We start from the raw sequence: 121,896 nt of genomic DNA on the forward strand, positions 1-121,896 counted from the left end.
ATCTGTGGAGATATTCACAATTGCTGTAGTCTATGTAGAATCTCGAACGGCATTGATCACTTGCTCCATGTACTTTTAATGTAATCTCAACTTCTCAATTGTCATACTTGAGTAAAAGTAAAGTTACCTTAGTAGAAAATGACTCAAGTAAAAGTCAGCCAGTAAAATACTACTTGAGTAAAAGTCTAAAAGTATTTGGTTTTAAATATACTTAAGTATCAAAAGTTAATGTAGTTGCTAAAATATACTTAAGTATCAAAAGTAAAAGTATGAATTTAAAATTCCTTAAATTAAGCAAACAGGGTCACACTCAGACATCATTTAAAACAAAGCATTTGTGATTAGTGATTAGTGAGTCCGCCAGATCAGAGGCAGTAGGGATGACCAGGGATGTTCTCTTGATAAGTGTGGGAATTGGACTATTTTCTTTCCTGCTTAGCATTCAAAATGTAATGCATACTTTTGGGTGTCAGGGAAAATATATGGAGTAAAAAGTACATCATATTCTTTAGAAATGTTAAGTAAAAGTAAAATATGTCAAAAACATAAATAATAAAGTACAGATACAGTACTTTGAAGTATTTTTACTTAAATACTTTTTTTATCAAAATAAAGAAAGTTGCACACTCCATATATAAACTCCCAGTAATGTATTGGGTATTTACCAATGTTTTAGCATCACTATGCCTTCTTCAGGGTAATGTCATGAATACTTGAACCAGGTTATGTAGAGAAACAGTGCAATTAGTGCAACCAATGACAATAGTGAGGGGTGTGTCATAATGATTAAGTTAATTAGAATTAATTAGTGAAACTGTTAAATAAAACTATTGTTTATGGCATATTAAATATATTAGGCTATTGTTATCATATCGAATCATAATTTAATATTGTACATATTAGCATCCACATACATTATTGTTTAATTCAATTTCACATGTTTAATTGTTTACTATTTAATTTCATATTTGAATCGTACAGATGAGGAACCATATTTGTGACAATTTTTCCATTTTAAGATAATCAGTTATTTTTATATTATTAATTGTGTGTACCACATTAGGTGTTTTATGGTTGACAAATAATTCACCATACCCATATCTTCCAAAAACAATTTAGATTTTTTTTTGTTATTTCAAAAAATACTTTTTTTTATTGCCGTTTCAATTTTTAGAATGTGGAAGAACAGTTTATCTCCAGTGATGATTTCAGTTTGTGGAAGAACAGTATATGTGACATTTTGCATGATTCTTGTAAGATGTCCTTTTTTAACACCTGATATGTTTTAAGTACTTTCAAGTACAGATGCCCTTCATGTAAATAACTGAAATGCAATATGTTGTTAATTCATTTGTATGGAGGTTCATTTAAAGGTGGTCTATCAACTTTAGCACTGATGAAGCCCTCAATGTGAACATACCATAGAATAACTACAAAAATAGAATACAATTCAATGAATTCAATCAAAACAAGCACAACTTTTACATATCAAATATGGATCAAAGTGATGTGCCAATATGCATGTCCATTATGCAGGTCTCTAAGGTCAATATTACAAAACTTTCAGAAAACCATTCCCTTTGCGTTTAACACTATGTATGATCAGCAATTAAGTTTTGAATTGCGTTAAACCCATGCTAAAGGCAAGACATGTCCTTCTGTACTGAGGTGACAGCAGTAAATACGTCTTAACTGCTTAGAGTTAATGCTAAATGTGGTCACAGAGAGACGTACTCTATATTGTAATGAATAAAAAAGGGGAATCCAGATCAAATGAATACTCACATACTGTATGTGATGACTTATTTGTTTTAAATTAATTCAGATAAAAAAAAGGTTCAAATGATCACACAAAATTATTCTCAACAGAACACAATGTATCTTAAAATTAAATTAAGTCAATATATTGTGCTGGCTCAAATCATACACAAATTGATTCACATAGAAAACACCTACTATACATTTAATTTCCTACAATAGGGGTGACATGTCTTCTGAAATGTATTCAGATTCAACATACTATACAGGTTCAGGGGGTCATAAACTCACAGAAAAAAAACGGTAAATTATGTAGCTTGGATTAACAACAAATGATTCACTGCAGTGATTTATAAAAAGAGCTGGCAAGTCGTTGAGCATGGTCATCAGATCTTGGTACTTGTTTTTTTTGATGGGCAGAGGACTCTCATATGCTCTAGGGTAGTGGCTTGCAAAATAGGGAGGTTGAGGTGTAGCTCCTTGTTTTGGTTTGGAGATCAGCCACGACTTCCATCCCTCAAATAGACTGTGGCTCTGTCTGGCGTACAGATTCCAAGGATCCTCAACTGAAATTAGAACAGAAACATTTTAAGTTCCTGACATCAATAAACAACTTTCACTGTCAAGCATTAGGATATTTTATTGTTAGAACAACATGTTGCATGTTGATGGGATGTTAGTAAACTATTCTCTGTGCAATACCTGTGACTTTTAACCACGTCACTGAGGTGATCTGTAGTCCAGCTGGTCGCTTGAGGACAGAATCTGGGAGGTGCCTGAAGTCTTCACATTGCATCCTCATCACCTTGAATGGTTTTGCTGGTTGTGCTTCAAGTATCATCTTTGAAACATCATCAGGTGTATGAAGGACTGACACCTTGCGCCTCTTCTCGATGGTGGCAAAAGATCGATCACAAGGAAGAAAAGAATGACCAGAGACCATGAACTTCTGCTTAACTTGGGTAAAGTAAACCATAGAGACGAGCATCGACATCAGATTAAGCATCCGCCAGTTGTTATTCTGCCCACAGCATCTGTCACTGAAGATGATCAACTTGCGCACCTCTGGTTTGGTGAGTGGCGTGAATTTTGTCTTCACCCACTTCAATATGCAGCTTGCCACCTCAATGGACCATCGGTGTGCAATCCCCTCATGCCAAACACACATGCATGCAGGATCTTCTTTTCCAAGTTCCTGGATGCAAAGGTTAAAATTTGTCAGCTGCCGCTGGTAGTAGACATTGGAGTGTTTCCAGATTGGGGGTGTACATCACCCCCTGTAGATCCACAGAAATGACATGGCGGTCAGCATTGGCTTTAGCCCACTCAGTGTCAACTTTGAAGCTGTGTGTAGGCCTGTTCGGCTTTTCGATGGTGCAACTCACTTTCAACTGCAATCTTCCTCTTCTCCTCTTCAGATGTTGCTGCTGACATCTTAGTGAAGAATGCGTCACATTTGCCACAGGTTTAACTCCTGGGTTGGCCGAAATTGAGACTGCTGTTTGAAAATGTCCCTATAAACCCAGTATTTTGCAGATGATGTGGTATTCTTCTCTTTGTAGAGTCGGTACATTCGCAACAAATTCTCTGTGTACATCCCCCTTCATCCGAGAGTAGTGGTTCTGGGTTCTTGGGAAAGATAGAATGTGCTCCTCGATGCCCTCTTTCACTGTAGCATGTATCCGATGTGGCCTGTAAGGAGACAACAAGATGTTGTTAAACTTGTATTCTCTCAATGGGCTAGGGACCTGCCTCAGAGTGCAACTGTGTCGCTATAACCGGGGTACAAATCACGGTCACGCCATTGCCGTTTGTGGCCGGGGGGTCCTGTAGGGCGGCGAGAATTAGGCCAGTGCCGTCCGGTGGGAGGGGGAAGGTAATCGGCACTCAGTCCTCAATGCTCAGTTTGTAGTTGGACAGCTTAGTTACCATCATTTTGTTTAAAAGTAATAAACATTTTTATATTTTTGTTTCAGAATTCGCTATTTATCCATTTGATACTCTATGTTAATGTTTAGAAGATTGTTTAGAGCACTGCTATAGTGAAATAATCCAGGCTGGAATCCATACCGCATTACCTATTGCTATGCTTCCCTCTTCTAAAGGAGACCGAGCCTCAGTAGCCTGATCTGGAGACCCTGCAACCTCACCTGCCTCAGTTTGAACTCCTAACTTTTCCTGAACAACCTGACCAAAACAATTACATTTCAATTAGCAGGTTCTTAAAAACTAGTACAGAGAATAAAATATGTTTGTAATTGATATTCATATAGACATTAATTCATATTTTCACTTGCCTGAAGACGGCTGTTGGTTAGCTGGAACACAGACATGAAAGTGACCTTGCACACATTCAATCTCTGGCCTGCTTGCTGTACATGGTATTTGAAGGTTTGTTTCCGTCGTTTATTCTCCTTTGTATCCTCAGGTTTACGTCTCCGTTTCACCTCATGCTGCAATAAAAATTGACAATGATAAATTCAGAATTGAATATACTGTAGCACATTCAAGGTATTGCTTGATCAGGACCTCCATCTTTCACACACTCCCAACCTATACACACAATGAGTTTATTGCACCATTGTGTAACACTGCACTTTTAAAGTTAATGTTAATGTACGTGTCATTACTGTCAAAGTTAAACTATGCAAGTGTTCAATATAGCTATTATAATAATAGGTGTTTTGTTTTATTTCTAACCTGTTCTAAGCCGGAGAGAATCAACGCTTGTTGTTTCTCGTATGGGACAGTGTAGAAACTGTTGAACAGATGCAGCTTGCGCTCATCAGTCAACTTTCCACAATCCTTTCTGCACGTCGTGGAACACGCTCTTCCCTGCAGGATACAGTGTAACGTTACATATAACTAGCTAGTCTTGATACTACCCATCCCGCATGCGGGAGTGTAACGTAGCCTCAAATGAATTAGCATAACGCAGCGGACATAAATCTTCCTAGAAAATGTTCTTATTCATGAAAATCACAAATGAAATATATTGAGATACAGCTTAGCCTTTTGTTAATCACACTGTCATCTCAGATTTTTAAAATATGCTTTACAGCCAACGCTAGACAAGCATTTGTGTAAGTTTATCATGGCATAATGCTATGGCTAGGCTCTGCTAGCATCAGGCAACATTTTCAAGAAAATAAGAAAAGCAATCAAATTAAATCATTTACCTTTGAAGAACTTCAGATGTTTTCCCTCAGGAGACTCCCAGTTAGATAGCATATGTTCCTTTTTTCCAAAAATATTATTTTTGTAGGCGAAATAGCTCCCGTTTGTTCGTCATGTTTGGCTGAGAAATCGACCAGAAAATGCAGTCACTACAACGGCAAACTTTTTTCTAAATTAGCTCCACAATATCGACAGAAACATGGCAAACGTTGTTTAGAATCAATCCTCACATAACAATTTGATAATATATCCGTCGTGGCAATTGTTTTCTCATAAGAAGCGATTGAAAAAATGGCTACTTGTGTACCTTACGCAAGATTTTCTGCGGGAGCCACCATGTGACCACTTGCTAAATGTGGTACCTTACGGCTATTCTTCAACATAAATGCGTAAAAATACGTCACAATGCTGTAGACACCTTGGGGAATACGTAGAAAACGTAAGCTCATTCGTAGCTCATTCACAGCCATATAAGGAGTCATTGGCATGAGGCGGTTTTAAAAAATGCGGCACTTCCTGATTGGATTTTTATCAGGGTTTCGCCTGTAACATCAGTTCTGTTGCACTCACAGACAAAATCTTTGCAGTTTTGGAAACGTCAGAGTGTTTTCTATCCAAAGCTGTAAAATGCATTGTCGAGCATCTTTTCGTGACAAAATATCTTGTTTAAAACGGGAACCTTTTTTATCCAAAAATGAAAATACTGCCCCCTAGTTAGAAAAGGCTAGCTACTGTAGCCATGTCGAATCATCCGGTGGATGGAGGAAAAAGTAGCTAGCTATGTTTCTTCTATAATCTAGCAATAACATTTGTAACGATAATGTATAAGTTAGTAGCCAACGAACTTTAGCTAACATACATGTAAGTTACTGTATAGCTAGTTAGCTTGATTGTTTGATATACGGTTCTTCCACATACCTCTTTTGGACAGCTTTTCACAGTTTTTTTCTTGACCCTTACGATTTGAATAGGGTTTACCCGCATCCCGTAAGATCTTCCTTTGCCTGTCTTTCCATTCTTTTAGTTTTGTTTTATGTTTCTTTCCCACATTTCGGCGATTTTCATCAGCAACAAAAAAGTTGTGCGCTTGTCCGTGCATTCTGAGTGGTGCACATGAACGGTTATTCCACGAGAGCCTATCTTTAAATTGAAAATGATTGTTAATTAGCGCGTGGAAAGCTTGTGAAACCGGTTCCCTGTAGAAAAAGGGTGTCCAATAATGATTTTTCATGTATATCTCTTTTTTTTATGTCACATATGGTTCTTCGTCTGTAGGATTCAAATGTAAAATTAAATACAATAAGTCTAATTCAACAATTGACTAGAGATTATAGTTTGACAATAATTATTCCGTTTATTGGCTTTTATATTCATTACAGTAGTGGTTTTGAATGTATTAAAATGAGAGTAGGCCTAGTGAGTTTTGTAGAACTCGATCGCTCATTGAACATCTGTGTGGAACGTTCGCATCTGACGCCACACAGACGCCTTTGAAAAACATTCACGATGTTGGTTTCATATTCAATTTATCAGCATATATGCTAGGCAAATAAATTCCCAGTACTCAAATAAATCTGAAAATCGCAATTATCTATTTATTATAGTATCCTCTTAGAACGAGAATCACTGTGGGGGAAGTGACATGCCTGATGCCTAAATTGATGTTGTCGACCAAACACATTTCAATTTCACTTTTGAAATACAATAAATAGCCTGTTAATTTGTCGACAAAACAAGTTCATAAATTATATGTTGGCTTCACGTCTCCAGTTCAACCAAAAATAAAAGTTAAAGAATGGAATTAAGCCAGTGTCTTAGATTGAACTATCCAAGCAGTAAATATATCCTTTAAAATGTTGATTTTTGGTTGCGTTGTCAACTAAACACAATTCAATATTACTTTTGTAATACAGTAAATAGCCTAAAGTTAAGGCTCTTACAAACTAATGTAACAGTATTCATTCAACCTTCAAATAAGTAACAGATCCATGGCCACATTGAGGCTACTGTAGCTATACATTTATTCGTATGTAATGTTAATCATATAAAGCGTGCATGTTCAAGATAGCATGCACACTGTAGGTTGTGGAGATCTGTGGAGATATTCACAATTGCTGTAGTTTATGTAGAATCTCAAACGGCATTGATCACTTGCACCATGTACTTTTATGTAATCTCAACTTCAAACCAGGTCATTTGGTTCTGCTATTTGATGAAGCACAGTGTGGTTTAGTCGCCAGAGTTGACTAAAATGTAAATTACCAGTGGTGGAAAAGTACTCAATTGTCATACTTGAGTAAAAGTAAAGTTACCCTAGTAGAAAATGACTCAAGTTCAAGTCAGCCAATAAAATACTTGAGTAAAAGTCTAAAAGCATTTGGTTTTAAATATACTTAAGTATCAAAAGTAAATGTAGTTGCCAAAATATACTTTAGTATCAAAAGTATGAATTTAAAATTCCTTCAATGAAGCGAATCAGATAGCCAGGGTCACACTCAGACATCATTTAAAAACAAAGTATTTGTGTATAGGGATGCAGTAGGGATGACCAGGGATGTTCTCTTGTTAAGTGTGGGAATTGGACCATTTTCTGTCCCGCTAAGCATTCAAAATGTAATGAGTACTTTTGGGTGTCAGGGAAAATGTACAGAGTAAAAAGTACATCATATTCTTTAGGAATGTTGTTAAGTGTAATATTTGTGTTGTGGAGAAATAACCAGGCAGGAGACGGGAGTACAGTTAGTTTTTCGTTAAGTCAAAACCCCTCGTGCTCTACAGTTCCCGGCACCCCAGTGCGCATGTGCATTTCCTATTAGGTGTAGTAACGTAACACTGCCGTAATGCATTACTGCTTAGTAAGAGCACAGTAACAAATATAAACAGATGTAGATCCCAGATACTACATTAAGTAAAGTACATCAACAAATAGTAAAGAACAGACAGTATTTTTACCTAACTACTTTATATAAAAATAAAGAAAGTTGCACACTCCATATATAAACTTCCAGTAATTTATTGGGTATTTACCAACATTTCAGCATCTTCAGGGTAATGTCATGAATACTTGAACCAGGTTATGTAGACAAAGTGCAATTAGTGAAACCAAGGTGTGTAATATTGATTAAGTTATTTAGAAAGAATTAGTGAAACTGTAAAAAAACTAAATCGGATGAGAGCACAGCGCTTCCTTCAGACAGCTGAACACCGCTTCTGTGTCGTTCGTCCATTTCACTGTTTTTGGGAGGCGGCCCCTGGTTAGATCGGTGAGGGGGGAAGCTATAGCCGCAAAGTTGGGGATAAATCGCCTATAGTGTCCTGCCAGTCCCAGGAAGGACTTGAACTGTCTTGGTGTGTTGAATGGGCACCGCGTGAACTTTCCTCTTCTGGGGCTTGACATTCCCCAGTGCGATCAAATACCCCAGGTACTCCACTTCCTCGAAACCTAGTTTGCACTTCTTGGGGTTTGCGGTCAACCCGGCTTGTCTGAGCGCGTCCAATACCGCCTGGAGGCGGTCAAGTGCTCTTCCCAACCTTGGCTGTGGATGATGATGTCATCTAAATTGGCCACTGCGTACTGCTGGTGGGGTCGAAGTACCTTGTTCATCAGCCTCTGGAAGGTGGGCGGGGATCTGTGGAGACCGAACGGGAGCACCCGGTACTGGTACAACCCGTCTGGTGTCGACAACGGCGTCTTCTCCCGGGAGGAGGATGCCAACGGTACCTGCCAATATCCTTTGGTCAGGTCAAGGGTGCTGATATACCGGGCCTTTACCAATCGGTCGATGAGCTCCTTCACCCCCCGGAAATCAGTACAGAAGCGGAGGCTACCGTCCGGTTTGGGCACCAACACGATGGGGCTGCACCATGCACTGTGGGAATGTTCAACGACCCCCATCCTCAGCATAGGCTCCACTTCCTGTTTCACGGCCTTCCTTCGGGCCTCCGTAATCCGATATGGTGTTTATTAAAACATTTAAAATAGAAAAGGATAAGTCTCCCCCATGAGAGCCTCGCCGGGATACCGTCTTCTGGGCGCCGGGTCTTGCTGTATCCTGTCCCACACACAAACTCCCTCATCTTAGCTTGGGCACCGTCTCCAACTACACGGGAGTGACCTTACTTCCCCCAGTCCTCCCTTGTGTGCTGCCCTTCTGGCAGCTTTATGGGGCTTGTACAGCTGGTAAGCAATCAGCCCTTGATTACTCACAAACTCCCCAGTCAGCCCCAATTAGTCCTGGGCGGAGAGCCTGTCGAGACCTGGCACGTCCAGTAGATGGAGCCATTGCCTCGCATACTCCGTCTGTCACCAGGCCTCGACGAGTCTCCCTCCCGCTGGTGGCTGACCTGCTGTACTGCTGTATATATATAAAAAAATACCTGACATTGAATTCCCATTTGAACTGTGCTGTGTTTTTAAATGGTTGAAAGCACAGTGATAGACATTTGGGTGACAACTGAACCAAAAACCAGACATTGTTTTTCCATTGGAATTTGGTTCTGCTTTTAGATGGTTGAAAGCATAGTGATAACACATTGGAAATTCAACCATCCTTTGGATGTCTTTTTGAGTGGGTGAATATAGGTTGTAATCTCAATGATCAACATCTCAACCAAATATTACCAAATTATCCACATTGAAATGACGTGGTGTGCCCAGTGGGTGGCTTGTTTGCCTTATTCTATTCTATTTTCTTCTATTCACACATCCAACCTGGCATTGGTCTCCACACTCTCATGCTATTTAACATGTAGTAATATCATTGAATAAGATGAAATAAGACACTCATGCTCTTTAACATGTAGTAACATCATTGAATAAGATGAAATAAGACACTCGTCCTCTTTAACATGTAGTAATATCATTGAATAAGATTAAATAAGACACATGCTTGCAGCTCTGTACACAATTAGTGTATGAACTCTGTCAGTGCGTTCTCACCTCGGCATTCAGACATTGCTGTTTTTCTTTCATACTGTATGTTCCTGCAAGTGCATCCAAATATTCATTAGCATACAGTTTGTGTGTGTGTATGTCAAATCAAATTTATTTATATAGCCCTTTGTACATCAGCTGATATCTCAAAGTGCTGTTCAGAAACCCAACCTAAAACCCCAAACAGCAAACAATGCAGGTGTAGAAGCACGGTGGCTAGGAACAACTCCCTAGAAAGGCCAAAACCTAGGAAGAAACCCAGAGATGAACCAGGCTATGAGGGGTGGCCAGTCCTCTTCTGGCTGTGCCGGGTTGAGATTATAACAGAACATGGCCGAGATGTTCAAATGTTCATAAATGACCAGCATGGTCAAGTAATAATAATCACAGGCAGAACAGTTGAAACTGGAGCAGCAGCACGGCCAGGTGGACTGGGGACAGCAAGGAGTCATCATGCCAGGTAGTCCTGAGGCATGGTCCTAGGGCTCAGGTCCTCGGAGAGAGAGAAAGAAAGAGAGAATTAGAGAGAGCATACTTACATTCACACAGGACACCGGATAAGACAGGAGAAGTACTCAAGATATAACAAACTGACCCTAGCCCCCCGACACATTAACTACTGCAGCATAAATAATGGAGGCTGAGACAGGAGGGGTCAGGAGACACTGTGGCCCCATCCGATGATACCCCCGGACAGGGCCAAACAGGAAGGAGATAACATCACCCACTTTGCCAAAGTACAGCCCCCACACCACTAGAGGGATATCTTCAACCACCAACTTACCATCCTGAGACAAGGCCAAGTATAGCCCACAAAGATCTCCGCCACGGCATAACCCAAGGGGGGGGGGGGGGGGCGTCAACCCAGACAGGAAAATCACATCAGTGACTCAACCCACTCAAGTGACGCACCCCTCCTAGGGATGACATGAAAGAGCACCAGTAAGCCAGTGACTCAGCCCCTGTAATAGGGTTAGAGGCAGAGAATCTCAGTGGAAAGAGGGGAACCTGCCAGGCAGAGACAGCAAGGGCGGTTTGTTGCTCCGGAGCCTTTCCGTTCACCTTCACACTCCTGGGCCAGACTACACTCAATTATATGACCCACTGAAGAGATGAGTCTTCAGTAAAGACTTAAAGGTTGAGACCGAGTCTGCGTCTCTCACATGGGTAGGCAGACCATTCCATAAAAATGGAGCTCTATAGGAGAAAGCCCTGCCTCCAGCTGTTTGCTTAGAAATTCTAGGGACAATTAGGAGGCCTGCGTCTTGTGACCGTAGCGTACGTGTATGTATGTACGGCAGGACCAAATCAGAGAGATATGTAGGAGCAAGCCCATGTAATGCTTAGTAGGTTAGCAGTAAAACCTTGAAATCAGCCCTTGCCTTGACAGGAAGCCAGTGTAGGGAGGCTAGCACTGGAGTAATATGATCAAATGTTTTGGTTCTAGTCAGGATTCTAGCAGCCGTATTTAGCACTAACTGAAGTTTATTTAGTGCTTTATCCAGGTAGCCGGAAAGTAGAGCATTGCAGTAGTTTAACCTAGAAGTAACAAAAGCATGGATTCATTTTTCTGCATCATTTTTGGACAGAAAGTTTCTGATTTTTGCAATGTTACGTAGATGGAAAAAAGCTGTCCTTGAAACAGTTTTGATATGTTCGTCAAAAGAGAGATCAGGGTCCAGAGTAACGCCGAGGCCCTTCACAGTTTTATTTGAGACGACTGTACAACCATTAAGATTAATTGTCAGATTCAACAGAAGATCTCTTTGTTTCCTGGGACCTAGAACAAGCATCTCTGTTTTGTCCGAGTTTAAAAGTAGAACGTTTGCAGCCATCCGCTTCCTTATGTCTGAAACACAGGCTTTTAGCGAGGGGAATTTTGGGGCTTCAACATGTTTTATTGAAATGTACAGCTGTGTGTAATCCGCATAGCAGTGAAAGTTAACATTATGTTTTCGAATGACATCCACAAGAGGTAAAAAATAAAATATATAGTGAAAACAATAGTGGTCCTAAAACGGAACCTTGACGAACACCGAAATTTACAGTTGAATTGTCAGAGGACAAACCATTCACAGAGACAAACTGATATCTTTCTGACAGATAAGATCTAAACCAGGCCAGAACTTGTCCGTGTAGACCAATTTGGGTTTCCAAAAGAATGTGGTGATCGATGGTATCAAAAGCAGCACTAAGGTCTAGGAGCATGAGGACAGATGCAAAGCCTCGGTCTGATGCCATTATCAGGTCATTTACCACCTTCACAAGTGCAGTCTCAGTGCTATGATGGGGTCTAAATGTATGTGTGTGTGTGGTTAGGTTTGAAGCTTCTTTAACCTGCTCTGTGTTGTTGGCCTCTGGAAACACCTCTGGTTGTCAGTCCTCTCTGTGATAGAAGATTAGCACAGCAGCTGAGGCAGACAGATTCTGCTAGTGAGCGTAAACTGAGAGCACACAGCTGATTAACAAATTTGCTGCCAGCCAGGGAAATTGAAACTGTATGCAAATGTTTCACAGTTTATGCAAATACTGGCACCATGATGTGAAACCGTGAAAGAAAGAAGGCTGTGTTTCAGTTATGGTGACGCACGATCACATGTAGCCTAACTAACCTAACCTTCCTGAGAGTATGATGGAAAGTGTTCATATGTAACCCAACATCCTTCTATGCTTTGCTCTATCTCTTGCTCTAATTTCTTGAACCAGTTCTAGAACAATTGATTCAGATATGCTTCCCTGCTTAGTCATAGCTTTCTCATGCATGTTTCTAGAGAGAAACTGGGTACGATGCATGACTGATCTTACAGTGTAATGTGAGTCTTTGCACTGGCCCCCATATAAATCTATACAAAAATGTGGTAACACCTTTTTAACTTGAGTGATATCTTTATAATGCTAGTAAGCTTTGGGCTTTGGTGGAGAGAATGCGTTTCGGAATGAACCTTAGACAACAGTAGATAAGTTGCCAAAAAGTATTTATTATGATGGACTGTGAAAAACCCAAGGGATCATCATGTATTAATGTACTGTGTGAGAGCAGATATGACATTTTCTGTCATTTAAATAGTTGAGGCTGTGTGTTAGTTTAGATGGTGTTCAAGGTACAAAGTGTTCAACCTCCTTTCGTTACAGACCTTTAGTGCCCCCCTGTGGAATATCACCTGTCATTACATGGGGATCAACATTTGTTTGTGAGGGTTGAAAAAACAACATGGGTAATGTTAGAATAAAATCATGCTGAGGAAGCTTTATTCAAATGATGTAGGATGAGACACGAAGTGTCGTACAGTGTCAGGCTTCAGATCAAAAGAAAAACGATACAGTCACTGCCTCGCAGTCCAACCAACGGTATTTTAAACTAAGCACAGTTTGAAGGCTAAGCATATGTCCTTCACATTTCACAAACATAAGGCAAAACTACATATATTCCAGATAAAGGGGTCATTTTTATTTGTATAAAATGAAGAATTTTATAAGCGTTGTGTTACGTGGCACTATCCAGGTCTTTCTTGCAAAAGTGGGTTATTTTGGCAAGAGAGACCTGGTTACCGCAGAACCCAGCAGTTATATTTCATCTGCAGCTGTCTGCTTCCTTTACATGTGCAAGTTGAGACAGGACTTATTGACTCAAGCGAAGAAAACTTTGGCCAAATATTACGACAAACAAGCCAATTGGTCAGAAAATGTTGTTCAGCATTCTCGCATTTCATGAACACTGTGTTTGGATAGATCCTCATTTCCAATGCTGTAGTACAAATAGTTCCACCTTAGAATTTGTCAGTGTTGCTATACATTGAAAACGTGAAGAATTATGACACTAAGGTGTGAGTCAGATGTGCCACCTTCGGATTAATACAAATTTGAATCACTTCACTTATATTAGTCCGCTCAGCACTTACCTCTTCTCCTTGGTCAACAAATCAACAAATTCAATGAAGAAATAAACATTCTACTAAAAGGGTATGCATCATAGCTCACAAGAAACCAACAACACACACCACAGATCATTTTCAACTGCAATAAAACTTTATAGAAATATAATTCTTTGGAACATGGTGATGATAAATTAACATTTTCCTGACTAGAATAACAAGTGAATTAATATTAATCTCTAGTTGATACTGAGGGACATATTCTATCATCACACCAGCGTACTAGATACTCTGGATACTCCTAAGGGGTTGAAGCAGTCCATCTTCAGGAAGAGAACACTGTTCGAGAAGCTCCACACCCCAGGGATGAAAGTACTTTGACAGCTTGTGGCTCCCGTTGGATCTCATAGGAAAAGTCTGTTCCAACAGTACTTCTGACAGTAGCTGCTGCTGCTCATGCACAACAGCCTGGATCGGTGGGCACTGGATCATTTCTGTCACCTGCCATTTGTGGTTTGGGGTTGAAAGGGCAGTGGAGGTACTAGGATGGCAGGCAGGGCATATGCTGGCTGATCCTCTCTTGTCCATGGGAGGCCATGAGGTCTCAATAGGGCTCCCGATTGGCACAGTGGACTAAGGGCCGCTGTGGGTGTCGTCCGGGTTAGGGTTTGTTCGGGGTAGGCCGTCATTGTAAATAATAATTTGTTCTTACCTAGCTTGTCTATTTAAATAAAGTTAATAAAAAATGAAGATTTGGGTGTGTGTGTGTGCGACCCCCTACAACTGTCTTTACTCCATCTCTTCAGAAAGAGACTCTTCATCCACCTCCAAGATCGAGGGCAGTGATGGAGAGACACACACTGGGAAGAAAGGCCCAGACTTAAAGTTAACGTCCCAGTGAATGGGCTTCACTCTCTTCCTGCGCCCTCGTTGGCTATTCTCCCATTCCCGCTCGGCCTTGGCACGGGAGGCGGGCATGTGCCCCTGCTTGATAGGAGGTTGTTCTGCCAGTGGGGCCAAGGGGGTCAAGAGGATTTCAGAGGGGAACTTCTCGCCCGCTTGCACAGCTCTCCTACTGGTAATTAAAGCGGAATGGTCGGTGTGACCTGTGGCTGGGCGTAGGTCTGGGCAGGGGGTGACAGCCATCATCTCCTCCTACGTTAGCTCGGTGGCAGACTAAAGGTGGACCACAGAGGAACATCCTCTCAGTGCTACTGAAGGACAGCGGCTCAGAGGGTAATATGATTTGTTTGTCACCCACTTGTTCTGGTAGCTGCTGGTCCAGCATAGCAGACCGGATCTGTAAGAGCTGGATCCTCTTCGACACACGCCGTGATCTGACGTTGGCAGGCCGGGCTGGCACTGGGGAGGCAGGTGGGGCAGGCACTCGGCTGGAAGGAACCGGAGATGCAGATGGAGTAGGCACCAGAAGGTCAGGCACATGGCTGACCATTGGGTTAGGCAATGGGATGGCTATCTGGGCAGGTGAGGCTGACACTGCAATGGTTGGCAGCACAGGGAATGAATTGGTGCTCTCCCTCCTACCCATGGAGTTTATAAGCTCTAAGGTCTGGTTAGGGAACCTCAGAGTGCTGCCATCAGTATGTCTTGTTATCCTAGCTATCCCGGTCTTGGGTCGAGCCAGGCTTCTGCTGGCCTGGACCTCCGGCTGGAGGACATCCACAGGAGAACATGGCGGCTGCAAGAGGCTGCCGTCGGACAGAGACCGTCTGGCCTGAGCAGGAGGAGAGCGGGGCCTTTGGTCCTGGATGTTAGACCTCTGGAGAGGATTGGCCTGGATCCTGACCTCAGACTGGCTGCATGTAGTCCCAGATAAAGGAGCTACTGCCTTGGCTGCAGTGGAGCATACATTGGGCCTCCTAGGGATGCTTCCTGGTGTCTGTGGTCTGCTGGATTTAACCTCTGGCTCCTTCTTGTGGCTGGAGGTCAATGTGCTCCCTCCGGTTTTGGTTTTGACCGGACCCAGACGCTTGCTACCCATCTGTCCCTCCAGCTGCAGACGAGGCATGCGAGGCACCTTGAGGGTGTTTTTGTTCCTTTGGACAGTGAGAGAGGTCACAGTGAGCATTGGAAGCCTTTTGGGTGGAGTGGCCATTGGAAGCCTTCCCATGTCAGCCCTCTCTTTAGTCACATCCATGTTGTGGAAGTGGGATCGGCTATTCTTTCTCCCTGGCGGCATTGGCTGTAGGACAATATCACTGGCACACCGGACATTGAGGATGTCTGTCAGGCTGTTCTCAGAACTGTTCTGACTGGTCTCTTGTGTCCTAGTCCTGGACTTCCCTCTGTCTTTCATGGCTGTGAGAGTCACAGTGGAGGAGCAAACATCAAGAAAAAGCACGTTTGAGAAAAAGTATACAGAATAAATTACATGTATTACAATAGAATTTGATCAAAGTTGTTTTTATAAACTAGTGTTTTTCCACTTTCAATGGACATTCCAATTCCTTCCAAAATGTTCATAAATTCATAAAAATGAAAGATTCTCAGACTAAGGCCTACCTTCAATTTGGATTTCCAGAAAATTTGCTCACGTAGGATTTGACTATACAGTTTAAACAATATATTCTTGAAAACAGAAACACAAGACCTAGTTAAAAAATAAAAACGTTTTTTTTTTTGTCACCAATCACAAAACAACAGTTTTTCTGACAGTTATTGATCAAATAAAGTTGTCATAAGATAAAAGTAGTGTATTTGAGATTATTAGGTCCTACCTCAGTTCAGGAAGAGCATCAATGACCTGTCTATGGAATGTATTTTAACAAAAGAATGCTTCATTATGACATCATGTACATTATGACATAGTAGCCGTCCACATCATAAAAGTTTGTCAAAACCACTTGAATAGGCATGAAATGTCAAACTAAATACAATAGGCCTAATTCAACAATTGAATAGAAATAGAAATCGTTTGACAGTAATTATTCCGTTTATTGGCTTTTATTTTCATTACAGTCGTGGTTTTGAATTAATTAAAATGAGAGTAGGCCTAGTGAGTTTAGTAGAACTTGATCGCTCATTGAACACCTGTGTGGAACGTTCGCAGCTGACGCCACACAGACGCCTTTGATAAAAATTCACAATTTTAGTTTCATATTCAATTTATCAGCATATATGCACAGCAAATAAATTCCCAGTACTCAAATAAATCTGAAAATCGCAATTATCTATTTATTATAGCATCCTCTTAGAAGGAGAATCACTGTGGCGTCAATGTTTTTGATTATGTCCAAGTAGGAACATAGCTACAGGTATTTTAACTTCTATACTTTAATAGTAGTAGTTGTGTGTGTTTTCTTGTCGTGCATTCGTTTTGAGTCAACGCTAAACCCACAATATTTTGGTTCCATTTGGTATTAGCACCGTCAATAGGGGAAGTGACATGCCTGATGCCTAAATTGATGTTGTCGACCAAACACATTTCAATTTCACTTTTGAAATACAATAAATAGCCTGTTAATTTGTCGACAAAACAAGTTCATAAATTATATGTTGGCTTCACGTCTCCAACTCAACCAAAAATGAAAGTGAAAGAATGGAATTAAGCCAGTGTCTTAGATTGAACTATCCAAGCAGTAAATATATCCTTTAAATGTTGATATTTGGTTGCGTTGTCAACTAAACACAATTCAATATTACTTTTGTAATACAGTAAATTGCCTAAAGTTAAGGCTCTCTTACAAACTAATCTAACAGTATTTATTCAACTTTAAAATAAGTAACAGATCCATGGCCACATTTTGAGGTTACTATAACTATACATGTATTCATATGTAAAGTTAATCACATAAAATGTGCATGTTCAAGATAGCATGCATACTGTAGGTTGTGGAGATATTCACAATTGCTGTAGTCAATGTAGAATCTCGAACGGCACTGATCACTTGCACCATGTCATCTCAACTTCAAACCAGGTAATTTGGTTCTGCTATTTGATGAAGCACAGTGTGGTTTAGTCGCCAGAGTTGACTAAAATGTAAATTACCAGTGGTGGAAAAGTACTCAATTGTCATACTTTAGTAAAAGTAAAGTTACCCTAGTAGAAATTGACTTAAGTAAAAGTGAAAGTCAGCCAATAAAATACTAAGTAAAAGTCTGAGTAAAAGTCTAAAAGCATTTGGTTTTAAATATACTTAAGTATCAAAAGTAAAGGTAGGTGATAAAATATACTTATGTATCAAAAGTAAATGTATGAATCTAAAATTCCTTCAATTAAGCAAACCAGATAGCCAGAGTCACACTCAGACATCATTTAAAAACAAAGCATTTGTGTTTAGTGATTAGTGAGTCCACCAGATCAGAGGCAGTAGGGATGACCAGGGATGTTCTCTTGATAAGTGTGGGAATTGGACCATTTTCTGTCCTGCTAATCATTCAAAATGTATTGACTACTTTTGGGTGTCAGGGAAAATGTATGGAGTAAAAAGGACATCGTATTGTTTAGAATTGTTGTAAAAGTTAAATATGTCAAAAACATAAATAGTAAAGTACAGATACAGTACTTTAAAGTATTTTTACTTAAATACTTTATATCAAAATAAAGAAAGTGTGTCATAATGATTAAGTTATGAATTAGTGAAACTGTTAAAAATACCGTCTGCATATTTAATATATTAGGCTATTGTTATCGTATAGAAACATCATATTAGCATCCACATACATTATTGTTTAATTCAATTTCACATATTTAATTGTTTCGTATTTCATTTCATATTTGTTACATGTAATCTTTTGGTTCAACCTTAATCTATAATGAGCATCATCAACAGGGGGAACATATTAGGTGTACACTAGTAAGCTGTAGAAAGATTACATCAATTTATAAGACTTGTTCATAAAAGAAGGAATTGATCATAAGAAGGGCCTGAGATCAAAGTCAATATTCAGTTTTGAGATATTTTCATCATTGCCTCATCAAAAGTTTTGTCCTTGTAGCCTCTCATTTTGAATTGATCTGTCATTTCTTTTAGCATTGCTGTCAAAATCTGTCTGGTGGCCACAGATTTGTTTAATCCTGCATAACTGACTGTATGGTTGACCATTCTTGAGGGGAAGGGGATGCCTATTCACACATAGCAAGGTATTGCAGTCTGTGGGCTTTGTGTATAAGTCTGTGTGTAATGTCATTCTCTTTGATGATCCACAAGTCCAGGTAGTTTATTTTTCTCTCATCAGTCTGCATGGTGAATTTGAGGTATTCAGAGCTCTCGTTTAGTAGAGTTTGGAATTAATTTAGTTCCTGCTGACTTCCTTCCCAGAGCACAAATACATCATCTATGTATCTCTTCCATAGGATGATTTTAGAAACTTTCCCTGCAGAAGACACAGTGATGCAGAAACGTTGGCAAATACCCAATAAATTACTGGGAGCTTATATACGGAGTGAGCGACTTTCTTTATTTTGATAGTTTATCGTTTATTTCCCCACACAAACTATTTTTCTGTGTGTGCGCCAGCTCATGTTTTAATCTACTTAAGTACTTTTCACACTGTAAATAACTCACACACACATATACAGTGGACTCCAAAACTCCTGGGACCCCTGACTGGCAATGCACAAACAATACTTTAAAAAATATAAACAATCTAATTATAGAGATAAACTCAAAATGCCAACATGTGAGAAATACTGTACTTTATTCATGTTTCAATGGAATTTACCAAAATCATACAATTATTTAATACAAAATCAATTTAACCAAAATCAAGGTTTCATAATTATCGCCACTCCTTATTTAGTACTTAGTGCAACCACCTCGGGCAAGGATAACAGCACGGTCTTTTCCTGTAATGTTTGACAAGGTTAAGGAACACATTTGGAGGGATTTTGGACCATTCCTCTATGCAGATCCTTTCAAGACCCTTCACATTCTTGGGTTTGCGCTTATCAACTGCCCTCTTCAACTCAATTGGATTGAGGTCCGGCGACTGAGATGGCCATGGCAGAACATTGATTTTGTTGTCACAGAGTCATTGTCTTGTTGGAAAGTCCACATACGGCCAAGTATGTGCAGAGGCAACCAGATTGTCAGCCAAAATTTCCTGGTACTTGGTAGAGTTCATTATGCCATCAATCTTAACTAGTGCCCCATGACCTCTGGAATTAAAACAGCCCCAAAACATCACTGACCCCCCTCCATATTTCACCATGAGTATGAGGTGCCTCTCCTTGTATGCATCTCTGTTTCAACGCCAAACTTGCCGATGCTGTATGTTACCAAAATGTTTGATTTTGGTCTCATCCGACCAGAGCACCTTCTTCCAATCATAATTTAAAGGACGTTTGACAAACTCCAAGCGCTTGCATCTGTGTCTTGGGGTCATTCAGGGCTTTCTTCTGGTAACCCTTCCAAAGAGCCTGTGGAGGTGGCGTCTGATGGTGCTTTTTGAAACCTGGTGACCTCAAGACGCCACCAAGGCCTGCAATTCTTTACTGTGATTCTTGGGGATTTTGTTGCTTCTCTCACGATCCTCCTCCCTATCCTGGGGGGCAAAATGCATTTGTGTCCTCTACCCGTGAGATTTTCAACTGTTCCATATCTTTAGAATTTTTTAATAATTGCCCTGACAGTGCTGACAGTATATTCAATCGTTTGTGGATCTTGTAGCCATTTCCAGATTTATGAAGGTCTACGACCATCTGTCCCTTTTGAACTGCCAGTTCTTTTCTTTTCTTCATGGTGTTGGATGACAGAGGGATATTGCATGTGTGTTACCTCATTTTTATACCCTAGTGAAACAGGAAGTGATGTAATGGCTCAATATAGTTCCTTAAGTTTTAGATAAACTTAAATAAGTGGAATTTAATTCCTGGTTTAATTTTGGTAGATGTTATTTACGATAATCTTTAAGAGTGCCATTAATTGTGAAACCTTGATTTGCAGGACATTGATTTGAATTAAATCATTAAATGATTTTGTTGGTTTCCATTAAAATATTAATTACATTTTGTTGGTTTCCATTGAAACATTAATTAAATACAGTATTTTTCACATGTTGGTATTGAGTTTATCTCCATAATTAGATTGTTTATATTTTTGAAGTATTGTTTGTGCATTGCCAGTCAGGGGTGCCAGGAATTTTGGAGCCCAGTGTGTGTGTGTGTGTGTGTGTATGTATGTATATATATATACAGTATATCACAAAAGTGAGAACACCCCTCACATTTTTGTAAATATTTGAGTATATCTTTTCATGTCACAACACTGAAGAAATTACACTTTGCTACATGTAAAGTAGTGAGTGTACAGCTTGTATAACAGTGTACATTTGCTGTCCCCTCAAAATAACTCAACACACAGCCATTAATGTCTAAAGTGAAAATGTCCAAATTGGGCCCAAAGTGTCAATATTTTGTGTGGCCACCATTTTCCAGCACTGCCTTAACCCTCTTGGGCATGGAGTTCACCAGGTTGCTACTGGAGTCCTCTTCCACTCCATGACGACATCACGGAGCTGGTGGATGTTAGAGACCTTGCACTCCTCCACCTTCCATTTGAGGATGCCCCGCAGATGCTCAATAGGGTTTAGGTCTGGAGACATGCTTGGCCAGTCCATCACCTTTACCCTCAGCTTCTTTAGCAAGGCAGTGGTCGCCTTGGAGGTGTGTTTGGGGTCGTTACCTGCGGCCCAGTCTCCAAAGGGAGGGGATCATGCTCTGCTTCAGTATGTCACAGTACATGTTGGCATTCATGGTTCCCTCAATGAACTGTAGCTCACCCAGTGCCGGCAGCACTCAAGCAGCCCCAGACCATGACACTCCCACCACCATGCTTGACTGTAGGCAAGACACACTTGTCTTTGTACTCCTCACCTGGTTGCCGCCACACATGCTTGACACCATCTGAACCAAATAAGTTTATCTTGGTATCATCAGACTACAGGACATGGTTCCAGCAATCTACAGTGCCTTGCGAAAGTATTCGGCCCCCTTGAACTTTGCGACCTTTTGCCACATTTCAGGCTTCAAACATAAAGATATAAAACTGTATTTTTTGTGAAGAATCAACAACAACTGGGACACAATCATGAAGTGGAACGACATTTATTGGATATTTCAAACTTTTTTAACAAATCAAAAACTGAAAAATTGGGCGTGCAAAATTATTCAGCCCCCTTAAGTTAATACTTTGTAGCGCCACCTTTTGCTGCGATTACAGCTGTAAGTCGCTTGGGGTATGTCTCTATCAGTTTTGCACATCGAGAGACTGACATTTTTTCCCATTCCTCCTTGCAAAACAGCTCGAGCTCAGTGAGGTTGGATGGAGAGCATTTGTGAACAGCAGTTTTCAGTTCTTTCCACAGATTCTCGATTGGATTCAGGTCTGGACTTTGACTTGGCCATTCTAACACCTGGATATGTTTATTTTTGAACCATTCCATTGTAGATGTTGCTTTATGTTTTGGATCATTGTCTTGTTGGAAGACAAATCTCCATCCCAGTCTCAGGTCTTTTGCAGACTCCATCAGGTTTTCTTCCAGAATGGTCCTGTATTTGGCTCCATTCATCTTCCCATCAATTTTAACCATCTTCCCTGTCCCTGCTGAAGAAAAGCAGACCCAAATCATGATGCTGCCACCACCATGTTTGACAGTGGGGATGGTGTGTTCAGCTGTGTTGCTTTTACGCCAAACATAACGTTTTGCATTGTTGCCAAAAAGTTACATTTTGGTTTCATCTGACCAGAGCACCTTCTTCCACATGTTTGGTGTGTCTCCCAGGTGGCTTGTGGCAAACTTTAAACGACACTTTTTATGGATATCTTTAAGAAATGGCTTTCTTCTTGCCACTTTTCCATAAAGGCCAGATTTGTGCAATATACGACTGATTGTTGTCCTATGGACAGAGTCTCCCACCTCAGCTGTAGATCTCTGCAGTTCATCCAGAGTGATTATGGGCCTCTTGGCTGCATCTCTGATCAGTCTTCTCCTTGTATGAGCTGAAAGTTTAGAGGGACGGCCAGGTCTTGGTAGATTTGCAGTGGTCTGATACTCCTTCCATTTCAATATTATCGCTTGCACAGTGCTCCTTGGGATGTTTAAAGCTTGGGAAATCTTTTTGTATCCAAATCCGGCTTTAAACTTCTTCACAACAGTATCTCGGACCTGCCTGGTGTGTTCCTTGTTCTTCATGATGCTCTCTGCGCTTTTAACGGACCTCTGAGACTATCACATGCAGGTGCATTTATACGGAGACTTGATTACACACAGGTGGATTGTATTTATCATCATTAGTCATTTAGGTCAACATTGGATCATTCAGAGATCCTCACTGAACTTCTGGAGAGAGTTTGCTGCACTGAAAGTAAAGGGGCTGAATAATTTTGCACGCCCAATTTTTCAGTTTTTGATTTGTTAAAAAAGTTTGAAATATCCAATAAATGTCGTTCCACTTCATGATTGTGTCCCACTTGTTGTTGATTCTTCACAAAAAAATACAGTTTTATATCTTTATGTTTGAAGCCTGAAATGTGGCAAAAGGTCGCAAAGTTCAAGGGGGCCGAATACTTTCGCAAGGCACTGTATGTCCTTAGTCTGCTTGTCTTCAGCAAACTGTTTGCGGGCTTTCTTGTGCATCATCTTTATAAGAGGCTTCCTTCTGGGACGACAGCCATGCAGACCAATTTGATGCAGTGTACGGCGTATGGTCTGAGCATTGACAGGCTGATCCCCCACCCCTTCAACCTCTGCAGCAATGCTGTCAGCACTCATACGTCTATTTCCCAAAGACAACCTCTGGATATGATGCTGAGCACGTGCACTCAACTTCTTTGGTCGACCATGGCGAGGCCTGTTCTGAGTGGAACCTGTCCAGTTAAACCGCTGTATGGTCTTGGCCACCGTGCTGCAGCTCAGTTTCAGGGTCTTGGCAATCTTCTTACAGCCCAGACCATCTTTATGTAGAGCAACAATAATTTTTTTCAGATCCTCAGAGAGTTCTTTACCATGAGGTGCCATATTGAACTTCCAGTGACCAGTCAGTATGAGGGAGTGTGAGAGCGATGTACTCACTTTTGTGATATACTGTATATGTGACTTGTTTGCATTGGGTGGCTTGTTTGCATTAGCCACGCCTTATTCTATTCTATTTTCTTCTATTCACAAATAGTTTTGTCTTTTTTCACCAGACAGAAAATTAGACTGCACCTCCCTCCATCTATCAAGAGAACTTGATGAAAAAACACCACAGCCGCAATGTGCAGTAGATGGTATAAAATGCAGTATATACATGTGATATGAGTAATGTAAGATATGTAAACATTATTAAAGTGGCATTATTTAAAATGGCATTGTTTAAAGTGACGAGTGATCCATTTATTAAAGTGTCCACTGATTGGGTTTTAATGTAGGCAGCAGCCTCTCTGAGTTAGTGATGGCTGTTTAACAGTCTGATGGCCTTGAGATAGAAGCTGTTTCTCAATCTCTCGGTCCCGCTTTGATGCACCTGTACTGTCCTCGCCTTCTGGATGACAGCGGTGTGAACAGGCAGTGGCTCGGGTGGTTATTGTCCTTGATGATCTTTTTGGCCTTGCTGTGACATCGGGTGGTGTTGTTGTCCTGGAGGGCAGGTAGTTTTCCCCCGGTGATGCGTTGTGCAGACCTCTTTCTTAAAAAGGCACATGACTGTCCATATTGCAAGAGCGTCAGTCAAACCGTGCTGGTATCAAACCCCGTTCTTGTGAAGAGTGTGGAAAGAACTTTGGTTTTCTGCAGGGTCTTCAGAGGCACCGGTACACACACACACACACACAAGCCCAAACCCCAAAAAAATCTTAACCTCACTTAGCTGGCCAGTCATAAACAAGTTGATGTTAAGGTGAACACTTCTGCGGAGTGTGGTAAAAAAAAATGTAAACAGGTCGGAGATTTGACTGTACCCCGCCACACTCACACAGGGGAGACATCCTTTTCTTGCAAAGAGTGCGGTCGAGCATTGACACAGTGGCTCCTTGAAGGTTAATATGTTAAAAGGCACAGGAGAGAGGTCATTCTCTTGTAAGGAGTGTGGTGAAGCGTTCAACATCGCAAAGACTTCTCGGATTCACATGCTCATTCACACAGCAGAGAAACCACGTAAAAAAATGTTTGAAACTTGTTAATGGGGATACCTGTAGTACTGTGCTGTGCACTGTATTGTGTCCTGTACTGTAGGTCAAACTTTCAGTGAAGAATGAGTGATTTGAAATGTAAAGTGATGTGCTCAAAATGAACCACCTTTATTCAATACCTTGATACGTACGTTCAAGAAAACTTTTTAGAAAACTATACAGGCACATTTTTACAATTAAAATATTTGCTTTACTGCAATTGTTTCCAACCTGTGGTCTGCAGTACTGCAGTTGATCCGTGAAAAAAATGGTATTGTCACGTCTCTCGTCAGAAGGCATGGACCACAGCGTGGTAAGTGTTCATGATAAATGTATTACTCAAAACACTCGAACAAAATAACAAAGAGTGAAAACCGAAACAGTCCTGTCAAGTGTAGACACTAAACAGAAAATAACTACCCACAAAACCCAAATGAAAAAGGACAATTTATATATGATCCCCAATCAGAGACAACGATAGACAGCTGCCTCGGATTGGGAACCACACCAACATAGAAATAAAGAAACTAGGTCCTTGGACCTTCACTGGAGGAACCGGGCCGCAGATCATCGCCGGAGAAACCAGACCACCGATCATCGCCGGAGGCTCCGGACTTGGAACCGTCGCTGGAGGCTCCAGACTGGGGACCGTCGCTGCAGTCTCCGGACTGGGGACCGTCGCTGGAAGCTCCGGAGGCCTGCACCGTAGCCTCCTTGCCATGGATCGTCACTACAGGCTCCGTGCCATGGATCGTCACTGGAGGCTCCGGGCCATGGATTATCACTGGAGGCTCCCGGCCATGGATTATCACTGGAGGATTCGTGCCACGGATCATCACTGGAGGCTTCTTGACATGGATCATCACTGTAGGCTTAGTGCCATGGATCATCACTGGAGGCTTCTTGACATGGATCATCACTGGAGGCTTAGTGCCATGGATCATGCTTAAAGGCTCCGGGCCATGGATCATCACTAGAGGCTTCTTGACATGGATCATCACTGGAGGCTTAGTGCCATGGATCATCACTGGAGGCTCCGGGCCATGGATCATCACTGAAAGCTTCAGGCCATGGATCAAGACAAAAACAAGAAAAAAACATTTTGACGTTGTCCAGCAGGTGGCAGTATTCCTTTTTCCTTTTATGATTTGAATATTGTACCAGGCATGTTATTTCGAAAGCTTCCAAATATGATTTTTTGGAGGCTTCGTGCCATGGATCATCACTGGAGGCTCCGGGCCATGGATTATCATTGGAGGCTTCATGCCATGGATTTTCACTGGAGGCTTCGTGCCATGGATCATCACTACAGGCTTCGTGCCATGGATCATCACTGGAGGCTTCGGACCATGGATCATCACTGGAGGCTCCGGGCCATGGATCATCACTGGAGGCTCCGGGCCATGGATCATCACTGAGGCTTCTTACGTGGAGCCGGGACAGATCTCACCGGACTGAGGAGACGTACTGGAAGCCTGGTGCGTGGAGCTGCCACAGGGCTTACCAGGCTGGGGAGACATACTGGAGGCCTGGTACGTGGAACCGGAACAGGTCTCACCGGACTGGGGAGATGCACTGGAAGCCTGGTGCGTGGAGCAGGCACCGGATACACTGGGCCATGGAGGCGCACTGGAGGTCTCAAGCATAGAGCTGGCACAACCCGTCCTGGCTGGATGGTTACTCTAGCCCGGCCAATGCGAGGAGCTGGAATATAGCGCACCGGACTGCGCACTGGAGACATGGTGCGCATCACCGCATAACACGGTGCCCGACCAGTCACACGCTCCCCACGGTAAGCACGGGGAGTTGGCTCAGGTCTAAACCCTGTCTCCGCCAATCTCCCCGTGTGCTGCCCCCCCAAAAAATTGGGGGGGGAGCTGCCTCTCGGGCTTCCGTGCTAGCCGTGACCCCTTGTAAAATTGCTGCCTCCGTCTGCTCCCATGGGAGGCGATCCCTCCCAGCCAGGATCTCCTCCCACGTCCAGGATCCTTTCCCATTCAAAATGTCCTCCCACGTCCATTCCTCCTGACCTCGCTGCTTGGTATTTTTGTGGTGGGTAGTTCTGTCACGTCTCTCGTCAGAAGGCATGGACCACAGCGTGGTAAGTGTTCATGATAAATGTATTACTCAAAACACTCGAACAAAATAACAAAGAGTGAAAACCGAAACAGTCCTGTCAAGTGTAGACACTAAACAGAAAATAACTACCCACAAAACCCAAATGAAAAAGGACAATTTATATATGATCCCCAATCAGAGACAACGATAGACAGCTGCCTCGGATTGGGAACCACACCAACATAGAAATAAAGAAACTAGGTCCTTGGACCTTCACTGGAGGAACCGGGCCGCAGATCATCGCCGGAGAAACCAGACCACCGATCATCGCCGGAGGCTCCGGACTTGGAACCGTCGCTGGAGGCTCCAGACTGGGGACCGTCGCTGCAGTCTCCGGACTGGGGACCGTCGCTGGAAGCTCCGGAGGCCTGCACCGTAGCCTCCTTGCCATGGATCGTCACTACAGGCTCCGTGCCATGGATCGTCACTGGAGGCTCCGGGCCATGGATTATCACTGGAGGCTCCCGGCCATGGATTATCACTGGAGGATTCGTGCCACGGATCATCACTGGAGGCTTCTTGACATGGATCATCACTGTAGGCTTAGTGCCATGGATCATCACTGGAGGCTTCTTGACATGGATCATCACTGGAGGCTTAGTGCCATGGATCATGCTTAAAGGCTCCGGGCCATGGATCATCACTAGAGGCTTCTTGACATGGATCATCACTGGAGGCTTAGTGCCATGGATCATCACTGGAGGCTCCGGGCCATGGATCATCACTGAAAGCTTCAGGCCATGGATCAAGACAAAAACAAGAAAAAAACATTTTGACGTTGTCCAGCAGGTGGCAGTATTCCTTTTTCCTTTTATGATTTGAATATTGTACCAGGCATGTTATTTCGAAAGCTTCCAAATATGATTTTTTGGAGGCTTCGTGCCATGGATCATCACTGGAGGCTCCGGGCCATGGATTATCATTGGAGGCTTCATGCCATGGATTTTCACTGGAGGCTTCGTGCCATGGATCATCACTACAGGCTTCGTGCCATGGATCATCACTGGAGGCTTCGGACCATGGATCATCACTGGAGGCTCCGGGCCATGGATCATCACTGGAGGCTCCGGGCCATGGATCATCACTGAGGCTTCTTACGTGGAGCCGGGACAGATCTCACCGGACTGAGGAGACGTACTGGAAGCCTGGTGCGTGGAGCTGCCACAGGGCTTACCAGGCTGGGGAGACATACTGGAGGCCTGGTACGTGGAACCGGAACAGGTCTCACCGGACTGGGGAGATGCACTGGAAGCCTGGTGCGTGGAGCAGGCACCGGATACACTGGGCCATGGAGGCGCACTGGAGGTCTCAAGCATAGAGCTGGCACAACCCGTCCTGGCTGGATGGTTACTCTAGCCCGGCCAATGCGAGGAGCTGGAATATAGCGCACCGGACTGCGCACTGGAGACATGGTGCGCATCACCGCATAACACGGTGCCCGACCAGTCACACGCTCCCCACGGTAAGCACGGGGAGTTGGCTCAGGTCTAAACCCTGTCTCCGCCAATCTCCCCGTGTGCTGCCCCCCAAAAAAATTGGGGGGGGAGCTGCCTCTCGGGCTTCCGTGCTAGCCGTGACCCCTTGTAAAATTGCTGCCTCCGTCTGCTCCCATGGGAGGCGATCCCTCCCAGCCAGGATCTCCTCCCACGTCCAGGATCCTTTCCCATTCAAAATGTCCTCCCACGTCCATTCCTCCTGACCTCGCTGCTTGGTATTTTTGTGGTGGGTAGTTCTGTCACGTCTCTCGTCAGAAGGCATGGACCACAGCGTGGTAAGTGTTCATGATAAATGTATTACTCAAAACACTCGAACAAAATAACAAAGAGTGAAAACCGAAACAGTCCTGTCAAGTGTAGACACTAAACAGAAAATAACTACCCACAAAACCCAAATGAAAAAGGACAATTTATATATGATCCCCAATCAGAGACAACGATAGACAGCTGCCTCTGATTGGGAACCACACCAACATAAAAGTAAAGAAACTAGAATGTACTAGTACTACAGCCAGGGAAGTTGAGCATACCTCAGTAACTCATACTATACTACATCCAGGGAAGGTGAACATACCTCAGTAACTCATACTATACTACATCCAGGCAAGGTGAACATACCTCAGTAACTCATACTGTACTACAGCCAGGGAAGGTGAGCATACCTCAGTAACTCATACTGTACTACATCCAGGGAAGGTGAGCATACCTCAGTAACTCATACTGTACTACATCCAGGGAACGTGAGCATACCTCAGTAACTCATGCTGTCCTACATCCAGGGAAGGTGAGCATACCTCAGTAAAACTCTGTGTGCACTCTGTGTTCCCTGTCTTTGTCCAGGTAAATCCCTCCCCCTTGCTGTACTGTACCTCAGCTATAACTCAGAGAGGGATGTGTCAGCTTTGAATGAAACCTAATCCTTCTTCTCCTTCACTTGCACCCCCGGGGGCTTCGTTTGGCCTGCTCTCTCTCTCTCTCTCTCCCCCCCCCCCCCCCTCTCTTTCTCTCTGTATGGTGCTCAGGTGTGCTCTTACATGCTGAGACTCCATGTCATTACCGCTCTAATCACAGTCAGGGTCTGGAGCAGGTAAGCGCTGATTCTGGAAGCGTACAGGGAAGACTGCTCATACTGTAAGTACTACTACTGTCTGCGTTATGATATGAGAAAGCTACTGTAACGTTGCACCGATCTTATGATACTGATCTGTAATAAGCTTTGAATGGGACATGCGTTTGGTTCTTGAATCATCCCTCTTTTTTATCAGATACTCTATTGGGAAATTGGCTTGAGGCAAATCTGGTGCAGTAGATCACTTATCAAATATAGGTATCCCATAGATCTCAAATCTAGGTTTCATACTATTTTCCCCCCGAGTTGTTGGCAGTCATTTGGTGTGATGTATTTGAGATAAGACGTCTTGTTTCACTGCCTCTTCGAGGGCTTTTGTGGGACATTCATTCGATTCACGCAGTTGGAGAAGATCATATGGAAAACCATATTCTGTTTTCATGCAATTAGCGATAACATAATGCCAAGGAAATATGTACATACTTTGTTCTACAGTACACTGTCCATTAAAACCTACATTATTGCCAACAATCTTTAATATGTGATGTTAAATGACTGCTTGATGTGCATTCAGGCAATGTCAGCTACATTATGTTGGTTAGCTGGCTTCACGTTAAATTCTAGCGACTGTTTTTCACCTGAGATTTGAGTTACTGTATGGATTGGTTCCACGATGCAAGTCGAAGCATAGCCTAAGAGTAAATCCGCATACTATCTCTTGAGGCCCATACATTCCCATTGAGGTTCATTCCTCCCTTGAGGGTTCACTTTTGCAGGGAACAGTGATATACGGCATTGTACATTCCAATGTAGTCCCTTGGGCGTATTATTTTGCTGCCATGCATTGAAAGTCTCCCATTGTGAATTGGCTATACGACCCACGATGTGAGAAAAGTAGCCCATACAATTAGGGAGACGGTCAAATCAGTCACACCACCAACGGTATTTGCAGCCGAGCTAATATCACATCACCAGAATGATCGGAATATTTCCTGATGAAGCAAATGGCTTCTGTGGTATGTGTAAACTTGACTGTTGCAGCCACGTTGTGTTTACAATACATTGCCTAAACATGTGGTGGTTTAGGATTATTAATTTGATCACTCTTCTGGTGTTGAGAATTTTCCTGCGCTGCAGCAAAAGGCAAATGATTTACATAAATTCACTGAAAACCCACACTAACACACAGTTTCATGTGATAAACAGCATTGCACTTTGCATGTAGCCTACTTTTGTCCAGCTAATAGCCTAACCACCGATCAAGTAACCTTTTGGACTAAACGTTCAAATCCTATTGCTGCAGGATTATCTTGCAGGTAACTGCCAAAATAGAGGAAACACCAACATAAAGTGTCTTAATAGGGTGTTGGACCACCACGAGCCAGAACAGCTTCAATGCACCTTGACATAGATACAAGTGTCTGGGAACTCTATTGGAGGAATGAGACACCATTCTTCCACGAGTAATTCCATCATTTGGTGTCTCTCATACTGTAGGTGTTCAATTGAGTTGAGATCTGGAGACAGAAATGGCCATTGCATGTGGTTTACATAATGTTCGTGCTCATCAAACCATTCAGTGACCACTCGTGTCCTGTGGATGGGGGCGTTGTCATCCTATATGGGCATAGCCATGATAGCCAAAATAATGGCCTGCCCTGCATGTCTGGACCTATTTATCAGCATGTTGGTGAAACCTTGATTTATCTCTGATAACGTGAATACCCTCACCTACTTGTACTGGTAGAAAGGTCCAGAACATCAACTCTCCACTCTAAGTCTCTGTTTAAAAAAAAAAACTCTGTTCATTTCAGCAGTTCATGTGTTGTTCAATGTCTGACCTATGACCAAAACCTGACTAATTACATTTTGACAGACCCTCTCCCTCCCTTCTCCTTGACAGTGATAACCACTTTGGCCTGGTTCACTGGACCCTTGTTCATTCTTGGACTAAAAAGCACCTCCATTAGAGCATCTCTATTGAGTGTTGCTTCTTTGTCAAGGAATAGGCTTAATCTGGGTCCAAGTGAACTGAACATGGTGACTCTGTCTTCAAAGTCAAATCAACGTTTATTGGAAATGCTTATGTTTCTAGCTCCAACAGTGCAGTAATATGTAGGAAACATATTGTGTTTTCACACTCTGGGTTGTTTTCTACCACTCAGTAGGTCTGGCAGCCAACGACCTGCAGGATGGTTTCTCTGTTCCTGCTCGTGTGTAAGTCGCATGCACCTTCCTTTGGCACTATTTGAATTGATGACAGGCAAATCACATGTAGCAGAAAAGGGAAAAAACAGATCCTCAGAGCTATTTGTTTCAACAGGGGCAGGATTAAATTGTCTTGTTTTTGGCAGGAAGAATCTCTTTGCCATTATAGTCCATGAGTCCTCTTTTCCACAAGCGTGTGATCACTTGCTGCACACCGATGGAGAATATTTCCACTTGCTGGCACTTGCTTTCTCTTGCGGGAGACATTTTTATTTGCATATTTTCCCTAATATTCAACATGGTGGATATCATTTCAGTCATGTATGGACAACTTCACTATCGTCAAGTAGAAATGTTGAGTGTTATAAAAAGTGACTTTGGTCGTCTAATGAAGTTGTATTATTTTAGTTTTTTTTATTTGTTTTTATTTCTGTTGAATAAAATAATTATTTTCTTAAAGGCCCCATCAAAGACTGCATGTCTTTAAAACAATTTGTAATTGACTTAAAATGTTTACTTAGAAAATGAAAAGAAGAACAACATCTGGCTTGTGTATGATTACAGTGTCTGGATATAATCAACAGCACACAAGTCTTTAATAATGACCTGTAATGTTTACATATGGACAGCTTACACATACTGTAATTATAGTCAAATTGTCTATCCTTTTGTCTGGTTCACTATGCTGTTCATTTGTGAGCATAGGGTTTAAACCCTTCCAAAACAAATAGCACAATGCTCATAATATTATCTTCCATAATCTAGCTATTATAGTGCAGCCTTGACATCATACTTTTTCATTCGGAATCCTGTCTTACATTTAGTGTTAATCTATAATCTATAAACAAACACGAAACAGGTTAAAGCAAAAGAAAAAATGTTTACTTTCTTGATGCCTCTGACAGTTCAGTTTCTCTGTTCCAGTGCTGGTACCCGGGGCCCTCCTCCAGGAAGACTGTGATGTCAACTCTTGCCACCCCCAGCTGGGGGACCTGATGGTGGGCCGTGCTGCCCAGCTCTCCGCCTCCTCCACCTGTGGACGGAACGGGCCCCAGAACTACTGCATCCTCGGATACCTGGAGGTCAGGACTTAAACCTTGATAGGGGGGCTCTGTGGTGCGCCGTTCCTAAATACAAACTAGAGACGTGGTGTTGAAGGCTGTGTTGTCTGCATATGTTTACCTGTCTCTCTGTACACAGTAGTAATGTCCTAACAGAGATGTTCCACAAACGCAGACAGACAGATTGACAAACGCGTGCAGGTACTATAGCTGTGATCCCACTCAAAAAGACATCAGGCTTGCCAGTACCAGGGTTGAGGAGTAACTGATTACATGTAACCTGATTACAAAAAACTGTAACGTTCATCAGTGAATTTACCAGCAAAAAATACGGTAATCAGATTACAGATACTTTACAAAACTAGATGATTACTTATTTGATTACTTTTAAATTCAAAAAGGATGTTGGCGAGAAAAAATAAATACATTGACGCCTTAGTTTTCTCTATGAAATTTAGCTCAGCATTGAAAAAGTTTGCAAGTGTAAGTTTATTTCACCTGAGTGAGTCTGACCACAAGTCAGCGACCGCTATGATGACACACCAAATGCGTTTGATGGATCCTTTTTGTCTTCTAATGCTTCTTAAGGGAAAAAATAATCCAAAAGTAACTATCAGATTTAGAAAAAAACGTGGTAACTAGTAACTGTAACTGATTACATTTAGAAAGTAACATACCCAAACCTGGTCAGTATTATCTACAGAATTTCAACAGGCTTTAAGCCAGACGTTGAAGGTTAGAATAGTATATAAAGTGTTGTTTTAGAACAACTCTCTCCGTTTGATTGACAGCTCTGTGGCTCGCCCTTAAAATGCCTCTCACTGCAGACGTGTCTTGATCTGCTACATTTATAGGTCATTACCTGTCTTTTCCCTGAACATGCTCTGGGACTAATTTCTCTGCTCTCGCTATGATGATTGCGTGTATAGTCCTCTTGCTTCCCCTTCCATTTTCTGTCTTTTTCACTATCTGCCTTTCTCCCTCACTTTCTGTCTCTCCTTCTACTTATCCTTTTCTCTCTTGCAGCTCTTCCCCCTGTTCTCCCTTGACAGGGTGATAGGTATGTGGGGTGTGTTCCTCTTTTGCATGTCATTTTCTAGTTCATTTTGGTTATTTTATTTGATTCAATTTCTTATTAGTTAGTCAGAACAGATGCATGACAAATGTTGTTCTCTAACTACCGATTGACAGTTGTGAACAACAGTAGAGTCTTAAGGTGCCCTCTGGTTCATACCTTGTCAAGACTGAGTTGATTTAATGGGATTATTCCATTGTTTGTGAATCCTTGTCCTCACACGCCTACCATCGCAAGGAAGTTCTATACACTTTAGTATGATTTGTGGTCTTATGGCTTTATAAGTTACTTTTGTTTGTAAAATACTGCCTCCTTTTTTTTTGGGGGGGGGGGGGGGGGGGGGGCAGTTAAGAACTAATTGTAGAACAAAAACTGCAACTTAATCGCTCACTCAGTTATTGGAGTTGTTGCCATGACAAACCAATTAGATGTGTAAAACCACTCTTTCATTTTGAGTAACAAAATGGAAAATGTCCCTTTTTGTCTCTCTCAGGATGAGCAGAAGTGTTTCAAATGTGACTCCAGGCAGCCCTACAACCTCTACAACAACCAAAACAGCCACCAGATTGAGAACGTCATCACCACCTTTGGCCCTGAGCGCAAGATGAAGTGGTGGCAGTCTGAGAACGGTGGGTCTCGCTCCAGATGTTGTTTGTATGATAGCCAGGCCTGGGTCAAAAACATAATGTTACTTACGTGAAAGTATTTGAGGTGAGCTTTAGCCTGAGTACCGACAGGGCGAACTACATCACGTGAAAGTATTTGAGGTGAGCTTTAGCCTGAGTACCGACAGGGCGAACTACATCACGTGAAAGTATTTGAGGTGAGCTTTAGCCTGAGTACCGACAGGGTGAACTACATCACGTGAAAGTATTTGAGGTGAGCTTTAGCCTGAGTACCGACAGGGTGAACTACATCACGTGAAAGTATTTGAGGTGAGCTTTAGCCTGAGTACCGACAGGGCGAACTACATCACGTGAAAGTATTTGAGGTGAGCTTTAGCCTGAGCACCGACAGGGTGAACTACATCACGTGAAAGTATTTGAGGTGAGCTTTAGCCTGAGTACCGACAGGGTGAACTACATCACGTGAAAGTATTTGAGGTGAGCTTTAGCCTGAGTACCGACAGGGTGAACTACATCACGTGAAAGTATTTGAGGTGAGCTTTAGCCTGAGTACCGACAGGGTGAACTACATCACGTGAAAGTATTTGAGGTGAGCTTTAGCCTGAGTACCGACAGGGTGAACTACATCACGTGAAAGTATTTGAGGTGAGCTTTAGCCTGAGTACCGACAGGGCGAACTACATCACTTGAAAGTATTTGACGCATGTATTTAAACCAAGTCTGATCATATCAAGAGGTGAGCAAGAATGCTCCAACACCTTAAGAATGGCTCGGCTAGAGCTTACTATACGATGACAGCTATGGGAAATCCCTTTTTAGGGACTTTTGGACTACACCTGATACAAAAGACCTTGTCCTTGACACCAGTAAATGTATTCTTACAACATTCCCTGATACCACTATCCATCCATAACTGTAGGGGTTCATCAAGTCAGTATCCGGCTGGATCTGGAGACTCTGTTCCAGTTCAGCCATCTTGTCCTCACTTTCAAGGTATCTAACACCCCTTGTCTAAGACCTCTCACAGCCAAACCATAACACAGTGTTCTTAACCATTTTGGCTTTGTCTGCACTGCCACTTCCTGCGGTGTGCTAATATTTCCTTTTGTTGACCTTGAAGAGTTTCCGTCCTGCCGCCATGCTGGTGGAGAGGTCCAAAGACTACGGATACAGTTGGAAGGTGTTCCGTTACTTTGCCGAGGACTGTGCCTCCCACTTCCCCGGGGTCTCACAGGGGCCGGCTGACAGCACCGATGACGTCGTCTGTGACAGCAGATACTCTGCCTCAGAGCCATCTACTGACGGAGAGGTGAGATACACAAACACACACGCGTTCACATTTTGGTCATTTAGCAGACACTTATCTAGAGTGGCTTACACACACACACACACACACACACACACACATGTAAAACGCAATAACCAAACTTATCTGTGATTCCATTGCAGGTGGTGTTGAAGGCTCTAGATCCAAGCTTTGACATAGAGAACCCATATGCTCCCCATATTCAAGGTTAGACACAGCTCCCATACTTTTCATTGCATTATTACCATTGGTGGAACAATGTAGAATTATACATATATTTAAAAAATAAAGATAAAAACACACACACTTTCACCCATTTGAAATGTTCTCCCCTTCAGAGCAGATCACCTTGACCAACCTGCGGGTCAACTTCACCCATCTGTTCACCCTGGGTGACACCCTACTGGGGCGGAAGAAGAGGAACCCTCAGGAGAAGTACTACTATGCCCTGTACGAAATGGTGGTGCGCGGCAGCTGCTTCTGTAATGGCCATGCCAGCATGTGTATGCCCGTGGATGGCACCCGGGGTGACGTCTTAAATGAGCCTGGCGTGGTGAGAATGGCGCAGAAAGGGAATGTAGCAGTTGTACTGTATCCATAATGGCCACATTGAATCCTGAACGGGTTTTTTGTTCCTTATTTTTTCGTTTGTTTCTTCGAGTATTGTTTACCGCCGCGTATATCTCTGATCTTGCTCTCTTAGATTCACGGGCGCTGTGTATGCCAACACAACACTGTGGGCACAAACTGTGAGAGATGCCAGGACTTTTACAACGATGTCCCCTGGAGGCCGGCCGGCCAATCTGACCCACATGTCTGCAGAAGTAATGCACTTTTAATGGGCTATTTACTATTTGACTGGTGTTTATGCATGAATTGACTGGAATTCAAACCCGAGATGCTTATGTGGAAAATAGTATAATTGGGAGTGTATTACATTGTATAAGTATTAAATTGGTGTTTGTTTCTTCACTTAGGGTGTAACTGTCACGGTCATTCGGAGACGTGTCACTTCGACATAGACCAGTACCAGGCCAGTGGGGGGGTCAGCGGGGGGGTGTGTGACGGCTGCCGACATGACCGCATGGGTCCCCAGTGTGAACGCTGCCGACCCTATCTCTATCAGGACCCCCAGCTCTCCATGGAAGACCCTCGGGGCTGTATCTGTAAGTCAGCTTCTAGCAGGTTTAGATCTAGATTGGGCTTTTGGTCTCTGCAAATAATCTGCCAATGATTTATATGAAGTTGTCCCTGTAAGTCTTGTACTACTCCCATGAAGTGCAGTCAAAGACGCCTGCATTGATGTCATCCTATATGAAGCTGTGCATCGATGACATCATTCAATCTCTCTCCATCCTGTTCTAACGGTGGATCTCATTGGCTCCCTCTGCTCCAGCATGTGACTGTGACCTGACGGGATCCCTGGATAACGGCCTGTGTGACCCCGTGTCGGGCCGCTGCGTGTGTAAGGAGAACGTGGCGGGGGACAGGTGTGATCGCTGTAAATTTGGCTTTTACGGGTTCAGCCAGGAGGACCCCACTGGCTGCCAGAGTAAGAATCTTTACCAAGAGCCAGATCTGCTTGACTCATTCTATATCTATGGTGGCCTCCCTGTGGTTCATCCCCTCTCTCTGATTGGTCCTCTGTGTTTAGGGTGCAGGTGTAACTTCCTGGGTAGTGTTCTGACTCCCTACCCATGTGACCAGGTGACAGGCCAGTGTGTATGTCAACGCTTCGCCATGGGACCCCTGTGTGACCAATGTCTGGTAGGACCATGTGTCCATGACAACCAGTGTTGTAGCGATGGAGTTGCTTCTTTCTGCCACATTTATTTTGATTTAGCTCTCACCATAAACTTACTGCCACCAAACTTACTGCCACCAACGACCTGATTGATTGATCTCTCTCACTCTCTCGCTCTTGCTGTCTCGCTCTCTCTCTCTAGCCAGGTTACTGGGGTCTGGGGAACACTGTACACACCTGCTCACCTTGTGACTGTGACCATGGAGGAGCCTACAGCAGCACGTGTGTAAAACATCATTGTACAGTACATAATGACTTCTTAAAGTGGCTGTCCAGTGAAAATCTCACAATTTCACTCATATTTTAATTCATTATAGGTCATATTTCATAGAAATCTAGACAGTTACTTCATATATATATTTACACTACGGTTCAAAAGTTTGGGGTCACTTAGAAATGTGCTTGTTCTTGAAAGAAAAGCAAATGTTTTGTCCATTAAAATAAAATGAAATTGATCAGAAATACAGCGTAGACATTGTTAATGTTGTAAATTACTATTGTAGCTGGAAACGGCTGATTTTTAATGGAATATCTACATACAGTGGGTCAAAAAAGTATTTAGTCAGCCACCAATTGTGCAAGTTCTCCCACTTAAAGAGATGACAGAGGCCTGTAATTTTCATCATATAGGTACACTTCAACTATGACAGACAAAATGAGGGAAAAAAATCCAGAAAATCACAATGTAGGATTTTTTATGAATTTATTTGCAAATTATGGTGGAAAATAAGTATTTGGTCAATAACAAAAGTTTATCTCAATACTTTGTTATATACCCTATGTTGGCAATGACAGAGGTCAAACATTTTCTGTAAGTCTTCACAAGGTTTTCACACACTGTTGCTGGTATTTTGGCCCATTCCTCCATGCAGATCTCCTCTAGAGCAATGATGTTTTGGGGCTGTTGCTGGGCAACACGGACTTTCAACTCCCTACAAAGATTTTCTTTTGGGTTGAGATCTGGAGACTGGCTAGGCCACTCCAGGACCTTGAAATGCCTTCGTTGCCCAGGCGGTGTGTTTGGAATCATTGTCATGCTGAAAGACCCAGCCACGTTTCATCTTCAATGCCCTTGCTGATGGAAGGAGGTTTTCACTCAAAATCTCACGATACATGGCCCCATTCATTCTTTCCTTTACACGGATCAGTCGTCCTGGTCCCTTTGCAGAAAAACAGCCCCAAAGCATGATGTTTCCACCCCCATGCTTCACAGTAGGTATGGTGTTCTTTGGATGCAACTCAGCATTCTTTGTCCTCCAAACACGACGAGTTGAGTTTTTACCAAAAAGTTATATTTTGGTTTCATCTGACCATATGACATTCTCCCAATCTTCTTCTGGATCATCCAAATGCTCTCTAGCAAACCTCAGATGGGCCTGGACATGTACTGGCTTAAGCAGGGGGACACTTCTGGCACTGCAGGATTTGAGTCCCTGGCGGCATAGTGTGTTACTGATGGTAGGCTTTGTTACTTTGGTCCCAGCTCTCTGCAGGTCATTCACTAGGTCCCCCCATGTGGTTCTGGGATTTTTGCTCACCGTTCTTGTGATCATTTTGACCCCACGGGGTGAGATCTAGCGTGGAGCCCCCGATCGAGGGAGATAATCAGTGGTCTTGTATGTCTTCCATTTCCTAATAATTGCTCCCACAGTTGATTTCTTCAAACCAAGCTGCTTACCTATTGCAGATTCAGTCTTCCCAGCCTGGTGCAGGTCTACAATTTTGTTTCTGGTGTCCTTTGACAGCTCTTTGGTCTTGGCCATAGTGGAGTTTGGAGTGTGACTGTTTGAGGTTGTGGACAGGTGTCTTTTATACTGATAACAAGTTCAAACAGGTGCCATTAATACAGGTAACGAGTGGAGGACAGAGGAGCCTCTTAAAGAAGAAGTTACAGGTCTGTGAGAGCCAGAAATCTTGCTTGTTTGTAGGTGACCCAATACTTATTTTCTACCATAATTTGCAAATAAATTCATTAAAAATCCTACAATGTGATTTTTTTTCCTTCTCATTTTGTCTGTCATAGTTGAAGTCTACCTATGATGAAAATTACAGGCCTCTCTCATCTTTTTAAGTGGGAGAACTTGCACAATCGGTGGCTGACTAAATACTTTTTTTGCCCCACTGTAGGTGTACAGAGACCCATTATCAGCAACTATCACTCCTGTGTTCCAATGGCACATTGTTAGCTAATCCAAGTATATACTTTTAAAAGGCTAATTGATCATTAGAAAACCCTTTTGCAATTATGTTAGCAGAGCTGAAAACTGTTGTTCTGATTAAAGAAGCAATAAATCTGGCTTTCTTAAGACTAGTTGAGTATCTGGAGTGTCAGCATTTGTGGGTTCGATGACAGGCTCAAAATGGCCAGAAACAAATAACTTTCTTCCGAAACTATTCAGTCTATTCTTGTTCTGAGAAATGAAGGCTATTCCATGCGAGAAATTGCCAAGAAACTGAAGATCTCGTACAACTGTGTACTACTGCCTTCACAGAACAGCGCAAACTGGCTCTAACCAGAATAGAAAGAGGAGTGGGAGGCCCTGATGCACAACTCAGCAAGAGGACAAGTACATTAGTGTCTAGTTTGAGAAACAGATCCCTCACAAGTCCTCAACTGGCAGTTTCATTAAATAGTACCCACAAAACACCAGTCTCAATGTCAACGGTGAAGAGGCGACTCCGGGATGCTGGCCTTCAAAGACAAGAACATTTATAAGTGACCCCAAACTTTTGAACAGTAGCGTATATATTTTTAAGTCTTGGACAGAGCTGAAAGATGGAGAAGAGTGTGCTGAAATAGCAGTGGGCCAGATTTGAACCCATGCTGCAGCAGTACATGTGCACTGGAAGCAGCTGCCTAGACCACCTAGGCCACACTAGACCTTTACTTCACTTAACTGACGTAACACCTGGGTTTTTTTTCAGTGAGGTGAAACACTCCTCATCAATCCCATCTGTCCTACTCAATACATTTCTACGTAAACATTCTGAACGTTTCACCTCTGAAACAGAATACACCCCAGGCTAAGCATGTTCTGTCTTGCTCCCTTGTCCAACCTGATTGGCTGTATCTCCCTGTCTGTTATGTCCACAGGTGCTCTTCATTGGACGGACAGTGTCAGTGCCTGCCAAACATGGTGGGCCGGAGCTGTGGTGATCCTGCCCCGGGACATTTCCTGGCTGCTCTAGACTACTACCTGTATGAGGCAGAGAACGCTGCCCCACTGGAGGGAAAAAGCTCCTCCCCTCTGGTGAGGCCTGAGTATGACATTTGACCTCCAGCCTTGTGGCAAATGGCTGTGGATGGAAAGCTTCAGTGTCAAACTTTTGATATTGGATTTTGGCAGCAATTCAAAAACACTAAGTTGATGTCTGTGTGTGTTCCTCCCCCAGTTGAAACCCACAGACCTGCCTGTGTGTGAGGAATACTACAGACAGCAGGGCTATGACATCAAATATCAAAATGGCCGCTTGGTCCTGACCAGGAGAAGCAAAAGACAAGCCAGGAGGAGAAGACAGGGACAGGTACTAGCAATGGCTCAATACCTTACTTACACAGTACTGGCGTAGTACTAATTAGTAACTAACACTGGGTTTCTTTCCATCAGAGGTCCATTCCCCTGGACCCAGGCTCAGCCCTCCAGATTGTGCCCCGGGAGAGGACACCAGATGTACCAATCACTTGGACCGGCCCAGGATTCGTGCGGGTCCTGGATGGTGCTGGGCTTAGGTTCACTGTGGACAACCTCCCAGCGTCCCTCGACTACCATCTAGTCATCCGCTATGAACCAGAGGTGAGGGCAACGATAGCAACTAAAAACAAATCTGAAACCATGGAAACACGCTGTAAGTGTTGTGATGTGTGTTCGTGTGAAATCATTTCTGTGTGAGTTTGAGCTTGTATTTATTGTGCCCTCAAAGTTGGACACTGTGCTTACTTTGTTCTCTGAAGTCGCCAGATGACTGGATGGCCTCTGTGAGCATTGTTTCATTATTGGCTGGTGACGGAGGTTGTCCCACTAGCCCGAAAGGGGAGAAAACCCTCACCATACCTGGGGCTGCCAGGTAAAAGACAACTGCACTCATTAACATAGTATATCACCAATATCAACCTGAGGTCACACCCGAGGTGAATTGTGCAGTATTTACCCCTAAGTCTGATAACATTATGATTGTGTGTTTGTCCCCAGGGTTGCCATTTTGGATACGCCTGTGTGTCTGAACGCGGGAAGAAGATATTATGTGGACATCACTTTTAGGAAGCAGCCCAATTCTAACCCTCAGTCCAGCTCACATACCCTTGTCGACTCAGTGAGAATACCATCACCTTATCATTTCTATCATAATATCATTTGTCATGGGAGATGTAGTCTTCTGAGGTACCCCGGTTAAACCCATGAACTTCCTGTTTCTAGATGGGTCTGATCCCTAAGATGGAGTCTGTGCAGGACTTCTGTTCGCAGAGTGAGCTGGACTCGTTCAGAAGATTCCGCTGTTTTGAGTTGGCTGCTGAGCAGGAGACCCTGCCTGATGTGTGTTATGGCCTCATTGGAAGCCTGTCGGCTCGCATACACAACGGTGCCATGCGTGAGTAAAGCCTGGCCTACACTAAACAACATCTCAACAACAACGCTATCACAGTGTACACTGTGGGTATATACTCATTCTGGCAACAGAAATCAGCACTTGTTTTCAGCTAGATTTGAGCTCTGAGCCCTGAGCGAAGGTAAGAGACTTTGAAAAAAGCCAAAGTGTGTATGGGTAATGCCATTACCTGTGTCTCCAGTTTGCAGGTGCAACATTCAGGGTTCTCATGGCCCCTACTGCAGTAAATTCGGAGGGCTCTGTGAGTGCAAGGCCAACGTGGTTGGCCGCTGCTGTGACTCCTGCGCCCCCCTGAACTTCGGCTTCGGACCCAACGGCTGTGCACGTATGTCACCATGACAAAGGCTTCCTATGGTTACATTCTATGGTTACATACCATAATATATACTGTATATATATATGTGTGTGTTTGAAAAGGTGCTGTGAGGTCTTTGTTGTGTTTTGATTGTGACCAAACCTTTTCCTGAACAAGAAAATATATTCTCTCTCTCTCCACCCCACCTCCCCTCCTCCAGCCTGTGAGTGTGACCCTCGCGGTGCAGTGGCGGAGCTGTGTGACCAGGTCAGAGGTCAGTGTCCGTGTCGTATGGAGGTGGGCGGGCGACGCTGTGATCGTTGCCTGTCTGGGTACTACGGCTTCCCACTGTGTCGGCCCTGTAAGTGTAACGGCCTGGCTGAACTGTGTGACCAGGACACTGGAGCCTGCCTGGACTGCAAGGAGCACTCCACCGGATACAATTGTGAGAGGTGAAGGCTCTTTCATTCGTTTATTCATTTCCCTATTAGAATCAACCCATATATATAGCCTGGTTCCATATCTACGTGTGCCGACTCCTCTGATTATCATTCTTTCTACAGTCACATATCTGCCAGTGTGCAGTGCACACAGTGTCAATCAGACTGAACAATGAATGTTGTGTTTGGTTGCTCCAGCTGTGTGGAGGGTTACTTTGGTGACCCAGTCTCCAGGGAGCCCTGTAAGCCTTGTCTGTGTCCTGACACTCAGTCCAGTGGACGGTTCTTTGCCAGCACCTGCAACAAGGACCCAGAGTCTGGTAGCCTGACTTGTGACTGCCTGGCTGGACACACAGGTGTGTTTGTGTGTTCCTGCATGTGCACTCTTTTCAACATTTGATGAAAGCTACTGGCTACTGGCTGCTCAATACTGAGCTTTGAACCACGTTTCCCTCCCCGCCCACATTCCATTCAGGTCTCCGCTGCGATGCCTGCTCCGCTGGTTTCTACGGCGACCTGACCGCGCCGGGCGGCGGAGGCTGCGACGAGTGTCTATGTAACAACAACATCGACCCTGCTGACAGTGACGCGTGTGACAGTGTGACGGGCGAGTGTTTGCGTTGCCTCCACAACACCCAGGGACCCCGCTGTCAGAGCTGTAAGCCTGGCTACTATGGAGACGCACTGGCCCAGGACTGCAAAGGTATAGCAGGGACACACAGTATCAAAATCCCATGACTTTGGATATGATATGTGGCTATTTATGTGTGTTTTACTGTCTTTATTTTTGTTTGCGTGTTCCCCAGAGTGCTCCTGTGACCGGCAGGGAACGGATGTGACCCAGTGCCCTCTGGGCAGCCCGTGTTTCTGTGACCCGCTGACGGGTCAGTGCCCGTGTCGGGCGGGCGCGGTGGGCACGCTGTGTGACGAGTGTGCCACCGGCTTCTGGAACATTCAGGGAGAGTCCGGGTGCCAACCGTGTAAATGTGACCCTGCTAACTCCTTCAATAACCACTGTGACAAGGCATGGCCTCTATACTCCCTAGCACTTAATTTGACATACTTGGATAATGGATAAATAAAGATGCGGTTGAAGTCGGGAAGTTTAAGTGCATGACACAAGTAATTTTTCCAACAATTGTTTACAGACAGATTATTTCACTTATAATTTCACAATTCCAGTGGGTCAGAAGTTTACATATACTTAGTTGACTGTGCCTTTAAACAGCTTGGACAATTCAATGCTACCAAATACTAATTGAGTGTATGTAAACTTCTGACATATTATTCTGACATTTCACATCCTTAAAATAAAGTGGTGATCCTCACTGATCTAAGACAGGGCATTTTTACTCTGACTAAATGTCAGGAATTGTGAAAAACTGAGTTTAAATGTATTTGGCTAAGGTGTATGCAAACTTCTGACTTCAACTGTATACAGTCAGGTCCAAAATGATTGGCAACCTTGTTAAAAACCTCTTTGGGCTGCAATCCCGTTAACGGGATGATATGACAACAGCCAGTGAAAGTGCAGAGCGCCAAATTCAAAACAGCAGAAATCTCGTAATTAAAATTCCTCAAACAGACATGTATCTTATACCATTTTAAAGGTAATCTTGTTGTTAATCCCATCAGTGTCCGATTTCAAATATGCTTTTCAGCGAAAGCACCACAAACGATTATGTTAGGTCACCACCAAGCCACAGAATAAACACAGCCATTTTTCCAGCCAAAGAGAGGAGTCACAAAAAGCACAAATAGAGATTCATTTTATCACTAACCTTTGATGATCTTCATCAGATGACACTCATAGGACTTCATGTTACACAATACATGTATGTTTTGTTTGATAAAGTTCATATTTATATCCAAAAATCTGAGTTTACATTGGCGCGTTACGTTCACTAGTTCCAAAAACATCCAGTGATTTTGCATAGCCACATCGATTCAACAGAAATACTCATCATAAATGTAGATGATAATACAAGTTATACACATGGAATTATAGATATACCTCTCCTTAATACAACCGCTGTGTCAGATTTTTTTTTAACTTTACGGAAAAAGCAAACCATGCAATAATCTGAGACGACGCTCAGAAATATAATACAATTAGCCGCCATTTTGGAGTCAACATAAACCAGAAATTACATGATAAACAGTCCCTTACCTTTGATGATCTTCATCAGAATGCACTCCCAGGAATCCCAGGTCCACAATAAATGCTTGATTTGTTCGATAATGTCAGTTATTTATGTCCAATTAGCTACTTTTGTTAACGCGTTTGGTACACCTATCCAAACGCTGGTGCTGGTCGACCATTTCTTCGGACAAAAACTTCAAAAAGTTATATTACAGGTCGAAGAAACATTTCAAACTAAGTACAGAACCAATCATTAGGATGTTTTTATTATAAATCTTCAATAAAGTTCCAACCGGAGAATTGCTTTGTGTCTTGAGGAGGAACGGAGCGCAGGAAGATATCATGTGCTATGCGTGTGACCAGGAAATGGCTCTCTGCCAGTAAGCTGACTCATTCCCCTCTTATTCAGTCCCACAACACAGTAGAAGCCTCGTTTCTATAGACAGTTGACATCTAGTGGAAGCCCTAGGAAGTGAATATTCATTCATATCCTAATGTGATTTCAATAAGGAATACCAACCTCAGATTTCTCACCTCCTGTTTGGATTTCTTCTCAGGTGTTTGCCTGTCATATGAGTTATATGAGTTATGTTATACTCACAGACATCATTCAAACAGTTTTAGAAACTTCAGAGTATTCTATATCCAATACTAATAATAATATGCATATATTAGCGACTGAGACTGAGGAGCAGGCCGTTTACTCTGGGCACCTCTCATCCAAGCTACTCAAAAGTGCCCCTGCAGCCATAAGAAGTTAAAGATGAGCAAAAAAGACTGCATAAAATAATAGTGCAGATACTGAGCTATATTGTATGCTCCACATTTTTTGGGAAAATTATATTTTATAGTATACTAATACAATTGCTCGAAGAAAGATTTTGTTTAAAGGGGAGGTCAAAACTACGATTTTCCTGTGTTTTATATACAGTGTACAAAACATTACGAACACCTTCCTAATATTGAGTTGCACCACCTTTTGCCCTCAGAAAAGCCTCAGTTCATTGGGTCAAGGACTCTACAAGGTTGTGTCAAGTTGGCTGGATGTCCTTTGGATGGTGGACCATTCTTGAAACACACGGGAAACTGTTGAGCGACTGTTTATACCTACTACCATAAACCCGTTCAAAGACATTTAAATCTTTTGTCTGGCCTAAATGGCACACACACACAATCCATTCCTGAATTGTCTCAAGGCTTAAAAATCCTTCTTTAACCTGTCTCCGCCCTTTCATCTGCACTGATTTGAAGTGGATTTAACAAGTGGCATCAATAATGGGATCATACCTGGATTCAACTGGTCAGTTCCTGTTGAACATTCATTGTTCCTGTTGTTTACACTCAGTGTATATTTCCACGCTGAGGTTGGAATAATATTGTGAAAATGATGATAATGCACTTTTAGTGTATGTGCTGTTTGAAAAGACTGCCTGAAATTTCAGTTTGTTTGGCTGGGTGTTTTTTTTTCTTCACCAGGTGTTATAAGTTAATAGACCAACAACAGAGATTTTCCCCTCCTCTCTGCCAAAAACAGCTAGTTTTCAGGTAAACACATCCTTCCCGTTAGGCTCCTCCTCTGGGGTTTGTGGTATATGGCCAATATATCACTTCTAAGGGCTGTGTCCAGGCAGCTTTGCGTCGTGCCGAAGAACATCCCTTAGCCGTGGTATATTGGCCATATACCACACCACCTCGTGCCTTATTGCTTAAATATACACTGAGTGTACAAAACATTAGGAACACCCAGGTGAAAGCTATGATCCCTTATTGATGCCACTTGTTAAATCCACTTTAATCATTTTAGATGAAAAGGAGGAGACAGGATAAAGAAGGATTTTTAAGCCTTGAGACAATTGAGACATAGATTGTTTATGTGGGTGAATGGGCAAGACAAAAAAAGTGCCTTTGAACGAGGTATGGTAGTAGATGCCAGGCGCACCGGTTTGTGCCAAGAACTGCAACGCCACTGGGTTTTTCATGTTCAAGTTTCCCACGTGTAACAAGAATGGTCCACCACCCAAAGAACATCCAGGCAACTTGACACAACTGTGGGAAGCATTGGAGTCATCATGAGCCAGCATCCCTGTGGAATATTTTGACACCTTGCAGAGTCTATACCCCAACAAATTAAGGCTGTTCTGAGGACAAAAGTGCAACTTGATACTACGAGTGTTCCTATTTTTTTGTATGCTCAGAGTCTATAAAACACAGAGAAATCACGTTTTTGACTGCACCTCCCCTTTAAACAAAATCCCTTTCTCTGAGCAATTGTATTAGTGTACAATAAAATAATAATAATAAAATGTAGCATACAATATAGCTCAGAATTTGTGTTATTGATTTTATACAGTCTTCTTTGCTCATCTTTATCAAGGTTGCCAATAATTATGGACCTGACAGTGTTCTATACTATTATATGTCAAAGCATGGTACAATGAGATATGTATTTGTCCGAACTATATGTCTTCATACTTGACTCTTTAGGTGACTGGTCATTGCCAGTGTCGTACTGAGTTTGGAGGAAGACAGTGTAATGAGTGTGGGGAAAATCACTTTGGGAACCCTGACCTGCAGTGTGTTTGTAAGTTGTGGCCGAAAGTGATTATTGATAAATGGCTAAGTATTGGGTCTTTTAGATTCTAGCACCTCAAAGAGAGACAATAGTGTTTCAGCGTAAAATAATAATGATTGACACTTGTCCCTTCCCTCCTTATCACGTCTGCGTAGCCTGCGATTGTAACATGGAGGGTACCGACCGCCCCGCCTGCAACCCATTGACGGGTGAGTGTCTGTGCCGCGTTGGTGTGATGGGCATCTTCTGTGATGAGTGTGCCCCTGGGTATGACCAAGTCTTCCCCGCCTGCCTCCCGTGCCACCCCTGTGCCGTCCTGTGGGCGGACAACGTCACCGACGTCCACCGTGCCGCCCAGAGGATGCGCACCTTCATCCCTCCCCCCCGCGAACAGCTGGAGCCTGGACACAGTCGTCAGTTGCAACGAATGCTGGAGATGCACTCCAAGCTGGACTATCTGGGGAACCTGACAGGGAGATCCCTACCTCGGGTGAAAGACGTGGAGAAGCTGTGTGTCATAATCTCGTATGTAAACAGCATTTCTGAATATTGAGCCATGAGGTGAAATGATTTACACTGTACGTTTAGCAGTCATCTTGGAGCTGTACATATTTTTCTTCCTCACAGGAAACTCAAAGACTCCATAGACCCCAACGCCATCATCGTGGACTCATCATCTCTTCTGAACACTGAGATCGACAACATCCACCACGAGTTCAAGATGCTGTTGGATAACTTAAGGAACAAAATCGGCGAGGCTCCAAAACTAGATCTAAAAGAAATGCAGGGTACATAGGGCCATATTGTTTACAAAATAAAATGGAATTCACTGTAACTTCACTGTGTGTAGAGAGCAACTCTATATAATGTAATGTGATCAAATGTAAAGGGTTTCTGATTTGTGTGGACGTTTATTTTGATGCTGATCCAGAGGCCCTGGAGAAGATCCGGAAGCAGCATGCAGACTTCATGGCTGATGAGAAGAAGGTGAAGGAGGCCGAGAGGGCCCTGGAGAACTCCATGGACACACGGCAGGAAATCAAAGACCATCTGTCCAGCTGCAGCATCTTGGGAGACATGGAGGGGCTGGAGAAGAAGGTCAAGGCTCTGAGTGTGGCCAAACTCAACAAAAACGTGAGTGTCCCTTATTGTAGTGCTTGCACTGCATGCATCAATAGAGTGATGCGTTAGCGTGAATGGCAGTCTGTTTCAATTGTTGCCAGCACCATTTTGGATGTCAGGATATAAACCATGTTACACTCTTTGGCTCCTCCTAGATCTGTGGAGGCCCAGGCGATGAGGAATGCTCCAAATCAGAGTGTGGGGGTGCGCTGTGTCGAGACTTCCTGGGACAGAGAGAATGTGGGGGTCCTACGTGCAAGGGCAGCTTCCCTGTGAGCCACAATGCCACAAAAACAGCTGAGCAAGTAGAGAATGACCTTATCGACCTGCTCCAAAAACTAAAGGACTCCAAGATCAAGGCATGTTCCCAAATACTTATTTCTGCTTTAAAATGGAAAAATATATATTTAATACAGAATAGTATATGACACAAGTCTCAATCTCTCCTGTTCAGATCAATGAGGCCAAACAGGTGACCCAAGGCACTCATGAGCAGGCAGAGGAGCTACAGAAGAAGATCACTGACAGCAAGGAGAAGTATAAGAGGGAGAAGAATGACACCAAGGACCTCATCAATAGGGTCAAAGACTACCTCACAGGTCAGTGTGATTGTTGGCTGGATATAAGCTTGAACTGTCCATGTAAAGATCCCTTAAAAATGTGATTTGTTGACTTGACTTGTGTGGCCGACTTCTCTGCTAACAGATGAGATGGTGGCGCCAGAGGACATAGAGAATTTGGTCAAGGTTGTTCTGGCCATCCAGCTGCCGGGCTCTCCGGACGACATCCGCTCCATGATCCAGAACATCCGGGGCGTGCTGACCAACTTCATTGAGTTCAAGGAGGATCTGAAAAAACTGAAGGACCAAGCCAAGACAGCCCAGGACCTGCTGGAGAAAGCTCAGGCTATCAGGTTAGCCAGTACCATGTTTTTTATATGCGTAACTGTCACATTGTACAAACCTGCAGGCTAAATGACCATATTTGTACCACGGTTGTCAATTCATTAGGGACAGAACCAGGGCTATTGATGTTACGGATCTCAAGAAAACCATCACGGACACTGAGAATACACAGGACAGGGTCGCGCAAGACCTGGAGAAGGCTAAGGAAAGCCATGGCGTGGCGGACAAGATGATTAAAGAGGTCATTCTCTCTTAACACCTTCCGACTCGCTCTCTCTCTCTCTCTCTGTCTCTGTCCCTCTACCCATTCCTGCTGGTGCGTATTTCTATTCGTCTAAACATCCATCAGACTCTTTCTCATAACTTGATCTATTTGTCATGGCCCCCAGATTGAGAAGAAACTGAACAACATAGAGACTAACTTGAACTCTACTAGAACTCCAGAGATGCTGGAGGAGATTGAGGTTCTGAAGAGCAAGACCGAGATGAACAGAGAGCAGGCGGAGCAGGCCAAAGCTGATGCAGATGCAGCCATAGGTGCCACTACTGACGCAGAGAAGGTACGTCGTCTCCACTTGATAACCACTACTCACTGACCACTTTGGTACGATGTCGTGATAGTGTGAGTATAATGCTAAATAGGTATGGGTTTTTGTTTTTCTCTGACTTATTTGCCAGGGGCTTGACAAGGTGACTGCGCTGTTTGATAGGCTAAAGACGGGAAACACAAACCAGACCAATAATGAAGCGGCCAACGAACGCCTGAAGAACATTACTGTGGAGGCAGAGAAAGTTGCAAAAGACATCCGAGATAAAATTCAACAAATTGACGGTACGTCTCAGGACTTTAAAACAGAGCTAACCTACTCCTATCCCGTAGAGCCACGAGGTATGCAGGCTTTTGTTCCACACCAGCAGTAACACACCTCTGTTTCAAAGAATTGACTAATCATGGTCTTCATTTTCTCTTTGTTGCTTCAGACTTGGAGAAAAAGATCCAAGACTTCATCAGAAACAAAGAGGACAAGGCCAAGGAGGTTGCCATGTTGCTGGAGATGGTAGAAGCCCTCCAAAAGGAGATTACTGCGCGTGTGGATGGTTACATTAACTGTACCTCCTAACACCCCCAAGGTGGATCAAGAGATGATTCAGGGTCACAGACATCTGGACCGCTGCGCCACAAAAGGCCCTGCATCTCAGTGCAAGAGGTGTCACTACAGTACCTGGTTCGAATCCAGGCTGCATCACACCCGGCCATGATTGGGAGTCCCACAGGGCGGCGCACAATTGGCCCAGCGTCGTCCGGGTTTGCCCGGGATAGGCCGTCATTGTAAATAAGAACTTGTTCTTAACTGACTTGCCTAGTTAAATAAAGGTTCAATAAAATAAAATAAAAAGCTCTTGAGTTTTGCGGCTGAATTTGAGAGTGTAGTTCTCCTAACGCTCCACAGGGAGGCGTTTGGTGATCATGAAACTGACAGTTGAGAGAGAGGGCTCTTGTGTGCTCGTTCTTTACTTTATCTTGTAATACACATTATTATTTTACCAACCTGACCTACTTATCTGCTTACATGGTCTAATGTGAAAAAAGGGGGAAAGTTTTCTTGCTGACCTTTTTCAGGTTATTCTACCTCTACATTCTACCTCTACTCTGCATCTACATTCTTTCCAATCATTTTCCAGTTTGTACCCTGGTCTTTGGTGGAAGTAGACCTCTTTGTAAGATTTGACAGGTCTTTGTTGAGCTTGTTATTGGCCTGAAACAATGTTGCCCCCAGCCTGGCTTAGGATGTGATGAGATTTAACACACTCTCAGGTTTGGAATGGGTCCCAGCTGGGTTTGGAATGCGTCCATTTGTCACTACTCTGGCCCGGAATGTTCACTCTCTCTTTGCCTTTTGCACAGGTGGGCATTAAATGTACATTGTCAATTTTGTAATTGACGTGTAAAATCCCAAATGTCAGTTGCATTAAGCCCCCACATCCACTATAAGACCCCCCCTCTCGGTTTTACTCTCTCTGCCTCTCTTTCTCTCTCTCCACCTCTCTTTTACTCCCTCTACCTATTTCTCTCTCTACCTCTCCTTCTCTCTCTACCTCTTTCCAGCTCATTGACCATGCTTTGTGGTGAGGAGAACACACCACTTACTACTAATGTCATTTCCATCCAGCTGTTAATGGCTAACTGCCATGCTTGTTTTGCTTCAGTAAGACTCTGTGCTCTATACAATTGACCTGAGTTAGCAGCCTTTATTGCCAGATTCTAGATCTGTATATGCTTTAGCCAACTCTTCTGACTGTCAGACTAACGACACGACAGAGAGGAGTTGGCTAAGAAAGCATAAACAGATCTCGAGCCAGGCTACAGTATTTACATAGTAGCATTGAATTATACGTTTCTCCCAAAAGTCAAATGAAGTTGCAGAATGTGGGTATGAAATAAAACCGGGTACCTCACAGGTAGAAATGATATGGCTTTTCATCAAAGTAAACGCGTGGACATGGACGGAATGCGTATGAACAATCGCTAGGGCTCTTGTTTGCTCAAATCCTAGTGAGTGGTGAGTTCCATCTCATTCCTCCCAGGACACAGTCAGTCCACTCACCGCCGGGAACGTGTCACAGACGGGTCTGAATCCACTCCCTCCCCCCTGGTTGTGTTTTTAGACGGGAGGAATTCACAGACCATTGATTGCTCTGCCTGATTGAAGGTCGCCACTGGTTCGTGTGATGCAACTAATTACAGAAGAGGGCGGTGGTTATTTGAGAACCTTTTAAACCTTTTAAGGTTTTTTAGTTGTGTTTGTTCTTGAATGGACAGATTGTGCTATGTTTAGCCCGTCAGTGGTATTTCTTACCATGGATTATTAGGAATTATTTCAGAATGAGAGATTGCGTTCACTGTATTAGTGTCATTTAACAAAGGCCTACATTTATTTTTTGCAAATGAGACCCCTTTTCTGTGTTGCAAGACCAGTCGCATGTCCCTTCAGGTATCATACGTCTTTGTTATTTTCAGCAGTAAAACAAGGAATGGTTCATGAATACCACAAGTATGTTTTCAAAGCCATGTGATGCGGTCAATCAGTTCTTTCTTTCTTTAATGTGCCTAGTGGATGTGAACATGGTCTAGTTTCTTTGACTCAAAAATCTTATTGAATCTGTTCCCACAGTCCCCCTCTGTCTTCTCACAGGTAATTGAATGAGGACATCTGGCCTGTTTCTTCTCCAGCCTTCTGAACTTTTGCAGCAACATACCGTGTTATATAATTATGGTGGTAGGTTATTCACCGTAGGTGATAGTTCAGTCTTTGGCGCTAGCCTGTCATTACCAACAACAGTACAGGAAAGTTACAAGGGAAAACGTTACAATTTGAGATTCAAAGGACAGCTCCAATAACAGGGTGGGACATGTGGGGGTGGTGGTACATGTGGTGGTGGTGGTACATGTGGTGGTACATATGGTGATGGTACATGTGGTGGTGTCGGTGGTGCGTGTGGTGGTGGTACATGTGGTGGTGGTGGTACATGTGGTGGCGGTGGTGGTACATGTGGTGGTGGTACATGTGGTGGTGGTGGTATGTGTGGTGGTGGTACATGTGGTGGTGGTGGTACATGTGGTGGTGGTGGTACATGTGGTGGTGGTGGTACACATGGTGGTGGTACATGCAGTGGTGGTGGTACATGCGATGGTGGTGGTACATGTGGTGGTGGTGGTACATGTGGTGGTGGTGGTACATACTTTTGAGTTCTGCTTGGTGGAGGGGAAACTCACTGTTCAAGGCTCTCTTTGCCTTATTTCCCTCCAGTACAGTAAATTAGTAGCATGGCTTCAGTACCTAGATGTACCCCCTGGTTTACCTGTGCCTAGGGACATAGGGTAGCTTTCTGCCTTGGTGGAGAAACGTCCTTTGTTCTAGATGAGTAGGTATAGATGGGGGTTCGTATCTAAGAGAGGACCGTGTGTGTGTGTTTTGAAAGCTCTCTCAATGTGTGCAGAGTGAGATGCTGTCAGGATGATCCTTTCTGCTCCAAATAATCCGCCACATTTGAGATAACCCGCAACTAGGCCTAATGATTTAACTCCTATAATTCGTAGTTAAACATATCTTACAAGTTGATGAGCACTTGGAGCTTGGTGGTTTTTACTTTCTTGACTGAACTGGAATTATTGAATAGGGGGAGGGCTAGTTACTGTGCGCATGCTTGAGGAGAGGGGAAGAAAAAAACTCGGTTTGTTCAGTGGCGACAAGAAAAAAGGTCAGGCGCAAAACTATACTATAAGGAACCACACACAGTCCCACTGAGAGGACCCGCAACAGGAGAGGTGGAAATATCAACAAAAATGTTTATATTTCAAATTGCGACCATGCTATGTAAGTTAAATTATTTTCAAATGTTTTCTTAAGAACGCATGGCCAACATTGAGTGAACTGAAAGAGCATAATAATAACGTTGCAAGTAATTAATAAAATACTGCATATTCCTATAAGGACAGTAGTTCTTATAAGGTTTGAATAGTAAACGCGTCATAATTTGATTAAACGTTATTGTGGAGTGGTTTGGCTTTTTTGTTTTACTGTGAACCATCTTGTTCTTGTTTTCAACTCCGCACGAGACATTTAATAGCGCATGTGACATTAATATAGGCTAAATCAAAGGTTCATAGGCTTGTGTTTTCAACGACAAAAACTGTTTTATTATGTAGGCCTAGCATAGGGACACCATTCTGAGCACTTTAATTAAGAGAGTGGGCTAATGTAGCCTATTCCTATACTTTCATGAGAGATATTTGATAATAAAACAACACTCAAACAACCCTGCCTGAATAAATTCCATTGTTCAAATCTGCCTCCTCTTTGCATAGCCGCAGGGACGTGCGTCCTTGCCCAGGTAGGCATTCCCGAGTTCAGCGATGTATGCACGGAGGGGAGCTGCTACCCGGCTACCGGAGACCTTCTCATTGGCAGAGCACACCAGCTCTCCACCAACTCCACATGTGGCCTCCACCGGCCCGAGCCGTTCTGTATCGTCAGTCATTTACAGGTAAATGTGTCAGGCACAATAAAGAACGCATTTGAACTAGGTCCAATATGTTATTATAGGCCTATAAAAGTAAGTAACTCTGGGCTTTTAATCATACTCATATTGTTATGACAAGTTGGCAACAGTTAAAACCTAATACAGTAAGACTCACGGTGGTGCTGTTATCAAAAGGCTCCGTTATTGTTACAGTGGCACCAGCGCGTTATGTAAAGTTAGCCTGGCTAGTAGCTACCATATTCATCATAAGCAAGCTCTCTGACTTGTGGTGTCCACTCGGGCAGCAGTTGGAGTCTCTCATTCATGCCTGTTGTAGGGAGGGAGATAAGCAGTGGTGTAGTGGTGCCTGGAGAAGTGGGTAATTTTGCCAACATTTCCCGGGAAGGCCATGTGGAATGTTTTTAATGAGAAACAGTGGCCTACTATTTAAAATAACAAATTATGCTGTCAACTTAAGTCAAATTCACAGGTTTCAGGTGTATTTGATTGTATTAGAGTTTTGCTCTCAGTCGCACTTTTTAACAGAAAAACAACAAATTGGATGTTCTAAGTCCACTACAATGCTTAAACCACACCAGGGGACCACTTTTGAGGTCTAGGGGGAATGGTGTAGTTAACCTTTAATTCAAGTGTGCAGGCACCTAGTACTGTTGTTTGGTTAGCGTTTCTGTAGTGCAAGAGATGGAGTTTGCTAAACAAATGGCCACTGGATAGATGCAAATAGTCATTATATAATTCTGCCAGGTTACTTTGTGGGCTACTTTGTAGCTAGTTAACATTTAATTGAGAAGCCTTTCCATCTACCAGAAGACGGTTAGGCCTATCATTAGCGTCTGTTTTTCCTGTTCTTTGATTGTTCGAAACCTGGACATTTTAGTTCATATTATGAGGCATTTCTTACCTTGCTTCAAAGTAGCCTAGCCTAGATCCCACCATAGAAACACTATATGTCATGTTGTGTCTTGTCTCTGTCCTTTCCCTTCACCCTGTCTCCCTCTGCTGGTCGTTGTTAGGTTACCTTTTCTCCCCCGCTTTCTCCCAGCTGTTCCTTGTCTCCTCTAACTACCCATTCACCCCGTTTCCCACCTGTTCCCTTTTTCCCTCTGATTAGGTCCCTATATCTCTCTCTGTTTCTGTTCCTGTCCTTGTCGGATTCTTGTTTGTGTTTCATGCCTGAGCCAGACTATCGTCATGTTTGCTGTAACCTTGTCCTGTCCTGTCGGAATCTGCCGGTCTATCTGAGCCTACCTATGTTTGGTTATTAAAGAAGCTCTGTTTAAGTTAGTTCGCTTTTGGGTCCTCATTCACTCACCATAACAGAAGAATCCGACCAAGAATGGACCCAGCGACTTCGGATCCTCTCCACTCAGCCGTCGGGATCCAGGGAGCGATGCTAGGCAGACACGAGCAGGAAGTGTCTGCTGCTCGACATGCCGTTGAGACCCTGGCCACCCAAGTCTCCAACCTCACAGAACAGGTTCACCATCTCCGCCTCGATCCACCGGCCACTTCCAGGGCTTTCGAATCTCCGGAGCCCAGAATCAATAACCCGCCGTGTTACTCTGGGGAGCCCACTGAATGCCGCTCGTTCCTCACCCAGTGTGATATTGTGTTTTCTCTCCAGCCCAACACTTACTCCAGGAGCACTGCTCGTGTCGCCTACGTCATATCTCTCCTTATTGGACGGGCTCGTGAGTGGGGCACGGCAATCTGGGAGGCAAGGGCTGAGTGTACTAACCAGTATCAGGACTTTAAGGAGGAGATGATACGGGTTTTTGATCGATCTGTTTTTGGGGAGGAGGCTTCCAGGGCCCTGTCTTCCCTATGTCAAGGCAATCGATCCATAACAGACTACTCTATTGAGTTTCGCACTCTTGCTGTCTCCAGTGGCTGGAACGAGCCGGCCTTGCTCGCTCGTCTTCTGGAGGGTCTCCGCGCAGAGGTAAAGGATGAGATTCTCTCCCGGGAGGTTCCTTCCAGCGTGGATTCCTTGATTGAACTCGCTATTCGCATTGAGCGACGGGTTGATCTTCGTCACCGAGCTCGTGGAAAGGAGCTCGCGCTCTCCGTCGCCCCCCTCTCCGCATCACTACCATCTTCCTCTGCCGGCTCGGGTGCTGAGCCCATGCAGCTGGGAGGTATCCGCATCTCGACTAAGGAGAGGGAACGGAGAATCACCAACCGCCTCTGTCTCTATTGCGGTTCCGCTGGTCATTTTGTCACTTCATGTCCAGTAAAAGGCCAGAGCTCGTCAGTAAGCGGAGGGCTACTGGTGAGCGCTACTACTCCTGTCTCTCCTTCAAGATCCTGCACTACCTTGTCGGTCCATCTACGCTGGACCGGTTCGTCAGCTTCCTGCAGTGCCTTAATAGACTCTGGGGCGGAGGGCTGTTTTATGGACGAGACCTGGGCTCGGGAACATGACATTCCTCTCAGACAGTTAAAGGAGCCCACGGCCTTGTTCGCCCTGGATGGTAGTCCTCTCCCCAGGATTCAGCGTGAGACGCTACCTTTAACCCTCACTGTTTCTGGTAATCATAGTGAAACCATTTCTTTTTTAATTTTTCGTTCACCTTTTACACCTGTTGTTTTGGGCCATCCCTGGCTAGTTTGTCATAATCCTTCCATTAATTGGTCTAGTAATTCTATCCTCTCCTGGAACGTCTCTTGTCATGTGAAATGTTTAATGTCTGCTATCCCTCCTGTTTCCTCTGTCTCTTCTTCACAGGAGGAGCCTGGTGATTTGACAGGGGTGCCGGAGGAATATCACGATCTGCGCACGGTGTTCAGTCGGTCCAGGGCCACCTCTCTTCCTCCACACCGGTCGTATGATTGTAGTATTGATCTCCTTCCGGGAACCACCCCCCCCCGGGGTAGACTATACTCTCTGTCGGCTCCCGAACGTAAGGCTCTCGAAGATTATTTGTCTGTAGCTCTTGACGCCGGTACCATAGTCCCCTCCTCCTCTCCCGCCGGAGCGGGGTTTTTTTTTGTCAAGAAGAAGGACGGGTCTCTGCGCCCCTGCATAGATTATCGAGGTCTGAATGACATAACAGTGAAGAATCGTTATCCGCTTCCTCTTATGTCTTCAGCCTTCGAGATCCTGCAGGGAGCCAGGTTTTTCACTAAGTTGGACCTTCGTAACGCTTACCATCTCGTGCGCATCAGGGAGGGGGACGAGTGGAAGACGGCGTTTAACACTCCGTTAGGGCACTTTGAATACCGGGTTCTTCCTTTCGGCCTCGCTAACGCTCCAGCTGTCTTTCAGGCATTAGTCAATGATGTCCTGAGAGACATGCTGAACATCTTTGTTTTCGTTTACCTTGACGATATCCTGATTTTTTCACCGTCACTCCAGATTCATGTTCAGCACGTTCGACGTGTCCTCCAGCGCCTTTTAGAGAATTGTCTTTTTGTGAAGGCTGAGAAGTGCACTTTTCATGCCTCCTCCGTCACATTTCTCGGTTCTGTTATTTCCGCTGAAGGCATTAAGATGGATCCCGCTAAGGTCCAAGCTGTCATTGATTGGCCCGTCCCTAAGTCACGCGTCGAGCTGCAGCGCTTTCTCGGCTTCGCGAACTTCTATCGTCGTTTCATCCGTAATTTCGGTCAGGTGGCAGCTCCTCTCACAGCCCTTACTTCTGTCAAGACATGCTTTAAGTGGTCCGTTTCCGCCCAGGGAGCTTTTGATCTCCTCAAGAATCGTTTTACATCCGCTCCTATCCTTGTTACACCTGACGTCTCTAGACAGTTCGTTGTCGAGGTTGACGCGTCAGAGGTGGGCGTGGGAGCCATTCTTTCTCAGCGCTCCCTCTCTGACGACAAGGTCCACCCATGCGCGTATTTTTCTCATCGCCTGTCGCCGTCGGAACGTAACTATGATGTGGGTAACCGCGAACTGCTCGCCATCCGGTTAGCCCTAGGCGAATGGCGACAGTGGTTGGAGGGGGCGACCGTTCCTTTTGTCGTTTGGACTGACCATAGGAACCTTGAGTACATCCGTTCTGCCAAACGACTTAATGCGCGTCAGGCGCGTTGGGCGCTGTTTTTCGCTCGTTTCGAGTTCGTGATTTCTTATCGTCCGGGCTCTAAGAACACCAAGCCTGATGCTTTGTCTCGTCTCTTCAGTTCTTCAGTAGCCTCCACTGACCCCGAGGGGATTCTCCCTGAGGGGCGTGTTGTCGGGTTGACTGTCTGGGGAATTGAGAGGCAGGTAAAACAAGCGCTCACTCACACTCCGTCGCCGCGCGCTTGTCCTAGGAACCTTCTTTTCGTTCCCGTTCCTACTCGTCTGGCCGTTCTTCAGTGGGCTCACTCTGCCAAGTTAGCCGGCCACCCTGGCGTTCGGGGTACGCTTGCTTCCATTCGCCAGCGTTTTTGGTGGCCCACCCGGGAGCATGACACGCGTCGTTTCGTGGCTGCTTGTTCGGTCTGCGCGCAGACTAAGTCCGGTAACTCTCCTCCTGCCGGCCGTCTCAGGCCGCTTCCTATTCCCTCTCGACCGTGGTCTCACATCGCCTTAGATTTTGTCACCGGACTGCCTTCGTCAGCGGGGAAGACTGTTATTCTTACGGTTGTCGATAGGTTCTCTAAGGCGGCTCATTTCATTCCCCTTGCTAAGCTTCCTTCTGCTAAAGAGACGGCACAAATCATCATCGAGAATGTTTTCAGAATTCATGGCCTTCCGTCAGACGTCGTTTCGGACAGAGGTCCGCAATTCACGTCTCAATTTTGGAGGGAGTTTTGCCGTTTGATTGGGGCTTCCGTCAGTCTCTCTTCCGGCTTTCACCCCCAGTCTAACGGTCAAGCAGAACGGGCCAATCAGACTATTGGTCGCATCTTACGCAGTCTTTCTTTTCGCAACCCTGCGTCTTGGTCAGAACAGCTCCCCTGGGCAGAATACGCCCACAACTCGCTTCCTTCGTCTGCGACCGGGCTATCTCCTTTTCAGAGTAGCCTCGGGTACCAGCCTCCGCTGTTCTCATCTCAGTTCGCCGAGTCCAGCGTCCCCTCCGCTCAGGCTTTTGTCCAACGTTGCGAGCGCACCTGGAAGAGGGTCAGGTCTGCACTTTGCCGTTATAGGGCGCAGACTGTGAGGGCTGCTAATAAGCGTAGAACTAAGAGTCCTAGATATTGTCGCGGTCAGAGAGTTTGGCTCTCCACTCAGAACCTTCCCCTTAAGACGGCTTCTCGCAAGTTGACCCCGCGGTTCATTGGTCCGTTCCGTATTTCTCGGGTCATTAATCCTGTCGCAGTTCGACTTCTTCTTCCGCGATACCTTCGTCGCGTCCACCCGGTCTTCCATGTCTCCTGTATTAAGCCCGTTCTTCGCGCCCCCGCTCGTCTTCCCCCCCCCCCCCCCCATCCTTGTCGAGGGCGCACCCATCTACAGGGTCCGCAGGATTTTGGACATGCGTCCTCGGGGCCGTGGTCACCAGTACCTTGTCGATTGGGAGGGGTACGGTCCTGAGGAGAGGAGTTGGGTTCCCTCTCGGGACGTGCTGGACCGTGCGCTGATCGAGGATTTCCTCCGTTGCCGCCAGGTTTCCTCCTCGAGTGCGCCAGGAGGCGCTCGGTGAGTGGGGGGGTACTGTCATGTTGTGTCTTGTCTCTGTCCTTTCCCTTCACCCTGTCTCCCTCTGCTGGTCGTTGTTAGGTTACCTTTTCTCCCCCGCTTTCTCCCAGCTGTTCCTTGTCTCCTCTAACTACCCATTCACCCCGTTTCCCACCTGTTCCCTTTTTCCCTCTGATTAGGTCCCTATATCTCTCTCTGTTTCTGTTCCTGTCCTTGTCGGATTCTTGTTTGTGTTTCATGCCTGAGCCAGACTATCGTCATGTTTGCTGTAACCTTGTCCTGTCCTGTCGGAATCTGCCGGTCTATCTGAGCCTACCTATGTTTGGTTATTAAAGAAGCTCTGTTTAAGTTAGTTCGCTTTTGGGTCCTCATTCACTCACCATAACACTATATGCCTTCTCCCGTTCTATTGGTTTTAAAATGAACTGTCTTTCATTGTCTAGCAGCCAAAGGCATCATCCTGGTCATATTAGCAACCCATTATAGTTGTTGCATCTTTAGATCGCTCTTCTTTCTACATTTCTAACAGATATTTCCGTCTCGGTGCATGGAACCGCTCGCATGTGTTGTATGCATTTTAGAACAGGCCTACCACCGTGTACACATTGCTGTGCATAAAACGTGAAAAATGTGACCATGGGATGTGTTTCTTATTTTAAGGTTGAATAAATACTGTTACATTAGTTTGTAAGAGAGCCTTGACTTTAGGCTATTTACTGTATTACAAAAGTAATATTGAATTGCATGTGGTTGAAAACGCAACCAAATATCAACATTTAAAGGAGAGGAATCTAATGCTTGAATAGTTAAATCTGAGCCTCTGCCTTATATTTATTAACTTATATTTTTGGTTGAGATGAATACATGAATCCAACATATCAGTTATTAATTTGTAGACATACTGGTATTAAAGCCAAACTGGCACAGTGGCTCAGATAGAACTACTCAAGCAGAAGAAAGCCTACATGTTTTTCAAATGTTGATATTTGGTTGCGTTGACAACCAAACACAATTCGATTTCCAGTTTGTTTACAAATGTATTATGGATATGTTAAATGAATAGGACCAAATCAAACCTTTAATGCACTTTTAAATAAAGTTGGATTTGATTTAGTCATATTATTTAACTTACATTTTTGGTTGCGATGGAGACATGAATCCAACATATTAATTATTAACTTGAAGATAACATTTTAAATCAACCAAAGCTTGAAAACCAGGGGAGGCAGTCTAGTGGTTAGAGCGTTGGGCTAGTAACTGAAAGGTTGCTGGATCTTATCCCTGAGCTGACGAGGTAAAAATCTGTCCTTCTGCCCCTGAACAAGGCAGTTAACTCTCCGTTCCCCGGTAGGCCATCATTGTAAATAAGAATTTGTTCTTAATGGACTTGCCTACTTAAATAAAGGTTCAATTGAAATAGGCCTATATGTATTGTCTATTTTTATTTGAACCCCTTGGTTGAATTGAAACTAGCTGTTGATGACTTTGCAAATGCTATATAGGCCTAAATAGATGATATGTCACTTATAAAGTATTATAAAGCATGGTTACGTTTCATGTACTCTGTTAAAGGATCCGCCACTTAAAAAAAAAAAATAGCCTAAAAATACATAACAAAATCTAACTGCCTGTAACTCAGTCCCTGAAGCAAGGATATGCATATTCTTGGTACCATTTGAAAATAAATACTTTGAAGTTTGTGGAAATGTGAATGGAATGTAGGAGAATATAACACATTAGATCTGGTAAAAGATAATATCAAGAAAAAACAACCCGTTCGTTAGCTGTTCATTTGTATTTTTTTGTACCATCTTCTTTGAAATACAAGAGATAATCTATTATTACAGTTCAGGTGCAATTTAGTGAATGTGCAACGTTTAGACTGATCCAATGAGCCATTGCATTTCTGTTCAAAATGTTGTATCAAGACTGCCCAAATGTGCATCATTTGTTTATTAATAACTTTTCATGTTCAAACTGTGCACTCTCCTCAAACAATATCATGGTATTATTTCACTGTAATAGCTACTGTAAATTGGACAGTGCAGTTGTATTAACAAGAATTTAAGCTATATGTATATCAGATATGTCTATGTCCTGGGAAATGTTCTTGTTACCTACAACCTCATGCTAATCGCATTAGCCTACGTTATCTTAACCGTCCCTCGGAAGGGACACCAATCCCGAAGAAGTTTTTAAACCTACCCTTTGGAATGACTTCGATAGCGACAGGAAATCTATTTACTTATTAAGAGATATGGATAATAAATTCATTCTAAAAATGGAAACGCTCTTGCCGTGGTCAATTTGGCATTCAGATGTTATAATAATCACCTTAAGGTTTACAGTCAATCCCTTGTCTGTTGGGGGTGGAATATATCAATGGTGTATATTCAAAATAATCCTTGTGCTTTTATTTTCAATACTTCCTTTCAGATATGTTTTCTTTAAACTCCTGCTTTCTCAATGTGAGCGTAGGAGTGGGAGAGATGTTTGGGAGTCGCACAACCCCCTGAGTTGTCTAGACCACTTCCTGCCTCAGTCACACAATCACTCTAGCAGCATTATTGAGGTTCCGACCAACAAAAGAGTTTTGGAACGTACAATTTTTTATAATGTGTGTGACCACTGAAGCAGAGAGAAACCAGATTGTGATCCAACAGAATCCTAGAGAAGGTGGAGGTTCCATGTCTTATCAAACAATATGTAGTGGAATTTAAATTCTAGTGTGTGCCTGTGGGCTCAATGTTTCATGGTCTGGATGTATAGATGCTTTAGAATATTGTAAAGTTGTTTCTTCTCAAGTGAAGTGGTAAAAAGACGCTGGAAGGATATCTAGATGGTGCTGAATTTGTACCCTTAAAAGTGTGTGTACGCATTCGCTAGCGCACACACACACACACACACACACACACACACACAACCACCACACACACTGTGTGTCTTCTGAACATCTGGTGGCCAAATGAAGCGTACATTGTCAGCAGCCTCAGATAAGCATTCGCTGATGAGGCCAGGGCAAGATAGGCGCCTATTTTTAAAGTTGTTAAGGGCCTATTTGGCGCAATCACTCATTTCAGCATCCGTATCTACTCTTGATAAAATAACTCATTTTCATTCATTTCTGTATGAATGGGCTTTGTTCCTTATCTGTCCCCGATTGGGAGAAATCTGCTTGGCATCACTGGCAGTCTCATCTCTCTCTCTTTCTCCCAACCCCCACGGTCTCTTCAGGATGAGAAGAAATGCTTTTTGTGTGACTCCACCGACGTCTACGTCAAAAGCGTGGTGAACACCACCACCGGCCACCGGGTGGAGAACGTCGTGACCACATTCGCCCCCAACCGCTTGAAAACCTGGTGGCAGTCAGAGAATGGTGAGTCCTCGTGGGGGGGGGGAGATGGAGGGCTAGTAGGCAGAGGAGTTCAATTAATGGTGACTCTCTCACTCCCGCCTCTTGGCATATTTTCACCCTCCAATCCCTTAGCTTTAATCAATGTGAGGGAAGGCTTCAAAGAGAAAGCAGTAATGGCTGACCTGTCATAAACTTTGGAATAACAGGATGAACCCATTGGGAATGATTAGCTAGGTGGCCGTTGGGATGACACACTGTGTACTGGAATGGATGCTCGTAAGGAAGTTCTCACTTCTTACTAGGCTTGGGCGGTATACCGTATATACATTACAGTTTAAACAATTTTTTTGTTGCAGTTTTTCAATACATTTCAATATTTGTGGCTACCTATTTAAATAAATACCTGCTGTCAACTTGTGCAGTACGTTAGGAGATCATGCAGATCGCGTTGATCAGTTCACCTGTCACATTATTTTACATTATGAAGCTCACCGTATTTCCCCAGAACAGTTGAACGAGTCACGTGTTTGTTTGTAAATTGCACAATGGGAGAAGGCAGGAGCAGGTGAGTCCAGCTGACAGGGGTCGTGTTTTATATTGAAGGTCAACCGTATCAATAGAGTGATCAGGGGCATGCAAGTATAGTTTTCCTTCACAGAAAATACATTAGTGCAACACATTAGGCAGAAAATAGCTTCATTTTCATCAGATGACAACAGAACTGCAATGCTATTTGGCTGGCAGCCACACAATTAAATGAGCTAACAATGAAAAAGCAAGGTATTTTTTTTGCAAAAACAATGCATGGCTAACATATTTCAAATGTTTATCAAAGAAGGAACATAGAAAGATATTTCTCATGTGTTTTATATTTTTTTCTGCTTGAAAAGCGTGTAATTCTGCATTAACGCGACCCCTAAGTTTCCCATGCTAGTTATCTAAGTACGTGGCTGAACTAATAAGGGGACGGGGCATCATATAGTGTTAGCTTTCTGCCGTGTTTGAGAAGTCAAAGCCCTTCGGATGAGGTATCTCTACTGCTGCCGCTGCTGTCTTGATTTCCTTGCGTTATTTCTCCTCTCCGTTCTCGGCTCGCCTGCCTCTTCTCTGAGCACTTGGCCTTTAATGATTACCCAGAGGCCACCAGCATTGAAATCATCCACAACTTTAAAAGGGCAGTGCGTTCAAAAAGGTAATTTCCCTATATTTGACATATATTTCCAAGGCTATGAGGTTGAAATAATAGTGACATTTAGAGCATTTGGATAATACCAGGCGATATCAGTTAATAGACCAATAACAAATAACAAAGAGAGTCGGTTACACATCCCTCCCATTAGGCTCCTCCAATTAGGTCCCTCACTCAGACGACTCCCATACAGTTCTTACAAAATTCTTGCTTGAGAAATTGCTTTTTGCTAAAAAAAAAAAAAAGAAAGAAGCTTTTTGTTACTTTTTGAACATTTTCATTGAAAACAATCACAGGAAGGTAATTGTGACCCAGAAATGATTTGATATTGAAATAAAAACGGCTGCATTGTACCTTTTTTTTTTTTAAAAGAAAGAATTTTGATATCCCAAGTACACCTTGTCTTGAAAGAGTTAACTCCCAAAATAAGGCTGCAAGGATATTGGATCCAGAAAGTCATCTGATAGGAGTTTGGGGAGGTTTTGGTGGAGGAATAGCGGCCAACTCCACCGATGGGGGTTGGAAAAGAGGCAGGGAATTTTCATTCATAATCCAGACATTACCGTACTAGATCCGCTCAGATACTGGCAGTGTATGACCCATACCAAAACACAACCTCTTACGTACATAAGCACAGAAAAGGTTTCCCCCAAACCCTCTGTAAAACTGACACTCAACAATCGTTGCTAGAAAGCGTATTATTACTTCTTAGTTGCCTTATGTTGTTGTATGGCAAACATGACTTATAGTCCGTTGGAATACGTGGTGGCTTGTTGTTGCTCTTGTAGCTCTTTTTGCTACTCATTAAACATAGCCGCTTGACATTAGTTTTACCAAAGAAATGGGGACATTTGGAACAGCTATGTTGTTATTTGCTGTTTAACTGCCCCGTGGTTATGCTTAAAACCCACCGCATCGTTTTGTGGCAAAGAAGATGGATGTCAGGAATCAGAAGGGCAGCCGTGAGATTGATATCATAGAATGGAACCAACCATGATTAGACTATGGAAGGGAGAGAGTCGAAGAGTTAATGCAAGTGTTCCGGTCCAGAGGAAGCACTGGGAAGAGGGGATAAGTGCCGTGTAGTGTTAAGCATTCCAGATTGTGTTATGCTTGGCTCAAGTGGAACCCTGTAAACTCATTTTTTGGTTTTCCTTTCTCCTTCCTCTCTCCATCCGTTTCACCCTCTCTGACTTCATAACTTTTTGTAATTCTATCCTTCACTTGCCTTTTGACGCTTTCTCTTTCCTGGCCCATCTATCTCTCCCTCCCCTTTTCCATTTTTGGCCACCTCTTTTTTTTAAATGTCCCTCTCTCCTTTTCCTCTCTGTCTCTTTTCCCCCCTCTTCCTCTTTTTCTCCGCAGGTCTTGAGAAAGTGACCATCCAACTGAACTTGGAGGCGGAGTTTCATTTCACCCACCTCATCATGACCTTCAAGGTAACCAATGGAGATGCTGGGTCAGAGGGCTCGCTGTGGGGGAGCATGGGTAATGTGTAAGGGAATGCTGGCTGGCCTGTCTACTCAGGAGATTAGCACAAGACTTGGTCTGGGAGGTCTCCCCCCCTCCCCCCACACACACATATCCCCCAGCTGTGTGTGAGCCCGAGGAATGTGGAACAGACCTCCTTCCCGTCCGGGATTGTTCGCTCCACACAGATCTAGCCTGTATAACATTACTCACAATTGCAGCCTATTTATGCTGTGTGAAAGCACTATTGAAATACAGCCAATATTGAACTCAACTGTGTCATCAATCCTGTGTGACAAATACAAAAGTTCCAGTTATGGATGAATGTACTGTAACAGACATTCCCAATGGCTAGCAGCTTCTCATAAGAAGGATGTTAAGTAAAATGCCAGAATAAGTCCCCTGTTGTTCACAGATCTTTCAACATCAACATGTCCACATAGTATGACTCAACTTTCATTGTAATCATGGTATTGTAGTATATCATTTTATTAGCTAGTTCACACCTGTATTCTCTCATGGCGCGTCATCTTTGATCACAGCGAATTATGTTAGTTTAGAAAAAGTTAGCCATTTTCCAGATGTACTCCAGGTCAAATTGATGGTCGTAACCTCAGTGTGAGGGTATATCATCAAAGTGCATAAGTATGGTTTCTTCTCCACGACAGACCTTCCGGCCTGCTGCTATGGTGATCGAGCGCTCGGCTGACTTTGGGAAGAACTGGCAGGTGTACCGCTACTTTGCATACGACTGCGCGGCGGCATACCCTGCCATATCCCCGGGGCCCATGCAGAAAGTGGATGACATCATCTGCGATTCGCATTACTCCGACATAGAGCCGTCGACAGAGGGAGAGGTGTGTGTTCCGAATGACTGAGTTTTGAGAGAGTCTAAATTCTATCAATGATAGGTTTATACACTGAGTTTACAAAACATTAAGAACACCTGCTCTTTCATTGACATAGACTGACCCGGTGACTCCAGGTGAAAGTGGCAGGTAGCCTAGCGGATAAGAGCTTTGGGCCGGTAACTGGAACGTCGCTGGTTCGAGTCCCTGAGCCGACTAGGTGAAAAATCTGTCTGTGGCCTTGAGCAAGGCACTTAACCCTAATTGCTCCTGTAAGTTGCCCTGGATAAGAGCATCTGCTGAATCACTCAAATGTAAATGTTATTTACGTTACGTGTTAGATCCACTTCAATCAGTGTGGATGACGGGGAAGAGACAGGTTAAAGAAGGATTCTAAAAGTGCCTTTGAAAGGGGTTATGGTAGTAGGTGCCAGGCGCACCGGTTTGTGTCAAGAACTGCAACGCTTCTGGATTTTTCACACTCAACATTTTCCCACGTGTATCAAGAATGGTCCACCAACCAAAGGACATCCAACCGACTTGACACAACTGCGGGAAGCATTGGAGTCAACATGGGCCAGCATCCCTGTGGAACACTTTCGACACCTTGTGAGGCCCGTGCCCCGGCGCATTGAGGCTGTTCTGAGGAGGGTGGGGCGCAACTCACTAATAGGAAGGTGTTCTTAATGTTTTGTACACTCAGTGTATGTCAAGTCATTTGTTGTAGCTAAGTAATAACCAATCACATACACAACACAATGAAAGTCGAGTGTAATCGCAGTGACTGTCTCTGTAGGTCATCTTCCGAGTTTTGGATCCAGCTTTCCGTATTGAAGATCCCTACAGCCCCAGAATCCAAAGTAAGTTCCAGTGACGACACGTGTACTTAATGGTTTATATCTGTTCTTTTGATCCTTCCCCATTTTCTGGGGGGAAAATACCAGCTATGTGTTGCCTGTTAGCCAACTAGAACTGCAAAACACAATTATTACGCATAATGACCTCAGGGCTAACAATCTACAAGCTAACGGCTAACACATGTCTCCGAACGATTCAGACATGTTGAAGATCACCAACCTGAGGGTGAAGTTCACCAAGCTGCACACCCTGGGAGACAACCTGCTGGACTCCCGCATGGAGATCAAGGAGAAGTACTACTACGCCATCTACGACATGGTGGTCCGGGGTAACTGCTTCTGCTACGGACACGCCTCCGAGTGCACCCCCGTCGCCGGGGCTGGGGCTGGGGATGGAGTGGAGGGCATGGTGAGTTCTCCCTGATAAGGTTGTTGTAGTTTTCATCAGGTCTCCTTATGTGCGGACATTTGTGCACTTTGTGTGCGTGTGTGTGTGTGTGTTGCCGTTTAAGAACAATTGTGTTTGTGTTGGTGAGAGCGTGTGGGTCGACATCTGCGTGTGCTTGGGAGACTGTTTGTGTGTTTGCGGACAGCATGTGTCTTGTGTGTGTACGTGTTTGTCTGTGTGTGTATGCTCTGGAGAGAAAAAGGCAAACAATGCAGTTCCTGTTTAGTCTCTGCTACGGCCTGTCTGTCTGTCTGTGGAAAGGCTACTCTGCCTTTTGGTCACTTTTATTATACAGTCTATTCACCAGGAAAGAGGAAATGAACCCTATTTACTCTCCTCTTCCTCTCAGTCATTTTGCAGTGTTTTTCAAACGGATTCCCTCACATTAAAATGTCTTAAAAACAAAACTAGATACAGTAACACCTTGCCTGGGGAGGCCTAACATAAAAGCTACGTAACCCTGCCATAAGAGTGGCATAGTGGCTGTTATAGCGACACCAAACTTGGCACGCGTCTGCTATTATCTTGAAGGTTTTATTATTTAATTGTTAGTTTGCTCATTTTAACCGGATCCGAGTCAGTCAGTCTGTCTGTCAACGTATTGTCCTTTGTCTGCAGACCAGATGAGAGCTAGCCAACACTGTAAACATGTCCTGCTGCCATCTGGAAGGGGAATACGTGGATAGAGCTGGAGGAAAAACAATATCTCGAGCAACTGTTCCTTTTGTCTGTAGTTTCCCCTTGCTTTTGCACTGATATCTCAGCTGTAATGGACCATAATGGCCAAGGGAAGCTGTTTCAAATACCACTGTTCCACCAGAGGCCTGGGTCTCTGCACAGCAGTTGATAGGTCCCTGAACTATACTATTAAACCCTTGAATATGGCCTGTGAAACCATTTTAAGGTCGATGTCAATAGATCGTTTGTGTTCATAGTTTATGCACATGGATAGGATATGAAGTAATGGCATATTGACTGCTTTTAAGTGCTTAGTAAATGTCTAATTCAGTTGCTCGCCTCCATTTCTGAATGATATTCCTAAGGTACATGGCCACTGTATGTGCAACCACAACACCATGGGGCTAAACTGTGAGAAGTGTCAGGACTTCTACCACGAGCTGCCCTGGAGACCAGCCAAGGGACGCAACACCAATGCCTGTAAAAGTATGCCACTTTACCCTAACGTCTTTTTTTTACTAGAGGGAAATATTATAGCTTGTGGTCCCCTTATAATTGATCGCTTGTGATGACAGGCTGCAGTGTCTGCTCAGTCAGTTAACAACCGTCCAACTAGCTTTTTTATGAACACTGTGAATCAACGTTGTCTGCTTGCCTTCGTCTCTCTCTGCAGAGTGTAACTGTAACCAGCACTCAGGCTCGTGTCACTTCGACATGGCAGTTTACGTCTCTACGGGTAATGTGAGCGGCGGTGTGTGTGACGAGTGCCAGCACAACACCATGGGTCACAACTGTGAACAGTGCAAGCCTTTCTACTACCAGCACCCAGAGAGGGACATCCGCGACCCCAGCATCTGTGAACGTAGGTCGAGCCTCCAACTCCAACCCCCCTCTACGGCTCCCCTCCCCTCCACACCCCACCATCCAAACCCAGCCTTCACCTCTCTACCTCCAGCCATCCTTGTTACATTCTCCCCCGTTACTCCTCTACCTCTTGAACCTCTGTTTCTTCACCTCTGCCTCCATCCTTGTACGCTTCTCCGCCACTTTGCTCCACCCACTCCCCCTCATCTCGTCCGTGACTCTGTCTGTCTCTCTTTAGAAAATATAGATGTTTCACATTTTCCCTTCCTCCCGCCTGGATCTGCGATCTGGATCTGCGATCTGGCTCTGCGATCTGGATCTTTGATCCTGCCTCTGTGACCTGGATATGAGCGAGAACACCTGGGCTTTGAGGCTATGTCAGCCAAAGCAGTGTGGTCTTTTAATCCCAAACCACTGTATGGTGTAGAAGAGACCCTTCTCATGTGTCACCTCCCCCCCTTTCATGGCTCTCTGGGTAGGCCGCTGGAGATGCATAACTGGCCTCAGCCTAGCATCTAGGGAGAACCTCATCGCAGTCTGCGTTGATGTGTGAATAATGGGCTTGTTAGGGTTTTTCACATTTGTCTCCAGTGTTTGGAGTCCTGGTGTATGTGTGGTGTGTGAGAGAACTTCCATTATTCCTTTGTAAGACTTTTTTCCCCTACCCTTTTGTTTTAAGTTTGGTCATTTTGTTAGCCTGTAGATAGCTACAGTTAAGCACACAAATCATTGATGCAGATGTTCAAATAACCTTCAGAAGTTACAGTATATTCCCTTCATCAAGAGGAAAATATCAAATACCTCACATTGATATTGACCTTGACCATTTATTTTTTCATCCCGTTAGCTTGTCACCACTGCAGCGTTTCTACTCTACTAGTTCCATGCACAATACCCCATTTTACATCATAGTTCCTAACTCAAATGTTCCTGATGTTTCCCATCTCTCCGTAGCATGTAACTGTGATCCGGTGGGCTCCCTGAACGGCGGGATCTGTGACAGGATGACTGATGTGTCGTCTGGACTGATCACTGGCCAGTGTCGCTGCAAACCCAATGTGGAGGGAGAGCGCTGTGACCAGTGCCAGCAGGCCCACTATGGCCTGGGTGACCACCCTCTGGGCTGCCTGGGTAAAGACACACACACATTCACGCACACGTCTCGGGTCTTTTCCAAGTCCTTGCATAGGCTTTTTCAAGCTGTGTATTTCAGCATTTTATTAGAATAACTACTCTTTGTTGTTTTTCCCAGCCTGCACCTGTAATACCCTGGGGACAGTTCCTGGAGGGAGTCCGTGTCATACAGACTCAGGAGATTGTTTCTGCAAAAGCCTGGTCACAGGGAGAGACTGTGACCAATGTATGGTAAGGAACCCTATTATGATTTACTTACTTTGTACACGACACTTGGTACTCAAAGTCAACTGTGCAAACTGAGAGACCAGAAAGTTAGCCCGGACACTATGTGAGAGTCAGTTGACTTACGATTACCAATTTCTACTAACGCTTCACTAGCCAGCTAGTTACACATCTGCTACATACGTTCTGTAAGTGTTTTTTGGTGGCTTGGTTTAGTCGTCACCAGGGCTGTAAATCTTGTAAAGAGACTGGTACATCCGTCCACAGCTGGGAAACAGCTTTTGCAGTGAAACATAGTGGGAGGTCGTTAACAACGTGTCATTAAAGGAGTGTTTTTAACAGTGTGTGTGTGTGTGTGTGTGTGTGTGTGTGTGTGTGTGTGTGTGTGTGTGTGTATCCTACAGCCTCAGCACTGGGGACTCAGCAATGATATGGATGGCTGCAGACCATGTGACTGTGACCTGGGTGGAGCCCTCAATAACGAGTGAGTTCAAAGTTCACATCTCTAATTCTCTTATCTAAATGCCTGTCTGTTATCCAATTTACTTTACAAATTCTTCATACTTTCTTCTTTTGATCAATGGTGTAAAGTACTTATGTAAAAAATACTTTAGAGTACTTCTTAAGTTGTTTTTTGGGTTATCTGTGCTTTACTTTACTATTTATATTTTGGAAAACTTTTACTTCGCTACATTTCGAATGAAAATAGTGTACTTTTTACTCCATACATTTTCCCTGACACACAAAAGTACTAGTTACATTTTGAATGCTTAGCAGGACAGGAAAATGGTCCACTACACACACACTTATCAAGAGAACATCCCTTGTCATCCCTACTGCTTCTGATCTGGTGGACTGAGTGTTGGAATGTGCCCCTGACTATGCGTAAAAAAAAACTATAGAAAATGGTGCCGTCTGATTTGCTTACTTTTGATACTTAAGTATATTTGAACAATTAAATGTACTTTTGATACTTAAGTGTATTGAAAACCAAATACTTTTAGACTTTTACTCAAGTAGTATTTTACTGGGTGACTTTCACTTTTACTTGAGTCATTTTCTATTAAGGTATCTTTTACTTTTACTCAAGTATGACAATTGTATACTTTTTCCACCACTGCTTTTGATACAGCCACAAAAGTCTTAAAATACTATGATGTTGAAACTTTTAAACTCGGTCCTCTCTCTCTCTGACTCCAGCTGTTCTCAGGAGACTGGCCAGTGTGCGTGTAGAGAACACATGTTTGGCCGGCGCTGTGACCAGGTGGAGTCAGGCTTCTATTTCATTGCCCTGGACCACTACACCTACGAGGCCGAGGATGCCAAGTTTGGACCTGTGAGTTACCTACCTCATCACGTGATCATGGTCGATTCATGTCCACTACACCTACTCACCTTTTGTCTTTCTCACCCTCTATTTTTCCCTCCCTCTCTTCTTCCTCCAGGGTTTGACAGTAGTGCAGAGACCTCGCCCGCAGGACCGTAGCCCCACCTGGACAGGGATAGGTTTTGTCAACGTTCCCGAGGGGGCCTACCTGGAGTTCTCCATTGACAACATCCCCCACTCCATGGAGTACGACGTCCTCATCCGCTACGAGCCTCAGGTCAGCCTCAGCACATATCACATATCCCTCCACCTTCATGGGATGATGTCCCTACCCTTGTTTAACTGTTTATGTCTATGTACCTGTTATGTTGGCGAAGTTACCAGACCAGTGGGAGGAGGTGTTGATGACAGTGATGCGGCCCAGTTTGATTTCAGCAGACAGTCGCTGTGCCAACACCATGCCCGATGACGACAACCAGATGATATCCCTTCATCCCGGATCACGGTAAACACACACCTCCTCCTCTGTCTGTGTGTATGTGTTGGTGGGAGGGGGGACTGGTGGGTGACTGGTCAAATCAAATCAAATGGTATTGGTCACATACACATGGTTAGCAGATGGTATTGCGAGTGTAGCGAAAATGCTTGTGAGAGTGAGTGATGGCCTCTGTCTGTGTACTAGGTATACTCTGTGTATGCACCTTGGAGGTTCCCCTGGAGCACACTGGGAACACAGATTTAGTGTGTGTGTCATAGGAGTGTTTGAAAAAGTGTGTTTTATTTTCTGAAATCCGTCTTTTTCTTGTCTCCTCAGATACATGGTGCTCCCCAGACCAGTGTGTTTCGAGGCAGGGATGAACTACACTGTTCGTCTGAGCCTGCCCCTCTACTCTGCACTCAGTGACGTCCAGTCCCCATATACACTTATCGACTCGGTTAGTTCCCCCCCCCCACACACACACACACAAAACTTTTCCTTAAAATACCCATCAATGTCAATTGTAGATTTACGCTGAAATGTCAGCTACTCGGATTTCGTATTAGGATTGAGCCTGTACTGACTCCATGCTAAATCTCATTCCATCTTCTGTATCTCTCTTCCTCGTCTGTAGATTGTGCTGATGCCCCACTGTAAGAACCTGGAGATCTTCACAGGTTCTGTGGGAGGTGACGTGGCCACCAACAGTGCCTGGGACACGTTCCAGCGTTACCGCTGTCTGGAGAACAGCCAGAGCGTAGTGAAGACCCCGTCCACAGACATCTGCCACAACTTCATCTTCAGCGTATCTGCTCTGCTGCACCGGGGAGCTAAAGGTATGGGGACCGCACTCCCAACACTGAAGTATTCTTCAACATACTGGTCTGCTCATGTATTTGTTTCTTAACTAAAGGTCTTTGTTAGGGTTGAATGACGGGAACCCGGTTACCGTGATTTACCACCCAAAACCACTCCCTTTTTCAACGGGATAAATAACTGCGAGAAACCAGTTAATTATCATGAATGTGTCTACTCAGTGTGGGGAAACACAGCCCATCTCAGTATGGAGCGCGGTTCACTAGGCTCGTAGACCTATTCATCTCACCATGGTAACTTGGTTTCCTGTGACAGGTAGGCCCTACATTTGCTGCAGCGTAGCCTATGCTACAGTAATATAAAGACTGAATGCTTGCCAGTTTACACATCTCCATCTGGATTTTGGGGGTCACCTTATTATTATTTGTTTTATTGTAATTGTAATGTTATTTGTAAAAAAATGTTTTTAATTGCTGCTGCAGAGATTTAAAACAGCCTATCACTCAAAAATGGTTGCTTTAAATCAGTGCATGCGCGAGCACTCTCGCACAGTCTCTCAATTCCATTCAAATTGCAACCAAAATATATAATCCTGTTCAAGATTGATATAGGTATATGTGGTGCATTCAGAAAGTATTCAGACCCCTTGACTTTTTCCACATTTTCTTACATTACAGCCTTAATCTAAAATGGATTAAATAAAACATTTTCCTCATCAATCTACACACAATACCCAATAATGTCAAAGCAAAACCAGGTTTTTAGACATTTTTGCAAATGTATTAAAAATAAAAAAACAGATACCTTATTTACATAACTATTCAGACCCTTTGCAATGAGACTTGAAATTGAGCTCAGGTTCGTCCTGTTTCCATTGATTATCCTTGAGATGTTTCTACAACTTGATTGGAGTCTCTGAATGTCCTTGAGTGGCCCAGCCAGAGCCCGGACTTGAACCCAATTGAACATCTCTGGAGAGACCTGAAAATAGCTGCGAGAAACTCCCCAAATACAAGCTTGTAGTGTCATACCCAAGAAGACTCGATGCTGTAATCGCTGCCAATGGTGCCTCAACAAATTACTGAGTAAAGGGTCTGAATACTTATGTAAATGTGATATTTCTGCTTTTTTGTGGAAAAGGTCAAGGGGTCTGAATACTCTCCAAAGGCACTGTATATTCTTAATATGCTTTAAAAAAAGACACTTCCAGATTTGGCGGGAAATAGCAGGTTAACCGGTAGAAAAGTGATTTATTCTCAGGATGGAACGTTTGTAAAATACCTGGAAAATATTAAACTCTAGTTTTTTGTCCTAAAGTTTGCATGTGGTGGACATTGTTTTGGAACGCCTGAATTTAATTCCAACGTTGACCTGCCACCTCTGTCTGGCAATCATCATCAGTCAATCTCCCCATAGACTGTCTACACTAAAAGCCTCGGTCTCTCCGCTAATACAGCAGCAGTTTCCATTCCTTTCTTTTCCTATCCCTTTCTTTCATTTCCTGTCAATCCTCTGTCCTTCTGTACTGTATCCCCTCCGGTGTCTCTGGCATAGTGCAGTCATCTCCGGTTTCCGGCCCATGCCACTCATCAACAGTTACACTGCGTCTCTATCTCTCTATAATCTCCTCATGTATGGACCTGTAGCTTGATTATAGACCCTCTCGGATCCTGAAATGCCTGTAGAGGAACATTCTCAGCCCGCCGCAGCAGTGAATCTCCTTCCCTGTCAGACAGAGTGAGAACTGACAGGCTATAGCATATGCAGGTTTCCTGCTATCGTATCAACGTTTTCACACAGGTGGTCTGATTTAGAGTAGAAGAGTATGGCATAATATCAAATATAAAATAGAACCCAATTCTCTATCTTCGAGGGGAACTCTTCTCACTCATGGTCGGCAAAAAGTAAAGACGTTTATAACAAAGCTATACTGTATATGACGGTACCTACTTTGCAACATAATACTGTAGTTAGATGTCTAGGGGAAGAAAAGTAATTGTTAGGATTGAAATAAGTGTGATATTATTTGATTGGCTTTGTATTCGTTGTCTCTAGGAATGCCGCCAATATTATTTAAAATCCTCCCAGCTGTGGAAGTCACATTATCTTGTCTCAATTGCCATGTGGATGTTGTTTGAGGTCCCACGTGGAGGTTGTTTGAGGTCCCACGTGGAGGTTGTTTGAGGTCCCACGTGGAGGTTGTTTGAGGTCCCACGTGGAGGTTGTTTGAGGTCCCACGTGGAGGTTGTTTGAGGTCCCATGTGGAGGTTGTTTGAGGTCTCCTGCACAGATGTAGTTTCTGCACATTGCTGCATGTCTTCACAAAGCCAATGTGGTTTCGTAGGTCCCGTTTAAGTCTTACCCCAGTCTTAGTAGATGATAAAGATCAGAACGTCTAAACCAGTCTTCAAGGTCTGTGTGCAATAATCTAGCCCACAGATCAGTTCACCTCCCTTAGATCTGAAGGTCCTCACGTTGCTGTGGTGTCCCCTTACTAAAGTTGGAATCCTTAGTTGCTACAGCCATGTTTGGACGTACATTAATGATATATATATACACATTGATTCTGGAAGGATAGAAATTCTAAATTCCTCATGAGCTTAGTTCAACTGTCGTACCCCATCAGAAGCCAAAATAGAAGCTTGTTTTACTCCAATGTTTGTAATGTGCGTGTAAAAGAAGCAATGTCCCACTGGGGGAAAAAACTGGTTGAATCAACATTGTTTCCACATCATTTTAACAAAAAAAAATCTAATGTGATGATGTTGAATCAATATGGAAAAGTCATTGGATTTGCAAAAAGTCACCAATGCAAGGACATTTTGTCTTTTTCTCAACAAACTTTTTAACTTTAATCCAATGATGTTTGTTGATTTCACACGGAATTCACATTAGTTGACAAACTCAGCCAAAGGTAAATCAAAGCTAGACATTGAAATGACATCTGTGCCCAGTGGGTTATAGCCTCAAAACATGGTTACGACTATACGTTTTATATCATGGACGGTCAGTCTTTGCATCCATAGCACTGTTAATATATATTTTTTAAAGTGGTTACATTACACCAGGCCCATCTCTCTGCTTTTTACCAAACACAGACAGGGTGACTGCTTTGTTATTGTTTAAATTCGAGCTTTAAGCCACAGTGGTTTAGATGTGTTTCAGAAGTCCCAGGCGTGTTTTGATTTATGAGGACAGCATAGAGACTTCAGAGGATAGTGTTGAAGGAGTCCAGGCTTTGGCAGAGTCTGGCTCCGAGCATATCATTACCCGCTATCCAGGAAGAACCTTTGGGATGTTTAGTTCATATAGGGACACAAAACTCACACTCTACGGTTGCACGTACTTAAGCTTGCGCACGCACACACACACACACACATTCCCATGCCTGCCTAAAATCTCCCTCCCCTGACACAACCTAGTGAATACCAGTTCATTCGTCTCTCTAATCCACTCATGGACTCACTGTCCTCTATGGAATGTCTGGTACCCCTCTCTCTCTTTCCACACGTCTGTTGAGAAGGATATGGTCCCTTTGTGAGCCTGTCAGTCTGATAGATAAAGAAGGTGTTGTTGATGAAATTCCTCAGTCGCCCTTAATGAAACAAACCTTTGTCAGTATGTCAAAGGCAATATATACTGAGGCAAATATATATTGAGACAAATGGTTAACCAGGGTTTTATGTACAGTCAGTACCTATACCATATTCAAAACTGTTTGGGTGAAATACCTTACTTGTGTATCCAGCAGCAACTATTGCCCCCATTTGAACAGATCATTCCAGATCGTGTGTTCAACTCACTTTTAAGCCCATTCCCTCACTTTTTCTTTAACGTTTCCTCCGGTCTCTGTTTCTCCAGCATGCCAGTGTGACCCGCAGGGCGCCCTCAGCACGGTGTGTGCCGCCAGCGGTGGGCAGTGCCAGTGTCGCCCCAACGTGGTAGGCAGGAACTGTGACAAGTGTGCCCCTGCCACCTTCCTGTTTGGACCCAGTGGCTGCAGACGTACGTTTGACTGAAGTGACAAGGCTTCCCTGTCAGTGATGCATCATTACAGGCACTGAATATGGTACTTATCACTCCCTTTGCCCTGCTCCTCTCACCCCCCCCCCCCAGCCTGTGATTGCAATCCCCAGGGATCGGAGGATGCGTTCTGCCACGAGGCCACAGGCCAGTGTGTGTGTATCCCCGGGGCATACAGCCGTCAGTGTGACCGCTGTCTGCCGGGTCACTGGGGCTTCCCCAACTGTCGCCTCTGCACCTGCAATGGCCACACAGAGCAGTGCGACCCCTACTCCGGAAAGTGCCTGGGCTGCCGAGAACAGACCACCGGACACAACTGCGAGAGGTCAGCCAGGGGTCAATGTGGGTTGAGGAGTCAGGCGTCAATGGTTAAGGTGTCTCATTGGTGTATGGCTGGATGGGTAGGCATTAGAATTGGTCCTTAGAAGTCAGCCGATTGCCTAAATCTCCCCGTAGCATAAAGCCACTTGACAACTTTGATTTGTTTTGTTGTTGTCTATAATAAAGACATGTATGTGAATGATAGAGTGATAGATACCACATTTTGCCTTTTCCCTACAGGTGTCTGGATGGTTACTACGGCGACCCCGTCCTGGGTTCAGGGGACCATTGTCGGCTCTGTATGTGTCCGGATGGGCCCGGAAGCGGGCGACAGTTTGCCGGTGAATGTTACCGCGGTCTGGACTCCCCTTACCAGGTGTTCTGTGTCTGCAGCCCCGGGTACAGAGGTAGGCAGCCAATAACAACCACCTGCCAAGATTTATAGCGCACCTACAGTAGTAAACTAGCGAAGCATGGCAGGATTACTTATAATACTTGTTCCCTGCTTCCTATGTTCAGACTTGTTCCCTAGGAAGCAGATGATTTGTATGCATTCATGTTCAAGCTTGGGGTAACTTTCCATGATGTCAGTGGAGGCTCCTCAGAGAAGGAAGGGAAGGACCATCCTCCTCAATGAATTTCATAACAATTTAAATTGTAAAACATGTAAAAAGTTATCCTTTTTAGATAGATAAATCATATCCAAATAACTTAAAACACACTATTATGCAAAGAAGGTCTACAGTAGCCTCAACAGCACCCTTTAGGGTAGCACTATGGTGTAGCTGGAGGATAGCTAGTTTCCGTCCTCCTCTGGGTACATTGAATTCAGTACAAACCTAGGAGGCTCATGGTTCTCTCCCCTTCCATAGACTTACACAGTAACGTCCTCCAGCCTATCAGAGCTCTTGCAACATGAACTGTGACTTGTTGTCCCACCCAATCAAAGGATCAGAGAGTGAATCTAGTACTGAAAGCACAATCTACAATTAGCTAGGTATAGCTAGGTTAGCAGTGTATACAATGTGGTAAGTAGTTGAGAGAGAAAGACAATAGTTGAACCATTTTTAACAAATACATTTCTTTCAAAATGAAGGAGCAGCAAGAGAGAAATAGAGAGAGAAAGAGACAAAAAAAAAATCCAGTTTCACTTACTTAGCTAGCAAATGCAGCTAGCTAGTTTAGCCTACTGAAACACCCTGCTCAAACAGAGGGATGCTATGTTAGCTAGCTGGCTATGACTTTCCAACACAACACTGGAACTCTTCCAAGTCAAGGTAATCTTTTGGTATTACTCATTTATTTCCACCGGGGCCGCTGGTGTAACTGCTTACTGACTGTTGTGCATTGCTGATGTGTTGTGCCAAGAGTGTGCAAAGCTGTCGTCAAGGAAAAGAAAGGGTGGCTACTTTGAAGAATCTCAAATGTAAATATATTTGGATTTGTTTAACGCTTTTTTGGTTACTAGATGATTCCATGTGTTATTTAATAGTTTTGATGTCTTCACTATTATTCTACAATGTAGAAAAACCCTGGAATAAGTAGGTGTATCCAAACTTTTGACAGGTACTGTACATACATATACAATTGCATATACAGTTGATTTTCAGGACAAACTTAAAATTAATGATCAAGGAAAACAAAATCTATATGTGAATATTCTAAGTTATTATATTTCATGAATCACTTATATTTGCTTCATTGTGGGGAAAATACTACATTTACAAGAGTGCATTAGTTTAACCCTCAAGTTGACCCTAAAGCCTTCAAAATAAAGCAAAACAAATTGAATGGTCGATGGAAATAAAATTGGCTATTCTAAGCACAAAGGTTAAAAGAGTATTTGAACATTATTTCCAGAGAAAAGTTATATATTTTTTGGTATCTGGAAGTGTGACATGTCAAATTAAATGAAACACATTCTACGACTGACTGTAATTTCTTTGAATTGCACTGAATTCAATTATACTTCCTGTCACGCTAACTCAAATTCTACATCCTGTGGGGTGTGGCCAATTCAATTAGAATTTCAGCTCATGAGTTGAATGGGAGTCAATTCCAAAATTCTGAATTGAACACAACCCTGGCATACAGTATGTTATTGTGGAAGTAAATATATAGGCAGTCATTATTTCTGATAGTGTGGATAGGTGAATAGATTGTTGTTGTAGAGGTGAGTGATGACACAATCATTTTGGTGAAGGGGTTATTAAGCACTTTTTTCCCCCTTCGCCCTTTCCCTCTTGTTCCCTCTCCCCTACAGGTGCCAGATGTGAGGAGTGTGCCCCAGGTTACTATGGAAACCCCCATGAGAACGGCGGGCAGTGCCAACCCTGCCAGTGCAACAACAACATTGACATGCTGGATCAGGAGTCCTGTAATGTCAGAACGGGTGAATGTCTCAAATGTCTCTATCACACCGAGGGTCAGGGCTGCCACGGCTGCAAGCTGGGTTACTATGGAGATGCCCTCACACAAAACTGCAGAAGTGAGTAAAAAAAGTTCACTTTCTTTCTGTTATGTGTTTGTCGTATCAATGTGAGGTGAAGTCGTTGTCATTGTCCAATTGCTAACCTGCTAGCAACATCTCTTCTCTCCCTCAGAGTGTGTTTGTAACCACCTGGGCACCAATCCAGCCACGTGCCCGGTGGTGGGTGACTGCCACTGTGATCTGGGCAGCGGGCAGTGCCAGTGTCTACCGAATGTGGTGGGTCAGCACTGTGACCAGTGTGCCCCCGACACCTGGAACATGGCCAGCAAGACGGGCTGCGACGCCTGCGACTGTGACCCCAACCACTCATTTGGGACTTCCTGCAATGAGGTGGGTTCTCACACGACCACACCCATCTTCTGTTGGGTCCTGAAGGTCACATTTCTAGTATTTATGCATGTATTTTGTCCACAGCTGAGTGGCCAATGCTCCTGTAAGCCTGGCTTTGGGGGTAAAACGTGTCGGGAGTGCAGAGAGCTGTTCTGGGGAGAACCTGAAGTGAAATGCAACGGTGAGTTGGCACATCTCAATCAGAAGCATTGCAGTTATTCGTGCTGACACCACACTGACTAAATTTACATCTTGACACACACTGAGGTGTATGTGTGCGCGTGTGTGCATGTCTATGTGCATTTGTGTGTGAGAAAGCTCCAACCCGACAATTTTAAATTGCAACACACGCAAAGGAGGCCTTTAGTGTTAATGACTACGGTATCACAGGCAGCCACATTCCCCTAGCTTCGTATCATGGGAATGTGTAGGAGTTTCAGCTATGGTGGAGAAACTCACTGCATCCTCTCCTTACTGTGGGAGCCAATATTAAGGCCAGATGTGCTCTCTCACCCGGCGGCTGTGTTTCTATGACAAACAGGCGGGGGGGGGGGTCTGTCTAAGCCTCCCAATATCCCGGCGGTGCCCCACAATGCACCTTTGTTCTGATGGGGTGTCCTGTTGGAGGGACGGCTGTCCAACACAGTGACTGCTGCTGAAAACAAAGGAATCTTTGTCACAGAGTATAAATCAATGGAGCAGAGCAGCCTGCTGAATTATCCACTGAAGGACACATGAATTGGCTTCTGATGTAGGCTAGTCCCTTGAGTCGAAATGTGCAGTCACTGTTTGAAGTGTCCACTGTGGTAGTTGAATCTACTTCAAACTTTTATATACATTGTTGACAATGAAATTAGAAAGTGATTATCAAACCAAAAGTGATCGAACCAAAAGGTGTAGAGATAACTTTGATGGCTTTAACATAGGACTTAAACAATGAACTTCTCGGGCAGGCTGTGTAACAGTGTTGGTTCAGTCCCTCTCCTTGCCCCAACCTGGGATTGAACAGGGACCCTATTAACACATCAACAACTGCCCCCCACGAAGCACCGAAGCCCCCCACGAAGCACCGAAGCCCCCCACGAAGCTGCGGCCCTTACAGAGAAAGTGAAACAAATACTTCAAGGTCTCAGAGCGTGTGACGTCAACGATTGAAACGCTACTAGCGCACACCGCTAACTAGCTAATCATTTCACACCAGTTACACTCACCCCCCTTTGACCTACTCTTTCTCCGCAGCAACCCCAGCAGCTGGGCAGAGCACAACTGAGTGATCCTGGTAAACAAATCAAAAATCAAAATAAAATGTATTTGTCACATACACATGGTTAGCAGATGTTAATGCGAGTGTAGCGAAATGCTTGTGCTTCTAGTTCCGACAATGCAGTAATAACCAACGAGTAATCTAACCTAACAATTCCAAAACTACTACCTTATACACACAAGTGTAAAGGGATAAAGAATATGTACATAAAGATATGAATGAGTGATGGTACAGAACGGCATAGGCAAGATGCAGTAGATGGTATCGAGTACAGTACATACATATGAGATGAGTAATGTAGGGTATATAAACATAAAGTGGCATAGTTTAAAGTGGCTAGTGATACATGTATTACATAAAGATGCAGTAGATGATATAGAGTACAGTATATACATATACATATGAGATGAATAATGTAGGGTATTTTAAACATTATATTAAGTAGCATTATTTAAAGTGACTAGTGATATATTTGACATCAATTCCCATTATTAAAGTGGCAGGAGTTGAGTCAGTGTGTTGGCAGCAGCCACTCAATGTTAGTGGTGGCTGTTTAACAGTCTGATGGCCTTGAGATAGAAGCTGTTTTTCAGTCTCTCGGTCCCTGCTTTGATGCAACTGTACTGACCTCGCCTTCTGGATGATAGCGGGGTGAACAGGCAGTGGCTCGGGTGGTTGTTGTCCTTGATGATCTTTATGGCCTTCCTGTGACATCGGGTGGTGTAGGTGTCCTGGAGGGCAGGTAGTTTGCCCCCGGTGATGCGTTGTGCAGACCTCACTACCCTCTGGAGAGCCTTACGGTTGTGGGCGGAGCAGTTGTCGTACCAGGCGGTGATACAGCCCGACAGGATGCTCTCGATTGTGCATCTGTAAAAGTTTGTGAGTGCTTTTGGTGACAAGCTGAATTTCTTCAGCCTCCTGAGGTTGAAGAGGCGCTGCTGCACCTTCTTCACAATGCTGTCTGTGTGGGTGGACCAATTCAGTTTGTCTGTGATGTGTACGCCGAGGAACTTAAAACTGACTACCCTCTCCACTACTGTCCCATCGATGTGGATAGGGGGGGTGCTCCCTCTGCTGTTTCCTGAAGTCCACAATCATCTCCTTTGTTTTGTTGATGTCTATGTCAGACCACCTCATATTGATTTCCCCCCAATCCGGAGCAGCCCAACAGCTAAACATAACATAAAACTAGCTTCAAATGGTGCAGTTTGTTAGTATGTTATAAATGTGGAGTGTGACGTTGCACAGTTCTCCATCCCGCCATTTGTGTGGCTTTTGCAGTGATTTGAAGGCAGTTTGCTTCCTGCAAAACCTACATACACTTCCGTAGGAGCCATGTCCACTGCGCCTTGTACATCAAAGCCTTGTCCCAAACAGTGTGTGTGTGTGTGTGTGTGTGTGTGTGTGTGTGTGTGTGTGTGTGTGTGTGTGTGTGTTGGCCCATGATGAAAGACTGCTCCAACTGTAGACCATTGAAGGTGTCGTTTACAACCATCTCTGCCCCCCTCCACCCCTAGGCCTAGGCAGAGGAATAGAAGCCATATGGGGGATCCATGTCACAAAAAATGCTGGAAATGCCCTCCCTTGCCTGCACACAATCATCTTATCTGTGCTGTAACGTACAACATGCTGTGTAGAAATGAAAGAAAAGAGGCACGTTTAGGTATTTCAACATAGATTCTGGAAATTGTTTATTGAAAAGTGAGGTGAAGGATTTTCTCAGAAAACTTAGTTGTGAATTGCCATGGACCTCGCCATATTATCACGATACTTAGGTGCCGATACGATATATATTGCGATTCTCACGATTCTATGTATTGCGATTCGATACTGCGTATGGCTCACTATGTGTCTGCTGCAGAGACGAGAGAGCACGAGTAAACAGGTTTTGATCCGTCATGGAAACAAAAGTGCTGAAAACATGTCGGCTCACTATTTAAAAAGATCTTACAGGCGTTTTGGAGCAGGTACAGCCGATTAGCTACTTGGCATTAGCATTAGTAGCATTAGTAGCATTTGTCTCCCCTGAATGAGTCATTAGTTACACTAAATGGAACAAAACTTTTTTTTGTGGGGGGGTCTCTAAATACTGCTAAATTAACCATTCTCCTATTTGTTTAAAATGCAGTGGTAAATATGTTTTACAGTGGTAAATATGAAAATAAAAGCTTCCAAATCAAACTAACATCCTGACCGCTCTCTCGCGGTTTAAACCATTTAGTTCTATGTGTCTGCACAAACCGTCTCCCTGCTCATGTTGCTGTCCACTCAGTAGTGCTAAATTTCAGCCTCAGCTGAGCTCCTTGAAACACTTAGATTTTAATTTTGCACGTGCTCATTTTCGTCATTTATTTGAGACACGTCCTTGATAAAAAAAATAACTAATGCCTTTATTCCAATGCATTCGATTTATCTGAATTTTTTTCTAGCAATATTTGTTTTCTTTCATGGATCAGCTGATGACGGTTGCCAATGTCACTAGACAAGTAGCCTATAGCTAGACACCAGTGTGCATCCAATCTATCCAACATGAATGACAGTAGGCCTATAGTTGAGTCTCACTTATAAGCATTTGATTTTGCAATGGCATAGGCCTACATGACTTTGGACTTATGTACCCATGAGAACTGTTTTCACGGCAAAACAATGACATTTTACATATAGTTATACTTACAGTGCATTTTTCAAGATCGCGAAGAAGTAAAACATTTTTATTGTATTTTTTTTTACATTTACCCTTTATTTAACTAGGCAAGTCAGTTAAGAACAAATTCTTATTTACAATGACGGCCTACCGGGAAACAGTAGGTTAACTGCCTTGTTCAGGAGCAGAATGACAGATTTTTACCTTGTCAGCTCCGGGATTCGATCCAGCAACCTTTGGTTACTAGCCCAATGCTCTAACCACTCTAACCAATGCTCACACCACTAATTCAATTGTTAAATGCTTAATAATTACAAATAACGGTCATATATGTAATTAATGTCACAAAATAAATGTTGTGTTTTATGTCACAATCTGTGAAGACTCAAAGCATTCAACGAACGGCAATCAGAGTTTACCCACCTATTTTTCTACCACCGTCACTGGTTACCGGGAGGCCTGTTTGAAGTTCATACTAATAGGCCTACACATTGTAGCCTAGTCTAGTAAATTGACTGTATGTGTTAGGATAACAATCCCATTTCCCCCCGGACAGTTTCAGACCCATTTCAGGTGTCCTGACTTTTCAGGCTACAAAAAAGGTAACATTTTTGTCAGCAAGACGCATCAATTAACGTAGGCCTAATCAATGGCAATCGCCGAATGTCATTAGGCACTTTTTTGGGGTGTTTTGTAAACAGATGTTTATTTCCATTCATCAAATGAGTGTTCATGGATTGCAGTGTTTGGATTATGTTGGAGTGGACAAACATGCACAGGTAGCCTACTTTATGTGATTTGTTTGAGCATCAGGGGAAAGCATCGTGACTGGTTGTGTTCATGTTCATGCCACATTCAAAGGTCATTCATTTTTACCGTTAAATTACGTCTTTGTTATTAGACCCATAAAAAAATGTAAATAGAGACCCCTGAATGTCAGGTTGTCCATGTAGGGTTGTTTGCAGAGTCTGTAGGGTGGCCCTTTTGTTCTCCACATGCTCCACACTGAGGCTTTGAAGTGGGCAAACATCTCCCTCTTTCTCCATTCCTCTTCCACCCTTTCTCTATCCCACCCTATTCACTCAGCCAGCCCCGCCTAAAGGTTACGACAAGCTTCACTCTGTTGATCTACGTGTGTGCACATGGATGGAATGGGATTTTTGGAGTAGCGGACACCTTTTGGTAGCATGATCCCATTCACAAGAGGGTGATGGGATTATTTTAAAATTTTTGTGTTTTCATTTTGTGAAAATATGGAAGAGTAGCCTTCCCTTGCTAGTAGAAGCTAGCTGGCAGCAGGCTTTAGCCTAGCTAAATACATACACTTCATGACAAAGTATGAGGACACCTGCTCGTCGAACATCTCATTCCAAAATTATTGGCATTCATATGGAGTTGGTCACCCCTTTGCTGTTTTAACAGCCTCCGCTCTTCTGGGAAGGCTTTCCACTAGATTTTGAAACATTGCTTCCATTCAGCCACAAGAGCATTAGTGTGGTTGAGCACTGATGTTGGGCATTTAGGCCTGGCTCGCAGTCTGCGTTCCAATTCATCCCAAAGGTGTTTGATGGGGTTGAGGTCAGGGCCCTGTGCGGGGCAGTCAAGTTCTTCCACACCGATTTCGACACAACCATTTCTGTATGGACCTTGCTTTGTGCACGGGGGCATTGTCATGCTGAAACAGGAAAGGGCCTTCCCCAAACTGTTGCCACAAAGTTGGAAGCACATAATCTTCTAGAATGTCATTGGATGCTATAGCGTTAAGATTTCCCTTCACTGGAACTAAACGGCCAGGTCCGAACCATGAAAAACAGGCCTAGACCATTATTTTCCCTCCTTTAGAGTTGGCACGATGCATTTGGGCAGGTAGCGTTCTACTGGCATCTGCCAAACCCAGATTTGTCTGTCCGACTGCCTGATGGTGAAGCGTGATTTATCACTCCAGAGAATGCGTTTCCACTGCTCCAGAGTCCAATGGCGGCAAGCTTTACACTACTACAGCCAACGTTTGGCATTGCACATGGTGATCTTAGGCTTGTGTGTGGCTGCCATGGAAACCCATTTTATGAAGCTCCCAACAATTGTTATTGTGCTGACGTTGCTTCCGGAGGCAGTTTTGCAAACGGGGACTGATGGTTTCTACGCGCTACACGCTTCAGTACTCGGCGGTTCCGTTCTGTGGCCCATCACTTCGCGGCTGAGCCGCTGTTGCTTCTAGACGTTTCCACTTCTTAATAATAGCACTGACAGTTGACCGGGGCAGCTTTAGCAGGGCAGAAATTTGACGAACTGACTTGTTGGAAAGGTGTCATCCTGGAGGAGGAAATTATTGTCCAGAAACTAACAAAAGTGGCACTGACCCAATGACAAAGACAGTGAATATACACTACAGTTCAAAAGTTTGGGGTTACTTAGAAATCTCTTTGTTTGTTCATTAAAATCACATCAAATTGATCAGAAATACAGTGTAGACATTGTTAATATTGTAAATGACTATTGCAGCTGGAAACGGCTGATTTTTTATGGAATATCTAGATAGGCATACAGAGGCCCATTATCAGCAACCATCACTCCTGTGTTCCAATGGCATGTTGCTAGCTAATCGAAATGTATAATTTTAAAAGGCTAATTGATGCAATAAAGAAGCAATAAAACTGGCCTTCTTTAGACTAGTTGAGTATCTGGAGCATCAGCATTTGTGGTTTTGATTACAGGCTCAAAATGGCCAGAAACAAATTATTTTCTTCTGAAACTCATCGGTCTATTATTGTACTGAGAAATGAAGGCTATTCCATGCAAGAAATTGCCAAGTAACTGTCTCTAACCAGAATAGAAAGAGGAGTGGGAGGCCCCGGTGCACAACTGAGGAAGAGGACAAGTGCATTAGAGTGTCTAGTTTGAGAAACAGACACCTCACAAGTCCTCAACTGGCAGGTTGAGTACCCTCAAAACACCAGTCTCAACGTCAACAGTGAAGAGGTGACTTCTAGGCAGAAGATGCTGGCCTTCTAGGCAGAGTTGCAAAGATAAAGCCATATCTCTTCCAGCATCTTCATTTTTTTCTGCATCTCACAAATGTTCTTCTTTGTGATCCGAACACAAACTTACATTTGTCTGTCCATAACACATTTTTCCAATCTTCCTATGTGCGCAGTGTCTGTGTTCTTTTGCCCATCTTAATCTTTTCTTTTTATTGGCCAGTCTGAGATAGGGCTTTTTCTTTGCAACTCTGCCTCGAAGGCCAGCAATTCCTAATGTTAAGGTAAGGTTGGAAAGGAGAACGCTGATTTGAGAGCAGTCCTATCAGTATCAACACACGCCTCAACGACGCACTTAGCGAACGTTCTCTCTGCGTGGTGTTTTGGGAAACGAATGTTTCATCTTCTGCCGTTATAGGAAAGATGCATCGTTAAAACACTTGTAAGCCTAACCAGACCACTCGCACACGTGTCTGCATGTTGATTTTGTTCACCCACACCATACGCGATCAGGAAATGCAGGCTGAAATATCAAAATGAACTCTGAACCAACTATATTAACTTGGGGACAGGAGATGTAAGCATGTAAGTTCCATCGCTATTGGCCCAGATCAAGGAACCAAGCGACAACAATGCCTCGACGGCTGCGTAAGGAATGAAACTGCGTGTCTCAATTTTCAGGTAGTAAAAAATCACGTCGACAGCTGGAGCGAATTACAAGGAGCCGCCCCTTTTTGTGACGAAAAACGACATTGCAACACTCCAAATCTTGCTTCTGCGTAAAGCTTGTAGTAAGCTTAAAGTCACCAGGGTAATGTAGTTGGCTGTAGTTCATTGATCTTTGGCTCCCCAGAACTTAAGTAGACTACATCTAAACTATGTGAAATTCAAAACTAGGTGAAGTCAAAACATCACCTGGCTACTCTTAACTCACCCAGAAAGACATAGGCTTACCAGTAGATTTAAAAATGGAAGCTATGGCAAGGCATATTAGTATCTACCATTAATTAACAGGGATATTACAATTTGAATTCTAATGGGAAAAGTCTCAAATATAATTAGACGAGTTAGGATAGCTAGTCCACATTTAAGAGGTGCTTACAACAGGATGCTAACCATGCTGAACACCACCAAACATAGCAGTAACATGTGAATATAAACCCATAAAGGTTCAATCCCATAAAGCGACAGGAGCTCCCTTCCTTTCCCGAGTGGCACACTTTAAAATGAGATTAAGAGGATCCCAATAGACTAAATGTGTTCATGAGTTGACCTGACGAGGCAGATGCGTCCTTCGAAGAGGTAGCGAGAGAGAGGAGGGCTGCTAAGAAGCACTTCCCTGGCTTTGTAAGACCGCTGTGTAGGCTGTTGTCCCCTTGTTATGGGATGTCACCAAGCTGTTTGAAATGTCTCCCTCCCATTCAGGACCTTTGGCAGGTGACTGACTGATCAGGATCAGGATGGAACAAAATGCTCATGTGGACAAAGTGATGTTTTGTGAGTTGAGTTATGCATAAAAAATTGTAGTAACTGGTTTCCTGTTGCCTTGCAGCATGTGACTGTGACCCGCGAGGCATTGCCGAGCAGCAGTGCCACAAGGCCAACGGTCACTGCGTGTGCGTGGAGGGCGTGTCTGGTCCCCGCTGTGACGTCTGCACCCGTGGCTACACTGGCACCTTCCCCTACTGCGAACGCTGCCATCAGTGCTTCGCCGACTGGGACCTGGTCGTGGGTCAGCTGACCAATCAGACCCACAGGCTGGTCAACAAGGTGAACACCATCAAGGCCAGCGGCATCACCGGACCCTATAAACACACCATAGATAACATGGAGCAGAGCGCCGGGGCCATAAGAACTATCCTGGCCCAGAACCCGGCTACACAGCCACTGTCAGAGATACAGCAGCTACTGGAGCAGGCCACGTAAGTGGGGTCAAAATGGGTCAATGACAATATTCATGAATGGCAAAAAAAATTGTAGCCTCATCAAAACCAATTATGTACTGTATTATTTCTTTGTGATATATTTATGTTCTTAAGAGATCTAATGGAAAAGATGAGCAACAAGCTGAACCTCACTGAGGAGGCGCTGGCCCAGGTATCATCTGATGACAACAGCACCAACACCAAACTGGACTCACTCAAAGAGGACACCCAGAAGCTGGATCGCACTGTCAAGGATCTGCTGGACCAAGTGGAGCTCATCAAGAACACTGACATTCGGGGTAAGGGTACATGTTGAGGATTGTGATATAGAAGAAATATACAATGTCAATCTCCATTATACTGACATTCAACATTGTTTTTGTAATGACAGGAGCGACAGACAGTGTCACCAAGTACTACCAGCAGTCTCTGGCTGCAGATGCTCGCGCCAACGCCTCAACTAGCGGCCCAGGCAACCCTGTGGAGAGCTCTGCCATTTTACGGCAAGCCACAGAGGACAAGATGAATGACACCAGGGAGGAGTTCCACAGGAGGCAGGAAGAACACGCCAAGAGACTGGATGACCTGGCAGGACAACTGGAGACACTGGACCTATCAGAACTCAACGTGAAGGTAAGTCCAAGCAAGGCCATATCTGAGGCCTGACACTGGCTTAACAGAGGTGGGACTGAGTTTGACACAGATGGGACTCAATCTGATCCCAGTTTGCGAGATAAAACCACCAAAAAGAAGACATTCAATCAAAGCTTTCTTTATGTGGGTCAGGAAGAATGTTAGGTTTACTTAAAAGATAACCACGATCTTGCATCCAAGTTGAACTCTTCTCACTCTACTGGTCCTTTCTCTGCAGACGTGTGGCAGCCCAGCTGATGCGTCATGTGTGGACTCTCCGTGTGGGGGGTTGAGCTGTGTGGACTTCGAGGGGAACAGGAGGTGCGGTGGCGAAGGGTGCGGCGGTCTGGTCACCCTGGCCAATAACGCCTGGCAGAAGGCCAAGGACTTTGACCAGGAGATCCTCACGGCCATGGAGGAAGTGGACAAGCTCGCCAAAATGGTGAGACTCTGTCTTTAAATTCAAATGAACCAACTCTCTTTAGACGAGAAATACCCCCCACTACGTCTCCTCTGGTTCCTAACCTGCATGTGTGTGATCAGGTGTCGGAGGCCAAGGTGAAGGCGGATGAGGCTAAGCTGAGTGCCCAGAACGTGCTGCTGAAGACCAACGGTACCAAGCAGCGTGTGGACCAGAGCAACGAGGAGCTGCGCAGCCTCATCCGACAGATCAGAGACTTCCTCACACGTATGTGTACTCCTCCAATCAACTTCCACTTAGCCCTCGTACTTTAACTCCTACATTTGTTTACTACCCCGTTATTTAACGGTACAATCTGCAGCTGTTCAATAGCCATTTCAATTAAATGTTTTACTTTAATTTCACCCATTTGATTCTAGAAGAATGTAACTTAGAAATGTCTCATGAGCTTAGTCCCCCCATCGTAACCCTTGTCTCTCCTGTGGCGCCCCCTAGAGGATGCAGCGGACCTGGAGAGCATTGAGGCAGTGGCCAACGAGGTGCTGGCCATGCAGATGCCCACCACACCAGCCCAGCTCCAAACCCTGACAGACGAGATCAGGGAGAGAGTAGGAGACCTAGCCCACGTGGAGACCATCCTTAACCAGAGCTCCGACGACATCCAGAGAGCTGAGAGCCTACTGGAGCAGGCACGCAGAGTCAGGTAACACACACATACACCTCTAGATCATCCTTGAACAGAGCGCAGAAGATGAGGCAAGTGTGCAAAGCCAGGTACTCCACACATATACACACTGTTATGCTTGGTGTGCTTCTTATTTTCCCCCTCTGTGTGTGTGTGTGTGTGTGTGTGTGTGTGTGTGTGTGTGTGTGTGTGTGTGTGTGTGTGTGTGTGTGTGTGTGTGTGTGTGTCCCACAGTAAAGAGGCGACAAACGTGAGGGACACAGCAGAGATGGTGAAGCAGGTTCTGGAGGAGGCTGAGCGTGCCCAGAGCGCAGCGGCCAAGGCCATCAAACAGGCCACCACTGACATCAAAGGCACCAATGACCTCCTGACCTCAGTAAGTCAACATCCTCCACTTTACTGCACACAGTGAGTTTGAACTTTTGGGACTAATCCATTGGTTCCATTCTACTGGGGAAACTAAATAAAGCGCAGTTCAAATATTTGAAAGTATCTTGCTTGACAGCTAATACGGTAAAGACGAAGAAATTAACCCTGTTCCCGTCTTTACATCTTGGAACAGGTGGAGTCGGAGACAGTGGACTCTGAGTACAAGCTGAACAACGCCACCCAGAGGCTGCTGCGGTTAGAGCGCGACGTCACGCTGCTCAGAGAGAAGACACTGAACACCTCACTCAGCTCTGAACAAACTGAAAAAGACACAGAGAGCATCAACAAAGTGGCTGAGCAGGTCAAAAAGGTGTGTGTGATCCACTCCGTGTTATATTGGGACAAATGTGAGAGTTTGTGGTTCATTTTCAGGCCTCGTCCGTCTTAAAATAAATTGCAGACCTTGTATATGACTGTGTGTGTGTGTGTGTACAGGACCTGGATTCGGAGCTGAAGGATAAGTACAGCACCGTGGAGGACCTGATCACACAGAAGGCCGGGGGCGTGGCCAATGCCAAGAAGAGGGCGGAGCTTCTACAGCAGGAAGCCAAAGACCTGCTGCTACAGGCCAGTGACAAGCTGCAGCTGCTGAAAGGTACATATGCATACTCCTATACACACACACATCAAGAACAGCTTGGAAAGGGCCTTGCATGTAGTGTATGTACAATCACAACCTAAAACACACACCCTTGGGGTCCAATCATGACATGTCCTCACAACACGTTGAGGCATTATCACAAACTCTACACTTTTAAACCTTTATTTAACAAGGCTAGTTAGTCGGTTAAGAACAAATTCTTATTTACATTCTTATTTATTCTTAATTCGCCCTATGGGACTCCCAATCGCGGCTGGTTGTGATACAGCCTGGAAACGAACCAGCACTGAGATGCAGTGCTTTAGACCACTGCGCCACTCGGGAGCCAATGGTGCCTGCTTAGTGGATATACAATATAAACATGATCACTTTATTAATACCTATGAGCTCTCCATATCCTGTTGACTCACTTTTTCCACTGCAGAGTTGAACATAAAATGACGCAGTCCCTGAAAACATTCTCTTCTCAGGTGTGCCTATTCACTGTGTGAAATTCCACATGTTCTGATTATAAAACCGGTGTGTGGAGGGATACTACACATCTTGTTCCTTGATTGACGGTAGCATGACTCTCTTTTTTTGGTTCCCACTTAGATTTAGAGAAGTCGTATGAGGACAACCAGAAGACTTTGGAAGACAAGGCCAACCAGTTGGTGGATCTGGAGAAGTCCATCAAAGAGCTTCTGCAGGAGATCAGTCACAAAGTCACTGTCTACAGCACCTGTCTGTTTTAAACACAACCTCCAGTCCGGGGTTTTGGTCCCACAAGCCAAAATTAATGGCAATCAAGGATATGGGAATTTGAAACCAGAAGCCATTTAAAGACATGCTCCTTAACTTTAGCGACTACTTAGTATTTTTTAAACCTCCCGCTTTGGGCTGGATGTGTCAATGTGTAGTTCATAAGTGCATAATCTATGAGCAGAATTACTGTCTTACCTAAACTAGCCACGAAATCCCTAGTTTGAAAGCTGTGCGGCACCATTTTCCCAAAATGTTCTCCCACTTGGGCCAGCCCCCTAGTCATTTGAGTTCAACCAATGAGCTTCAGTCCCTCGCCATATGATTGACAGCTCTTTTGTTTTATTTGTTTTTTATTTTTCATTTTATTTAAATCATAGATTGACAGCTAGCAAGATGCACATGTTGCACCCACAACAGAGCAGAGAGCAAGCAATGACGTGGTGCACATATCTAAACATATGTGAGGTAGTACACAATCTTCAGTGTCCACCTTTGGCTCATGGGCACTACTTTCAGAACTACAGGATAAAGTATACAAAAGTACTGGAGAATCTATATATTACTGACACTTGCCCCTTTAGACTGGACACTCAGTCACACTCCCTGGTTTCATAATTTAAAATGGAAAATGTTGGTTTACTTTTGTACTGTGTGAAAGTAAAACAACTGGCATTTGTGTGGAAAAAGCAGGGGATGAAAAAGTAGAAACATGTTTCTATTCGTAGGAAACAAGGAGAAAGGATAAGTTAAAATTTGAATCCTGCCAATGAGTTTGCCAGCCAAGTTACAGCAGCCATCATTGCCTATACAAAGAGACATGAACCACCCACAAACGTTACAACTACCTTGTGTGGTAGTACTACTAGCATATGTGAGATTGTTATGGTTTAGAATCACAGCTTTTAGGCACATTTCTCAGTGCTTACTGATGTTTGGAATATGAAAAACATCCTAACAATTTGAAATAAAAAGGAACATGTGCATTGTTCTGAAATGTTTCCAAAGAAATGCCCCTCCAGTTTAAACATAATTGAACTTAATAATTGTTCTTAAGCATGTAAACCAAAGTTTAGAGGGCTGAAAGCGTGACTGTAAAGGTTTGACCTAACTTTTTACCATGAGACTGCAATGATTTTATTCCTCCAAACTTTTGTATTGGATTATCTGGTACATTTGATTGCAACATTGTATGAGTCAATTGGTTACTTTCAAAGTTTTATCTAGACCAAAATCTAGACCACAACTAAATAGATGTTTAATTAAAAAACTGCCCATTGAAATCCCATTAAATATTTGTTATATCTCTTCAATCTACTGAAAAGCTTTATATTTTTGGGTGTCTCGACAAGTACTGAGTTATTTTTGACATATGTGCTATTTATGTGCCTCTCTACTTAACTGTAGAGTACCTGTTCGGCTAAGACGGAGCTGTGTGTGTGTGAGAGGGAGCAGCTGGCACCTGTGTTCTCCACTAGAAGTCTGAGGCCCTCAGAGTGACCCTGGGAGGCAGCCACATGCAGAGTGGACATCCTGTGTACACTAAGCATTAGATCCAATGCCTAGATCTGGAACACAAGAGACATTTAGCTTTCACAGTACTCACAGTTTTTTTTTTATCTCTTTTCTTTTGTTGTATATTGGTCTTGCTTCTTTTTGAAAGGCACTTTAAATACAATGCATTATTATTATTAGACTGCCCTTAATCTATGGAAGACCTATATTTTCAAGGAAATGCATCCATCCCGTCATTCCTGGGAGAAATCAGGTCTATGAGGTTTGAATTGGTGAATACATGAATTGGTGATAGCATTTTACTTAAATCATAAATTGATTATTCAATCACACATGAGTGGGGTGGAGAGTGGGGTAAGTTGAGCACAAGGGGTGAGTTGAGCGCCACCCTTGTTTCTAGGAAACCATACACAACATTTATAATTTGACCAAATATTTAGAAAGAGGTCATCATTTCATGGAGTGTGTGAAGGAAGAAGCCACATGGAAAAAGTGGTAAGCAAGTTAGGGCAGAATAACTGATTTTCACCAAGTCAAATGAATTAAAAGTGTTTCAAACAGTACAACGTGTTTGTTAGGTGTTAAGCCGGTGTTAAAATATGCTTAAAAAATTTAAAAGACAAAAAAGCAATTATGATTGTGTTAAAATATGTTTGGGAAATAAAGATAGACTGTTTTAAAAAGTTACCCACTGGGCAAAAACTGGTTGAATCAACGTCCAGTGAATAGTGGTAATATTTGATTCAGTACAGAATTTTGTAGATCAGCGTCACCTTACCCTGTCCCGCAGCTCAACTTACCCCATACCCGGAGTAAATTGTACCAAGAGAACAGTTTTTTAGGACAAGCTAGGTTTTCAAAACTGTAATGTTTACATTAATTCTGATAAATTGCAGGGATACACAACATCCTGAAATATACAGTATGTAGATATCTTTGTTAGAAAGAATACTTTATTTCCCTTGACGGAGTGATGCTGAATGTAAGAAATTGCTCAATTTACCCCACTTTCCCCTAAGCCTATATTATGGGCACTGGCAGACAGGTGAGTCTGGGTTGTATGCCTTTTGTGTGAGGTCATTACTATCTGTTCTGAAACTGACTAGAGCAAGATCTTATAAATCGAATGTCAAGTTCACTCTAATCGATAATGGGATCTTATGAGCCACAGGCCTATGCTAATACTATGCGCACATGGTACATCCAGAGCTGCTGAATTGAGATCCCTGTTTGAGAAAACGTTTTACTTTTTTTTTTTAAAGATGTTTTATTTATTTTATTTATTTTTCTAAAAAGTTTTCTACATGTCGTCCGATGTTGGACTCTGAAAGGTCTGAGGAATCTGTCTCAATATTACCTACCATAAGGTGGCAGTATGTAGCCACAAACTACGCTACTAACCCCGTGTGTTACAATGCCTGTATCTAAAGGCATGGCCTCTACAGGGGCTGCCAGAGAGGCTCCAAGGGACTTCATTTAGGAACGTCAAACCTAAAGCAGAAAGGATGGAATTTATTTGACTAATTCTTGTGCCAGGAACATCATACAGGAGAAAGGCCTCCATACAGTACCTAATGTGGACATATTTTAAAACCAGAGCAACCTGTACCCATACATCCTCATTTGCACACACATTTTAGATAGCAATAGGCTACATTATAAAGCTGCCACCTCTAAGTTGAGCTATTATTTCGATTTAAACAGCAAATAACGCATGCAACTGAACGCAGAAGGTGTTTCTGTTTTCAGCTCTGTGATTGGTCATATAGCTGTCAGCACTGCAGCATGTGTGTCCAGGGGAACCAATCAGCACACACGTTGGTTCGCTTGTGGTCCTGGTGTGCTGGCTGGCACCGGTAGTTAACCTAGAATGTGAAGAATTGTAGCTAGTCTGTAAAAATAAAAACCTTGCTCTAGTGAGGAAGGAGAAGCGGCGCAGGACTATGGACCCGGTGAACAATGCTGAGACAGGAGATACAGAAACCGAACTGGAGCCGGTCTGTGTTCTTATTCCGACAGAAACGAGGTGCAAGAAGGAGCAGGAAAAGCTGTCCGGAGTTGTCAAGAATGTCCATAGAAAACTGCGAAGAAAATACAGAGAAGGTAGTTACGCGTCGCTAGCTCTATCTAACTAACGTCAGTTAATTTAACCCGCTAGAAAAAAAATCAGGGGTCCGGTCCGTCTCAGCAAACGGGCCATTACATTTGGCGAAAATAAGGCCCCAAGTAGAACGCTAAAGTAGCTAAGTAACATTAGCTAGCTTGCTAGCATTATTTATTATTTGGGGTGCCTCGCACATACTGCAAGTGACGGGCAACATGTCAGGCTCGACTGTACTGTATAGAAAAACATTGTCATACAATAGTAGCTAGGTGGCTACATTTCACTTTATTTATGACCAAACTAGACTAATGTAACGTTAGATCAGGGCCGCCTGGGAATATTTCAAACTACAGTGTGCATTTACTAACGTCAACTAGGCTTGTTTGGATATTATTGTATAATTTGGCAACAAAATTCATAATAGCCTCCTCTTACCTACAGTCATAGTCATTTGGGAAGGTTGTTCGATCGTAACATACTGGCTCATGGGCACTGTCACTCCCAGGCTCACCTGGGATTGTATGGCTTGTTCTGAAACTGAAAAGAACGAGAAAAATATGAAAATATGTTTTATTGTCACACACCGGAAACTGTGCCATCAGAAAGTATTCATACCCCTTGACTTATTCCACATTTTGTTACTTGTTTGTGTTACAGCCTGAATTTAAATGTATTAATATATTTTGTTCTCATCCATCTACACACATTACCCCATAATGACAAAATGAAAACATGTTTTTAGAAATTTTAGCACATATATGAAATACTGAAATATCTATTTGACGTAAGTATTCACACCCCTGAGTCAATACTTTGTAGAAACACCTTTGGCAGCGATTACAGCTGTGAGTTTCTCTGGGTAAGGCTCTAAGAGCTTTCCACACCTGGATTGTGCAACATTTGTACATTATTATTTTCTAAATTCTTCAAGCTCTGTCAAATTGGTTGTTGATCATTGCTAGACAACCATTTTCAGGTCTTACTATAGATTTTCAAGTAGATTTAAGTCAACTGAAACTTGGTCGATCAGGTACATTCACTGTCTTCTTCGTAAGCAACTCCAGTGTAGATTTGTCCTTGTGTTTTGTTATTGTCCTGCTGAAAGGTGAATTTATCTCCCAGTGTCTGGTGGAAGGCATATTGAAACAGGTTTTCCTCTGCCTGTGCTTAGCTCCATTCTGTTTGTTTGTTTATTTTTTTATCCTGAACAACTCCTCTCCAGTATTTAACAATTAAGCATACCCACAACAAGATGCAGCTTGCTTGAAAATATGGGTAGTGGTATTTATTGTGTTGAATTCAGGACAAAAAGTGGATTGTTTTGCCACTTTTTTTTTACAGTATTACTTTAGTTCTTTGTTGCAAACAGGATGCATGAACAGGCTTCCTTCTTTTCACTCTGTCAGTTTGGTTAGTATTGTGGAGTAACTACAATGTTGTTGATCCATCCTCAGTTTTCTCCTATCACAGCCATTCAACTTTGTAACTTTAACTGTGTTAACGTCACAATTGGCCTCATGGTATGACTACCTAATCTCTGTACCCAACACATACAGATAATTGTAAGGTCCCTCAGTCGAGCAATGAGTTCCAAACAGATTCAACCACAAAGACTAGGAAGGTTTTCCAATGTCTCGCAAAGAAGGTGTATCAGTACATCTAGTCACAACAAGGATACAGGCATTCTTCTTAACTTCGATGCAGGAGATATCTTCACCATGCTCCATGATATTCAATATCTGTAATTTTTAACCCATCTACCAATAGGTGACCTTTGTGAGTCATTGAAAACCTCCCTGGTCTTTGTGCTTGAATCTAAGGGTAGGCAACAACACCTCTAAGGGTAGGCAACACACCTGCCACACTGACCCTTAACACTGGGCCCCCTAAAGAGTGTGTGCATAGTCCCCTCCTGTACTCCCTGTTGACCCACGACTGCGTGGCCACGCACAACTCCAAAACAATCACTAAATTTGCTGACGACATGACGGTGGTAGGCCTGATCACCGACTGCTGCAATGAGTCAGCCTACAGGGAGGAGGTCAGAGATATGGCAGTGTGGTGCCTGTACAACAACCTCTCCCTCAACGTCAGAAAGATCAAGGAGCTGATCGTGGACTATAGGGAGAAAGAGGGGAGCGCATGCCCCCATCCACATCACCGGAGCTATTGTGGAGCGGGTCGAGAGCTTCAAGTTCCTTGGCATCCACATCCCTAAGAACTTAACATGGTCCACACACACCCAGTCGTGAAGAGGGCACGGCAGCACTTCTTCCCCCTCAGGAGGCCGAAAGGATTTGGCATGGGCTCTCGGATCCTCAAAAAGTTGTACAGCTGCACCATTGAGAGCATCTTGACTGGCTGCATCACCACTTGGTATGGCAAATGCACCGTCCTTGACCACAACGCGCTACAGAAGGTGGTGCAGACAGCCCAGTACGTCACTGGGGCTGAGCTCCCTGCCATTCAGGACCTCTGTGACAGGCGGTATCAGAGGAAGACCCAAAAAATTGCCAAAGACTCCAGCCATACAAGTCATAGACTGTTCACTCTGCTACTAGACTATATACGCCTCTCCTTCCAGTTCTCTGCTGCCACTGACTGGAACGAACTACAAAAATCTCTGAAACTGGAAACACATCTCCCTCACTAGCTTTAAGCATCAGCTGTCAGAGCAGCTCACAGATTACTGCACCTGTACATAGCCCATCTATAATTTAGCCCAAACAAACTACCTCGTTCCCTACTGTATTTATTTATTTATTTTGCTCCTTTGCACCCCATTATTTCTATCTCTACTTTGCACATTCTTTTGCCTTTACCTGCCTTATCTCACCTCACTTGCTCACATTGTATATATACTTAGTTTGCTACTGTATTATTGACTGTATGTTTGTTTTACTCCATGTGTAACTCTGTGTTGTTGTATGTGTCGAACTGCTTTGCTTTATCTTGGCCAGGTCGCAATTGTAAATTAGAACTTGTTCTCAACTTGCCTACCTGGTTAAATAAAGGTGAAATAAATAAAACACTGGGTATACAAAACATTAAGGACACCTGCTCTTTCCATGACCAGGGTGGGAGATTTTTCCTTTTTGGTCGACAAGCCACTGTGGGAGGTAAATTGGAAAACAAAAATCTACCCCCCGCTCAGATATTTATTTTTTTTACCAGTGAAAATATTTGGTGTAATTACATCATGCTTGCGCTGGATGAGCATGCTTTCTGTTTTTCTAAAGCAATACATTTATTACTAGTAAGAAGTAATGTAGCTGGGGATTTTAACAAGGCTAATCTGAAAACAAGACTCCCTAAATTGTATCAGCATATCGATTGCGCAACCAGGGCTGGCAAAACCTTGGATCACTGCTATTCTAACTTCCGCGACGCATATAAGGCCCTGCCCCGCCCTCCTTTCGGAAAAGCTGACCACGACTCCATTTTGTTGATCCCTGCCTACAGACAGAAACTAAAACAAGAAGCTCCCACGCTGAGGTCTGTCCAACGCTGGTCCGACCTATCTGATTCCACACTCCAAGACTGCTTCCATCACGTGGACTGGGATATGTTTCGTATTGCGTCAGACAACAACATTGACGAATACGCTGATTCGGTGTGCGAGTTCATTAGAATGTGTGTTGAAGATGTCGTTCCCATAGCAACGATTAAAACATTCCCAAACCAGAAACTGTGGATTGATGGCAGCAATTGCGTGAAACTGAAAGCGCGAACCACTGCTTTTAATCAGGGGGTGACCGGAAACATGACCGAATACAAACAGTGCAGCTATTCCCTCCGCAAGGCAATCAAACAAGCTAAGCGTCGGTATAGAGACAAAGTAGAATCTCAATTCAACGGCTCAGACACGAGGTATGTGGCAGGGTCTACAGTCAATCACGGATTACAAAAAGAAAACCAGCCCCGTCACGGACCAGGATGTCTTGCTCCCAGGCAGACTAAATAACTTTTTTGCCCGCTTTGAGGACAATACAGTGTCACTGACACGGCCTGCAACCAAAACATGCGGCCTCTCCTTCACTGCAGCCGAGGTGAGTAAAACATTTAAACGTGTTAACCCTCGCAAGGCTGCAGGCCCAGACGGCATCCCCAGCCGCGCCCTCAGAGCATGCGCAGACCAGCTGGCTGGTGTGTTTACGGACATATTCAATCAATCCCTATCCCAGTCTGCTGTTCCCACATGCTTCAAGAGGGCCACCATTGTTCCTGTTCCCAAGGAAGCTAAGGTAACTGAGCTAAACGACTACCGCCCCGTAACACTCACTTCCGTCATCATGAAGTGCTTTGAGAGACTAGTCAAGGACCATATCACCTCCACCCTACCTGACACCCTAGACCCACTCCAATTTGCTTACCGCCCAAATAGGTCCACAGACGATGCAATCTCAACCACACTGCACACTGCCCTAACCCATCTGGACAAGAGGAATACCTATGTGAGAATGCTGTTCATCGACTACAGCTCGGCATTCAACACCATAGTACCCTCCAAGCTCGTCATCAAGCTCGAGACCCTGGGTCTCGACCCCGCCCTGTGCAACTGGGTACTGGACTTCCTGACGGGCCGCCCCCAGGTGGTGAGGGTAGGCAACAACATCTCCACCCCGCTGATCCTCAACACTGGGGCCCTACAAGGGTGCGTTCTGAGCCCTCTCCTGTACTCCCTGTTCACCCACGACTGCGTGGCCACGCACGCCTCCAACTCAATCATCAAGTTTGCGGACGACACTACAGTGGTAGGCTTGATTACCAACAACCACGAGACGGCCTACAGGGAGGAGGTGAGGGCCCTCAGAGTGTGGTGTCAGGAAAATAACCTCACACTCAACGTCAACAAAACTAAGGAGATGATTGTGGACTTCAGGAAAAAGCAGAGGGAACACCCCCCTATCCACATCGATGGAACAGTAGTGGAGAGGGTAGCAAGTTTTAAGTTCCTCGGCGTACACATCACAGACAAACTGAATTGGTCCACCCACACAGACAGCATTGTGAAGAAGGCGCAGCAGCGCCTCTTCAACCTCAGGAGGCAGAAGAAATTTGGCTTGTCACCAAAAGCACTCACAAACTTCTACAGATGCACAATCGAGAGCATTCTGGCGGGCTGTATCACCGCCTGGTACGGCAACTGCTCCGCCCACAACCGTAAGGCTCTCCAGAGGGTAGTGAGGTCTGCACAACGCATCACCGGGGGCAAATTACCTGCCCTCCAGGACACCTACACCACCCGACGTTACAGGAAGGCCATAAAGATCATCAAGGACAACAACCACCCGAGCCACTGCCTGTTCACCCCGCTGTCATCCAGAAGGCGAGGTCAGTACAGGTGCATCAAAGCTGGGACCGAGAGACAGAGGCTGTTTTTCAATCTCAAGGCCAACACACTGACTCAACTCAGCCACTTTAATAATGGGAATTGATGGGAAAGGATGTAAAATATATCACTTGCCACTTTAAACAATGCTACCTAATATAATGTTTACATACCCTACATTATTCATCTCATAAGTATACGTATATACTGTACTCTATCATCTACTGCATCTTTATGTAATACATGTATCACTAGCCACTAACTATGCCACTTTGTTTACATACTCATCTCATATGTATATACTGTACTCGATACCATCTACTGTATCTTGCCTATGCCGCTCTGTACCATCACTCATTCATATATCTTTATGTACATATTCTTTATCCCCTTACACTTGTGTGTGTATAAGACAGTAGTTTTGGAATTGTTAGTTAGATTACTTGTTGGTTATTACTGCATTGTCGGAACTAGAAGCACAAGCATTTCGCTACACTCGCATTAACATCTGCTAACCATGTGTATGTGACAAAAAATGTGATTTGATTTAATGGGGTGTATTGCTTAATTTCATGTCTGTAACCTGCATCTTTAACCAATTTATGTTCAAATAGAATAATAAGAACAGTGTTACTACTGAACATCAAGAATCAACAAAGTGGCTACCCTGCCACAAAAGGCTGAGTGATATTGCTTATTTATAATTATGAACTCAGCATTAAAAGAAACGTCCCTTTTTCAGGACCCTGTCTTTCAAAGATAATTCATAAAAGTCCAAATAACTTCACAGATCTTCATTGTAAAAGGGTTTAAACACTTGTTTCCCATGCTTGTTCAATGAACCATAAACAATTAATCAACATGCACCTGTGGGCGCCTAAGACGGGACGGACAGCTGATCGTCCTCGCATTGGCAGACCACGTGTAACAACACCTGCACAGGATCGGTACATTCGAATATCACACCTGCGGGACAGGTACAGGATGGCAACAACAACTGCCCGAGTTACACCAGGAACGCACAATCCCTCCATCAGTGCTTAGACTGTCCGCAATAGGCTGAGAGAGGCTGGACTGAGGGCTTGTAGGCCTGTTGTAAGGCAGGTCCTCATCTGACATCACCGGCAACATCGCCTATGGGCACAAACCCACCGTCACTGGACCAGACCCACCGTCACTGAACTGACGAGTTACGGTTTTGTCTCACCGGGGGTGATTGTCGGATTCACGTTTGTCGTCGAAGGGATGAGCGTTACACCGAGGCCTGTACTCTGGAGCGGGATCGATTTGGAGGTGGAGGGTCCGTCATGGTCTGGGGCGGTGTGTCACAGCATCATCGGACTGCCTGCCATGACAACAAGCGCAATCTCAACGGTGTGCGTTACAGGGAAAACATCCTCTTCCCTCGTGTTACCCTTCCTGCAGGCTCATCCTGACATGACCTTCCAGCATGACAATGCCACCAGCCATACTGCTCGTTCTGTGTGTGATTTCCGGCAAGACAGGAATGTCAGTGTTCTGCCATGGCCAGCAAAGAGCCCGGATCTCAATCCCATTGAGCATGTCTGGGACCTGTTGGATCGGAGAGTGAGGGCTAGGGCCATTCCCCCCCCCCCCCAGAAATGTCCAGGAACTTGCAGGTGCCTTGTTGGAAGGGGTAACATCTCACAGCAAGAACTGGCAAATCTGGTGCAGTCAACGAGGAGGAGATGCCCTGCAGTACTTAATGCAGCTAGGGGCCACACCAGATACTGACTGTTACTTATGATTTTGACCCCCCCCCCCCCTTTGTTCAGGGACACATTATTCAATTTCTGTTTGTCACATGTCTGTGGGACTTGTTCAGTTCATGTCTCAGTTGTTGAATCTTGTTATGTTCATACAAATATTTACACACGTTAAGTTTGCTGAAAATAAACACAGCTGACAGTGAGAGGACATTTCTTTTTTTGCTGAGTTTAGTTCAGTGCTCTACGCTGACATTTTTTACAAGGAGCTCCTAATGTGCTCCTAAATAGAAATGTAGAAGCACACATTAATCTAGGAGAACAATTAAAGTATTTGAGTGTTTTAATGATAAGAAATGACAAAGTTCATGCATTTTTTTTTTTTAGGAGTGAACCATGATTCAATTGCAATCATTAGGTGAGACAAATGTTCAGCTGCCGTTTTAAGGGACTGGCCATTACCATGGTAACTTGGGCACTCGCTTGTCTGTGATGAAAAAAATCTCACACTGCAATGTCTTCCGAGCAGCAGACCGTTGCAGCAAACTTAAAGATGCACTATGCAGAAATCACTCTAATTTCCTGGTTGCAAAAATTCTAATAGCCTAATTTCAGTTTGTGACAAAACAAGCAATTATAGTATAGAACATCATTGTACCATCTACACTGTCATGAAATATCTTTTGCATAATCAAACATTTTGTCTATTCAGCTTTTTGAAGCTGTTATACAAAACTGAAGGTAAAAGAAGCACAAACGGAACTTAATGGGAAGCATAGAAATAGCGCATAGAACAAATATACTGCTTCTTAGACTTACTTTCCATGAGTGACAGACCTCTAACATACATTTCTGTGAATTTGGAACGATCGGCCAAAAAGTTTAATATTGTAGCTTTAAACTAACATTGAAAAACAACCTGGCATGTGAACAAAATAATATAACTAGCCAAGAAACACAAGGACAAAGTCACACTTTAGTAGCCTTTCTTGACAATTTGACCAATGTGACCTTAATTTTTATTTTTTTTTTAAATAAAAAAAACTTTCTAATGCTCTGTGTGGCGGGTGCAACTCAATATTAGGAATGTATTCTTAATGTTTTGTGCGCTCCGATATTTCATGTAGTCCTTGTTATGTTCTCGCAAAAAGGAAGATGGAAGATATATTTTGACAGCCGCAAATGACTGCGAGTGAATATCCGCCATAAACATCACTCTACCCATGAAGGGATACATACATTTCACTTATGATCGACCCTGACGCAGCCAGGGCAAGACCGAAATAAAGCACATGCAGTTCTGACAATTTTCAGCCAGTAAACACTTGTTTTCTCTCCACACACACACATATATTTATAGGCCATACATACATGCATATATATAGTACCAGTCCAAAAGTTTGGACACCTACTCATTCAAGGGTTTTTCTTTTCTACATTGTAAAATAATATCGACGACATCAAAACTATGAAATAACACATGCAATCATGTAGTAACCAAAAAAGGGTTAAACAAATCAAAATATATTTTAGATTCTTCAAAGTAGCCACCCTTTGCTTTTGACAGCTTTGCACACTCTTCGCATTCTCTCAACCAGCTTCACCTGGAATGTTTTTCCAAAGTCTTGAAGGAGTTCCCACATGCTGAGCACTTGTTCCCCCAGTCTAATGTCCATTCCTCATGTTTCTTGGCCCAAGCAAGTCGCTTCTTATTGGTGTCCTTTTAGTAGTGGTTTCTTTGCTGCAATTTGACCATGAAGGCCTGATTCACTTGGTGTCCTCTGAACAGTTGTTGATGTATCTGTTACTTGAACTTATTTGGGCTCTAATTTCTGAGGCCCGTAACTCAACTGAACTTATCCTCTGCAGCAGAAGTATCTCTGGGTCTTCCTTTCCTGTGGTGGTCCGCATGAGAGCCAGTTTCATCATAGCGCTTGATGGTTTTTGCAACTGCACTTGAAGAAACGTTCAAAGTTCTTGAACTATTCCGGATTGACTGACCTTCATGTCTTAAAGTAATGATGGACTGTCGTTTCTCTTTGCTTATTTTAGCTGCTCTTGCCATAATATGGACTTAATAAGGCTATCTTCTGTATACTACCCCAACCATGTCACAACCCAACTGATTGGCACAAACGCATTAAGAAGGAAAGAAATTCTACAAATGAACTGAAATGCATTCCAGGTGGCTGGCTACCTCATGAAGCTGGTTGAGAGAGCGTCAAGAGTGTGCAAAGATGTCATCAAGGCACAGGGTGGCTACTTTGAAGAATTTCAAATATAAAATATTTTGATTTGTTTCACACACTTTTGGTTACTTCATGATTCCATATGTGTTATTTCATAGTTTTGACATCTTCACTTTCCTACAATGTAGAAAATAGTAAAAAATAAATAATGAGTAAGTATGTCCGAACTTCTGACATGCATACCTCTTCCATTTCATCCCGATAGCAGATCTTTAAATATATACATATATTTTCTTGGATTTCCCTTTTCTGTAAAAAAAAAAAAATTCTACACCAGGGTAGTTGTTCTATTACTTCGGCTGTTTTACACATAGGCCTATATAATTGGGGAGGAAAGATAAGTGTAGCTTATAGGCCTAAAGATTGTGTAAAAACATGATATGCATTTCTGGTTCAATTCAGTTTATTGGCCTTTGCAGGAATTAGTCTTGCATTCAGATATAGGGTTATTGAGACAACCAATTGAGGAATCTGCCAGTAATCCTATTCTTAACATATTGTTTATTATGAGGCAAGTCTCTCGTGTCAACTTCAGCTATTTTGGATCGTAACATTGGCTAATCTTACTGGAAGAATGTCCAGGGCCACATTTTCAGTTTTAGTCTAACCGTAATGGAGCTCTGCGTTCTGTGTGTAGCTCGGCTGCAAATAGTGGAATGTGGTTGTCAACCTGGACAGAATATAGGTCTAATAGCCACTCGCGATGTTTTCATTTGGTTTATTTAGCATCGGTTTGGCTAGATACCGGCCTGGTGAAAAATAGCGACATCTATGAATAGCCTAGGTCTATTTCCCACTGTGTTGCACTCATCACACAAGTTTAAAAACAGCATACAACCGGTATTTTCCACTCTACCAGCAGAAGGACTGACTGGCCTAGCAACTGGTCTTGAAAGACAAGACACTGGGCAGTTGTCCTGTCAGCTGACGCCATGATTAGTTAATAAGTAAAGCATGATCTGGTCTGCTTGGCATGGGTACCACAGTAGTCATGCTTTGTACTAGGGCACTGCTGTTTATTCCAACCGGTCGTCTTGTGGTTTTTATATCTGACAATCTGTTATCGCTTTCTTTCCTCTTGTAGTCATGGGATTTCTTCCTTTATCAGGATGTTTGCTCACACAAGCTAAACACATTCTGCTGTACGCCCGTGAAGACCTGGTGAAGGGAATTGGTGAAGATATATATATTAGGAACAGATGTGAAGACTTCTGTTGAAAGTCTGGTTTTCAGCTATACCTCTATAATGCCGGAAGGATGACATGAGTAACTGTTTTTAGAAAATGTTGAAGCAATGTTGTGTTAGCCTGTGTGGGGCTGAATGATAGTGATTCCTCTTGAATTAATGTAAAAAACACAACTTTACAAGTAGGTATCTTAATGTTGGCTTATTGTCTACACAATGTACAATACCAGTCAAATGTTTGGACACCTACTCATTCCGGGGTTTTTCTTTATTTTTTTTTCTCCATTTTCTACGTTGTAGAATAATATTGAAGACATTAAAACTATGAAATAACACACATGTAGTAGCTAAACATGTCTTTAACAAATCAAAATCTATTTTATATTTAAGATTATTCAAAGTAGCCACCCTTTGTGTTGATGACAGCTTTGCACACTTGGCATTCTCTCAACCAGCTTCATGAGGTAGTCACCTGGAATGCGTTTGAATTAACAGGTGTGCCTTGTTAAAAGTTAATTTGAGAATTTCTTTCCTTCTTAATGCGTTTGAGCCAATCAGTTGTGTTGTGAGAAGTTACAGTTGATATACAGAAGATAGCCCTATTTGGTAAAAGACCAAGTCCATATTATGGCAAGAACAGCACAAATAAGCAAAGAGAAATGACAATCCATCATTAAGGTCAGTCAATCCAGAAAATAACTTTGAAACTTTTTTCAAGTGCAATCGCAAAAACCATCAAGCGCTATGATGAAACTGCCTCTCACGAGGACCGCCACAGGAAAGGAAGACCCAGAGTTACCTCTGCTGCAGAGGATAAGTTCATTAGAGTTACCAAGCACATCAACTGTTCAGAGGAAACTGCGTTAATCAGGCCTTCATGGTCGAATGTTTGCAAAGAAACCACTACTAAAGGACACCAATGAGAAGATGAGACTTGCTTGAGCCAAGAAACATGAGCAATGGACATTAGACTGGTGTAAATATGTCCTTTCATCTGATGAGTCCAAATGTGAGATTTTTTGTTCCAACTGCCATGTCTTTGTGAGACGCAGAGTAGGTGAACGGATGATCTTAACGTGTGGTTCCCACCGTGAAGCATGGAGGAGGAGGTGTGTTGGGGTGCTTTGCTGGTAACACTGTCTGTGATTTATTTAGAATTCAAGGCACACTTAACCAGCCACAGCATTCTGCAGCGATACGCCATCCCATCTGATTTGCGCTTAGTGGGACTCTTTTTTTAAAAATAAAATACATTTCAACGGGACAATGACCCAACACACCTCCCAGGTTCTGTAAGGGCTATTTGACCAAGGAGAGTGATGGAGTGCTGCATCAGATGACCTGGCCTCCACAATCACCTGACCTCAATCCAAGTTGGGATGAGTTGGACCACAGAGTGAAGGAAAAGCAGCCAACAAGTGCTCAGCATACTCCTTCTGTTGGCAAAGCGTGGTTACTTTGAAGAATCAAACGTACATATTTTGATTTGTTTAACCCTTTTTTGGTTACTACATGATTCCATATGTGTTATTTCATAGTTTTGATGTCTTCACTATTATTCTACAATGTAAAAAATAGTAAAGATAACCTTGAATGACTAGGTGTGTCCAAACTTTTGACTGGTACTGTATGTACAGTGCTTGCATGCCATTTTTAGAATCAAAACTGACAGGACTTTCAATTTCAATTCTTACCATTTACTAATGATAAATTTGAATTTGATGAAATGAAATGGGGAAACAAATCTCTGCCTGGCCCACTTTCATTTGTGCTTATTTGTTTTGCTATGTCATACTGTATATTGTGAGGTAGGCGTGTTTGGTTTATTTTCTCTGTTTGTACCTTCTTCCTGCCTTTTTAAAAAATGTATCATGTTCTTTCCACAGTGGGGGATTTTGAGAAGATCTGGCGAGAGCACTGTGAGGATGAGCAGACTCTGAGTGAATATGCCCTGGCCATGAAGAACCTGGCCGACAACCACTGGGCCAAGACCTGCGAGGGAGAGGGCCGCATCGAGTGGTGTCGCAGGTAAAACAAATAACCCTCTGGCTGTGCTGTACTAGCTCAGAACTCCAATGCACTATGTTAGGTGCGATGACTCATCAAGCCTTTTCGATGTCAACGCTGTGGGGTGAATCATAACTTCTGCTCGTTTGAATTTCAGAACATCCGTGTCGTTTTAGCTGTGAGCCATCAATACCATGATGTATGATGTTTTGGGATTGTTTTTCCAGTGTTTGTCAGGAGTATTTCCTGGATGGTGGAATGAGAAGAATGTTGGAGAAGGATGAGAAGAGTGCCAGGCTTGCCATAGCCACCTCAGCTGCAACTCTGAGTACCCAGCCTTATAGCTCCTTCATCCCCAGGTACTGCACTGTTACAACCCTGATGACCCTGATGATTTTCAGGACTATTTTGCCCAACTTCAGCATGCTCTGTTGTACGTTCATAATTGACATTCAATATTCATATTGACTTCTATTAGCCACTGCTCTCATTAAGCACACTCCCTGTGTGTCAGTGTTAAGTCTAACTCTTTAATGCCTCTGATTTCTCTACTTTCAGGTCCATCTCCCAGCTTGGTAAAATGCGGCTGCTGGACGTTGGCAGCTGTTTTAACCCCTTCCTGAAGTTTGACGAGTTCCTCACAGTCGGTATTGACATAGTGCCTGCGGTCGAGGTATGAACGATTTACAGTCAGTAGTCACTCCCTCGGTCCCGGCTTAAAAAAAATCCTGACTCTTACTGTCTTACTCACTCCTCTACGGCCGCGACAGAATGTCAGGGGTTTTCTCAACGGGTAGTTAGTTCATTGTGTGAATATCAGATCCCAAAACAATGCCGCCCCTTGGCAGTGAGTGTTTCGATGCTTGACTGCAATGAAACCTGACCTACTGTGAAGGAACTGCCAGAATATTAGCGTAGAGTGATTTGGGTAGCCAAATGGAATAAGAACGGTGGGTTTTAAATGTGGGTCTAAAATACTGCAACTTGATAATCTTTTGGGAGCTACTCTAAAGTATCTGTTTCTGCTCTCTCTCCCCCCCACCCCAGAGTGTATACAAGTGTGACTTCCTTAACCTCCAGCTCCAGCAGCCCCTGCAGCTGGCTAGTGACGCAGTGGAAGCCTTCCTGAGACAGCTGTGTAGCCCCATTGACGCACTGCCCGCCCAGCTCTTCAACGTGGTGGTCTTCTCCCTGCTCCTCTCCTACTTCCCCTCGCCTTACCAGCGCTGGATCTGCTGCAAGAAGGCCCACGAGCTGCTGGAACTGCACGGCCTGCTGCTCATCATCACCCCCGACTCCTCCCACCAGAACCGCCACGCCCTCATGATGCGCAGCTGGCGCGTGGCGGTGGAGTCACTGGGCTTCAGGCGCTGCAAGTACATTAAGTTCTCCCACATGCACCTCATCGCCTTCCGCAAGGTGTCCCTGACCACCACCAGCGACCTGGTCAGCCGTAACTACCCCGAGATGCTCTACATCCCTCAGGACTTCCAATCCCACGAGGAGGAGGACTACACCGACGTGCTGGTTCAGGCGCACTCCGTCTTCGAGGACGACCAGCTGGCGTGGGGCTTCACGGAGCTGCCGGACACGCCCTACGACTCGGATTCAGGAGAGAGTCAGAGCAGTTCCTTGCCCTTCCTACACGAGCTGGAGGACCCCATACTGCTGCAGAGCTGAGCTAGACTAGCTAAACCCCTACTAGCTACTCTCTCTCTCTCTCAAAGTCCTTATTCAATCCCTAAGGCTCCCCTTGGCCCTAACCTTTCAATGTTTGCAGATCTGTAAGGAGGAAAGCAATATTGTTGTAGCTTTGCCACTGCACTGCTTATACCTAACCAGAGCCTTCAGACATGCAACATGGGAGGGGCAAGTGGGAGGGATGGGGAGCAATTTGAGACCGGCTGTCTCTGTCCCCAACTGCTGCGCTGCCAAATGAACCTGCTGCATTCTTCTCACACTCTTCTTTTCCCTTAACTAAACAACGCAGTTTGCACAGATTGGAAGAAAAATACGTTTACAGAAGTGAGTTGTTTATTATTCGATATCTTACATGGTTAGTCTCTCAACACAACTGCACACACACACAATAAATGAGTTTTTTTTTAAAAATGAAGACATGGTAGCTGAATGCCCTCAGGATAGATGTAGTTAGCCTGCCCCTTGCATTTCATCCCATCTTTGTGATCTGTCACGCTCTACTAACAGAAGACAATCAACCTTTCAAAGGCTTTGTTTTAGTAGTTAAACGGTGAATGTGCTTCAGTGCCAGCAAGCCGCTGACTTTAAATCCCTCTTAAAGAGACCGATACCACAGAGGTTTGTCAGGTTTGGTTAGTGGAAAGATTGAGATGGAAAGAGGGATACGCTTGTTTCTGTAAATCAGGCACTGCTTTCTCTAATTCTTGGCGTGCATTTAGTTTTCCAAAAAAGAAAGAGAAAAAAAAACAAATTGTTTTACTCAAACTATGTGGTTTTGTTCACTTTTGAACACTGGTTTTGTCCAACACGATGTGTGGCAACGCCATTTTATTTCAGCGTCTCTTTCACTGATTCATAACAATTAAAGTGATATTTGTAGCATTTTCAGAACCTTAAGGTGTATGTAGTTACGTTGCCTAGTTAAAGGTTAAAAAAAAAATATATATATATATATATGTACTACAAAATACAACTTTTCCTAATGTGAAACTGTTGGGGGTTTTTCATAGTATACCATGGTACGAGTTTTGCAAAATAGTCATTGCTCTATTTTCTCTGCTGGTGTGAAGAAACTGCTATGTACATATGCACAGATGTTAGCTTACCTTCAATGTTCAATACAACCTTATTTGTAAAACATTTAAAAAAAAATAATAATACTTTTGTGAGGAACAATATTTAGGCTTCATTATCTGATCAATAATAGGTCTCTAGTGATGCCTTGGCTTCTTTATAGGTAACTGTTGGCTTCTCTATAGGTACTGGTAACTAGAGAAATTATACTGACCACACTATGTCCACTGAAGTGAAACATATATATCGACTAAGACACCAGCTTTAGCTATCAGTTTTACCTAATTTCCTTTAAAGTACTTCATATCTGAGGAGAGCAACGTTGGCCGTAGGAAGAATTGTTGAATTCAAAATGTAGTTTTTTTTTGTTGTCAATATTTACTTTTTCATTCATATGTTTGCAGAATAAGTATAGTATCAACAAATACTGAGTCATTCATTGCATCAGTAAGTTAATTTGACTATCCCTTTTATATGTATTTTCATCCACAACATGAAAGTACTTAGTGTGTACTCTGCTTAAAGAAATGTATTAGCTCCAAACAGTTGTCAAAATGGTCTTATGAACTCCAAAAGATTCGCCTCAATGAGGTTTTGCACTAATACCACACGGTCTCATCATTAGTCATGCAATCTCTGATCTCATCAAAGTGCATTTTAGCAATAGCCAGGTGTATCCTGTACTGTATCCTTATGGGGAAGGTTTCTGTGTTGTTCTCAATGACACTAGCACACAAATACTCATTTTGTTATATATTTGTAATGATGTTTTTGTGTGTGTGGAGATATGTAGGTTGAGTGTGCATGAGTGTTTGTTGTAATGTACTTGTGTGTGGCACTGTACTTCATAAATAGTAGACTAATCTCTCAGCTGCCATGAGTCATGTGATTCCTGTCATGGGGGATATAGGTTGCGTCCCAAAATGGCACCCTATTCCCTTGGTCAAAATTAGTCCACTATGTAGGGAATAGGGTGCCATTTGGGACGTACCCTTATGAATATAACCAGTATTATGTACCTGTACCCTAATGTTCTCACATCAGTTTACCTGAAATCCTAAAGGTGCCTTACTTATCCCCGGTAATGTTTTTGCAGTCCTGGTTCTCATGCCCATATGTTAGAGAACTCCCACTTTTCACTTGGCAGTATACAATGGGTTTTCTTTGCCAAATAATTGTGTTATGTGCAACTGTACAAATGAGCTACCAGCTACCACTTAAAAGTATAATTGGCTCAACGTTTTACCCTAAGAACAATGTGTTTTTGTTTAAAGGATGTCATTTGTCATTGATAATAATTACATATTGCTTTCAACTTGCTATACATCCGTTGTAACTAGATAACTTTCTGGTCAGTTCATGTTTGATGTACTTTAATCTATTTATCTTTAACAGAAGAGACAGACATTTCTCATTACAAATCATTTGCTTGAGGGTTGTGAATTGTACCAGTAAGCAATTAGTGACACACTCATCCTTGTATCTGTCTTCCAAGAGTTTGATTCCATTACTTTCATAAACAGCTTCATTTTCAGTATTAAGGATTTTGACAATTGCAGGACAATGTGTGCATGGTTGTTATTCTATTTTATAAATGAATGTTAATGCAGCTTCCATGTCTGATTTTATTGTGTACTCCATTCTGTTTTTGTTTTTTTTATAGGACTGAGGTGAACTTGAGTCGTTGTATTGGTCATATTTATTAGAGCATAAATATAGCAAAGTGTAGTAGGTTTCACTTCTATTGTAGTTTTTAATTTTCAGTTGATGAGAGTAATTTTACAGTAGTTCTAGATGTGCTACATGTCAAGTTGTTGCTACTGTAAACTATGATTTATTATTGATCACCAGGCTTCATGAGATGGGCTCTCTTCTTCACTTGCTGGTATTGGAGTTGGCCCAAGGCAAACTATCACCGACTGCACTCTTAAAAATAAAAGGTTTGGATCCTGTGGGATAATATAAGGTTTTTAAAAATTACCTTAAGGTTAATTTAAGAATATATACTCTGCCATCATTTTTTTTTTTTTTACCTTTGTAGACTTAAGGGGTGGTTTTGAAGAACTCTTCAAAGGAGAGGTTGTTTTGGAACCAGCAGTGCGCTCGTGAGAAAAGGTTGGTTGTCTATATAATTAAGCAATAAGTCCCGAGGGGGTGTGGTATATGGCTAATATACCACGGCTAAGGGCTGTTCTTGGCATGGTGCAACGCGGAGTGCCTGGATACAGCACTTAGCAGTGGTATACCACAAACCACCGAGGTGCTTTATTGCTATTATAAACTGGTTACCAATGTAATTAAAGCAGTAAAATCAAAGTTTATTTGTCACGTGCGCCAAATACAAGTGTAGACTTTACAGTGAAATGCTTATTTACAGGCTCAAACCAATAGTGCAAAAAAGGTAAAAAAATAAAACGGTAAAAAGACGGGCTATAAACAGACACCAGGTAGTCAGGCTGATAGCCCGCTTAGCCAAAGTGCGGGAGCACTGGTTGGTCGGCCCAATTGAAGTAGTATGTACATGAATGTATAGTTAGTGACTGCATATATGATAAACAGAGTAGCAGCAGCGTAAAATAGGGGTTGGGTTGGAGAGGGGGGGCACACAATGCAAATAGTCCGGGTAGCCATTTGATTACCTGTTCAGGAGTCTTATGGCTTGGGGGTAAAAACTGTTGAGAAGCCATTTTGTCCTAGGCTTGGCACTCCGGTACCGCTTGCCATGCGGTAGTAGAGAGAACAGTCTGTGGCTGGAGTCTTTGACAATGTTTAGGGCCTTCCTCTGACACCGCCTGGTATAGAGGTCCTGGATGGCAGGCAGCTTAGCCCCAGTGATGTACTGGGCCGTACGCACTATCATCTGTACTGCCTTGCGGTCGGAGGCCGAGCAATTACCGTACCAGGCAGTGATGTAACTCGATGTTGCAGCTGTAGAACCTTTTGAGAATCCCAGGACCCATGCCAAATCTTTTTAGTTTCCTGAGGGGGAATAGGCTTTGTCGTTCCCTCTTCATGACTGTCTTGGTGTTTTTGGACCATTCTAGTTAGTTGTTGATGTGGACACCAAGGAACTTGAAGCGCTCAACCTGCTCCACTACAGCCCCGTTGATGAGAATGGGTGAGTGCTCGGTCCTCCTTTTCCTGTAGTCCACAATCATCTCCTTAGTCTTGGTTACGTTGAGGGATAGGTTGTTATTCTGGCACCACCCGGCCAGGTCTCTGACCTCCTCCCTATAGGCTGTCTCGTCGTTGCTGGTGATCAGGCCTACCACTGTTGTGTCATCTGCAAACTTAATGATGGTATTGGAGTCATGCCTGGCCTTGCAGTCGTGGGTGAACAGGGAGTACAGGAGGGGACTGAGCACGCACCCCTGGAGAGAACCAGTGTTGAGGAGCAGCGTGGCAGATGTGTTGCTACCTACCCTCACCACCTGGGGACGGCCCGTCAGGAAGTCCAGGATCCAGTTGCAGAGGGAGGTGTTTAGTCCCAGGATCCTTGCTTAGTGATGAGCTGTAGTGTTGAACGCTGAGCTGTAGTCAATGAATAGCATTCTTACGTAAGTGTTCCTTTTGTCCAGTTGGGAAAGGGCAGTGTGGAGTGCAATAGAGATTGCATCATCTGTGGATCTGTTTGGGCAGTATGCAAATTGGAGTGGGTCTAGGGTTTCTGGGATAATGGTGTTAATCTCGGCAACTGGTTTGATACATTCACCTCAAAGGTAAATAAGGTACTTACATTGAGTAATCTTTCTTTGATTTATCATCCTGAGGGTCCTAGAGTTAAAATGTAGCGTAGTTCTGTTTGGTAAAATCTAATTTTATATTCAAATGTAAGAACTGGGTTCTACAGTTTGACCCCACTGTTGTCTCTGGCTCCACACTCACCCTGCCTATGCCATCTAGATGTGTGAAGGTTAATGTATTTTCTGTAGGGAAGCTAATGATTAATTATGTATGATATTCCTGGAAGTGTGTAAACTTGCATATTTTTTATTACTATAGCCTTTTTGTATGTTCTCTAGTTATTTGGCACATTTGAGCAAACTCATGTAGGACACCTGGCAGACTTGATACAACATATTGTGTAGTGATGTAATTCTTCAATGGATCAGTCTGAAACGTTGCACACACACTGCTGCCATCTTGTGGACCACATCTAAATTACACCTATAATCTTGCATCACTTATTTTGTACATAATGTTGCTGCTACCGTCTCTTATGACCGAAAATAACTTCTGGACATCAGAACAAGTCCGACACGAAGGATCTACTGGTTTCTCGGGAATGTGCCCAAATCCCTGTCATTTGCGTGAAGAAAAGACGGAGCTGAAGGGGTTGGAGGTCAGGCTGACTTCTAAGAATTTGTAGGCGAGCGAGTAAACCTCCACTACCATCCGTTCTATTGGCCAATGTGAAATCATTGGAAAACAAAATTGATTATATACGATCAAGACTATCTTACCAACAGGACATTAACTGTATTATCTTATGTTTCACCAAGTCGTGACTGAACGATGATACGGATAATATAGAGCTGGCGGGATTTTCCATGCATTGGCAAAACAGAGAAGCTACATCTGGTAAGACGAGGGGCGGGGATGTGTGCCTATTTGTCAATAACAGCTGATGCACAATGTCTAATATTAAAGAAGTCTCAAAGTATTACACACCTGAGATAGCGTGGACTACAGCTTATCATAAGGTACTCTATCTACCAAGAGAGTTCTCATCTATATTATTCGTAGCCGCACTTAACCAGCTGTATAAGCCCATAAGAAAATGCTCCTAGTGGCTGGGAACTTTAATGCAGGCAAACTAAAATCTGTTTTACCTAAGTGCAACCAGAGGAAAAAGACCTCTAGACCACCTTTACTCCACACACAGACACATACAAAGCTCTCCGGCGCCCTCTATTTGGGAAATCTGACAATAATTCTATCCTGATTCCTGCTTACAGTACAAGCAAAAACTAAAGCAAGAAGTACCAGTGACTCGCTCAATACGGAAGTGGTCAGACGACGCGGATGCTACGCTACAGGACTGTTTTGCTAGCACAGACTGGAATATGTTCTAGGATTCATCCAATGTCATTGAGGAGTATACCACCTCAGTCACCGGCTTCATCGATAAGCGCATTGACGATGTCGTCCCCACCGTAGCTGTATGTACATATCCCAACCAGAAGCCATGGATTACATGCAACATCCGCATCGAGCTCAAGGCTAGAGCTGCCGCTTTCAAAAAGCGGGACACTAATCCGGACACTTACAAGAAATCCCGCTACGCTGTCAAACAAACCATCAAACAGGCAAAGCATCAATACAGGACTAAGGTTGAATCCTACAACTCTGACGCTCATCAGATGTGGCAGGGATTGCAAACTATTATGGACTACAAAGGGAAATGCTAAATGCCTTTTATCCTCGCTTCGAGGCAAGCAACACTGAATCATGCATGAGAGCACCAGCTGTTCTGGGCGACTGTGTGACAATGCTCTCGGTAGCTGATGTGAGCAAGACCTTTTAAACATTCACAAAGCCGCGGGGCTAGACGGATTACCAGGAAGATTACTCAAAGCATGCGCGGACCAACTGGCAAGTGTCTTCACTGACATATTCAACCTTTCCTGGATGTCTGTAATACCTACATGTTTCAATCAGACCACCATAGTCCCTGTGTCCAAGGAAGCGAAGGTAACCTGCCTAAATGATTACCGCCCGGAGCACTCACGTCAGTAGCCATGAAGTGCTTTGAAAGGCTGGTCATGGCTCACATCAAGAGCACCATCCCGGATACCCTAGACCCACTCCAATTCGCATACCGCCCCAACAGATCATTAGATGACGCAATCTCAATCGCACTCCACACTGCCCTTTCCCACCTGGACAAAAGGAACACCTATGTGAGAATACTGTTCATTGATTACAGCTCAGCGTTCAACACCATAGTGCCCACAAAGCTTATCACTAAGCTAAGGACCCTGGGACTAAACACCTCCCTCTGCAACTGGATCCTGGACTTCCTGCCGGGCTGCCCCCAGGTGGTAAGGGTAGGCAACAACATGCCTGCCACGCTGATCGTCAACACCGGGGCTCCTCAGGTGTGTGCTTAATCCCCCTCCTGTACTCCCTGTTCACCCACGACTGCATGGCGAAACCGGACTCCAACATCATCATTAAGTTTGCTGACGACACAACAGTGGTCGGCCTGATTACCGACAACGATGAGACAGCCTATAGGGAGGAGATCAGAGACCTGGTAGTGTGGTACCAGGACAACAACCTCTCCCTCAATGTGAGCAAGACAAAGGAGCTGATCGTGGACTACAGGAAAAGGCGGGCCAAACAGGCCCTATTAACATCTACAGGGCTGTAGTGGAGCGAGTCGAGAGTTTCAAGTTCCTTGATGTCCACATCACCAACGAACTATCATGGTCCAAACACATCAAGACAGTCTTGAAGAGGGCACGACAACACCTCTTCCTCTTCAGGAGACTGAAAAGATTTGGCATTGGTCCTCAGATCCTCAAAGTTATACAGCTGCACCATCGAGAGCATCCTGACCGGTTGCATCACCGCCTGGCATGGCAACTGCTCGGCATCTAACCGTAAGGCGCTACAGAGGGTAGTGCGTATGGCCCAGTACATCACTGAGGCCAAGCTTCCTGCCATCCAGGACCTATATACTAGCCAGGCCTGGGCAATTCTAGTCCTCTGGGGGCCTGATTGGTGTCACACTTTCCCCCTATTCCTGGCAAACACACCTGATTTAAACTAATTTAATTTTTAATTTAAGATTATGATTAGTTGATGATTGGAATCAGGTGTGTTAGCTGGTGCTGGGGCAAAAGTGTGAAATCAATCAGGTCCCCGAGGCCTGGAGTTGCCCAGGCCTGTACTAGGCGGTGTCAGAGGAAAGCCCAAAAAATGGTCAGACTCCAGTCACCCAAGTCATAAACTCTTCTCTCTGTTACCGCACGGCAAGTGGTGCTGGAGCACTAAATCTAGGACCAAAAGGCTCCTTAACAGCTTCTACCCCCAAGCCATAAGACGAAAAATGTATCAAATGGCCACGTGGACTATTTACATTGACACACACCCCCCAATTTGTTTTTACATTGCTGCTACTCTGTTTATTATCTATGCATAGTCACTTTACCGCTATCTACATGTACAAATTACCTCGACTAACCTGTGCCCCCTGACATTGACTCGGTACCCCCTATATATAGCCTCGTTATTGTTATTTTGTGTTACTTTTTTTATTTATTTTTTTACTTTGGTTTATTTGGTAAATATTTTCTTAACTGCATTGTTGGTTAAGGTCTTGTAATTAAGCATTTCACGGTAAGGTGTTGTATTCGCAACAAAGCATCCTTCACTCATGCTGCCAAACATACCCTTGTAAAACTGACCATCCTACCAATCCTCGACTTCGGCGATGTCATTTACAAAATAGCCTCCAATACCCTAATCAATAAATTGGATGCAGTCTATCACAGTGCCATCCGTTTTGTCACCAAAGCCCCATATACTACCCACCACCGCGACCTGTACGCTCTCGTTGGCTGGCCCTCGCTTCACACTCGTCGCCAAACCCACTGGCTCCAAGTCATCTACAAGACCCTGCTAGAAAAAGTCCCCCCTTATCTCAGCTCGCTGGTCACCATAGAAGCACCCACCTGTAGCACGCACTCCAGCAGGTATATCTCTCTGGTCACCTCCAAAACCAATTCTTCCTTTGGCCGCCTCTCCTTCCAGTTCTCTGCTGTCAATGACTGGAACGAACTACAAAAATCTCTGAAATTGGAAACACATCTCCCTCACTAGCTTTAAGCACCAGCTGTCAGAGCAGCTCACAGATTACTGCACCTGTACATAGCCCATCTATAATTTAGCCCAAACAACTACCTCTTCCCCTACTGTATTTATTTATTTTGCTCCTTTGCACCCCATTATTTTTATTTCTACTTTGCACATTCTTCCACTGCAAATCAACCATTCCAGTGTTTTACTTGCTATATTGTATTTACTTCGCCACCATGGCCTTTTTTTGCCTTTACCTCCCTTCTCACCTCATTTGCTCACATTGTATATAGACTTATTTTTCTACTGTATTATTGACTGTATGTTTGTTTTACTCCATGTGTAACTCTGTGTCGTTGTATGTGGCGATCTGCTTTGCTTAATCTTGGCCAGGTCGCAATTGTAAATGAGAACTTGTTCTCAACTAGCCTACCTGGTTAAATAAAGGTGAAATAAACAAATAAAATAACAAATTTGGCACGTGACAAAGTTTGATTTGAATATGCATATCATTGCTTCAGGTCCTGAGCTACAGGCAGTTAGATTTGGGTTTGTCATTTTAGGCGGAAATTGAAACAAAGGGTCTGATATTTTATAGGTTTTAAGCGAGCAGTGGGTCAAGAAGCAGTGCAGCTTGGCAGGGTCGTGTTTCGGGGGACGCATGGCTCTCGACCTTCGTCTCTCCCGAGTCTGTAGGGGAGTTGCAGCGATGGGACAAGACTGTAACTAACAATTGGATATCAAGAAATTGGGGAGAAAATAGGGGTAAAAGTACAAAAACATTTATAAATAAAACAAGTTGGTCTCAGGCTTCATGAGCTGAAATAACAGATCCCGTACGCACATAAAGCGTATTTATATCAAATTTGTTTTCGTCCATAGTGTGAGCATGTCTCCTTTGCCAATATAATCCATCCACCTGACAGGTGTGGCATATCAAGAAGCTGATTAAACAGCATGATCATTACACAGGTGCACCTTGTGCTGTGAACAATAAAAAGCCACTCTAAAATGTGCAGTTTTGTCACACAAAACAATGCCACAGACGTCTCAAGTTCAGGGAGTGTGCAATTGGCATGCTGTTTGCAGGAATGTCCACCAGAGCTGTTGCCAGAGAATTTAATGTTATTTCTCTACCATAAGCTGCTTCCAACGTTAATTTAGAAAAGTACGAGCTGTTTGCTGCTGATAAGAGTGCCCAATGGTGGCAAAGGGGTTATGGTATGGGCAGGCATAAGCTACGGATAATGAACACAATTGCATTTTATCGATGGCAATTTGAATGCACAGAGATACCTGACGAGATCCTGAGGCCCATTGTCGTGCCATTCATCCGCAGCCATCACCTCATGTTTCTGTACACAATTCCTGGAAGCCTGTATACTGTATACTCAGACATGTCACCCATTGAACATGTTTGGGATGTTCTGTATCAACGTGTACAACAACATATTCCAGTTCCCCCCAAGTTCGCACAGGCATTGAAGAGGAATGGGACACCATTCCACAGGCCACAATCAACAGCCTGATCAACTACATGAAAAGGAAATGTGTCACGCTGCATGAGGCAAATGGTGGTCACCAGATATGGATTGGTTTTCTGATACCTTAAAAAAAGTTAGGGCATGTATCTGTGACCAACAAATGCATAACTGTATTCCCAGTTATGTAAATCCATAGATTAGATCCTAATTGACTGATTTCCT

The 121,896-nt window shown here is 43.7% G+C and overlaps 3 protein-coding genes across 4 annotated transcripts; all 3 read left to right on the forward strand.

Moving 5' to 3' along the window:
* The first annotated feature begins 29,489 nt into the window (after positions 1-29,489).
* lamb4 (laminin, beta 4) lies at positions 29,490-53,191 on the forward strand. Of its 2 annotated transcripts, none has more exons than XM_021603401.2 (35): positions 29,490-29,596; positions 31,700-31,751; positions 32,667-32,824; positions 34,372-34,507; positions 35,424-35,497; positions 35,625-35,813; positions 35,954-36,017; positions 36,149-36,363; positions 36,514-36,634; positions 36,788-36,976; positions 37,207-37,362; positions 37,465-37,577; positions 37,757-37,836; positions 40,709-40,865; positions 41,008-41,139; positions 41,223-41,408; positions 41,567-41,679; positions 41,805-41,925; positions 42,030-42,201; positions 42,401-42,544; positions 42,735-42,966; positions 43,153-43,310; positions 43,430-43,657; positions 43,761-43,978; positions 47,582-47,678; positions 47,825-48,194; positions 48,297-48,457; positions 48,601-48,803; positions 48,947-49,150; positions 49,246-49,390; positions 49,497-49,704; positions 49,802-49,937; positions 50,086-50,256; positions 50,375-50,528; positions 50,678-53,191. In XM_021603401.2, the coding sequence occupies exons 2-35, from the start codon at positions 31,727-31,729 to the stop codon at positions 50,815-50,817; spliced, it is 5,370 nt and encodes a 1,789-aa protein (XP_021459076.2). In that variant the 5' UTR covers positions 29,490-29,596; positions 31,700-31,726; the 3' UTR covers positions 50,818-53,191. The 2 variants fall into 2 exon arrangements, with proteins under 2 accessions (XP_021459076.2, XP_021459085.2); XM_021603410.2 differs by having other exon boundaries at positions 29,507-29,596; positions 31,703-31,751.
* A 166-nt stretch (positions 53,192-53,357) lies between these two features.
* On the forward strand, positions 53,358-94,802 carry LOC110524092 (laminin subunit beta-1). The gene is made up of 33 exons (XM_021603425.2): positions 53,358-54,072; positions 54,564-54,742; positions 63,549-63,690; positions 66,224-66,297; positions 66,997-67,185; positions 67,973-68,036; positions 68,234-68,442; positions 69,525-69,645; positions 69,833-70,021; positions 70,978-71,154; positions 71,276-71,388; positions 71,787-71,866; positions 72,583-72,718; positions 72,828-72,986; positions 73,087-73,214; positions 73,524-73,644; positions 73,822-74,023; positions 77,865-78,008; positions 78,120-78,351; positions 78,588-78,754; positions 80,611-80,835; positions 80,951-81,168; positions 81,253-81,349; positions 89,607-89,976; positions 90,094-90,278; positions 90,371-90,612; positions 90,851-91,054; positions 91,156-91,300; positions 91,529-91,736; positions 91,953-92,094; positions 92,281-92,457; positions 92,583-92,742; positions 93,343-94,802. The coding sequence occupies exons 1-33, from the start codon at positions 54,042-54,044 to the stop codon at positions 93,480-93,482; spliced, it is 5,370 nt and encodes a 1,789-aa protein (XP_021459100.1). The 5' UTR covers positions 53,358-54,041; the 3' UTR covers positions 93,483-94,802.
* A 2,002-nt stretch (positions 94,803-96,804) lies between these two features.
* LOC110524097 (S-adenosylmethionine sensor upstream of mTORC1) lies at positions 96,805-114,336 on the forward strand. The gene is made up of 5 exons (XM_021603439.2): positions 96,805-97,107; positions 109,489-109,630; positions 109,837-109,968; positions 110,168-110,282; positions 110,657-114,336. Exons 1-5 carry the CDS (start codon positions 96,948-96,950, stop codon positions 111,287-111,289), a joined length of 1,182 nt encoding a protein of 393 aa, XP_021459114.1. The 5' UTR covers positions 96,805-96,947; the 3' UTR covers positions 111,290-114,336.
* The last annotated feature ends 7,560 nt before the right edge of the window (positions 114,337-121,896 follow it).

The sequence above is a fragment of the Oncorhynchus mykiss genome, chromosome 1, assembly GCF_013265735.2.
Source record: "Oncorhynchus mykiss isolate Arlee chromosome 1, USDA_OmykA_1.1, whole genome shotgun sequence".
NCBI classification, from domain to species: Eukaryota; Metazoa; Chordata; class Actinopteri; order Salmoniformes; family Salmonidae; genus Oncorhynchus; species Oncorhynchus mykiss.

Excerpts from the sequence above, each read along its gene's own strand:
- lamb4 (XM_021603401.2), top strand. The coding sequence starts at position 31,727 with ATGGTTTCTCTGTTCCTGCTCGTGT. Across the intron at positions 37,837-40,708 it reads GGAGGAGCCTACAGCAGCAC|GTGCTCTTCATTGGACGGAC; the intron begins GTGTGTAAAACA and ends TTATGTCCACAG. Across the intron at positions 41,680-41,804 it reads ACCATACCTGGGGCTGCCAG|GGTTGCCATTTTGGATACGC; the intron begins GTAAAAGACAAC and ends GTTTGTCCCCAG.
- LOC110524092 (XM_021603425.2), top strand. The coding sequence starts at position 54,042 with ATGTTTATATTTCAAATTGCGACCATGCTAT. Across the intron at positions 81,169-81,252 it reads TTGGGACTTCCTGCAATGAG|CTGAGTGGCCAATGCTCCTG; the intron begins GTGGGTTCTCAC and ends TTTTGTCCACAG. Across the intron at positions 91,055-91,155 it reads TGGACAAGCTCGCCAAAATG|GTGTCGGAGGCCAAGGTGAA; the intron begins GTGAGACTCTGT and ends GTGTGTGATCAG.
- LOC110524097 (XM_021603439.2), top strand. The coding sequence starts at position 96,948 with ATGGACCCGGTGAACAATGCTGAGACAGGAGATACAGAAACCGAACTG. Across the intron at positions 109,969-110,167 it reads TATAGCTCCTTCATCCCCAG|GTCCATCTCCCAGCTTGGTA; the intron begins GTACTGCACTGT and ends CTCTACTTTCAG. Across the intron at positions 110,283-110,656 it reads ACATAGTGCCTGCGGTCGAG|AGTGTATACAAGTGTGACTT; the intron begins GTATGAACGATT and ends CCCCCACCCCAG.